General features: G+C 37.1%; 1 protein-coding gene and 1 non-coding gene across 2 annotated transcripts; both read right to left on the bottom strand.

Annotated features, from left to right (window-relative positions):
• Positions 1-44,167: 44,167 nt before the first annotated feature.
• On the bottom strand, positions 44,168-102,346 carry LOC128647748 (uncharacterized). Its single transcript, XM_053700475.1, has 4 exons — positions 102,270-102,346; positions 45,918-46,151; positions 45,769-45,825; positions 44,168-44,877 (listed from the first exon to the last, which is right to left on the bottom strand). The coding sequence occupies exons 1-4, from the start codon at positions 102,319-102,321 to the stop codon at positions 44,501-44,503; spliced, it is 720 nt and encodes a 239-aa protein (XP_053556450.1). The 5' UTR covers positions 102,322-102,346; the 3' UTR covers positions 44,168-44,500.
• On the bottom strand, positions 48,732-48,837 carry LOC128650654 (U6 spliceosomal RNA). The gene has a single exon (XR_008400925.1). It is a non-coding gene; the product is annotated as a U6 spliceosomal RNA (small nuclear RNA).
• Positions 102,347-144,179: the final 41,833 nt, after the last annotated feature.

The raw sequence follows: 144,179 nt of genomic DNA, 5'->3' as shown, positions 1-144,179 counted from the left end.
GATGGTTAAAACATTCGGTAGTTACTATGAAAACATCAATTTAAGACCAGGCTTATTCGTGTACATTAAACATCCATATATCTCATAATAAGTGAAAAAAGGTGAGGGGTTAAAACCCACAGTTATCAACCCTGAGAGGTTGTGTAAGGCTACAAAGGGTGGTACATTGACAACACATTTGGAACCTATCAGGGTCAACACACATAAATAAACATAGGGGCTCTTCAAAGACCATGGGTAGGTATCAGGGCTGGTAAAATAAAGTCTGGCCAGAAAGTGCGAGCAATCCAAATGGTGTATTATGTGTGCCAGGATGACTGTTCCATGAGAAGATATTTAAAATCACTTAGGCTCAGTAATATGTGTAAGAGGTGTACAGGGGGACATAATATAGTAAGCAGTAATTGTAAACGGAGAGAAGGACTACATGCATAGGGCTAATGTATGTAAAATGCAGGGAGGTCCAAAATAGTATTATCAATGTGGGTCCAGCCCACTCTAGTAACTTTAACAAAAATCTGGCTGCATCACTACATGCTACCCCTCATCAGTAGTAGCCATATCAGCAAATCCGCGAGTTTGCGCCCTAAAACTCTAAATAGGAATGGACAATAACCAAAGAACTATGGAAAAGGATACCCTGCAACAATGAACTCTTATAAGGTAGCATGAGCTTTAAAACAAACATATGTGACCCACATTGATAGATGAAAGTCCAACAGTACATTAAAAGATCCTGGAAATGTTCAGCACTTAATATGAAACAATAATATCAGTGTTAGCATATTTGTCCCTCCTTATTTGCAAAGCACAATTAGTATCAAAGCAGGAGAGACAAACAGTAGGATATGCAGCTTAACTTAACATCAGTGATAAACTATAAACATATAAAAGGTGTGTGTCCACAATATGGTATATGACGCTTATACCAGGGAAAGTGTGATGGGGTCCTTCAAATAATAAGTGCAATTATTATTAACAGTCCAGTCCCAACATTTATCTAACCCATACCACTCCTGGGATAGGTCTGTCTGAAAGGTGATGTGGAGAAGTAATGCATCAAACAGTGGGAAAGCAGGAGTCCACCGCCATGCCATCTCTGCACATCAAGACCTCCAACGGTAAGAGGAGCCGGCACATACCTAACCAGCATCGCGTCTACTCGCCTGAGACCTCCATAAGGAGCCAAGCACAGTCCAGATGCTTGAGCATGGGAAAAGCAAAGCAGCTCACACGCAGGAGCTCTGTTCGCTGGCCAAGGCAGGTATGTAGAGAGAGCGCTGAGTTCAACTCCGGTTTCACAGGACTTGAGCTGATCGGGTGACCAGCTCTCAAAAGCAGCAGCTTTTAAGGACTCAGGCAGCTTTGTTACAGGTTCTGGGGTATGCGGTAGATGCTGGGGCCCCAAAGCATCCCCGCTCACACTGACACTTTCACAGCCGGTCAGGCATAGGCAAACTCCCTCCTGTACTTCACCGGTATTCACAGAAACAGAGACTCCGACCGGGACTGTGGTAAAAGTAGGTCTATAGGACTCTAGAAGCTTGCTTAGCTCGGCTAGGATCCAATGAGCGTCCACCATCTCATATGCAGAAGATTGGGGTAATAGTAAGAAATGTCTCATGTCACCTAGGAAAATATAGGTTAATCTGTAAAGGATATCTTCCTCACCATGTGGATAAGAAAATGGCCGCCATCCGCTCAGCCCCAGAGTAGGCCTCCGGTCCTAACTGGGATCAGCTGTAACAATGCCATATCAGGCCTTTCACCAAATAGTAAGCAGAAGTCTTATTATCTGTTCTCCGATAATTAGAGGAAGTAGGTTACCGTGAAAAGCTTTTTAAATCAATTTGTAAGCGATAGTAGCTGGAGCTGTAGAAATGTGCGTCCACTCTAATGCGTTGCTGGCTCCGCCCCCCATTTTTGATAATTTTAAGGTTTTTATCTGCAGCTTTGTATGCCACGTTATAAAATGATGCAATGGGTAACTCTCATTTGGTATAGCAGAGCTGCCCAAATTCTCAGAATTGACCCCCAAAACTATATATATATATTTATAAAGTAGACAACCCAATGTATTGATCTAGGCCCATTTTGGTATTCTTTATGAAACCATTTGGCAGTCAGCTGTATGCAAAATATGATCATATAAAAAATCATGGGGATTCTCATGAAAATTATTTGCAAACAACTTGTGCAGTCATAAGACAAATGCTTGCAAAAGCTTCTCTAGAATGCCCTGTGTTCAGAATTAGCAGATATTTATGGGTTTACCATTGCTTTTGGTAATCAGAAGGCCACTAATTGCACCTGGGCACCACACATCTGAAAGAGGATTTTTAGATGTGTTATGGCAAAGGGTGCAGGGCCCATTTGGAATAACATAACTTCTCAAAATTGACCCAAAAACTATATATATTTATAAAGTAGACATTCCAAGGGGTTGATCTAGACCCATGATAGCATATTTCATGTAATAATTTGGCAGTCAGATAATTTCTATATGCGATCAAATAAAAAAAAATCATAAACTTTTTCACAAACTTTGAGTTTCCCACGGAAATTATTTACACATAACTTGTGCAGTCATAATACAAATACTTGGAAAAGCTTCTCTAGGATCCCCTGTGTTCAAAATTAGCAGACATTTATAGGTTTACCATTGAGTTTGGTGATTAGAAAACTGCTAATTGCACCGGCGTACAACGCTTCTAAAAGACGATTTTTAGACACGTTATTGCAAAGGTGCAGGGCCCATTTGGAATGACATAAGGGCTGGAATTTTCAAAATTGACCCCCAAAAATGTAGGTAGGATCCCCACCCAAACATTTTTTCTTTATGTAGGGTCCCTTCTCATCCCTCCCACCCAAACATCTTTCCTGTACTGAGGGTCCCTCCCACCCAAGCATTAGTGTACTGAAAGTACCTCCCTTGCATCTAAAGATCATTGTCAGGGGCAATCCCTCCCCCTCCCTCACATCCAAAGATCATATGAGGGTATAGTCCCTCCCTCTCCCCTCCCAATCATCATATGAGGGCATGGTCCCTCCCTTCCCCTCCCAAGCATTATGAGGGCATTTTCTCTACCTACCCATCCCAAGCGTCGTATGAGGGCATGATCCCTCCCTCCTCTCCCAAGCATTATAATAGGGCATGGTCCCTCCCTCCTCGCAAGCATCATATGAGGGCATTAGTCCCTCCCTCTCCTCCCTCCCAAACATCAGATGAGGACATGGTCCCTCCCTCCCCCCTGCCAAGCATCATATGAGAGCATGATCCCTCCCCTCCCACCCAAGCATAATATGAGGGCATGGTCCCTCCTTCCTCCTCCCAAGCATCATAATAGGGCATGGTCCCTCCCACACCTCCCTGCCAAGCATCATAAAAGGGATATGGTCCCCCCCTCCCCCTTCCAAGCATTATAATTGAGCATGGTCCCTCCCTCCCCTCCCACCCAAGCATCATAGGAGGGCATCTGTGCCTCCCTACCAACTTCCCAAGCATCATACAAGGGGATAGTCTCTTCCTCCCAAGCAACATATGAGGACATGGTCCCTCCCTCCCCCCTCTCAAGCATCATATGAGGGCATGGTCCCCCCTCCCAAGCATTATATGAGGGCATGTTCTCTACCTCCCCCTCCCAAGCATCATATGAGGGCATGATTCCTCTGTCCTCCTCCCAAGCATCATATGAGGGCATGATTCCTCCGTCCTCCTCCCAAGCATCATATTAGGGCATGGTCCCTCCCTCCCCCTTCCAAGCATCATAATAGGGCATGGTCCCTCCCTCCCCTCCCACCCAAACATCATTATATTAGGGCATCGGTCCCTCCCTCTCCTCCCTCCCAAACATCATATGAGGGCATGGTTCCTCCCTCTCAAACATCATATGAGAGCATGATCCCTCCCTCCTCTCCCAAGCATCATATTAGGGCATGGTCCCTCCCTCTCCCCTCCCAAGAATCATAATAGGGCTTGCTCCCTCCCTCCCCCATCGCAATCATCATATGAGGGCATCGGTCCTTCCCTCTCCTCCCTCCCAAACATCATATGAGGGCATGGTCCCTCCCTCCCCCCTCCCAAGCATCATATGAGAGCATGGTCCCTCCCCTACCCCCCTCCCAAGCATCATATTAGGGAATGGTCCCTTCCTCCCCCCTCCCAAGCATCATAATAGAGAATGGTCCCTCCCCTCCCACCCAAGCATCATTTGAGGGCATGGTCCCTCCTTTCTCCTCCCAAGCATCATAATAGGGTATGGCCTCTACCTCACCTCCCTCCCAAGAATCATAAAAGGGCATGGTCCCTCCCCCTTCCAAGCATCATAATAGAGCATAGTCCCTCCCTCCCCTCCCACCCAAGCATCATATGAGGGCATTGGTGCCTCCCTACCAACATCCCAAGCATCATATGAGGGCATGGTCCCTCCCTCCCAAGCAACATATGAGGGCATGGTCCCTGCCTCCCCCCTCATAGGTATCATATGAGGGCATGGTCTCTCCATCCCTCCCCCTTCCCAAGCATTCTATGAGGGCATGTTCTCTACCTCCCCTCTCCTAAGCTTCATATGAGGACATGATCCCTCCCTCCTCCTCCCAAGCATCATATTAGGGCATGGTCCCTCCCAATCATCATAATAGGGCATTTACCCTCCCTCCCCTCCCAACCAAGCATCATATGAGGGCATCGGTTCCTCCCTCCCAAACATCATATGAGGGAATGGTCCCTCCTTCTCCCCCCTCCCAAACATCATATGAGGGAATGGTCCCTCTCTCCCCTGCCTCCTAAACATCATATGAGGGCCTGGTCCCTCCTAATCGCCGCATCAGTACAGATCATGCTCCAGTTCCAAATGCAGGCAGATGCCTGGAGCTCAGGAACTCCAGCTCTCAGCTGTTAAGCTTCCTGCAGCATGGTCCCTCCTTTCTCCTCCCAAGCATCATAATAGGGTATGAGCTCTACCTCACCTGCCTCCCAAGCATCATAAAAGGGCATGGTCCCTCCCCCTTCCAAGCATCATAATAGAGCATGGTCCCTCCCTCCCCTCCCACCCAAGCATCATATGAGGGCATCAGTGCCTCCCTACCAACATCCCAAGCATCATATGAGGGCATGGTCTCTCCCTCCCAAGCAACATATGAGGGCATGGTCCCTGCCTCCCCAATCATAAGTATCATATGAGGGCATGGTCCCTCCATCCCTCCCCCTTCCCAAGCATCATAATAAGGCATTTTTCCTCCCTCACCTCCCACCCAAGCATCATATGAGGGCATCGGTCCCACCCTCCCAAACATCATATGAGGGAATGGTCCCTCCTTCTCCCCCCTCCCAAACAACATATGAGGGAATGGTCCCTCCCTCCCCTTCCTCCCAAACATCATATGAGGGCATGGTCCCTCCTAACCACCGTATCAGTACAGATCGTGCTCTAGTTCCAAATGCAGTCAGATGCCTGGAGCTCAGGAACTCCAGCCCTCGGCTGTTAAGCTTCCTGCAGCTTTTATGTAAATATACGTCATGAGGTACAATAGGCAAAGTACTGCATAATGTATATATATGTCCTTTTGGGTTAACGAGTTAAACATACTGTAAAATATTCTTACTAATCCATAGAATATATCTATATTTTTTACAGTATGTAATATGTATATAATTTTTAAAAATATTCTATATGTAATATTTTATTAACACAATGCGCAAGATGCATATTTTACATTCCTATGTTCATCACATTTACTTGTCATTATTAACTAAGTAGTTCTATATATATTTGATACTGTTCATGTAAAATACATATCTATACATATAAAGCTATATGAATAGAATTACATGTATAGGTATATATACTGTAGATATATATAGAATTATGTATTTACAATAAAAAGGACAATATCATGTAAGTGAAGAACTTTGGAATGTTAAATATGTACAGTAAATCTACAGTAAAACACATACATCTGTACACACATATATACACTTTTATATATATATATATATATATATATATATATATATATATATATATATATATATATATATTTAGACATATGTATGCATGTATCTCTATGTTAAATCCCTTTTCTTTTTCGAACACCTGAGACCTCATATCTTTGAGCCCTTATAACTTTTTAATGCAAATTTTTAAAAATAATTATTATCAGACAGTGTTATTATGAATGTAACTGTACTCTTTAAGATTTTTTTTTTTTTGCGTGCAATTTTTTAATCTCTCATAACAGTTAACCAGAGCTTTGACGTTGCATTAACCTGATACAGGATAAATTCGATTGCGCTCAAGCAAACGCGTTTACTTTCAACGTGTATTAAGAGTGCTGTTTCTCACGTGGGCAAAGAGCCACGAAATACCACTTATCACTCACACGTAACAGTTATTTCTAGCCCACAATTATAAAGTAAAAAATCTTGTAAAAATCTGCTTTAAAGGTGTTTTCTAATAGATTGGAATACTGATGTAGAAATGCCATCATGTAAAATGAAATCTTTTAAAAATCGGGTTATAAACCGAATGCTACAGATTTTCAAAATTGATTGGAATGGGTTTAGATTTTTAAAACTTTATGCAAAGTATTGCATGTCATGATACATGACTTGGAATACAGGCCTTTGTTGTTATCAGTAGTGACAAGCATTTTGTCTTGATTATTTTATTATAATTTGACTTTTATGAGCAGAATTTTTCTGTTTATGGTTATATTCTATTTCAGTTTCACTAACATTTAAAATCACATACTTTGCATTGATTTATATGACTAATTCTTGGAAGCCACTGGCAAGTCTGTTACATCAATTTACATATACATTTATTTAACAGCTTTGGTTCTCATTTAGATTTGTTTGCTTGGGTATGGCAACCTCTGAAATGGGAATGCAATAAAAGTATAAAAGTACAATATTCTTGTGTTATAAATTTAATGTGTTCTGTTAATCTTTACTATGGAAGAATTACTAATATATATGAATGCTAAAAAAACTGAAAGATAAATCTTTTTTAACAGTTGGCAACATTTAGCTGCTAAAACATCTACTCAACAGAGGATGTCACAGCTTGTTAAAAACAGAACTGGACAAACTTTTCTAGTCTGGAAGCTATAACAATAATTGCAGGAAAAAATGAACTGGACCATCATATTGGCAATAGTGAATTCCAACAATGTGACTTACAGCAAACAGAATGAATAATAATAATATTAATACTTGTGATACAATCACAGCATAGTGAAGTATAAATATGAGTATGCAATGCCTTATCAGGAACAACACAAGCCAATGTCCAACACAAGATAGCAATATTACTATAGCAATATCCCACTTTATTTGCTTTAAAATAAGTCAAAAATTGTTATGCTAGGTAGATCTTGTGTGTGATTTTGAAGAACAGTCTTGATTGCTAGGCAGATTGATCAGATTACAAGTGGCGCACTAATTATAGTGCAGGTCGCAATAAGCAGTATCGCTGGACCGCTCTAACATAAGCGCGCAACTTGATATTACAGGTTATGGTAAATCCCATTTACCGGAGATAGGTTAGCACGGCCAACATTGCTATAGTGCAACCTATACTTTTAATGGATATCCCGACCACGTTAAATAGCGCTGGTATTAGAAGTTGAAAGATATAGTTTGCGCTCTAGTAAAAGCTGAATATTTAGCGCAGCTTGAGATCTGAAGTAAAGTGTAAGGGTTAAAAAAAAATCACAAAACACAAAAAACATATACAAATAAAGTATTACACTCATTTATATACTTTTTTTAATAAAAAAAATATAATTTTAATATCAATAAAAAGTTTTTAAAAGGGTTAAAAGGGATATGTTATATGGCAAGGTATTTGGCTAGGAAGGGCTCCAATGTGTGTATATATGTCTAAATATGTGTATGTGTGTATGTATGCATGTCTATATATATGTGCTGTATATTTGTGTTTTTATATGTTTATATATATATATATATATATATATATATAAACACACACATAAAAAATGTATATACACATATAAATATATATATACACATTATAACCCTTTGCATTTATAATTCCTTATTATACCATAATTCCTCATATACCATATACCTTTTAACCCTTCTATAAACTTTTTATTAATATTTATATACATAATTTTTATCAGTAACACTTTATTTCAGTGTAATTATCTTGTGTTTGGTGCTCATTTATTTTTAACTCTTACACTTTACTCAAGGTCTCCACTCGTGCAAACCGACATGCGTTAAATTTGTTTGTTTGTGGCACAAAGAAAAGTGTTGTGTGACAACAATGCCAAATCTCAAATAGAAGTAAATTATAAATATGTGAATGCAGGTATCCTGAATAGTATTTCCAGTAATGCATGCATAATAAAAGTGAGTTTTTTTTTTTTTACAAACAGAAGTGTGTTGCTTGCAAAGATTTGTTGCATCTGCAAACAGTAATAGTAGATGTTAAATAAATCCCTAAAAATTAAAAACATATTTGATTTGTATATCTTTGTTCTCATTAATAGATCAAAGATTTGCATAATATGCATGTTTTTTCACATTATGTGTCATATGGAAGGCTTTAAATCAGTGATATTTATATGTTGTGGTTGGGCATAATTAGGAACATTAGGAAGATTTTTATAATTCTATGAGTACTTGCTACTGAAAAAGTTGACAACAAGTGACCTACGAGAATGCCTGGTTGTAGTATAAATATATCCCATTTTTTTTAAATTCTTTTTATTAGAGAGAAAAGGAGGTCAGATACAGTTACAATTAGCCTTTAGATATACATATAACATATCAGATGCCTCATACATAGGTTGGTATATTTGGTTTGACAATATTACATTTAGTTTTCTTGTAGCTTATTTCTGTATAGAGATTAGATGCTGATAGTTATCAGAGTTTTGTCGTTCCTCTCTCCTTCAACTCTCTTATTTTGTTTTATTTTCCTTTATACATTTATAACTTAACATATTACTTTAACACATAACCTCGCTCGCAGGTGGTTCCAAGTGTACCGTGGAGTTTGGCACGAAACCCCAGAATTGGGGGGGGGGAGAAGGAAAAAAAAAAAAAAAAAAAAAAAAAAAAAAGTATTGCTCCCCGAGGGTCTCTCTCTCTCCCCCCACCCCCCAAGCCCGTGCCTTAATTTCCGATTTATATTATTTGTGAGATTAGGATCTCACCCTGTCTGTCATCTACCGCAGCCGCGTCTTTGTCATATAATGCTGTCCATTCTCCTCTTAGGGATGCCTCTAGGAGAGTTTCCGTCTGGGAGAATGGGCCAAGTATCTGCCTTTGTATTGTGGGGGTTTGTTTTTTCAAAAATGGTCCCCATTTTATTAGAAAAGGTCGTAGTCTATGTTCTGTGTCCAACCTGACGTCAAATTGCTCTGTGAATAAATGTTTAAATAGTTTGCGTTTAAATTGTCCCATAGTTGGTGATTTTCTCACTGTCCATAAGCATAGTATGCAGTGTCTGGCGAGTAGCGTCGTCAGTGTCAGCAGTGCGTGGTATTTGTGAGGAACATTACGCGATCTAAACAAGCATATGATTGTAGATCAATTGAGATATCTAATAAGTGTCTAAGCCAGTATTGCAATCTGGCCCAGAACTGTCTCACCAGAGGGCAGAAATAAAAATAGTGTGGGACATCTGGAGCCGGGGCTCCACACTTGCCACATCTGTTTGGCAGGTGTGGGTTCCATTTGGAGATCCTGTTAGGAGTAATGTAGTCGAAATGTAACATTCTGACTTGCGACTCCCGTAGGGGCATGCTGAGTGTTGCCTTCTTAGTTAGCTCCAGACTTTTCTGGATGTCTATGTTGGCAATGTCATTCACTCCTCTTGCCTTCCATTTATCTAAGGTGATGCTCTGACAGGTAGTCATCGATTTATGCATCAGTGTCTTATATATACTGGATATCGAGAAATTCCCCAATTTAAATAAAGTTTGTGTAATAGCAAAGACTGGAGTGCTCCAGAAGTGTGGGTCTTTTTGTAAATATATCCCATTTTATCAGTTTCCTTTCGGAAACATTTAACAGTAATTTAACAAAAGAAAAATATATATATAAATAAATCAGTCTCACATTTGAAAGATATTTTTGATACTTCAAAGCATTTTATTTCTGTAAGTTAATTATTCGAAGGTGTCTCTCTGTTCCCTTTAGCCCATGCAAATGTTTGAAACGTTTATGGCAAACTACTCCTGTATCATGAATTTTTGATTGAAGATTGAAGAATTCATAAACTAATCAGTAGAACCTCTAGGCTATTTAGGATTAAATTTGTTAGCTACCGCTATGATTTTATAAATTCTACAGGCATTTAGAGCTGGGGACAATTGGCTTTCAATAGTTGTCAGTATATTCTTGATTGTTGAAAAACTGATTTTTTTTTTTTTTTTTTTTATTAATATTTTTATAGAGGAATAAAAAAAAAATAAACATAAAGATACACCAATGCATATGCTGTACGCATTTAACATTGCACAAGCATTTCTGGTTAAATGATGGTGCAATGCCGCCCCCTGCTCACTGGCGGCCAATCGGCCGCTAGCAGGGACTGTCAATCATCTCAATCGGATCAGGATGATTTCACTCTGCCACCTTTTAGGTTAACTTAACTTACGTTTCAGGTGAGCCTGAAACAATGGAGCTCTGAAGCAACAGCCACTGCTTAATAAATGGAGCCCTTATATGTCTTATCATGTTCTTTAGATTTCAATAATGAGAAAGTTCAGCTGTTCCATACAAACAAGTCTTTATTTTGAAGTTTAAAACGGCAAAACACAGCAAACAAAGTTATTGGTGTAGAAGGCGCAGTACAGTATGGCTTACACGTTTCGGATATAATCCGTAGTCATAGCCTACTGCAGTGTGCCCTACACCTGGTTTAAAACATTGTAAAACAAGTGTGTAAAACAAGTGTGATTGGTCAAATTTCTTGAACACACCCTCTATTGACAACCAATAACAAACTTATATTCAGTTAAACCCTCATTTGTCAAGAGGCTGCACTACCTTACCATACAATATAACGCTACCTGAAATCGTGATGTCATAGATCAAATGGTGTGTATGTAAATAACAGCCACCACATAGGGTGTTCCTATAACCAATGAAATTAGTGGTCATAGCGGTAGATACCAGTGCCCAATGCAATCAGTAGATAACTAGATACTGGAACCGCAACATATTTATCCCTTGTCATGTTATCATAGAAACCAATGCCGCTGGGTGCCTAATCGTGTAATGAAGCATGTAGCTAAACTGTGTATAAGCTTCCATAACATTCTGTGTGTCACTCCTTAGTAGCGTATTCTAGGAAGACAAGCACTTGGATACTATGATGTAAATGTCTCCCTCTATTAAGCACAAAGGGGTGTATGTATATATATATATATATATATATATATATATATATTTAGGACAGGACACAAGTATACATACTGTGATTAGATGCATTACGCATCACTACACAGCAAAGTTAAATACTATGGTAAAATAAAAGATTGGGGCCATTATTAAATGTCCATGAGTTGTACAATATTATAGTAAAAATATATATATATACATACTGTCATCGCTTAATGGAGTGTATGTTACATGGATGTAAATAAGCGGCGCCCCTTTATTCCCAAAGGTTCATTACATCATATCTTGAATTCAAACCATCAGGCACACAAGTGCCCATGGTAAAAATCCAAAATGCTTCTCGTCTAGCGAGTAGTTGATCCACGTCACCCCCCCTATTTGGTCTACTGACTTTCTCAATGGCACACCAAGTGAACCCCTTAAGGTTATTATCATGATAGACTCCAAAGTGTTGCACTATAGGAGTCATGGACCTCTTTGTGGTAAAAGAGGAAAGATGTTCCCTAATTCTAGAATTAAGGTCCCTTGAGGTCAATCCTATGTACTGAATCCTGCATAGTGTACGTTCAATTAAATAAACTACTGACTCTGTTTTGGAATTCATACATGTATTGATCTTGTAGCTTTTGTTACTCCTCATACTAGTGAAATCCTTGGTGACTTTAACAAGGTCACAAGGCTTACACTTCCTGTGCCCACACTTATACATTCCTGTATGTTTGAGCCAGGATCCTGTCACTTCCTTGTCTGTTTTCAGTAGTGTGGGTGAGAGTATTGAGCCCAAAGTAGGACTTTTCCTGTACGCACATCTAAGTCCTTGTTTGACTGTGTCAACCAGTTTGTCCACCGCCCTCAATACTGGAAAATGTTTCCGTATAATCTCACATACCTGGGGATACTGGGCACTATGTGTTGTTACAAAAGTAATACCCTGGTTGGCATTGGTGTTCTTATTCTTAGTGCTAAGTAAACTCTCCCTAGGTATAGCTTGTACTTGTTCTTTGGCTTTTTTGATTGCTTTTTTTGGATACTTCCTTTCTTTCAGTCTCATCTCAAGTTTCCTAGCTTCATTATGAAAATCATTACTCCGTGTACAGTTCCTCTTTAATCTAGTATATTTCCCCTTCGCTATTGCAAAGGGGACATGTTTGGGATGACAACTAGTTCCCAAGAGTAAAGAATTCCCAGAAATGGGTTTCCTATAAATCCTTGACTCAATATTGCCATTGGGCTTGCCTTCCAGGGTAATATCCAAATAATTGATGGAGCTCTGACTTGACTCAAATGTGAAACTAAGTCCAATATCATTGTTGTTCAAATGATCGATAAAGTTCAAAATGTCAGATTGTTTACCAGACCAGATAAAAAGAAGATCATCTATATATCTCCTATAAAAGGAGATACATTCCCTGTAGGGGTTTCTATCTCCAAAGATGTGGTAAAACTCCCACCAGCCGGGAAAGAGATTGGCAAAAGAGGGAGCAAATTTAGCTCCCATGGCGGTACCACATCTTTGGAGATAGAAAACATCCTCAAATTTGAAAAAATTGTGGGACAAAAGAAAAAGAGTGACCCTCAGAATATATCTGATAAAATTATCAGAGTAATCTGTATTACGCTCCAAAAAGAAGGCAATGGCCTCTACCCCTTTTGAGTGTGGAATACTTGAGTAGAGTGACACTGCATCCACAGTTAACCACATGGACTGGGGTGTCCATCTTACCTCTTCCATCACATTGAGGATATGCTTGGTGTCCCTAATGTAAGAATGGAGGGAGACGACTAGGGGTTGTAGAATTGAATCCAGCCACTCAGACAAATTACCTAGAAGAGAGTCAACACCACTCACAATCGGCCGTACCTGGACATTGTCCAGGGATTTGTGTGCCTTAGGTAAATGATGGAACAAGGGAATCTTTGGAAAATCTACCAACAGATAATTCATTGTGGCCTGATCCACAAACCCTTGTTCAAGACCATCATCCAAAAGTTGTTGTAATTTTGAACGAAAATGAGTGGTGGGATCTCTTTGGAGAACAACATAATTGTTCTCATTTTGTAATTGTCTGAGACCTTCAGCAATGTATTGTTGCCGGTCCAAGACCACAACCATTCCCCCCTTGTCAGAATTCTTGATCACTAGAGTTCTGTTTTCTTTTAAGGTGGCCAAAGCTCTCTTCTCTGCAAGGGATAAATTGAAATTACTTTGAGGTTGATGGGCCTTAAGATGTAACAAATCCCTTTCTACCCTGTTATAGAAAGTTTCTATAACCTGACCTCTATTGTGGATTGGATAAAACTTAGACTTTTTTCTGAACTTAGGACCCATATTGTGGCCACCAGAGTTACCATTTGCTTCTAACTGAAGCTGTTGTAACGTGACTACATCACAATTGTGTTTAAAATCACTATGGTCTCTGATAGTGGCATCAACCTGGGTAGAAGACATTTCAGTAAGACCTTGATAGTTTTCTTCATTGAAATGTTTTTTCAAGGTTAAATTGCGTACAAGTTTATTGACATCTAGGATAGTTCTAAACACATCAAAATCATTGATAGGTGCAAAATTGAGACCCTATTCAGAACACTATATTGTGCAACACTAAGCTGTTGTGTAGATAGATTAATTACATTGCCTACAATCCTGGAGTCAATTACTTGTATCTGGTCTGTGGACGGGGCTCCCTTAGTTGATACCTGTCCTGGTTCTGTGTGTAATGGGTGCTGGGTTGTGTAACCTGTTTCCCACCCCCTGCTGATGCATCCTGGTCCTGGGGAAAAACCTGGTTCATGGCTGAAGTATCCAGTCTATTCTGAATATACACACTTGGTACTGAATCAGTATAATTGTATATATATATATATATATATATATATATATATATATATATATACATACACCCCTTTGTGCTTAATAGAGGGAGACACTTACATCAAAGTATCCAAGTGCTTGTCTTCCTAGAATACGCTACTAAGGAGTGACACACAGAATGTTATGGAAGCTTATACACAGTTTAGCTACATGCTTCATTACACGATTAGGCACCCAGCAGCATTGGTTTCTATGATAACGTGAAAAGGGATAAATATGTTGCGGTTCCGGTATCTAGTTATCTACCGATTGCATTGGGCACTGGTATCTACCGCTATGACAACTAATTTAATTGGTTATAGGAACACCCTATGTGGTGGCTGTTATTTACATACACACCATTTGATCTATGACATCACGATTTCAGGTAGCGTTATATTGTATGGTAAGGTAGTGCAGCCTCTTGACAAATGAGGGTTTAACTGAATATAAGTTTGTTATTGGTTGTCAATAGAGGGCGTGTTCAAGAAATTTGACCAATCACACTTGTTTTACAATGTTTTAAACCAGGTGTAGGGCACACTGCAGTAGGCTATGACTACGGATTATATCCGAAACGCGTAAGACATACTGTGCTGCGACTTCTACACCAATAACTTTGTTTGCTGTGTTTTGCCGTTTTAAACTTCAAAATAAAGACTTGTTTGTATGGAACAGCTGAACTTTCTCATTATTGAAATCTATGCTGTCCGGACACAGACTTTTCCTTTCTGTGTGCGATTTCTTTAACACAAGGAGGAGTGTGCATATCGCATAAGGAGTTCAGCAGCGGTGGACGTTTTGGAGGTGGGGACCACTTGACTCCCGTAATTGGTGGGGTTGCAGCGATCTACCGGAGGAGCAAGCAGCTAGAACAAGTTGAGGCAAAGTAGGAGTTTCTCCGCCTCGTTCCGGATTGTGCTTCATTGGCCTGGACCAGGCTGCGCCGATTGAGAGGCGCCCGGATCGATCTGCAGCCACATACGGCAATCCCCACATATCCTTTTGGATTTGGTGAGTGAGACTTGTGTTTAATTCTATAAACCTGCCGCAACGGAGCACATTGTATCACACCGCTGACTTTCTTGAGCTTGCATATTGCACTTTATTTATGAACAATAGGTTGCCTAATAATATACTGGGTTTCTCATTTATTTTGACTTTATCATGTTCTTTACACATAGCCTCATGGATATACAGTAAAGTGGGTTACAAAATAAATGGATATGTGACATAAGAGTAAAACTATAAAATAGTGATTGGAGATAATAAACCTATTATAGCAAAGATAGAATAGTAAGTTTAAAGGGACATGAAACCCAATTTTTTTATTTTGTGATTTAGATAGAGCATGTCATTTTAACCTCTTAACGACCAAGGACGTACACCATACGTCCTCAAAAAAAATACAGTTAATGACCAAGGACGTATGGCGTACGTCCTTGGTCTGGAAAGCAGCTGGAAGCGATCCTGATCGCTTCCAGTCGCTTTCCGGTTATTGCAGTGATGCCTCGATATCAAGGCATCCTGCAATAACCCCCCTTGGCCATCCGATGCAGAGAGAGCCACTCTGTGGCCCTCTCTGCACCGGACATCGATGGCCGGTATCGTTGCTGGGTGGGAGCTTACGTGGGAGGCGGGTGGGCGGCCATCGATGGGCCATATGACATTGAGGGGGGCGGGATCGACGGGGGGTGCGCACGTGCATGGGGGGCGCGGGGCGGGCGCGTGCACGGGGTGGATGCGGGTGGGAACGGCTACACTACAGAAAACTATTGAAAATAAAAGTTGGGTAAAAGTAAAAAAAATTACAAATCGAAGCGATCTGGGAGGTGGAGGGGGGTTGTTCTTTGGGGGGAAGCTACACTACAGAAAAAAAAAGAAAAAATAATAAAAAGGCATTTTTTGGCAGTAACTCCCAGTAAGGTAGAGGGGGGGGGGGGTTAGAGAGCTGTTTGGTGGGGATCAGGGAGGCTGGGGGCTAAGGGGGGAATCCTACACATCAGCATATGTAAATATGCTAAAAAAATATATACATTTTTAAAAATTACCTTTTATTTTAGTACTGGCAGACTTTCTGCCAGTACTTAAGATGGCAGGGACAATTGTGGGGTGGGGGAGGGAAGAGCACTGTTTGGGAGGGGTCAGGGGGTCTGATGTGTCAGGTGGGAGGCTGATCTCTACACTAAAGCTAAAATTAACCCTGCAAGCTCCCTACAAGCTACCTAATTAACCCCTTCACTGCTGACATAATACACGTGTGATTCGCAGCGGCATTACCAAAAAGCAACGTCAAAGCCATATATGTCTGCTATTTCTGAACAAAGGGGATCCCAGAGAAGCATTTGCATCCATTTGTGCCATAATTGCACAAGCTGTTTGTAAATAATTTCAGTGAGAAAACTTATTTGATCGCATTTGGCGGGGAAATGGTGGCATGAAATATACCAAAATGGGCCTAGATCAATACTTTGGGTTGTCTACTACACTACACTAAAGTTAAACTTAACCCTACAAGCTCCCTACAAGCTCTCTAATTAACCCCTTCTCTGCTGGGCATAATACACGTGTTGTGCGCAGTGGCATTTTGTGGCCTTCTAATTACCAAAAAGCAACGCCAAAGCCATATATGTCTGCTATTTATGAACAAAGGGGATCCCAGAGAAGATTTTACAACCATTTGTGCCATAATTGCACAGGCTGTTTGTAAATAATTCCAGTGAGAAACCTAAAATCGTGAAAAAATTAACGATTTATTTTTTATTTGATCGCATTTGGCGGTGAAATGGTGGCATTAAATATACCAAGATGGGCCTAGATCAATTCTTGGGGTTGTGTACTACACTAAACTAAAGCTAAAATTAACCCTAGAAGCTCCCTACATGCTCCCTAATTAACCCCTCCACTGCTGGGCATAATACACATGTGGTGCTCAGTGGCATTCTAATTACCAAAAAAATAAATAAAAAAATGCCAAAGCCATATATGTCTGCTATTTATGAACAAAGGGGATCCCAGAGAAGCATTTACAACCATTTGTGCCACAATTGCACAAGTTGTTTGCAAATAATTTCAGTGAGAAACCTAAAGTTTGTGAAAAAAAGTGAACAATTTTTTTTATTTGATCTCATTTGGCGGTGAAATGGTGGCATTAAATATACCAAAATGGGCCTAGATCAATACTTTTGGATGTCTAAAAAAATATATACATGTCAATGGATATTCAGGGATTCCTGAAAGATATCAGTGTCCCAATGTAACTAGCGCTAATTTTGAAAAAAAGTGGTTTGGAAATAGCAAAGTGCTACTTATTGCCCTATAACTTGCAAAAAAAGCAAAAAACATGTAAACATTGGGTATTTCTAAACTCAGGACAAAATTTAGAAACTATTTAGCATGGGTGTTTTTTGGTGGTTGTAGATGTGTAACAGATTTTGGGGGTCAAAGTTAGAAAAAGTGTGTTTTTTTCCATTTTTTCCTCATATTTTATAATTTTTTTATAGTAAATTATAAGGTATGATGAAAATAAGGATATCTTGAGAAAGTCCATTTAATGGCGAGAAAAACAGTATATAATATGTGTGGGTACAGTAAATGACTAAGAGGAAAATTACAGATCAACACAAACACCGCAAAAATGTAAAAATAGCCTTGGTCCCAAACGGACAGAAAATGGTCCGTGCTGTGGTCATTAAAGGGTTAAACAACTTTCTAATTCACTTCAATTATCTAATTTGCTTAATTCTCTTGATATACTTTCCTGAAAAGCATATCTATATAGGCTCAGTAGCTGCTGATTGGCTGTTGCACATAGATGCCTTGTGTGATTGGCTAACCCATGTGCATTGCTATTTCTTCAACAAAGGATATCTAAAGAATTAAGCAAATTAGATAATAGAAGTAAATTGTAATGTTGTTTCAAATTGTATTCTCTACTTGGATCATGAAAGAAAAATATTGGGTTTAGTGTCCCTTTAACTGTATCATAATATGATTAAAGGGCCATGATACCCAAATGTTGAAAAACTTGAAAGTGATGCAGCATAGCTGTAAAAAGCTGACTAGAACATATCACCTGAACATCTCTATGTAAAAAAGAAAGATATTTTACCTCAAAAGTTCCTCAGTAGCCACATCCCATTGTAAAGGACTTCTAAGCAGCAAATCTGTATGTCTATCCCGGGACAGTGGCAGCAGCGAGTTTTCGTGCACTCTCATTTTATTTCCCTATTAAGTTTAAGGAAATTTATTATGAAATCTCATGAGAGTTAAAGGGACAGTCAACCATAGAATTGTTATTGTTTTAAAAGATAGATAATCCCTTTATTACTCATTCCCCAGTTTTGCATAACCAACACAGTTATATTAATGTACTTTTTACCTTTGTGATTACCTTGTATCTAGGAACCTTCTTCCAGCCCCCTGATCACATGACTGTGACTGTTTATTATCTATTGTCTTAAATTTAGCATTGTATTGTGCTAGATCTTAAATAACTTTCTGTGCCTGAACACAGTGTTATCTATATAGCCCACGTGTACTTTCTGTCTCTTTGTGTTGAAAAGAGATTTAAAAAGCATGTGATAAGAGGCAGCCCTCAAAGGCTTAGAAATTAGCATATGAGCCTACCTATGTTTAGTTTAAACTAAGAATACCAAGAGAAAAAAGCAAATTTGATGATAAAAGTAAATTGGAAAGTCAATTAAAATGAAAAGTCCTATCAGAATAATGAAAGTTTAATTTATACTTGACTGTCCCTTTAAGTGAAATCTCATGAGATCACAGTAAAAGAGTTCATGACCTCAGCACTGATGATGCTGATTGGCTGCTGTTCATTTCTTCATTTTTTTAAAAAACATTTTTACCTGTAGCTGGGCAGCAGCTGAATTATAACTTTTTACACAAAACTTACTCTGCTGAGCTGAGGAAATTGTGAGGTAAAATATCTTTTTTTTTTTTTACATAGAGATGCTCAGGTAGGGTTGCCACCTTTTGCCCAGAAAATTCCTGGACACTTTTTAAGTGGGCGTGGAGAGGGTGTGGCTTGGGCGTGGCTTGGGGCGTGGCTTCTCACAGCCTGAAATTCATTATGAAATATATATATATATATATATATACACACACACAGTATATATATATATATATATATATATATCTATCATATATATATATATATATATATATATATACACACACACACACACACATATATATATATATATATATATATGTATAATACTGTCCCACTGTCTTTGCTGCTTATGTAAATGTCTTGATTATTTTACTTTGCAAAATTATACGCATTGTCACAACTGCATAATATTTTGGTGCATTAGTGTAAACGAATTATAATAAATCTGCATTGATAAAACCATGTAACAGCAGCAGTTTGTTTGCAGCAAAGTGCTAAAATTTGTATTTTCCATATCCAGGCAATAAACTTCATATGAAATTTACTCAGTGTGCTTTCTCTCAATAGGATGTGTAAACACAAAGAGATCTTTTTTGTTTCTTTGCAAACGTGTTTTAAAACTCCACATGCTGCAAAATATATATATTTTTTTCAAAATGAATTCAGCCACCTGTTACAAGTAACTTACAACACGTCTCTTGGTGCCATAGAGTGATCTTGCAATATTAACATTGCAACGAGACCTCTCTGACAACTAAGATACCATGCTCATGACATCCATTCCTACTCACCGGCAGCAGCCAGTGAAGACGTGGTTTGACCTCACCATGGAATATGCAATCAACCGGTCTAGGCCCGGGTGATCACTGTCAGTCTCTGGTACACTTCATCCAAGTTTCGCAAGATAAATTCCCTGCGGTGCCTCCACAACTTGTTTGACTTGCATATTCCACGGACACTCTCTAGTCTACTCTCGACCCAGTCGGCAGTCTGGGGGTTCTCCCGGTTCTGGTTCAGATATTCCGACGCAGCGTTCTCAGATGCCATTTCCTGATTTGCTGTAGGGGCAGGGGCGGGCACAGACTTTGACACCTGTGGAAATCGCACGCCCGACTCCCACCCACACCAATCTCATTCTTCTCACTCTCTTCTGCAGACTGCAAGACTCCCTCCCCGAGTCCCTGGGCTAAGCGCTCCTCTGGCCAGCTAATGTTTTGTAAGTCTGCTCACTGCTGCGCCAGGGGTGCACTTAGCCCGGGGCATTTGAGGCTAGTTCCGGGACACGGGACACAGAGCCTCAGACCAGGACTGTCCCGGTGAAACCGGGGCAGGTGGCAACCCTATGCTCAGGTGATATTTTCCTGTCAGCTTTTTATAGTTATACTGCATCAGTTTCAAGGGATTTAGCATATGAGTATTATGTCCCTTTAACATAAGAACATAACTTTATCAAAAATAACTGTTAAGTTGTAGGGATATCATAATGAGTTATAAAAGTAATATGATCTCTTTAGCTCACATCAGCCTTTAAAACTAATATTACCCTTGCTATGATTTGGGGTTCAGGAGGATGGGAAAACTGTGCCACATTTGTAGAAGCTATAGTTCCTAGAGAGCTTCTAATTGCTGTGCTTGATTGTGCTACAGGATCTTGTAAAATCACTGCACTGCAATGATTATTGTAGTAAGTCCTCAATGATATGGTTTGAGCTAATTAAAGTGAGATGTGCGTGGTAAGGATAGCAAGTCTCTCCCAAGGTACAGATGGAAAACTATATACTAGCTGAGCTGGTCTGAGGGTCCCGGTGAGGTAGTGATCCGAATGGTCCTGATATAAGTTTATCTGACTGGTCACAACAATAGATGGGCCACAAAGTCCAATCCATTTCTCTTTAGTTAGCTTCCAATCTTCTTGTATGGCTAGTAAAGCACGTATGGGCACAGTCCTATCTCCAAATGTAAACTCGTTGCTTAGACCATACTTGCCCTTCCATCTCTGTGCTATAGCTGGGTAAACATTTATGTATAATGTTAAGCAGAAGCCTTTCCACTTTTTTGCAAAGCATTCGACTAAGATCTGTTATCTCAATTTCTCCTGCATGGTCTCCTTTTTTGTGATCTCTTGGTGAATAATGGAGCACAGTATATTTATCTGCAGGTGCACATATAACCATAGTTCTTATTATCCAGTGTTGGGTATAGGTGGAAGTTAGCAGTCCCTGATTGACTGCGCTGATAACCTGGGTTGCCCGGGAGGTTTGCCTAATGTTTAGCCTCCTCTTTAGACCTAATTTTCCAAACTGTTGCCCCAATGTCATAAAAACAGCAAACAAAAATCAGAAAAACACTACCTGGAGCAGGATTATTTTTAGTAGTTGGATTTTGATGCTGTTGTGGAAGTCTGATAATCGGTAGATATTTGGAGCTCTTAGTGAGAACATCCTAACAAGAACGCTGCACAGACACTCCGCAAAAACGGATTGTTTTTTAAGGAGTCTATGCCTATGCTAAGATTATGGGGCTTCCTTTAAATTTTATTTGATTCTTTTTATTTTAATTTTTAACTATAGTATCACCTGTTTTTCATACCAATTTCTGGCTAATAAATGTAAACTTGCTAGCATTAAAAATTGATAACATTAATAATGACATGCTCTTTATTATTAATTACTCCTAATCTCAGATCATAAACTCTCAAAAACCTGCTCTCCACTATTCCAAATATACAGTTAGGTAATTTGTACATGTAGAATGAGACAACTTTCCTTTTGTCATAATAATCACAATTTCTCCCTTTTTTTTCCAAGCACTTTGGCAGCCGAAAAGTTTCCATTTTCCCTCTCTTAGCTTCTTTTTTGGCTCAACATATTTTAAATGGCTTATCTACAGCTATATAACACATTTCCTATTAATCAACTCTCTACTTGACCTGAAAAAAATCTAGCTTTCTTTACCAAAAACCCCATCACACCAAAATTCATTAAAGTAACAAATAAGTTGATATTGGCCAAAAATGTCACTTTTTATTTTTAACTTCTTCTTGACTTTCAGCAACAATCCATAGCGGCACCAAACTTCACTACTCTGATATCTTATAGCCTAACATTCAATTAGTTGGATTTAAAAATGAATTCCTAGTGATTGCAAGCATACTTTCCTATAATGTGCTCCCATATACTGCAAGTCATGTGCATATTGTGCATGCTTATTTAAAAAATGCAACAGAAATCGTGAACTGTAATAAATGCATATTGAACACTAAAAGGATACTCACTACACATGAAAAACAAATAAAAACTTGTATATATGTGTAAAAGACAAATGCCTGTATCTTTGTGTGTATACTATGTTTAGTTTGTTTTTTTGTCATCTATTTAGATTTATTATAAAAATGTTATAAACAATGATCCCTTTTATGCTTCAGTTACACATAATTGTTGTTGCAGGGTGCTCAGATAATTAATCAATCCCATAAAACTCAAGTAGGTACTTTTACTGTGCCTATGGTGCCGATTTATCAAGTGTCGGGTAAATATGATCCGCCGTAGCGGATCATGTGCGCCCGACATCGATAAATGCCGATAGCATACACTGTCGGCATTTATCATTGCACAAGCATTCCGTGTGAAATGCTTGTGCAATGCTGCCCCCTACACATTCACAGCCAATCGGCCACTAGCAGGGGGTGTCAATGATCCCGATCATATCTGATCGGGATGATTGCTATCTGCCGCCTCAGAGGTGGCGGATGAGTTAAGGAGCAGCGGTCTTACGAAAGGCTCACGCGGCAACAGCTGCATTTGCAGCTTCTTAAATCGGCCCCATTGTCTTATCTTCTTTTTGTCCTACTGCTGGATAATGGAGTTTGCATGCAAGCAGGTGGCAAACTTTGGTATTTGGTGATTAAGCATGGTTTTGTGTGGAAAAGTTTTTTTTTTGTGTTTTTTTAAAAGTAATTTTACACAATATGGCTGTTGGAGGTGTGAAAAATACAGGCACATATTGTTTCCGGCAGCAATCTACACATTTGAAGTGTGGCATATGTGACAACATACAACTATTGTTTTGTGTGATTTTGAATAGTAGTTGCCCATATTTCAAAGAGATTCAAAAATATGCTTAATTTTGAATAGCGCTGAGTATGTGTTATGGGCGCCATGTACTAAGCATCGAAGTGACCTTTTGTGTGTATTTTAGCATCAAAATTTGCGTGCGGGTTAAAAACCATATGTACCAAGCCGTGATCAAATTTATAATCCACTTTTTTTCATCTGCAATCGTACTTTTCCGCAACTACTTGATCCAAACCCTTTTTTAACATTCTAAACCATCGACCATCATAAAATCCGCTGTTAACGGAAATTATCAATGTTACAACCAATCCATTAGCTCAAACTTTTGCATTAACTTTGTGTAATTTGCTTTGCGACCATTTAGGTAGCGAACACAATAGAAAACTATAGGCAGTATCAGACTGACGCCAGGTTGAGTAGTCAAAATAAGCGGATAGACAAATCAGAATCCATTATTTGTTTGCCAGCAGTGAATGAAGATGGAGACACTTTTACATTTATTTATCTTTCAATTTATTTAATTACGAGGAAGAAGGGGTATACAGGCACCTGTTGAAAATAATGAATTTCAAAGCAGGAGAGGTCGAAGAAGGAGAGTTCCAAGAGTTTTCCTCCATCGTATGGGTTTTGAAGCCCTTTCTGATCGTGAGGTTGTCCAGAGATTCCGTTTGGACAGAGAATCTATAATGGACCTTTACAATGAAATAGCAGAATACCTTGAGCCAATGACGGCGCATTCACAAGCCATACCCAGACTTTTAAAACTGTTGGCAGCATTACAGTTTTTTGCCACGGGTTCTTTCCAGGCTGTGTCTAGCATCATAATTGGCATAAGCCAGTCTGTATTTTCTAGGCACCTGACAAAAGTTATCAACGCATTGATGGTGGTCTGTCCACGGTATGTATGCCTTCCATCGAATTCTAAAGAGTGGCAATCTGTGAAGTCCAAATTCTATAGAATGTCTGGAATGCCCAATGTACTTGGAGCCATCAATTGCACACACGTTGCGGTAAAACCGGCACATGAAAGTGAAGAAGTTTACCGTAATAGAAAACAGTACCATTCTTTCAACGTTCAGATGGTGTGTGACCATAACTTCCCTGGGTCCTGCCATGATTCCTATATTTTGCGTCAGTCTGGAATATATAGGGAGTTTGAGGATGGAGAGATGCCTGAAGGATGGCTTCTAGGTAATTCTTAAAAATAATCAGCCAGATTATGAGTTTTGCGGTAAGAGGGGTGCGGTATTAACTTGCACATTGTTGTAACCGCTCACTTACCTACAGCGCTGGTATTGCAGCTTTTTATAAACCCGGTGTTAAAAGACAAGAAGTGAGCGTAGAGCAAAATTGAGCTCCATACCGCACTCCAATACCAGCGCTGCTTAAGTCAGCGGTGAGCTGGTTGTACATGCTCGTGCACGATTTCCCCATAGACTTCAATGGGGAGAGCTGGCTGAGAAAAAGTATAACACCTGCAAAAAAGCAGCGTAACGCAGCCCCATTGATTCCTATGGGGAAACACATTTTATGTTTACACCTAACACCCTAACATGAACCCCGAGTCTAAACACCCCTAATCTTACACTTGTTAACCTCTAATCTGCCGCCCCTGACATTGCTGACACCTACATTATACTTATTAACCCCTAATCTTCCGCTCCATACATCACGACACCTACATTATAATTATTAACCTCTAATCTGCCACTCCCGACATCTCCTCCACTATAATACATATTAACCCCTTAACCCGCCGTACTCCTGCATCGCAAACACTAGTTATATAGTATTAACCCCTAATCTGCCATCCATAACATCGCCGCCACCTACCTACATTTATTAACCCCTAATCTGCCACCCCTAACATCGCCGCCACTATACTACCCTAACCCTAACCCTAACACCCCCTAATTTAAATATAATTAAATTAAATCTAAATCAAACCTACTATTAATAACTAAATAATTCCTAATTAAAACTAAATACTTACCTATAAATTAAACCCTAAGCTAGCTACAATATAACTAATAGTTACATTGTATCTAGCTTAGGGTTTATTTTTATTTTACAGGCAAGTTTGTATTTATTTTAACTAGGTAGAATATTTACTAAATAGTTATTAACTATTTAATAACTACCTAGCTGAAATAAATACAAATTTACCTGTAAAATAAAACCTAACCTGCCTTACACTAACACCTAACCTTACCCTACAATTAAATACATTACCTAAATTAAATACAATTAGCTAAATTCAATACAATTAGCTAAATTACAAAAAAAAAACAACACTAAATTACAGAAAATAAAAAAACAAATTACAAGATCTTTAAACTAATTAACCTAATCTAATAGCCCTATCAAAATAAAAAAAGCCCACCCAAAATAAAAAAAAAACCTAGCCTAAACTAAACTACCAATAGCCCTTAAAAGGGCCTTTTGCGGGGCATCGCCCCAAAGAAATCAGCTCTTTTACCTGTAAAAAAATATACAAACAACCCCCACAACAGTAGAACCCACCACCCACACAACCAACCCCCCAAATAAAACCCTAACTAAAAAAACCTAAGCTCCCCATTGCCCTGAAAAGGACATTTGGATGAGCATTGCCCTTAAAAGGGCATTTAGCTCTTTTGCAGCCCAAACCCTAATCTAAAAATAAAACCCACCCAATACACCCTTAGAAAATCCTAACATTAACCCCCGAAGATCCACTTACAGTTTTGAAGAGCCGACATCCATCGTCAACAAAGCCGGGAGAAGTCTTCATCCAAGCGGCAAGATATCCTCAACGAAGCCGACAGAAGTGGTCCTCCAGACAGGCAGAAGTCTTCATCCAGACGGCATCTTCTATCTTCATCCATCCGGCGCGGAGCAGATCCATCTTCACCACTTCCGACGCGGAGCATCCTCTTCAATCAACGGCTTCTTCTACAATGAAGGTTCCTTTAAATGAAGTCATCCAAGATGGCGTCCCTTAGATTCCGATTGGCTGATAGAATTCTATCAGTCAATCGGAATTAAGGTTGAAAAAATCCTTCCAACCAGTCAATAGAATGCAAGCTCAATCCTATTGGCTGATTGGAACAGCCAATAGGATTGAAGTTCAATCCTATTGGCTGATTGCATCAGCCAATAGGATTTTTTCAACCTTAATTCCGATTGGCTGATAGAATTCTATCAGCCAATCGGAATCTAAGGGATGCCATCTTGGATGACGTCATTTAAAGGAACCTTCATTGTAGAAGAAGCCGTCGATTGAAGAGGATGCTCCGCGTCAGATGTCTTGAAGATGGACCCAGATGGATGAAGATAGAAGATGCTGTCTGGATTAAGACTTCTGCCCGTCTGGAGGACCACTTCTTCCGGCTTCGTTGAGGACATCTTACCGCTTGGATGAAGACTTCTCCCAGCTTCGTTGATGATGGATGCCGGCTTTTCAAAACTGTAAGTGGATCTTCTGGGGTTAGTGTTAGGATTTTTTAAGGGTGTATTGGGTGGGTTTTATTTTTAGATTAGGGTTTGAGCTGCAAAAGAGCTAAATGGCCTTTTAAGGGCAATGCCCATCCAAATGTGCTTTTCAGGGCAATGGGGAGCTTAGTTTTTTTTTAGTTAGGGTTTTATTTGGGGTTTGGTTGTGTGGGTGGTTGGTTTTACTGTTGGGGGGTTGTTTGTATTTTTTTTTACAGGTAAAAGAGCGGATTTATTTGGGGCAATACCCCGCAAAAGGCCCTTTTAAGTACTATTGGTAGTTTAGTTTAGGCTAGGGTGTTTTTTTTATTTTGGGTGGGCTTTTTTATTTTGATAGGGCTATTAGATTAGGTGTAATTAGTTTAAAGATCTTGTAATTTGTTTTTTATTTTCTGTAATTTAGTGTTTGTTTGTTTTTGTAATTTTGCTAATAGTATTGAATTTAGTTAATTGTATTTAATTTATGGAATTTATTTAATTGTAGGGTTAGGTTTTATTGTAAGGCAGGTTAGGTTTTATTTTACAGGTAAATTTGTATTTATTTTAGCTAGGTAGTTATTAAATAGTTAATAACTATTTTGTAACTATTCTACCTAGTTAAAATAAATACAAACTTGCCTGTAAAATAAAAATAAACCCTAAGCTAGCTACAATGTAACTATTAGTTATATTGTAGCTAGCTTAGGGTTTATTTTATAGGTAAGTATTTACTGTAGTTTCAAATATGAATTATTTAGTGTTTAATAGTAGTTTTTATTTAGATTTATTCTAATTATATTAAAGTTAGTGGGTGTTAGGGTTAGACTTAGGTTTAGGGGTTAATAAATTTAGTATAGTGGCGGCGACATTGGGGGGGCAGATTAGGGGTTATTAAATGAAGGTAGGTGGCGGTGTTGCTAGGGGCGGCAGATTAGGGGTTAATAATATTTAATAATATTTAACTAGTGTTTGCGAGGCGGGAGTGCAGCGGTTTAGGGGTTAATATGTTTATTATATACTGACTTTCGAATGCGTTAGGAATCTTGGAGGAAGAGGGTGTACCGCTCACTTTTTGGCCTCCCAGGACAAGCTTGTAATACCGGCGCTATGGAAGTTCCATTGAAAAAAGACTTTACACAATTTGCGTAAGTTGATTTGCGTTAAGGCCAAAAAAGTGTGCGGTGCCCCTAAACCTGCAAGACTCATAATACCAGCGGTAGTGAAAAAGCAGCGTTATAACCTGATAACGCTGCTTTTTCACCTTAACGCAAAACTCGTAATCTAACCGAATGTTATTATCGTCAATAAATATAGATGGATTCATTGCACTGTCCCTTTAAATATGTATCAAAACTAGATAGTAAGATCTTAAAGTCACATATTTTAAAATTTAGCATTTTTCAATTATATTATAACTATAAATGTTAATTTCTTTTCTTTTTTTTTTTTTAAACAGGCGATGCTGGTTATTTTAGCAGAGAATGGTTATTCACACCTTACAATAATCCTCAAAGAAGATGTGAGGTTAAATTCAATAAGGTTAAATTACAAAAATAGAGCAAGGGTATATACTATAAAGATATCTGCAGACACTACATATGTCCTTCAAAAAACATATTTGTTTTCTATTGATAGTTAGGATTCAGGTGTGTATAGGCACTTTTATCTGTTCACATATAACCAATCCGGTTATTCAGATAATACGTAGCTGTTTAGAGACAAGGTTCATTGTTGGGTATGCAGGGGCAAAATTCACTGTAGTAAGTATTGCCTCGGCGGTCCCCTTCTACATACCTTTTCCATGCGGCCGTGACCCCTTATGTGGATAGATCCCCTCCTCTGAGTAAGCCTATGCGGGTATCTTTGGAGACAAACAGGAAACCAGGTTCCGCTCCTATCCTTCCGCTCGCTTGGGCTGCCAAGCCCCCGGATCTCCTCTACGGTCCAATGGTTACAGCACGTCCGTGACATCTCAGGTGGGTGTGTGCTCACCTGCAAATCCTATTGCGGCTTCCCTTCACAGGTGTTCAGTGTGGTGCAACGACAGAGTAGACGAATCAAATAAGGACAAAAAAACACCACCACTGTAAATAAAACTTGTATCTTTATTCCAAACGATTAAAATGATACAGGACAGCAGTACCCTGTAAAAAATAGTTAGAGTGAGTGTAGCAAAAATGGGCTTACGCGTTTCAGCATATAGCCGTAGTCATAGTGACTACGGTTATATGCTGAAACGCGTAAGCCCATTTTTGCTACACTCACTCTAACTATTTTTTACAGGGTACTGCTGTCCTGTATCATTTTAATTGTTTGGAATAAAGATACAAGTTTTATTTACAGCGGTGGTGTTTTTTTGTCCTTATTTGATTCGTTTTTTTGATGCACTTTTCTTGTCTTGACCACTCAGGTGGTGTAATGCAGTATACTCCAGAAAAAGTGGCCAAAATAATCCTGGTCTGCTGTATACTGCATAGCATTGCAATTCGCAGAGGATGTGAAATTGAGGATGATTCTAATGACATATCAATTAAGGACTTTCCAGAGGTGATCTGCAATGATGCACCAACCAGACAGGCCATAACTGCAAAGATTTTTGTAGCTGAAAATTATTTTAATGAATGAATAATAATAGTCCATAAAGATCTATTCTATTTTTTTATTTCAATTGCTACTAATGGATATAATTTTTTTCAAAATACAGTTCTGTTCACATGTTGTAGATTTATATACAGTATATTGTTATCATTTAATTTCTTTTTGTTATTGTTAAAAAAAAAAAAAAAATTCTCTATCTTACAATTTTTTCCCATTATAGTTTGGAAAGAAATATAAATCTCTGGATTTGTCAAAGGTTTAAAAATTTAAAATTTTCATCTGTGAACAATGGTAATATTGAAGGGGCATGAAACAAAAAAAAATATTTCATGATTCAATGATTTTTTTTAAAAACAACATTCAAATTTAGTTTTGTTATCTAATTTGCCTCATTCTCTTGTTATCCTTTGCTGAAAAGCATATCTAGATAGGTTAATGAATTGCTGTTTGGTGGCAACACATAGATGCCTCTTGTGATATTCTCCCTTATATGCATTGGTATTTCTTATAAAAAGGATATCTAAAGAAAGAAGACAATTAGATTATAGAATTAAAGTTGAATGTTGTTTAAAATGTTATTGTTTTTTTTAATCATGATTGAAAAATATTTTGTTTAATATCCCTTTAAGCTCACTTATGTAGACTAAATAATGAGGCATCACTGTTGTCAAAAATGTTCTTGTATACAAATTAAAGAAATTTAAAATAGGAAATATAAACATCACAACATTCCTTGTTGAGTAGTCCTGGATGATAATGTATGTATATAAACAGTAGTATTTTCAATAAATATAAAACAAAATTCTCAGGTGTAACATAGTGGATATTTTTAGATTAACAATTTATTTTTAATGCAACATATATACAATTTGTATTAACTATTACAACTGATAACATATTACAATTTTCAACTAAATAAAATGTAATACTATATTACTAATTTATTAACTATTTTAATGATAACAATATTCAAATACAATTAAGAAATGTATTTTAGAGATAATATATATTTCCTATATATAATTTACATTTTCTTGGGCATATGGGAACCAAAAAAATTAAAAATACCTGCTGGCTCCAAAAAGAGATTATAACAATATTTTAAATTTGTATAAACTAATGGTATCAGATCAATCTAATTTAAAGTCGTTAAGCTTGTGTCATTATTCAATATCAATATATCAAATTGTAAAAATAAAATTAGTTTTATAAACATAAAGTTATCAATAAACGCAAGATTTACAAGATTTATAGATGCGACACACCCATTTACACATAGTTGCTATGCGACCAAGAATGATGCAGAGAGTAAAACCTTTCACATCAGGTGAAATGATAATTTTAATTTATGTGATGGACCGTTATTTTACAAAACGCTTAGGGGCTATTTTACAAAACTATATACTAAATGAAATGCAGAATATATTGTGTTTCTAACATTAAAAGAACCAGATGTCAATGTCTGAGACGTTATAGTGATGTTAGACGCAGAGAACCAGAATATTACGAATCCATTAGGAGCCTTCTAAGGACATGTAAGTGTAATAATTACAAAGTGCCTTAATTTGTATCATTCAATTGATCATCACATTAACAATTTTTAATTATCAAATTAAAAGCAACATTATACTTCATAAATTTGCCTTTAATAGCTATTCCAAAGCTTTGCACAACCAACATTTTGACATAAATATGGTTTGTAATGTTTTCAATTAACAATTTGTGACTGTTTCTAGGTCACTACAGACATCCTCTTATAACATTATTTTGTACTAGCTTATTAAAACAAGAGACAGTTATTCAATGTGGGCTATATAGATAACATTGTGCTCTCTTTGGTGTAGCTGTACTTAACAACTTTACAATGAAAGTGTTAAAGCCCATAAAATGAATTAAAAATGTGTTCAGTTTTGATCAGGAGGCTGTCAACACAGGCTCATAGAACTAATCAATTCACAGTGCTATTCAATGTATTATATATTATTATGTTGTCCATTCCAAAATAGAGTAACATGTAGATTAACCCTTTCGTATCAGGGCTAAAGTGCCTACATCGGATCAACTGTTCCGATGTAGACAAATTGAAACCCCGATCGCGAGATTTCAATTATTGGATCGCGTATGGGGGCGTCCCTACAACCCTAGGAACGCCCTCCAGACCGCAATCAAATCCTGATAGCACAGAAGGCTTCAGGACAGCCGTTAGCTATGACGTTCTATTCCCTCATAATGGCTTTAAAGCCCAGTCTAATTATGACGGAATAGAACGGCATAACGGCTTTAAAAGGTTAAAGCTCTTTATATTTGTAAAATATATGAATTTTGGATGTCTGCATGAACCTTTAGTAACAACAATCAAGAAATACATTTTAAATATTTTTAATTTTTAACTTTATAACCAAAAAAAAAATCTACTAACTATTCATTAGTAATAACATAAAAATAGCATGAAAACTAACAATAGTCTAAATTATAAATTACTAATTAATTAATTAAATGAACATGAAACTCAAAATTTTAGTTTCATGATTTAGACAGATAAACAACTTTACTATTTATTTCTATTATTTTATTTGATTCCTTTGCTTGTTATCCTTTGATGAAAGTTTTATATAGGAAAGCCCAGGAGTAGCAAAGAACCTGGGGCCCGAAATGATATACAGCGTCCCCCGCAAAAGCCAGCGACGCCAACATTTGCGCGGGTTTGGCATCCTATATACGGCATAACCTAAAGTTTACGCTTGTTTATTTCTGCCTTCGGCCGTAGTTTTTTGGCCCATAGGCAGGTATACCAAACCCGAGCAGTTTGGTATTAAATATACAGCGTAAGGACTTACATGGCGAAAATGGAGAAATCTTACTCCATTTTCACCTCGCCACAAAATGCAGCCGTAGTAAGCCTTACGCTGTGTATTGGAGCCCCGTAACTCCCTAAACTACCTGCCAAATAAAACCTAACACCTAACGCATGCGCAATGTCTATCTACCTGTCAACTGCGATCCCCTGCCGCAATCCCTAATAAAGTATTTAACCCCTAAACCGCCGCTCCCGGACACCGCCACCACTTACATTAAAAGTATAACCCCCTAATGTGATCCCCCTACACCGTCACCAGCTACATTACATACCCCCTAATGTGAGCCCCTTACACCGCCGCCATCTATATTACCTACCCCCTAATGTGAGCTCCTACCCCGCCGCCAGCTATATTAAAATTATTAACCCCTAATTTAATCCCCCTACACCGCCGCCAGCTATATTAATTACATTAACCCCTAATTTAATCCCCCTATACCGCCGCCAGCTATATTAATTACATTAACCCCTAATTTAATCCCCCTATACCGCCGCCAGCTATATTAATTACATTAACCCCTAATTTAATCCCCCTATATCACCTCCAGCTATATTAAATGTATTAACCCCTAATCTAATCCCCCTATACCGCCGCCAGCTATAGTAAATACATTAACCCCTAATCTAATCCCCCTACACCGCCGCAAGCTATATTAACCCTAATTATATTAGGGTTAATATAGTTATTATATTATATATATTAACTATATTAACCCTAATTAAATTAGGGTTAATATAGTCAATATCGTTATTATATTATATATATTAAGTATAATAATCCTACCTAACTCTAACATCCCTAACTAAATTCTTATTAAAATAAATCTAATTAATATTAATATTATTAATTAAAATATTCCTATTTAAATCTAAATACTTACCTATAAAATAAACCCTAAGATAGCTACAATGTAATTAATAATCAGCCAATCGGATTGAACTTGAATCTGATTGGCTGATTCAATCAGCCAATCAGATTTTTCTAACTTAATTCCGATTGGCTGATAGAATCCTATCAGCCAACCGGAATTCGACGGACGCAATCTTGGATGACGTCATTTAAAGGAACCTCATTCGTCGGGAAGTCGTCATGCCGGATGGATGTTCCGCGTCGGAGGAGCGAAGAAAGAAGATTGAAGATGCAGCTTGGAAGAAAACTTCGCCCCAATGGAGGACCTCTTCTCTGCCGCTTGATTGAAGACATCGCCGGATGGAAGACTTCTTCTTTGCCGCTTGGATGAAGACATCGCCGGATGGAAGACTTCTTCTCTGCCGCTTGATTGAAGACATCGCCCGGATCAGATGAAGAGTTCTGCCTGGCTGGGTGAAGACAAGGTAGGGAGATCTTCAGGGGGGTAGTGTTAGGTTTATTTAAGGGGGGTTTGGGTGGGTTTAGAGTAGGGGTATAAGAGTGGTGGGTTGTAATGTTGGGGGGTGGTATTGTGGGTTTTTTTTACAGGCAAAAGAGCTGATTTCTTTGGGGCATGCCCCGCAAAAGGCCCTTTTAAGGGCTGGTAAGGTAATAAAGCTGTTAACTTTTTAAATTTAGAATAGGTTAGGGAAATTTTTTGATTTTGGGGGGCTTTATTATTTTATTAGGGGGCTTAGAATAGGTGTAATTAGCTTAAAAATCCTGTAATCTTTATTTATTTTTTGTAATTTAGTGTTTTTTTTTTGTAATTTAGTTTAGTTTATTTAATTGTATTTTAGTTTAGATATTTGTAGTTTATTTAATTTATTGATAGTGTAGGTGTCTTTGGCCTAGATTTGGAGTTTGGCGGTAGCCGTGAAAACCAGCGTTAGAGGCTCCTAACGCTGGTTTTAGGCTACCGCCGGTATTTGGAATCAGTCAGGAAAGGGTCTAACGCTCACTTTTCAGCCGCGACTTTTCCATACCGCAGATCCCCTTACGTCAATTGCGTATCCTATCTTTTCAATGGGATCTTCCTAACTCCGGTATTTAGAGTCATGTCTGAAGTGAGCGTTAGAATTCTAACGACAAAACTCCAGCCGCAGAAAAAAGTCAGTAGTTAAGAGCTTTCTGAGCTAGCGCCGGTTCATAAAGCTCTTAACTACTGTGCTCTAAAGTACACTAACACCCATAAACTACCTATGTACCCCTAAACCGAGCCCCCCCCACATCGCCGACACTCGATTACATTTTTTTAATCCCTAATCGGCCGACCGCCACCTACGTTATCCTTATGTACCCCTAATCTGCTGCCCCTAACACCGCCGACCCCTATATTATATTTATTAACCCCTAATCTGCCCCCCACAACGTCGCCGCCAGCTACCTACACTTATTAACCCCTAATCTGCCGTCCGCACGCCGCCGCCAGCTACATTATAGCTATGTACCCCTAATCTGCTGCCCCTAACACCGCCGACCCCTATATTATATATATTAACCCCTAACCTGCCCCCCTCAATGTCGCCTCCACCTAACTACACTTATTAACCCCTAATCTGCCGAGCGGACCGCACCGCTATTATAATAAAGTTATTAAACCCTAATCCGCCTCACTAAAGCTATAATAAATAGTATTAACCCCTAATCTGCCCTCCCTAACATCGCCGACACCTAACTTCAAACACTAACCCCTAATCTGCCGACTGGAGCTCACCGCTATTCTAATAAATGTATTAACCCCTAAAGCTAAGTCTAACCCTAACACTAACACCCCCCTAAATTAAATATAATTTAAATCTAACAAAATTAATTAACTCTTATTAAATAAATTATTCCTATTTAAAGCTAAATACTTACCTGTAAAATAAACCCTAATATAGCTACAATATAAATTATAATTATATTATAGCTATTTTAGGATTTATATTTATTTTACAGGTAACTTTGTATTTATTTTAACCAGGTACAATAGCTAAAATAGTTAAAATAATTACAAAATTACCTGTAAAATAAATCCTAACCTAAGTTACAATTAAACCTAACACTACACTATCAATAAATTAATTAAATAAAATACCTACAATTACCTACAATTAAACCTAACACTACACTATCAATACATTAATTAAAGACAATATCTACAAATAAATACAATTAAATAAACTAACTAAAGTACAAAAAATAAAAAAGAACTAAGTTACAAAAAATAAAAAAATATTTACAAACATCAGAAAAATATATATATATATATATATAAAACAATTTTAAACTAATTACACCTACTCTAAGCCCCCTAATAAAATAACAAAGACCCCCAAAATAAAAAAATGCCCTACCCTATTCTAAATTACTAAAGTTCAAAGCTCTTTTACCTTACCAGCCCTGAACAGGGCCCTTTGCGGGGCATGCCCCAAAGAATTCAGCTCTTTTGCCTGTAAAAAAAAACACATACAATACCCCCCCCAACATTACAACCCACCACCCACATACCCCTAATCTAACCCAAATCCCCCTTAAATAAACCTAACACTAAGCCCCTGAAGATCTTCCTACCTTATCTTCACCATACCAGGTTCACCAATCGATCCAGAAGAGCTCCTCCGATGTCCTGATCCAAGCCCAAGCGGGGGGCTGAAGAGGTCCATGATCCGGCTGAAGTCATCATCCAAGCGAGAGCTGAAGAGGTCCATGATCCGGCTGAAGTCTTCATCCAAGCGGGAGCTGAAGAGGTCCATGATCCGGCTGAAGTCTTCTATCAACGGCATCTTCAATCTTCTTTCTTCGGGAGCCATCATCTTCCATCCGACGCGGAACATCCTTTTCTCCCGATGCCTACTCGCCGAATGACAGTTCCTTTAAATGACGTCATCCAAGATGGCGTCCCTCGAATTCCGATTGGCTGATAGGATTCTATCAACCAATCGGAATTAAGGTAGGAATATTCTGATTGGCTGATGGAATCAGCCAATCAGAATCAAGTTCAATCCAATTGGCTGATCCAATCAGCCAATAAGATTGAGCTCGCATTCTATTGGCTGTTCCGATCAGCCAATAGAATGCGAGCTCAATCTGATTGGCTGATTCAATCAGCCAATCAGATTTTTCCTACCTTAATTCGAGGGACGCCATCTTGGATGACGTCATTTAAAGGAACCGTCATTTAAAGGAACCGTCATTCGGCGAGTAGGCGTCGGGAGAAGAGGATGTTCCGCGTCGGATGGAAGATGATGGCTCCCGAAGAAAGAAGATTGCCGTTGATAGAAGACTTCAGCCTGATCATGGACCTCTTCAGCTCCCGCTTGGATGATGACTTCAGCCGGATCATGGACCTCTTCAGCCCCCCCGCTTGGGCTTGGATCAGGACATCGGAGGAGCTCTTCTGGATCGATCGGTGAACCTGGTATGGTGAAGATAAGGTAGGAAGATCTTCAGAGGCTTAGTGTTAGGTTTATTTAAGGGGGGTTTGGGTTAGATTAGGGGTATGTGGGTGGTGGGTTGTAATGTTGGGGGGGGTATTGTATGTGTTTTTTTACAGGCAAAAGAGCTGAATTCTTTGGGGCATGCCCCGCAAAGGGCCCTGTTCAGGGCTGGTAAGGTAAAAGAGCTTTGAATTTTAGTAATTTAGAATAGGGTAGGGCATTTTTTTATTTTGGGGGTCTTTGTTATTTTATTAGGGGGCTTAGAGTAGGTGTAATTAGTTTAAAATTGTAGTAATATTTTTCTGATGTTTGTAAATATTTTTTTATTTTTTGTAACTTAGTTCTTTTTTATTTTTTGTACTTTAGTTAGTTTATTTAATTGTATTTATTTGTAGATATTGTATTTAATTAATTTATTGATAGTGTAGTGTTAGGTTTAATTGTAGGTAATTGTAGGTATTTTATTTAATTAATTTATTGATAGTGTAGTGTTAGGTTTAATTGTAACTTAGGTTAGGATTTATTTTACAGGTAATTTTGTAATTATTTTAACTATTTTAGCTATTGTACCTGGTTAAAATAAATACAAAGTTACCTGTAAAATAAATATAAATTCTAAAATAGCTATAATATAAATATAATTTATATTGTAGCTATATTAGGATTTATTTTACAGGTAAGTATTTAGCTTTAAATAGGAATAATTTATTTAATAAGAGTTAATTAATTTCGTTAGATGTAAATTATATTTAATTTAGGGGGGTGTTAGTGTTAGGGTTAGACTTAGCTTTAGGGGTTAATACATTTATTAGAATAGCGGTGAGCTCCAGTCAGCAGATTAGGGGTTAATGTTTGAAGTTAGGTGTCGGCGATGTTAGGGAGGGCAGATTAGGGGTTAATACTATTTATTATAGGGTTAGTGAGGCGGATTAGGGGTTAATAACTTTATAATAATAGCGGTGCGGTCCGCTCGGCAGATTAGGGGTTAATAAGTGTAGGCAGGTGGAGGCGACGTTGTGGGGGGCAGATTAGGGGTTAATAAATATAATATAGGGTCGGCGGTGTTAGGGGCAGCAGATTAGGGGTACATAGGGATAATGTAAGTAGCGGCGGTTTACGGAGCGGCAGATTAGGGGTTAAAAATAATATACAGGCGTCAGCGATAGCGGGGGCAGCAGAATAGGGGTTAATAAGTGTAAGGTTAGGGGTGTTTAGACTCGGGGTACATGTTAGGTTGTTAGGTGCAGACGTAGGAAGTGTTTCCATATAGACAACAATGGGGCTGCGTTAGGAGCTGAACGCGGCTTTTTTGCAGGTGTTAGGTTTTTTTTCAGCTCAAACAGCCCCATTGTTTTCTATGGGGGAATCGTGCACGAGCACGTTTTTGAGGCTGGCCGCGTCCGTAAGCAACTCTGGTATCGAGAGTTGCAGTGGCGTTAAATATGCTGTACGCTCCTTTTTTGGAGCCTAACGCAGCCATTCTGTGGACTCTCAATACCAGAGTTATTTTAAAGGTGCGGCCAGAAAAAAGCCAGCTTTAGCTACGCGGGTCGTTACCGACAAAACTCTAAATCTAGCCGTTTGGAACTTAAGTTAGGATTTATTTTACAGGTAAATTGGTAATTATTTTAAGTAGGTAGCTATTAAATAGTTATTAACTATTTAATAGCTATTGTACCTAGTTAAAATAAATACCAAGTTACCTGTAAAATAAATATAAACCCTAAAATAGCTACAATGTAATTATTAATTACATTGTAGCTATCTTAGGGTTAATTTTATAGGTACGTATTTAGATTTAAATAGGAATATTTTAATTAATAATATTAATATTAATTAGATTTATTTTAATAAGAATTTAGTTAGGGATGTTAGAGTTAGATAGGATTATTATACTTAATATATATACTATAATAACGATATTAACTATATTAACCCTAATATTATTAGGGTTAATATAGTTAATATATATAATATAATAACTATATTAACTATATTAACCCTAATATAATTAGGGTTAATATAGTTCATATAGCTGGCGGCGGTGTAGGGGGATTAGATTAGGGGTTAATGTATTTAATATAGCTGGCGGCGGTATAGGGGGATTAGATTAGGGGTTAATATATTTAATATAGCTGGCGGCGGTATAGGGGGATTAGATTAGGGATTAATTAATTTAATATAGCTGGCGGCGGTGTAGGGGGATTAAATTAGGGGTTAATACATTTAATATAGCTGGCGGTGGTGTAGGGGGATTAAATTAGGGGTTAATTTAATTAATATAGCTGGCAGCGGTGTAGGGGGGTTAGATTAGGGGTTAATGTAATTAATATAGCTGGGGGCGGTGTAGGGGGATTAGATTAGGGGTTAATTCATTTAATATAGCTGGCGGCGGGGTAGGGGGATTAAATTAGGGGTTAATAATTTTAATATAGCTGGCGGCGGGGTAGGGGGATTAGATTAGGGGTTAATAATTTTAATATAGCTGGCGGAGGTGTAAGGGGCTCACATTAGGGGGTAGTTAATGTAGGTGGCGGGGTAGGAGCTCACATTAGGGGGTAGTTAATGTAGGTCACGGCGGGGTAGGAGCTCACATTAGGGGGTAATATAGTTAATGTAGGTGGCGGCGGGGTCCGGGAGTGGCGGTTTAGGGGTTAATACATTTATTGTTAGGATAGTGAGGGGGATAGCGGATAGAGGGTTAGACGTGTCGGGAGGCGTGTTAGACAGTACGGGAGATTTAATAATTTAGTCAGGTTTTGTAGGCGCCGGCAGTTTCTAAAGTGCCGTAAATCACTGGCGACTCCAGAAATTTGTACTTACGCAGATTTCTGTAGCTATCTTAGGGTTAATTTTATAGGTACGTATTTAGATTTAAATAGGAATATTTTAATTAATAATATTAATATTAATTAGATTTATTTTAATAAGAATTTAGTTAGGGATGTTAGAGTTAGATAGGATTATTATACTTAATATATATACTATAATAACGATATTAACTATATTAACCCTAATATTATTAGGGTTAATATAGTTAATATATATAATATAATAACTATATTAACTATATTAACCCTAATATAATTAGGGTTAATATAGTTCATATAGCTGGCGGCGGTGTAGGGGGATTAGATTAGGGGTTAATGTATTTAATATAGCTGGCGGCGGTATAGGGGGATTAGATTAGGGGTTAATGCATTTAATATAGCTGGCGGCGGTATAGGGGGATTAGATTAGGGATTAATTAATTTAATATAGCTGGCGGCGGTGTAGGGGGATTAAATTAGGGGTTAATACATTTAATATAGCTGGCGGCGGTGTAGGGGGATTAAATTAGGGGTTAATTTAATTAATATAGCTGGCAGCGGTGTAGGGGGATTAGATTAGGGGTTAATGTAATTAATATAGCTGGGGGCGGTGTAGGGGGATTAGATTAGGGGTTAATTAATTTAATATAGCTGGCGGCGGGGTAGGGGGATTACATTAGGGGTTAATAATTTTAATATAGCTGGCGGCGGGGTAGGGGGATTAGATTAGGGGTTAATAATTTTAATATAGCTGGCGGAGGTGTAAGGGGCTCACATTAGGGGGTAGTTAATGTAGGTGGCGGGGTAGGAGCTTACATTAGGGGGTAGTTAATGTAGGTCGCGGCGGGGTAGGAGCTCACATTAGGGGGTAATATAGTTAATGTAGGTGGCGGCGGGGTCCGGGAGTGGCGGTTTAGGGGTTAATACATTTATTGTTAGGATAGTGAGGGGGGATAGCGGATAGAGGGTTAGACGTGTCGGGAGGCGTGTTAGACAGTACGGGAGATTTAATAATTTAGTCAGGTTTTGTAGGCGCCGGCAGTTTCTAAAGTGCCGTAAGTCACTGGCGACTCCAGAAATTTGTACTTACGCAGATTTCTGGACATTGCTGGTTTATCCGACTTACGGCACTTTAGCATCTGACGGCGCCATATATAGGATAGCTCGAGTTGCGAGCTGAAACTACAGGCGGCGGGGGTTCCCTTGATTGCGACGCAAACTACGATCTTTATCGGATCGCCCCCCTAGATTCTAGGTGCTGATTGTTTGCTGCATATATTTACAGATTTTCATTGTCTCACCCATGTGTTCATTTAGAAACCAGTAGTGCATTGCTGCTCCCTCGACAAATGATAACAAGAGAATTAAAGAAATGATATTCTAGAAATCTATTAGAAATTTGTTTAAAATAGTATCCTGTATTAGAACTTTTTAATTGAATTGAATGCTTTTTATTTTACCATATTGAAATTTCCTCCAGACTTTTCTATTCTATATTTAAAATAGTATGTTGTACCTAAATTATGAAAGTAAAATTTTGTGTTTCATGTCCCTTTAACAAAAGATATAATAAAAGTAACTATATACATTAAACTTATTTTTTCTATCTATATACACTACTTTTTAGATAAGAAGAAACAAAGAATTTGTGGTGCTCCTCCTCCACGTTATGTGGGGCCTATTTTAAATTTGACCCTTTACTTTGAGGCTAGCTCTCCGCCCTTGCCTGTGTCTTTGCTTGACAGTGAATTGTCTCCACAGCCAGGAGGTGTCAGACACTTAACAATAGTCCATACACCTCAAGGTACAAAATTAAACCAGCAAGTAATTTATTAAGGTGTTGATCTTATTAACATAATCTTCATTTGCTTAATTGTATTATTGTAGAAACTGATAATTTTGTTTAAATATCCAAGAAAAGGATGTTCCAGAGAATAAGGGATGTATCTTCTCCTGAAGGTATTCTTATAATTACTACAATTGAATGTATTTTTTACATTTTAAAGTGTTTATTTTCCTCTGTTTCACTATCTATGAACAATTATAGAATTACTAAAGCTATGTCCAAAAAGAAATTGCAGTAACTTTGCCATCAATGCAACTAGGTAAATGTATGGTTTCTCTATGTTTATTTTATAATGAACAATTCTTGTCTTTCTTTCTATCTATCTCTCTCTATATTTATCTATTTATATATCTATATAACAGATTAACCCCTTAACGACCGAGGACGTGCAGGGTACGTCCTCAGAAAAAAGGCAGTTAATGCCTGAGAACGTACCCTGCACGTCCTCGGTGTGGAAAGCAGCTGGAAGCGATCCTGCTCGCTTCCAGCTGCTTTCCGGTTATTGCAGTGATGCCTCGATATGGAGGCATCCTGCAATAACCTTAAATGGCCATCCGGTGCAGAGAGAGCCACTCTGTGGCCCTCTCTGCACCGGACATCGGTGGCCGGTAACGTTGGTGGGTGGGAGCTGACTTGGGAGGCGGGTGGGTGGCCATCGATGGGCCGGGTAATGTAGAGGGGGGCGGGATCGGGGGCGGGGGCGATGGGGGCGCGCACAGGCGCGCGCGCGTGCACGCCGGGCGGCGGGCGCGTGCACGGGGCGGGAGCGGGTGGGAACCGCTACACTACAGAAAAGACTGTGCTTTAATCAGTGTAAAGCTTTTTATTTAAAAAAAATAAACAACAGTCAAAGGTATCTAGGAGGGGGTGGGGGTTTGTTCTTTGGTGGGTAGGGGAGCTACACTACAGAAAATGGGGAAAAAATTAAAAAGCAACTGTTTTTTTTATAAACTGGGTACTGGCAGACAGCTGCCAGTACCCAAGATGGCGGCCATTAAGGCAGAGGGGGAGGGTTAGACAGCTGTTTGGTGGGGGATCAGCCAGGTTGGGAGCTAAGGGGGGCTCCTACACAGCAGCATATATAAATATGCTTTTAAAAAAAAACCAAAAAGCCTAAATATATATTTTATTTTAGTACTGGCAGAGTTGCTGCCAGTACTTAAGATGGCGGGGACAATTGTGGGGTGGGGGAGGGAAGGGAGCTGTTTGGGAGGGATCAGGGGGTCTGATGTGTCAGGTGGGAGGCTGATCTCTACTCTAAAGCTAAAATTAACCCTGCAAGCTCCCTACAAACTTCCTAATTAACCCCTTCACTGCTAGCTATAATACACATGTGATGCGCAGCGGCATTTAGCGGCCTTCTAAGTACCAAAAAGCAACGCCAAAGCCATATATGTCTGCTATTTCTGAACAAAGGGGATCCCAGAGAAGCATTTAGAACAATTTGTGCCATAATTGCAAAAGCTGTTTGTAAATGATTTCAGTGAGAAACCTAAAATTGTGAAAAATTTAACTTTTTTTTTAATTTGATCGCAATTGGCGGTGAAATGGTGGCATGAAATATACCAAAATGGGCCTAGATCATTACTTGGGGTTGTCTACTATACTACACTAAAGCTAAAATTACCCCAAAAAGCTCCCTACATGCTCCCTAATTAACCCCTTTACTGCTGGGCATAATACACGTGTGGTGCACAGTGGCATTTAGCATCCTTCTAATTACCAAAAAGCAACACCAAAGCCATATATGTCTGCTATTTCTGAACAAAGGGGATCCCAAAGAAAAATTTACAATCATTTATGCCATAATTGCACAAGCTGTTTGTAAATAATTTCAGTGAGAAACCAAAAGTTTGTGAAAAAATTTGTGAAAAAGTGAACGATTTTTTGTATTTGATCGCATTTGGCGGTGAAATGGTGGCATGAAATATACCAAAATTGGCCTAGATCAATACTTTGGGATGTTTACTAAAAAAAAATATATACATGTCAATAGATATTCAGGGATTCCTGAAAGATATTAGTGTTCTAATGTAACTAGCGCTAATCTTGAAAAAAAAATGGTTTGGAAATAGCAAAGTGCTACTTGTATTTATGGCCCTATAACTTACAAAAAAAGCAAAGAACATGTAAACATTGGGTATTTCTAAACTCAGGACAAAATTTAGAAACTATTTAGCATGGGTGTTTTTTGGTGGTTGCAGATGTATAACAGATTTTGGGGGTCAAAGTTAGAAAAAGTGTGTTTTTTTCCATTTTTTCTCATATTTTATAATTTTTTTTAAAGTAAATTATAAGATATGATGAAAATAATGGTATCTTTGGAAAGTCCATTTAATGGCGAGAAAAACGGTATATAATATATGTGGGTACAGTAAATGAGTAAGAGGAAAATTACAGCTAAACACAAACACCGCAAAAATGTAAAAATAGCCTTGGTCCCAAATGGACAGAAAATGGAAAAGTGCTGTGGTCATTAAGGGGTTAAAGTACAGAAATATACCGACCAAATTAATCTGAAAATGATGCTGCAAATGTTTCAAGATATACACAGACAACTACAATTATTGCATTTCCATCACTCTTTATAAAAATATCTCAAACTTTATATATTTACTTTTTTATTTTCTTTACAGATGCTGGTGTGCAAGGTGGATCCCAAATACAGTCATCTGTTCAAGAAGAAATCATAAATATTATGGATTCTCTAAAGAATTTAATTGCACAGGTTCAAAAGCTATACAACACTTATGTTACGGAGAAGATGTAAGAGTTTTGTTATTTATAATAATAACAAAATAAAAAAAATTGACATTGACAATTTTATGTCATGACACTATCATGACTCTTGTATTTTTTTTACACAAATTAAGAAATGAGGATAATTTTGGGCATGAAGATTATCATGTCATATTCACCTTTTTGTTTTGGTATTGTGCATTTAATTTATTTATGATGATGTTATAAATAAATATTTAAGAATTATTTTAATTGATTGGTTTTTTAATAAATATATTAATGAGTCTGAAACATTTTGAAAAAATATATATAATAAACTAAATAAAGAACTTTAATAGCAATCTGAATAAGTAACAATAAATAAACAAATTGTCAAAAAAACCACAAACACTTATATATACCATTCACATAACTAAGCCTATGCAAACTACTGAAACCTTTGGCCCTTTGGATCAGAAGAATCTTTGGCCTGTTGTCTATCTCTCATAATTTCTATAATACACTGCATAGTAATTTGAGCAACATGCATATTATTTTAATGCTAATGTCAATGCCCTGTTAATTTTATGGTTTCTTCTGTCCCCATTTGCCTTTGCCACTCAAAGATTTCCCGGTCTACTTCTAATCTTTACTGATTGTAGTTGTCCTATCTTTTTAAATGCGCAGACAGAACTTCTTCAATCTGCCTACTGTCAGCTCTATATCTACGTGCAAGATTCATCATTTCATTTAGAGCTGGCTCTTCAAATGGTGCAGGCTGTTGAGGTTCAGGCTGAAGAGGTGCATGTTCTATTTGCTCAATGTCCTGCTCTTCTGCTAAATGCACAACAGGATTTTGATTTTCATCCTCATTAGAGGGGTTAGCTAGTGGCTCATGATTCTTTAAAATCTGATCTTGTGCCATTTGTGATAGATCTGGAGTTTCACTTCTCAGGTCTGTAGATCTACACTCCTGACTATGATTAGAAATTGGAACTAGATTTATAATAACCTCTCTTGATGAATCATCCTCCTCCTGTATATCTGAAAATTATAAATTAAAAAATATTAATTATTTTGTATTTTAAAACCCTTTTTTTTAAAAACACAATTATTCTACATTCGTTATTTGTCACCACGGGGATACTTGTGTTATTTTCAAGGTATAACACAATAAATTACCTTAATTTTTTGGTGGCGAAAGAGTTAGATATTGTAAAAATAACTCATAGAATAAAGATAAGTTGATCATTTATAACCATGAAAAGTACTAATAGTGCAGAGAATGTGATTAAATGGACAGTCAACACCAGAAATTGTGTTGTTTAAAAATATAGATAATACTTTGTTACCCATTCCCCAGTTTTGCATAACCAACACAGTTCTAAAAATACACCTTTTACCTCTGTGATTAACTTGTATCTAAGCATCTTATGACAGGCCTATGATCACATGACATTTTATTTATTATCTATTGACTTTCATTTTAGACAATTGGTGCAGTGTCTGCCACAAGACACGGGTGTGATCACAATGTTATCTATATGGCCGTCATGAACTAGCTCTCCCCGTGTTGTGAAAATAAAATAAAAAAGCATGTGTCAAGAGGCTGCCTTTAAGGGCTTTGAAATTATCATATGAGCCTTCCTAGGTTTAACTTTCAAATAGGAATACCAAGCGAACAAAGCACATTTGTTGGTAAAAGTAAATTTTAAATTTCTGGGAAAATTACATGCCCTATTTAAAACCTGTTATTTTTATTTTTATTTTTGAGTCTACTGTCCCTTCAAAGAACTAAAATTAAAACATCAATATTACTACTATCTTCCAGAAGAAACAAAAACACATTTTCAAGATATGGATGTATAGTCAATTTTTAAATAAGAAACAAATTATTCATTATTCTTTAGAATTATATTATAACAACATTTTTACCATTAAAAAGTGATGCTGAATCCGTGACCATAGATCTAAAAAGACATCCAACATCCGCTGTTAAAAAAATAAATAAATAAATACATTATAATTAATATTGTTCCTTTTAAAACTTTTAGAAGCAATAGAAAAAATTTAACAATAAACACCTGTGCTTCTTCCAACTTCTGTATCTGGTGTTCTGCTCCGTACATCTGGGATGGTATCAGCAGATGATAGGCAATGACTGGTATTTGATGTAGACCGTATATATTGCCCATGTTGTTGATTTTGTCTGATCTGTAAACTTTCCATTTGATGGGGTGTTGATGCCTGTGGTTCAGATTCTATGGGGGTAGATGGAGTGTTAACCGAGGGTGATGTGGAGGACTGAGCAGATAAACCTATAAAATAAATATTATAATTAACACAAGTTTTTCATTCATCACTATAAAAACAAACAGACACAAAATAAATATTTTTTTTTATATTTTTTAATTTTGAGTAAAGCCAGCATAATGGATAACAAGGACATTTTTCTTAACACATGAGCTAGCATTTCACTGGGGTCTGTATGAAGCATTAGTGAGAAAGGTGCATTAGTGTGGCATGCATCAAACAGCATTGTACAGGTGGAGGTATGCAGCATTAGTGCGAAAAAGTACATTATTGGGGAACACATTAACTAGCATTTTAATGTGGGGTGGATGCAGCATTAGTGATAAAGGTACATTAGTGTGTCACAAATAAACTAGCATTGTACAAGGGTGATGTATGGAGCATTGTTGAGATGAGGACATTAATGTGTCTCACACAAAATAGCATTTTACTGGGGGATGTATGTAGCATTTGTGTTAAAGGTACATTAGTGTGCACACATGAACTAGCATTGTACAGGTGGATGTATGCAGCATTAGTGATAAAATAGACATTATTGTGGAACACATGAACTAGCATTGTACAGGTGGATGTCTGTAGCATTACTGATACATGAACATTATTAAGGTACAAATGAACCAGCATTGTACAGGAGGATGTATGCAGCATTATTGATAAAAAGGAAATTTGTTTCGCTTACATGAACTAGCATTGCAGAGGTATATGTATGTATCAATATTTAGAAAAGGACATTATAATGACTCACATAAACTAGCATTGTACATGTGGATGGATGTAGCATTAGTGACAGAAAAGATTATTATTAAGGTGCACAGAAAATAGCACTTTACTGATGGATGTATGTAGCATTATTGAGAAATGACAATAATGTGGCTTACATGAGCTATCATTGTACAGGTTGATGTAGCAGTAAAGAGAAAAAAGACTATTATGGCACACATGATGTTGCATTGTACATGTAAATGTATGTATCATTAGTGTTGGGTGCACGTATTATCAGTGAGGAATAGAACATTGGGTTAGCAAACATGAAATAGCTGTGACGGAGAATTAATATCTCATTAATTAGAAAATTGTACATTAAAATGTGTCCAATTGAATATCATTAGTTAAATGCTTGTGTGTATCATTGGTGACAGCAAATTACATTCGTAGGCCAAACATGAAATCGAGTAAAAAAAAACATTGTATGTAGCATTAGTGACAAAAAAGGACATGAGTATGGCGCACATGAACTACCACCATCAATGCTACAACTATTGTTATGATGCACAATCATATAATTTTGCCACATAGGCAGTAGCTATGTGATTCTGTTCCATAGCATTAATGATGAAAAGTATATAACAATCGAACACTTCACACATCAGTTTTAAAATTGGTTTAGAATCCTTAATATGAACTCCAAAAAATGTTTTTTTGAAAATTTAAATATACATATAAATTTAATTTGATCTAATTATATTTACCTCTAATATTACTATCACAGTCATCAGTGATGCCCTCGATGACCTCCATACCCAGCCTCTGGAGGACTTATTTTTCGAAGTCTGTCAAATCAACGACATAAGGTGGGTCGCCGCCTCTACCACGTGCAGATTACTTTTCTTTTGCAATTTTGGCTTTCTGTTTGACGCTTGATATTATTGAAATGTTTTTTGCACGATTCAATATCTTTCTTTGTTGGTCCTTGAGCACTCACAACATCACTAATTTTTTGCCAAATACATTTTTTACGGGAACCGGGGTTTGCTTGACTTGACTTCCGTATATATTTTCATAATAATCAAGTACAAGATCAACAAGTACAACATTCTGCTGATGTGAGAAGTTTGGGTTGCGAGTCTTCTTGGAAGTACCAGAATCTCCGGCGGAAGCCATATGAACTTGCTTCTCACAGTAAAAAACAAAAGGAATTAAAAAGTTTTTAAAGATTTCTGGGAAATACACGTTCTTATACATGTGAGCAGCTTATCTTGCCGCTTGTATGACGACTATTACACCTATCTGGTCACGTTGGTTAAGAAATCAATAGACCGTAGACTGCTTTGTAACTTTGTTCTTTCACGCCAAGGCACAATATACAACTTATCTACTGAGGTGCTGTGAGATTCACTACTTATTTTTTAGAAACATCCTTAATTCTCACTAATTGAATCGACAACTGCAGTTATTATGTTATATGAGTTATGTCACTGATTATGTCATGTAGACTTTTTATCAGCAAAGACAGGCAGGGTTTTTTTGGCTTTATGAATCTGACAGAGCATTAATATCCCAAAGTTCTTTAGTTTATGTGAAAACTTATAGAAACAAAAAAGATAAAAACAGAGCGCAAAAATGAATCAAGTGTAGTTTATTGACAACAAGCCAATGCGCAAAATAAAACACACACTATAATGTGATCAAAAACAGGCCTGTAATATCGTAGCACTAGCGTGTGCACCAAGAGTGTCCACTGAGAGAGGAATCCCTGTCACGGAGTGCCGCTAACTGTCGTCTCTCGATCCCATGAGTGACTGCTGACCCGTGACCTCAGGACGCTCCACGCTGGGTCTAGACGTAACAGGTAATCTGTGTACCTCAAAAATATGGAACACTTCATGAATTTGCGTCTCATCCTTGCACAGGGGCCATGCTAATCTTCTCTGTATCATTCCAATTTTAGTATATGTGAAAGCTTAAATTGACAATAAAAAAATTGTATTGATCCTACACCTGTAAGCACCCATAGAAGATGACTTGCTTATCACAACACACAGATACATTATCTCCAGAGTTTTAGCAGAAATTAAAATATTATCAGGAGGTTATAGATTTAAAACAAATTGAAAAATCAATTTGAAACATTCATTGATTTTTTTTTTAGAAACACTCAAAAACATGGCAGCCCTATAAATAGGTTGCTAAGGAGACTAACCTGATTATGTAGCATGGATTTAGTAATCTCATTTCCCATATTGCATGTCTAAGATACAGCTGACTTTGCTAATAATTTCTCAAAAGGAGTCACCCACCAGTGACAGTACAGTAACAAATGGCCTGTGGTATTGCTAGCTCCTTTCCAGTCAAATTTAACTTAGACAATGGACAAATGTCAGGAAACCCTACATGAGGACTCTTGAAGATTAAGGAACAAATGAATGGCCTTATATGGTATAAAGCATGGTATGAATTCAGTTATAATGTTGTTATTTTACCGTGAGTTTATTACTTTTGGGATGGTCTGAGAAATCTTACAAAAACGCATATTTACACGTTTGCCTAATCTGAATTTAAGAAAACCTTACTTTACTGAAATATTGCATACATAACTTGGGAAGGATAATTAATTAAAATGTCCACACTTCTAATGAATCTGAATGATGTTGGTATCATCTCTGAAAAGCATCCATGCTGAATTTAATGTATTTTACTTACAACAGAAACTTGAAGGGGCACTCAAGTCAAAATAATTTTATTTTATGATTCAGATAGAGCATGCAGTTTTAAGACACTTTCCAATTTACTTCCATTATCAAATTTAGCCAAGTTTTTTATATACACACTTTCTTGGTATCAAGATCCTACTGAGCATGTGCACAAGCTAACAGGGTATATGTATACTTGTCTTAACGTGAGAAAATGCCACCATATGAAATGCAAAAAGAAATTAAATTTTTGTGTCATTTTCTATGGTGCATCATGGCCATGTAATCAACCATCGCACTGATTTCAACAAGACGCAGAGGTTCAGGTTTTTCCATGCTCGAGCTATACATAATTTGGTAGCCGAAAAATATATATCATCAGCCTCTTTGACGTATCAGGTACAGTGTTCTCTATAATTTGTAATAAGGTGTTAGAGGGTGACACAGTAGATGATAGTTCTAGGGAGTCACATAATCCCTTAATATCTTCCCATTATGGTGTAAGCTTTTGGCATCCCCACCAGATGTGCAGGTCTGAGCCCACAGCTCCACATTCCCGCCAGCAGAGAGGCGAGCTTATTGGATACATTTTAGCTAATCTAATGTGCAGCTTGAGATAAACCTCCAACATAGTGACACAATGTACTGTTTTTTTAGTTAAGGTAATAGCTCTATCCCAGTTTTGGTCAGAAGAGGTGGTGCCAATTTCCTTACTCCACGCTTTACTTTGCCAGTGTAACCCTGGAATAAGATCTGATAAAAAAAAAGGTTATAGTGGACCGTAAGGGGTTTTGAGAGTTTAGATCCACTTAACCATCGGCTTTCCCATGGTGTGCCCTTTCTAACGGAATTTGTGAAGAACCCCCAGGTTTTGAGGAAGCTGAAAATTCGAAAACACTCAAATGGTAGCCAAGAGGGGGCTGGGTCAAACCAAAGAGATATCGAATTAGCATTAATTATTGAGTTTCGATCATATAAATTTGCTATCACCTCAAATCCTCATAATGTACAATCTTCTACATGAATATTAGTAAGCTACCAAAATAAACCTTGTAAATGGTGGGCTGGAGATGGGTGGGGGGCAATTAACAAACAACTTCTCAGAGTGTGTCATAATGAAAGGTTATTTTTCACAATTATATTGGGGATATTGAGTGCATGTTTTCTCTTATTGGGGACCTAGATTGCATCAGCTAACCCCAGGTCCACAGGTACACTGGCAGTTTCTAAGTGGTACCAGCCTGGTTTATTTCCTTTAAGACCCCGCTCTGTGATATGAGATAATCTCGCAGCTTCGTAATAAGTAAAAATGTTTGGAACTGTGATTCCCCATTTAGAATATGGTCTCTGCAGAGCTATCCTATGCGCTTTATTTTTTCAAATAAAATTTGAAAATAGTTTGTGAATTTGATATAAAATAGAATATGGGATATTGAGCGGAATACATCTGAATAGATAGAATGCTTTTGGTAATAGTGACAATTTAAGTGAGGCCACTCTGCCTAGCCAGGAGAGTTCTATAAAATTCAATTTTTCCAACAAAAGTTTAAAATCTGCTATCAAAGTATCATAGTTACTGTGAATGATATGGTCGACCTCTGCATTCCCAGATGTTTAAGATGGTGTAATGACCAAATGAATGGGTAGAGCGATTGTAGTTCCGTTAAGGTAGGTTGGTCTATATGGATAGGGCATGCCTCAGTCTTTTTGTAGTTAATTTTATAGTAGCTTATCCTACCAAAGTAGTCTATTAAATTAAAAACTGCTGGCATGGAAGTTAACGGATTGGTTAATAGGAGAGTAATGTCATCTGTAAACAAGACTATTTTTTCATGAGGTATTATGAGCGAAAGTCCATTGATGTCATTGGATTGTCTGATTGCTTGAGCAAACGGTTTAATTACTAGTGCAAACATAAGCGGCGAAAGTGGACACCCTTGCCTCGTCCCATTGCAGATTGTAAACTCTGGAGAACAAAATCCCAGCCCTCTCACCGATGCATATAGAGCAGAATATAGGGTTCCAACTGCTAGAATGAAGGGTTCAGGGAACCCAAAAAAATTAAGGAGTTCCCACATGTACCTCCATCTGACTCTGTCAAAGGCCTTCTTAGCGTCCAATGACAGAGCCAGCATTGGGATCTCTTTCCGTTGGGCCTCTGTGAAGACTGAAATCAGCCTTCTCATATTGTCTGGGCCTTCAGGGGCCACCATGAATTCAACTTGGTCATAATGAATTATGGTGGCTAGAAGATGAAAATGATATCCTATTTGATGTAAGCTTTCAGTAAAGTTTAATGTCAAGAGATATAGGTTGGAAATTGGTACACTCTGACCCTTCCCAGGTTTTGGTATTGGAATAATAGAAGCCTCTAAGAATTCTCTTAAAACATTCCCTGTCTCCATAATTTCATTGAAAAAGTTTCTCAACACTGGGGCAATAAATGGTCTTAGTTTCTTGTAAAACGTGCCTGTAAAACCGTCGGGCCCTGGGGCCTTGTTGTTTTGTATCTGTTTGAAAACTTCTTCATTCTCTTCTGAAGAAAACGGCTGTATTAAAGAAGCTCCCTCTTCCTATGATTTTGTGGGTAAATTTAATTCTCCAAGAAAGTTTGAAATCTCCTGTGGAGATGCTGCTCTGGGGTCAATGTCATATAACTTAGTATAGTAGCATGATTTCCCTATGTCTGCAGGTGTATATGCAGTTTGCCCATCATATGTGATAGATGGTATTCTCGCCACAGCCGCTCTCTGTCTTAGTTTTTTTTGCTAGGAGTGTGTCCGCCTTATTAACTGTCTAAATCTCATTGCGGCCTCCTGAACTCTCGTTTATCTACCTTTAATAAGCTCTTTAAGGCGTAATATTCCATCCAATAGAGTTGGCGTGGTATTGGTTTTATTTAGTCTGTCAATTTGTCTAAGGTCACACACCAGTTTACCTAGAGGAGCTCCCCTTTCCTTTCTAATCTTTGCCATTTTACTAATACAGAATCCCCTGATGTATGACTTGAAAGCTGCCTACCTAATCTGATATGAGGTCCCCCCTGCTGGGTTATTTGAAAAATAGTCTATAGTCATCTCTTGTAAAGAACCTAAATAAAGTGGTTCAGACCAAAGACCGTGAGGGAACTTCCACATTGGTCTAGATGAGAGTGTTGTATTCCCAGGCAAAATAATAGAGACCGCATCATGGTCTGACCAAGAACAAGAGGACATTTTTGCACCTTGGATTCCATTTGGAGTCCAAGAATCAGTAAAGAAATAATCCAAACGTGAATACGATTTATGTGTTGGGGAAAGATATGAAAAATCCATATCTGTTGGGTGTAGAGACCTCCATACGTGAAAGAGTTGGTATTGATATATAAGGTCCCTGAGGGGCAGATGAATTAACAAACATTTCAGTAGTTTCTGGTTTAGAAATCTCTTGTCCAAGTCTGAATCCCATATTAAATTAAAATCCCCTCACAAAATTAATGTTCCTTGTTTGAGTTTATCAATCAGTCCTAGTATTTTCCGTAAAAATTTCAATTGACCTTGGTTATGTGCATAAATATTAGCTAAAGTGAATATGCAATTATTTAGTTTACCTACTAATATGAGATACCTTCCCTCCGCGTCCTGTTCCAAATGCAAAAGTTGGAACGAAAAATTCTTACTGACCAGGATAGCCACTCCTCTACTTTTTCCAATATAGAAAGATAGATATACATTATGATATTGTGTAGATTTAAGTCTCATAAGATCTCCCAACACCCAATGTGTTTCCTAAAAAAATGCAATATCCGTTTTCAACATTTTGAGATAATTCAACAGTAGGCTTCGTTTAGTCGGGGAGTTAAGGCTTCTGATGTTTGATGTGGTAAAAATGAGAGGTGGGGTATACGCCATTGCGGGAAAGAGGAAGAAGAGAAAAAAAAGAAAGGGGGGAGGGGGAGAAGGGAGAGAGAGAATGGAAGGAGGAAGAGAAAAGGAGAGAAGGGGAGGGAAATAAGAAGTCAGGGCTTTCAGCAGGTATGATCCCAAGGACTCATATAACTAGGAATTTCACTGGGTTATTGTTGATAGTATCAAAATCTATCTATAACTGTAAATATTTTTTTTTTATGCTCACCAAAATGAAAAATTATTGATGAATGAATCAGATTATTGACATATAAAAAGAAAAAAATGTTTCTACAGGATGTATTTTCCTTTGCTTACAAAGTAAGCTCAATGGTATTAGGAGGGGGGGCCAGGGTAGTGATGGGGCGGAGCTAGCAAAAACTGAAAAGACGGGATTAGGGAGTAGAAGTGAGGGAATGTAGATTTATAGAAAAGAAAAAAAGTGAGGGGGCCCATACCCCAAGGGACTAATTTTGTCACCAAATATAATTAAATAAGTGTTGCAGGATAGTATCTATGAGTACAAATAAAAAGATTATCAGCGTATGTATTATGGGTAAGGCAAGCAAGATGGTCTTATTGGAGACAAGGGACAGGCCCTGTCCCTTTACCTCCATATTTTTCCCTTCACTGGGTGCCCCGCGAAGGGTTCTTATGAGAAATTATCTAGGTCGTTAGGTGGTAATAGGCGACCTGCTAGAATTCACTAGCTTCCCTTTGTAGGCTAGGGTAATGGTAGGGTTATTAAAAGATATACAAGTTAGCTAGTCTGGGTAGGTAGGGACATAGTAGTCTCTCTCCTGACTCTATCATAACTTTTTAACTTGCATCGGCATTCCTCCTATACTTTCCACATTTATTATTTACTTAACAGTTATTTACTGTTAATGCTAACCTGCATTTGGCTGACAAATGGTGTCACCGTAGTAATAGTCTCACTTATTAATAGATGTAATTATTTGTTAAACTGATACATATGGTGACTATTTTTGGAGCTAAAATAAGATATGTACCAGCTAGTAATTTTCTTATGTAAATATCCAAATATTATTTGATTTCGGTCAAATATTTAAGTATGTTAATGGGTATCTACTAGCTCAGACTATCTGCCTTGCTGGATTTTATTCCCCAGTACTTAATTGACTAGTTACCAATATTCACCAGCTGGTTTCCCAGCTGTATTAACTACCTACCGCTATTTACCAGCATCCAAGGTATATATAGTTTACGGTGGACTTCAACACGGATTGCCTTCTATTATCATATACCAGCTTGGTAAAGCTATAGTAAGGCATTGACATCTCTATATTAAGGGTGAATAATTGTTCTGTCACATGATTCACACGACACCATTGTGTCACCTGTGGATGCCGGTAGTTACTGATTAGGCACAGCAATCAGTTCTAGTTGTAATATGCAATCAATCCCATTATTGTAACTGGCCATCTTATCCGTAGCTCCTTGGAGTAAAATTATGGCACCCCTAGACACATTGTATAAGCAGTCTCACTACATTACGCCATCATATTATTCCTAAACCGGGGGTCCTATCTTGTTCTCCCTGGCTATACTGTTAAGTGCTCTTACTCCAGTGTCACACCCTTGGGCTAGAATAATTTATGCACTGTGGGGCAATCTATTACTCTGAATCGTTCAACATACCCAGACAATTCTGATACTGGGGTTTCTGAACCAAACTGCATTGGGCACACTAACTATACCATTGGTGAGTTCCCTCACATAAATATATATATTATAGTAATTAAAATAATACAGCCTAGACAGGCACGATATCACATTTGACAGTCTATGGTATTTATTCCTTACTACGGAATATAATTAGATAGTGTTACACTCAGTAGCAGGAGTGTTTTTTTTACCTTCTTAACCCAGTGATTCGGTACCTACTGACAGTCCATCTAATGTAGTAGTGTATGTGTCAGGGTTATTTCCTATGCTCATGGTTAACCTGTGACCTATATTTATACCTTGTTTACAATAATAACATGATTCAGAAGTATAGGTGGACTTGCCCTTGTGTTTTTGTTATTATTTCTTTTTATTAGGTTAATTAATAAAAGTTACATTTTAACCCCCCCCCCCGGGTGCTCTCTACGTTAATTTCTCCACTTATGATATTGTACTCTATTTATGTTGTTGAGTGCTATATATGTACACACTTCCCAGTAGCCCACTAGTTCCTAGTGTTAACAGTCTCTCTTTGTATACAGCACCAGCCTTATATATTACCTTGATATACTCCTACCACTATAAATAGTAACATTGGACTCAAATTCACACTATTCTAGGCAACAACATATGTAGTACCATCGTTGTTTCTTTTTTCTCTCTTATGTTTATAATAATAATGTTTATTCTTGTCAGTAAAATTTAAATTAATGTGGTAAGAGCCAAGGATGTGTAATTAGTTCCTCAATTCTCTAAGTCTAACATCTTATTAGAGCAGTAGTAAATGAGAGGAACTCTAGTCCTCATATAAAATAATGACCTCCTGGGGCTATGATAACGTTATCTTATAAGTAGCCTAGTGGAAGATATATATAGATAACTAATACCCATTCTAAATATTTATAAACCAGCTCAAATTCCAGCAGGTTAGACTCATAAACATAAATTGGCCAGGAATCTCAAAATATGCATTGTTGTGTGGTAAAACCTGGTACCCAGATACAATCTATAATTCTGAAATGATGTAACAAGCTTAAGTATACCTTATCATAATCTAAAGTTGAACAATTCTGTGTTGCAACCTAACAAAATACACAATATTGTGAAATGGTTCCTACTCACAATGTACTGACAATCCCCTATATTAGAATTTATGTGACTTATGCATTTCTAATTAACCTCTAGCCACTCCTAACTTTTACTGTCTAGTCAACATTTTTTTTTTTTTTAATAATCTTTTATTGAGGTTTTGCACAAAATAAAAGGCATACAATAAAGATCAGGACATAAAGAACACATTGTTTATGGAACACAATACAGGGATAAAGGAAACATGCATAGATGATTGCTTTAAGATAAACTTCTGAAACCTCCATTTTATACTTTTGATGGTTTATATGAATGGATAGTTAGCTGTCCGCTTATGGACCCTTTGATATAGATAATACTGGTGAAGTATGATAGTCATATTAGATACCCTAATGGGTCAAATTACACTTAATAGATTTGAAAATATAGGTACAATTTAATAATCAGCGGGCAAACATCACTTGGTAGTTAGCACATTAGAATAAGACAAGTAGTTGGCATTTAGTAATGGATACCCCTGAAGTATATGGAATATTCACATATTAGCTGAGATAGGATGCAGTATAAAGTATAATGTTGAATATTCAAACTAGTATAGAAGTATTTTCTATAAGAAAAAACTAAGGGGACGCGCTGTAGTGTTGATAGAAATTGTGTTGATGTGAATGAAATTCCTCTGGTATTGTGTGAGTTGAACCGTGACAGATAAGTATGTAAGAGTAGAGGTGTATATGTGTATATGATTGGGTGAAATCTTGTTAATCAAAGGAGAATGTGTGACTTGTTACAAACCGTAAGACTTGAAACAATTGTGATACATAAGCAAAAAATCATGAAACAATTGTGATACCTAAACAAAAAATCAGTTGGAATATTGCAAAAACCTAAAGACTTGCAACAAAATATGTGAACAGTTGAATTTGATTAAACTCAAAAAACTGAAAAGTCCAATATGTGATAAGTGTTCAGAGATAAAAAGTCCAAATTCAATGTAAAGGATATATAAAGAACAAAAGTTCAAAGGATCAAAACAAAGGGCTTGCTCCGCTTGAATCCAAGGTGTGATGAATCAGGAAATCTAGGAGGATAGAAAAACAAGGGGCGCCAACATAGTGTGAATCAGTTTGGAAAACTGGAAAACAGTAGTTATAGTAAAATCTACTCACAAGTGGAGTGGCACCTAGAACCAACTGGGTGCATACAGGCAGGCTGACATTCAGGACCAGCAGTCAGTACGCTGGGGGTCTCACCCGGGAGACCTGTGGGTGGGTCAGATGAGGTAGATGGAGTCGGCTGTGTGTCGTCTGGTGAGCCGGATCGCCACTGTGGAAGTCCAAAGGGCTGTGTTGTTTATCCCAAAAGGGTAGCTGCTCACACGATCAGCCTTGTTTCCAAACGAGTTTCCAATGTCAGTGTATGGAACAAAGGGATAAAACCCAAACTGGGTATAACCACTGCAAACTGTGGTAATATTAAAAAGGCACAGAAAACCGGGTCTGTCTAAAAACAAGTATTTAATTGCTACGCGTTTCTCAGTCCGTAAAGGACCGTTTCCTCAGGCATATACAAAGGTGTTCAACAGGCTACCATTTATACCTGACAGTGACCCGGAATCAAAATGTGGAGGTCATCTCCAAAGAATTGACAATAAAATGTTAAAAAACAAAAATACAATGTATCAAAATTGTGTTTGAGCAGCAATCAGATAATATATTCATATCATGAAAAAACAAAAAACAAAAAGAACAAACATAAAAACATGTTTTTGCATTGATGAGTAACACCTGTGATAGTGTTTCTGAAAAAAAAAAAAAAAAAAAAAAAAAAGCTAAACCTGTGTATGTATCCTATCCTATAGATAAACATGTTGTCACCTCAAAAGACTATTGGGTTATATGAAAATAAGATCCCAATGGTGACTATTGTTTAGTGTGCAAAACAAATCTGTATATATTCAATAAAGAATATATATAAACTAGAAAAAATATATATATGTTTTCCTCTGGGTTGGGCTCGAACCCTAGACCTTGTGTATGCTAGGCTTTTACTGATCTAAAAGAGCTATTCAGATATGACAACAAATGAGATTGATATCACTCGTAATATACCAAACAATAGTAGATAATAAGGATGTATTGGAAATATGAGTTTGCAGAAAACATTGTTCTTGTAAAGAGCCCTCATATCTTATATTCTAGAAACAAAAATAAGATGGTTATGGTCGATAGATTCTAGATAGAACAAGAAAAATGGTCTTTTATGTATCTAGATAATGATTTAAGGAACGCTATCTCAAACTAGCGGTCCCAAATGTAAATTAAATGTCTATGTACAAGCAATCCTTGTTTGGAGAGATATAAATACGCTATATGCTAGCTGTTGTAATACTGGTAAAAAAGTGATGTAAAAATGGTAAAAAATGGTTCATGGAAAAAACCTATTGAGAAATATTAGAAAATTGTATATATTAAAAAATCTAATGATATACTGCTAAAAAGTGTATATATATAAAAAGAACCTTCGTTTGAAGCATATATTTTTACTAAATGCTAGCTGTGAAGGTTCTAGTGATACTGCTCATGATATTCTTTTTCTAAACTCATATTGATAATAAATTGTTTCAAATATTTTGGGTGGGATACGAACCCGTGTCTATATATGTAAGGACCCTATGTTTAGTCCAATGAGCAATCTGGAAATAGCAAAGTATATAGGAATCTTAGTGTGGTTGACTCTAAACTAATCGATATAACATTAAAAATGCTGTACACTAATAGGAGTGATTCAACTCATTGATTCTTAGTGTTTGTGTGTATCTCTGATGGTGATGTCTTGATTAATAAATGTATTAGAAAATGTTGTAGAGAATCTATTGATGTAAACTGGATATGTATATGAGATCTAAATATGATGTATATATCTGAGAAAATGTCGTAATAATGAATGTATGAAAAATATCGTTGGAAATCTGTTGTTGTAAACTGAATGTAGTATGTAATGTGATCTCTGCAAAGGACGGACTTATATGAAAGCAGCCAAATCAACATTGGCATTCAAACCCAGTGGATACAAAGTTTTGAGTTTATGTATCCAGTAAGTTTCTAATTGTCTAAGTTTAATTAGACGATCATAATCAGTGGATGGAGGTACATGGTCTATCGGAATTATTTTAAAAATATCTGCTCTACCATCATGTATTGTTTCACAGTGATTTGGAACACTGTGATTAATCTTACTTTTTTTACAGTTTTTACAATTCCGATAGTGTTCACCCCAACGAGTGCGTATGTTCCTAATGGTACGCCCAATGTATTGGACCCCACAAACACAATTTAAAAGATATATAATATACTTAGATTCGCAATTGAGGCGATGTGATATCTGATAAGACAAACCAGTAGTGTTAGATTTAAATGTTTTTTGAGAACATATAAATTTACACATATTACATCCTCTTTTGCCACATTTATATGAACCATATAATCTAAAAAAACTGTGTGTTTTTTTCAAATTACTTATAGATGATTGGCTGTGTTTTACCCTTTTGCTAGGTGCTAGTTTGTTCCTAAGGGTTGGTGCCCGTCTGTAAACAATTTTAGGTCTCTCCTTAACTATATTTTTTAAAAAAGGATCCTTTTGAATAATGTTCCAATGTTTGTTGAGTATATTGCAAATTTTTTTATGATTGCTGTTGTATTGTGTTATAAAGAGAGGTTCACTATTGGCATCCCTATTAATTGTTTTGTTTGGATTGGTTGTGTTATTTTCAAACTTTTCAAAAAAGAGATCTCTATCCAAGTCTCGTGCTTTTTTTAAACATCGATCAAGTAAATCAGCTGGGTAACCTTTGTCCAAAAAACGTTGATACAAAATCATGCTTTGTGAGTCAAAGGTATCTAACTCTGAACAATTCCGACGAATTCTTTGGAATTGACTAAAAGGGATATTTCTTTTCCACCCAATGTGGTGGTTACTGGAATAATCAAGGTAACTGTTGCTATCCACCTTTTTGAAAAAGGTTTTGGAGACAACATTCCCTGTACTACCCCAGCTCAACTATAAATCCAAGTATTCTATTGAGGAATTTTGGATATTAGCTGTGAAAGTAAGACCCATATGGTTGTTATTTAAATGTTCTACTATTGAATTGGCTAGAGCAATATCCCCTTTTAAAATAAAAATGAGATCGTCAATGTAACGGCCATAGAATACCAGGTTCGCCCAAAAGTTTGCAGAGTAAATGTATTGATCTTCAAAAATTCCCATAAAGAGATTGGCAAAACTTGGGGCGAACCTGGTACCCATGGCCGTACCCTTGACTTGCAGAAAAAATTTGTCCTGAAAGATAAAATAATTATGTTTGAGTATATACTCTATCCCTTCCAAAATGAATTCCTTTTGAAGATCTGGCATGTATAGATCTTTCTCTAGGAAAACTGAAATCGCATTGATTCCCATGTTGTGACAAATATTGGAATAGAGGGAACCAACATCACAAGTGATCCATATTAGGTTATTGTTATTGCAAACATTTCTGAGTTGGTATAAAAGGTGAGTACTGTCTTTGATATAAGAAGGTAAATTGACCACGTATTTTTGTAGAAATTGGTCTATATAAAAAGATAGGTTATAGGTGAGATTGCCTATACCTGCTATAATAGGGCGCCCAGGTGGATTAGCTTGGTTTTTATGTATTTTGGGCAGGTGATAATAGTGTGCTACACTAGGATTGGTTACTTTTAGAAATTCTTTTTCTTCTTTGTTCAAAATGCCTGTTGCAATTCCTTTCTGTATCAGATCATTATATCCCTTTATAAAGGTATTAGTGGGATTGAACATGATTTCTCTGTAATAGTTTGTATCTGTTAAAATGTTATTTGCTTCTTTTAAATAGTCACCAATGTCTTGTAAGACAATACCACCGCCCTTGTCGGCATCCCTGATTATCAAATTTCTGTTATTGGCCAAAGTATGTAAAGCTATTTGTTCACTTTTGTGAAAATAATATTGTTTCTTTTGATTTTTGGATAATTTCTCTAGATCTTCAATGACTGATCTTTGAAATAGTTCAATATAATGATTAGTTGATAGTGATGGTATAAATTGGGATTTAACCTTTATGTCTGTGTGGATGTAATCTTCAAACAGATGAGTAGTTAGGCCCTCTGTTTCTGAATATATCACTTGCATATTTCTGTTGGGGTTCATACTGTTCACTAAAATAGGCTGTGTATTATCCGTGTGTGTATGTTTTTGTTGTTTGAGTTTTTTCTGTGCAAAAAATTTTTGCAAAGATAATTTTCTTGTAAATTTGTTGACATCAACAAACAGATGATATAAGTTGTGGGGATTGGGTGGACAATAGGAGAGACCCTTGTGAAGGACTCTTTTTTCATTGGTGGTTAAAGTATGTGATGACAAATTAAATATACCATGTTCTAATTTGGAAAGTTTCTCTTTTTGGGCTGAAAGACCCCTTCCTCTTGCACCTCTTGGTCTAAAGGGAATGGTCTTTTTCTTTGATTTTCTAAATTGGTGTGCGGAAAAAATAATCGGTTTTGGTTGTGGCCGTTCTCTAAAAAAGATGAAGAGCATTCATGTGAAGTGCTTGGCATATTTTCTCCATCAGAAATCGATGCTAAAATGCCAAATCTATTCTGATGTTCGAAAGAAATGTTTGATTTTGGTGTCTGGTCATGTGGTCTTTCTAAAAGTGTTCTATGATTCTGTTGTAAATACTCATCTTTTGAGCCCTGATTGAAGGTATTTTTGTGTGTGTTTGGATGTGAATAGGGCATAGGGCCTTGGTATGGAGAGTTATAACGTGGTTTGTAGGTGTTATTCTTATTCCCATGGAATTGACTTTGATAGGTCCCATGGTGATGATATGATGTATGTTTGTTTGTGTTTGATTGTTTGTGTTTGATTGGTGGATTCTTGGTCCATAATTGCTCTGATTTGCTGCGTGATTTGGTCTGTAATTGTCATGTTGATCATATCTATAATTTCCATTTATATAATTTCCATTTGTATGATGTGTGTTTGGATGGAGAAACGCGTAGCAATTAAATACTTGTTTTTAGACAGACCCGGTTTTCTGTGCCTTTTTAATATTACCACAGTTTGCAGTGGTTATACCCAGTTTGGGTTTTATCCCTTTGTTCCATACACTGACATTGGAAACTCGTTTGGAAACAAGGCTGATCGTGTGAGCAGCTACCCTTTTGGGATAAACAACACAGCCCTTTGGACTTCCACAGTGGCGATCCGGCTCACCAGACGACACACAGCCGACTCCATCTACCTCATCTGACCCACCCACAGGTCTCCCGGGTGAGACCCCCAGCGTACTGACTGCTGGTCCTGAATGTCAGCCTGCCTGTATGCACCCAGTTGGTTCTAGGTGCCACTCCACTTGTGAGTAGATTTTACTATAACTACTGTTTTCCAGTTTTCCAAACTGATTCACACTATGTTGGCGCCCCTTGTTTTTCTATCCTCCTAGATTTCCTGATTCAAACTAGTAATTAAAATCCTTCCTGCCCTCGTCGGCTGAGGGAAGGGAATTTGGACCTTCTAAATGCTAATGAAACGTATAGAATATGAATACATAGATAAACAAAATCGCCATCTGCTACAATGATGGTGGTAAGTTGTAAGTAACATGGAGATAACAATATTAATGAGGTTGATAGGAGTATATTAGGAGAATTACTGATGCTAATTATACGCAAATAGTTGTAGCACAGGTAATTGAAAATAGGGAACAGTATAAATAAAAGTGTGACTTTATGGTAAGGGTGAATAAACTAGAAAGTGAGTTTAAAATAGCTATTGCCCAAGATTAAAGCTTGATATTGATATGGTCTAGTCACGACTCTTATGTTTTAGTTCCCACTAGTCAGCATGGTAAATAAAACACTTAATAGGCAATTAGTATAGTGAGAACTTCAATGTTCATATACACTTCAAAATTACATTAGTAATGTGCAGTTAGAATGTTAATTGAGTAATTGACCATTGTTAGATGTTATAAGGGGAAAGAGGAAAGAGAAAACCATAAGGCTATCTGGTGACTGAGTCCTGTGCGGCAAGGAATTTATAAGTCACTGGGATATAAACCTCTGGGTTGAAACTGGCTCAACATGCATGGGACATTTATATATACAAAGTAAAATTAGAAGAGGATGAGGAACTTAATTTCCCTGCTCAGATGCGTCCTCCTTACTAATATCAAAGCTACAAGGTGCACTAGATGTATCTAATGTCATGATGGTGGACTTTCTTTTCCTACGGCTAGATTTAGAGTTCGGCGGTAGATGGGCTGTTAACGCCACGCGTGTTTTATGTCTAACGCACGGCATTGTTTGACTCCGGTATTTAGAGTTAATATAAGACCATCTAACGATGCTCCTAACGCGTGTATGTCACACGCGTAATCCTGCCCGCGTTAGACAGTCTCCCATAGAGATCAATGGGAAAGGCAAAAAATAGCTTTTTTTACCTAACACTCGATCTCGCGAGAATACGCACAGCTCGGTCATATGACGCATACCACATCATGCACAACAATAACACGCCGCAAATGTCACAACATCAATCAATCAACAAAGCACACAAGCATTACACATTCACAAGCGGGGGAAGTTTTAATACTATTTATACGGGGAATACGCATATACTTTAAGATGCGGAAAATCGCACAATAACAACAAGGATTAAAAAATATATACATACACTAAAAACAAAATCGCATTCAATATCACTATATATTAGGACAAACATACATATACAACACTTCACTAATAACACACCATCGCAAATTCACATTTAAAAAGAATACTATTGGACAATGTTAGAGAAAACGACCACTATGACATCATCGCATTCTACACATTCCACAAATACCAACTCAAAATGAGCATGCGCAAATTAACACACCTAATACACATTGCAATAATATTAATTGCTAATAAAGCACACCTGAACACTAATTACAATGGAAATTGGGACATCATTAAACATTTACACAGGGTATATAAGCACCACACAAGCAGGGCTTCTTTGACTGTGTTGCTGGTGGGTCTTTGGAGATTTAAGAATAGAGATTTTGCGAATTTTTGAGAGTGAGTTAGTGTTAGTGTGAGAGAGTCAGTTGGTAGTGTTAGCGTGAGAGAGTCAGTTGGTAGTGTTAGCGTGAGATAGTCAGTTGGTAGTGTTAGCGTGAGATAGTCAGTTGGTAGTGTTAGCGTGAGAGAGTGAGTGAGTTAGTGGGAGTTAGCGGGAGTGGGAGAGAGTCTGTTAGTGGGAGCGTGAGTGAGTTAGTGGGAGTTATTAGTGATAGTTGTTAGTGTGAGCGTCAGTTAGTGGTAGTTAGTGAGCGTTAGTGGGAGTGTTTGTTATTGAGAATTAGAAGTAGTGTTAGTTAGCGAGCGAGTGATTTATCTGTACACTTAACACATTTACACGCAAACACATTCAATACATACATACACTTATCAATAACACTACATACACTCCATACCCCCTACCCCCTCATACTACACTCCATACCCCATTCCTTGTAGTCCCATTCCCTTTTATCCCATTTACTCTTATCCCATACCCCATACCCATCCCATACCCATCCCCTAGTTACATTTAGTTTACATATCCTCCTTTTAGTCTTATTCTTTTCGTTTATTTAAATACTCCTTACCCTCTTTTTTTTTTTTACATCCCTCACACTTTAAGCACCTTTTTTGTCTTTTTAGTTCTTTATTTTGACCCCCTTTCATTTCATCACACTCACTTTTTTTTTATTATTTGGGGTTTAGTTTAGGGAGGAGATGGAGGCCAGGCAGGGGACAGGTAGAGGGGGGAGTAGAGGGAGGGGGAGAGGAACAGGGCAGGAAGGGGGGCAGGAAGGGGGGCAGGAAGCGGGGGTGGAAGCGGTGGGTGGACCCAGCCACTTGGTTCAAGATGACCAAGTGGCTGGGCCCAGTGGCGGTCAGAGTAGGGCTTCACAGTCCGGGAAACAGAGGGCATCGTCACAGGGGAAGGCCAAGGCGACTAGGGAGGCGAGGTTTACGATGGAGGAGAAGGAGGCCCTCGTAGAGGCCTATATGGCCAGGTATAGGATGCTGCAGCACCAGAAGACTACCCCGACTGACAGGAGGAGGCTCTGGAACGAGATTCGGAATGCAGTCAATGCAGTGGGTGGCCGGAACCGGGATATGGATTCCATCAAACATCGGTACCGGGACTGTAAACTTGAACTTAAAAAAAAGTTAAGCCTGGAGGCCCGACATGCCGCAGGGACCGGTGGCGGCCCTGCCCTTGAAATGGAGTACTGCAGATGGGAGGAAATGTTGCGGCCCAGCATCTCCGAGGTGGAAGTAGTCGGTATCGGAGGAATCGATACCGGGAACCTGCCACTCTCATCTGACGGTAAGCTCATTGAACAATAATTTCACATACGAATGTATTTCAATGGACACTATACGCAAACATTTACTTTCATGATTGAGGTAGCGAATACAATTTGACAAAACATTCAAATGTACTTATATTACATAATTTGATTCATTCTTGAGATATATTTTAATGAAGAAATAGCCATGCACACGGTGAAACAATCACAGGAGGCAGCTATATTCAGCTAACAATCAGCATCTTATAAGCATATTTAGATATGATTTTCAGCAAAGAATATCCAGAGAATGAAGCTAATTAGATAACAAAAGTACATTCGAAAGTTGATACTAAATGTATGCTTATAAATCATGAAAGATAAAACATTGGGTTTCATGTGTTAAGGATCCGATTAATGCTATTACGCTGTTTACACGCATTCTATTACTTAGCGGTTACATCAGTATCTAGGCTATAGGTTAGGTGTGCATTTAAACAGACTGAAAACAAACGCAAAAACATTCACATTGACCAGATATCACAAACACTGTTTAGAAAAAGCGGAAATAGAATTGATTGTTTGTTAGATTTCAAAGTGGATTAATGATTCTGCATTTGTAATTGTATCGTAAGCTAAGTCATTTAAACCTTTATTTGCAAATATGCTAATATATACATTTCTTTTTTTCTTTTTTTTTTAATATACAGAGTCTGGGGACGAGGCAGCACAGCCTCCTGCATCTCCCCGGGATGAGAGTGGTGGTGAGGAATTCCCACTTCGGAGGGAAGAGGCCCCCCGTGACGAACAGCGCACGGGAGATGATCAAGAGGCCCCGGAAGCACAGGAGGATCCCGCTGAACCCGCGGAACCCGAGGTCCCTCAAAGACCCGCACTCCGCCGTGCACGGGCACCCCGCCGTGCACGGGTTCAACAGGCACAACAAGAAGAAATAGCGGAGGTGCGGGTTCTACTGGAGTACATAGACCAGATGCGTACCTCCCGGATAGAAAACATAGAAGGACGACGCAGAATACTTGATGGGCAGAATCAAATAATTCAAGGCCAAAACGAAATAATCAGTATACTGAATACAATACAAGAAGGACAAACAAGAATGTTCAATCTTCATCAGGAAATGTTCACATTTTTCCGGGAGGCGCATGCTGGTCTACCTCCTGTTGCTGGGCCTCTTGTTGCTGGGCCTCTTGCTGCTGGGCCATCTCCTCCTGCCGGCCCATCTCATCCTCCTCCTCAGCCATCTACTCCTCCTCCTCCTCAGCCATCTACTCCTCCTCCTCCTCAGCCATCTTCTCCTCCTCATCCATCTTCTCCTCCTCCTCCTCAGCCATCTACTCCTCACCTTGGTCGTCCCAGTACTCTTCCTTCCACTCCTCCCACAACAGCTCCAAGGAGGACTCTTCGGAGTCGGCAGTTGCCTCTCCCAGAGCCTCAGCCCCGTGGGAAGAGGGGAAGGAAGAGGAAGTAAGTATTTTTTTCCATCTTAAATTTTTTTTTTTGGGTAATGGATAGGTATGTGATGATGTGGTTTTCATACACTTGTGGACCACACTCTGTATATAATCGACTTCTATGGGACCGGGTCCATGGAGGAAGATTCTTTGCAGAGTGTGGGTTATAAGTGTGTGAAAACCACATCATCACATACCTATCCTTGTTCATGATATTGATTGGTTTCTGTGATGTGATGTCCAAACTGTTTCCCGAATCGCTAACTAAATTACCATAACAATTATCCATGATGGCATATTACTGTTTGAATGCCAATAACACAGCTTAAAGGGACAGTCAGAAAATTATTGATTACAAAGAAAACACTGTATTACGCATTATAAAGTTTGAAACAACAAAACATGGAGAAATACATGTGTGACTTATGTGCTTACCCTTGTATCTATGACTATGAAAAATGACCACTTATTTGTTGTTCTGACATAACAACATTTTAGATATCAATGATCAATACATGGTCAATAATATGCTGTATGAGCACAAGATTTTACATATACAAATGCTATCCAAATGCCCTCTAGTGCTCAAATTGTATAATGATTACAAGCACTCTTCAAGATTTAAGAAATGAGCACACCAACCTCATAGGTTTAGATAGCAAATTTAGATAGCAAATGTTAAATTGTTGAGAAACATTTGATATCCTTGTTATTACAGAATTGACTTTTCGAATAATGTTTAAAACATTTTTTTCGAAACTGTCCCTTTAACAACATTACATATGCTAACACATTTTAAGCTTGTTGCTATATCTACATATACTTTGTCAAAAAAAAAATTTGAAAATAAAATTTATATTGACGTGTTAAATAAAGTCTATTTTCTTTAAGAGACATTATTGTGTTAATATTTTATTGTAACTATTTTTATTTTAACAATGAATATGGTTTAAAGTCCTTTTAGGAGTGGGGGGGTGAAATATGCTAACAAAAATATATTTGAAGATTAAACTATGTGGATCTCATACATGATACAAAAAAACAACATTTGCATTCAAGGGACAGTATCCTATATTTTTTACATAACTGTATGTAATAGACACTACTACAAACAACAAGATTAACATATACTGATAGCAATATTAAAAAGCTTCAAACACTTGCAAATAAAATAGGGTTAGCTATATTTTAAATATAGATGAACCACCATTACAACCGTAAAACACAATACCCCATCATTAACATATGAAAAGAACCTTTACACAAACTGGACAAAGCTGGAGATGGTACTCACATGAAACTCATTGGCTTTGCGAGGAGTAAGAAAATTACTTACATTTTCTTACAACACAAGACAAAATAAACCTATTGGTTAAACAATGGACTATCTAACTAGAGACAAAATCAAATATTTTTATTTATAATGTGAGTGTCTAATGAACCTTTCATAAAATATACAACGAAATTACATTTAGAAGAAGTCGGCATCATATATTTAGCATATGATAAATGCATATTGATTACTTTATTCAAACACAATAGCGCATATTTATTAATTAGATATGTTCAACATTAAACACAACATTAATTTTTAAGAAAAAGGAACATTGTTGACAAACATATTAAACATGGACTGTAGAGATTTGCACTTGCCTAGAAATATCCTATGCATGAAAACATTTTGCTTTCGTTCGTTGATTCAACCAGACATCCAGCAAAAGAGAATGTGTTGGTCTTTATCAGCTACGGGTCAACAATGTAACATGATGCAAATAATACATATTCGCAAGCTTTTTAAAATTGCATGCAGTCACAAACGTTTTTAACGTGCACAAATATTGCGGGACTACGCAATCCAATCACACGTTTTTTTAACTTTACATGTGCCGTCTTAACATGGCGCTTCCTTGATCACGTAAGAACGCCATCCAATGAAAGGCACATTATTGATCACGTAAGAACGCCCAAAAAAAAAAGGTGCATCCTTGATCGCGTCAAAACGCAATCCAATAAAAGGCATATTCCTGATCACGTAAGAACGTCAGTCAATACAAGGAATCATTGGACAGCCTGGCAGGTGACGTCTTAAGCAACATGGCGCATCCGAGATCGCTGAAAAACCGCAGACAATACAAGGACTCAGTGACATCTTGGCATATCATTAAGAAACGTATTTATATTTTAGGAACTAGTATGTGTGTAGATTGCTATCTAGGAATGTCACCAAATCATGAATCATCTTTTCGGACTTGACTGTCCCTTGAACTATAGCTATGGTGTATATCTTTAACATTTAAAAGATACACATGAGAAATACATATGCCATTGATGTTTTAAGATATGTTTGGATTGTTGTTGAATAACAATAGTTAGACATGTATTGATTAAACGTGTCATTTATTCAAGTTTAATTATGGTCAGCCTACCTATAGCCATATATGGGAGGAGATGTATTTTGTTAACATATTAGTTAACTAATATTCATCATCTACATTATTTGTATTACACACAGAGATTGATTTGGTTACACTTTGACAATAATATAGATTTGAAAATGAAATACAGGTGCTGTCAACATTACAATAAGATTGTTTATTAATAAAACTATATGTCCTTGTTCTTGTAAAAAGGACAAAAACGCTTTACAAATGGAAATACATTCATTTACAATAGTGATCAACATCACTTAAAGGGACATTATTTTGTTTTTAAAAAGAGCATACACATAGTCAATACTATTTAAATAAAATGAACACTTTACAGGGATTATATCATTGTATCAATACTCAGATCATTTGGTAAAGGTGCATCAATTCATGCAGAGTTTATAAATACACACATGGATATGAACATTTAAATATACATATATACACAAATACAAAAATATATATACATATATAAAGAAATTACTCTGCTAATCATAATCAGGCAATGATAGAGCTAAGAGAAAATAATATAAACACAAATAATAAGATTACATTGGAGATGTTAATCTTAAAGTCATTTACTATTGTCTTACATATATGATTTCATTATAACAAATAGATTTGTTAGGTCCCTTTAAGGATAAACAACATAAACTAGAGCTTGCAAAAAATAACAGGAAGAATGAGGACAAAGATTTGTGAAATAAAATTTATTTTATTAGTATGTAAGAAAACATACACAACGTTTATAAATAATCTTGTAAAAATAAGGAATATATGAGCCATATGACAAGGTAACACAGTGCATCACAGTCCATGAAGAGAGTTGCCAAGGGCCAGCATAGCCCCATTGGAGACACATGACAAGGTAACACAGTGCATCACAGTCCATGAAGAGAGTTGCCAAGGGCCAGCATAGCCCCATTGGAGACACATGGCAAGGTAACACAGTGCATCACAGTCCATGAAGAGAGTTGCCAAGGGCCAGCATAGCCTCATTGGAGACACATGACAAGGTAACACAGTGCATCACAGTCCATGAAGAGAGTTGCCAAGGGCCAGCATAGCCTCATTGGAGACACATGACAAGGTAACACAGTGCATCACAGTCCATGAAGAGAGTTGCCAAGGGCCAGCATAGCCCCATTGGAGACACATGGCAAGGTAACACAGTGCATCACAGTCCATGAAGAGAGTTGCCAAGGGCCAGCATAGCCTCATTGGAGACACATGACAAGGTAAAAGAGTGCAACAGGCACAACAAAAAAATGATAAAAAGGCCAAATGGCAACAATATAAATACAAATTCAACATGTGGACGGAGGATTATTATCTGCCACCATGGAGCATATCCAGATCCTCCACTTACTGGTCATCCTCTTCATTGTCCTGTGCATGTCCAGCTCCAGATTCAGGCCTTGAACGTAATTGCATAATTTCACGCAGAGTCAAGTCCTGAATCCGGAGCTGGGCCTGCATGGTGTCGTTCATCCCTCTCAGGACAGCTGCGTTCCTCAACACGGCCTGCTCTACTCTTGCTATCCCTTCTAGCATGAGCCATGCTGAGTCACAGCCTAAAATAAAATAAAAATTAATATTAAGGATAATTACACAACAGAATAAAAGATTTTAATACATACATTGTCATCATAAAGACAAATAATTATTTACATCAATTATTTTTCATATATTCTTTACACATGAATTAGGTTATTCAGACAGACAGAAATCATTAAAGGCTCATGTTACTCAAACATGTTGAACCCTTTAATTGGTTTTAGATGATCCACTTATACAGCTTGAGTGTATCAAATCTTGTTAAAGGATTTACATTGTACTTACATCAGCAATTTAAAAATTCAATTTAGACTGTGGTAGGCACACCTATCCTTAAACATTTTGGCATTGAGGACAAGCTGTGTAAACATAGCAACCAGAAGAAATTACATTCCCACTGGGTTAGACAAGAGATAATGTATCCACATTTGGACATAAAATTTTGGATCCAAGTAGTGGTGTTTGGTATATGTAGTGATATCCAATTAAAGGGACACTGAACCTAAATATTTAATGGACTGATTCAGATAGAGCATGACATGACAAATCTTTAGAAATTACACATATTCATTATATGTTTTAATTGTCAAGCTATATTTTGAATGCAAGAATGTTGGTTTTTATGGAAGCCAATATTTGTTGATGAACCTTGTTTGTGCATGCTGGTTGATGGATACATTCATCCAACAATAAAGAAATGATGGCCACATTTATTTTATTGTTTAAACTAATTATAGGAATAAGTTGTTTTCAATAAATATATCAAGAGAATGACGAATAATTCATAAGAGTATTCTATTATACATTGGCTTAACATTGCATGCTGGATTTGAATCACAATTTAACCAATTTAACTTCACTGTACCTTTAAGTATCTTATAAAGTGTATTTAGAATGATACTTACAGCTGTGCCTGGGAAGGACAATCTGACACCCAGGACAATGAAGGTTTAAACAGGGGGGAGGGATGGGATTGTCTCGGGGAGGGATGGGAATGGCTTGGGGAGTGGTGAGCTGCTGCTCCAGGGTAGGCCGTACAGCTGGGGAGTGGGGAGTTTGGGTCTGGGCAGCTGTACGGGCCAGAATACGGGGAGAGCGGCGAAGGGGGGTGTATGGGCGTTTTTTGGGAGGGACAGGATATGAAATATGGGAAGGGATGGCAGTGGTCGGGGCATGGTCATGGGTTTGGTGATGGGAAGGGCTCTGGGTGTGTGCAGAGGTGTGGCCATGGTCAGGGGTGTGTGCACGGGGAGGGGTCTGTGACTGGGCAGGGGCGGAATCCAGATGACCAGAAGTGGTGGATCCATCTGAAAATGTAAAAGAAATATATTAACATCTCATACATCCTGACATCAAATCAACGCATTTAAAATTGATTATGTTTTCAATATACCTCGAAGTGTGTTTGAATCTGTAAACTATTCTGAAATGAGGATATGGTATCTATATAGGCACTCAGATGAATCTCAATGACTGTCTGTACAATGTGAAACTTATGATTGTGTTTTGGCATGGAATATGCATGTGACATAATGATGGCATGAATTATATATTCTTAAAAAAATATATACAAGCAGATTTTCATGCTGCCTGATATAGAAAGGGGGCAGTAGTGTATTTGAACAGACAAATAATATTCCTTTTTAAAGGGAAAAAGCTGTAGACTTTGAATGTCTTCAATAAAATGATTTCAAAAAAATAAACATGTTGGAAACATGATAGATATATTTCACATACCATCAGACTCCAAGGCAGCCTCTTCCTCCTCCATCCCACATGTGACATCAATCTCTGTAAAACATAACATGTTGTGTACACCTTAAGATCAGATATTATAACATATGTTACTGTTGCTCAAATACGCACATCAATGTTGCATTAAAGATATACACACACAAAGTTATGATTTACATCATTTTGATGGAGCATACAAATGACAATAGATTTGTTATTGTCAATAAATCAGAATATTAATGTATTGTTTGTCTTAATGTTAAATTCATAAAAGCATAGTACATAGAACATTTAAGATTTCTCATGTGTGTATCACTTGATGACTGTTGTTAAAAAAAAAAAAATTTTAAAAAAACATATGTTAGACATCTTATGAATAACAAATGTGTAGAATAATAAAGTAGAAATTATTAATCGCTCAATATAAAAAATAAATATATAATCAGAAGATAAATTCTATGATTTTTTATAATGTTATGCTTCATCGGAATCATGATCATAATATTGATTAGCAATACACCTTCAATTACATATAAATGAGTCAATGGACTTACCAGGAGACCGCAAAGGCGGCTCTATGTCACTGCTGGATTCCTGTGGGCTCCCCACACCAACTCTCTCTATGAATGATATAGATATATATTATTAAACACATTTTGGATATCACTAAATCACATCTGTCTAGAATTTTAACATTAATCAACTTTAAAATGTGAAGAATAGAGCAGTCATTACACCAGAAAATGCTTGATTGAATCAAGGGGATTCTGTAAACATATCTGTATTCAACATATGTTTAATGTCAGACTACATTAGACATCAAATTCATCTCAGATGCTGCTATTGCATATCTAAATATACCCAATGATCAATGTTCTTAACCCTTTAAGGACACAGCTTTCACTTAGCTCAATTGTTTTATGACGGAATAATTCCGTCATATGTCCTTAAGAAGTTACAAGAATACACACAAACCACATATTGAGGAGCATCTGTTGACAAATCTAAACAAACATGTGTCACATCGAGCCATTTTTTCAATGTACAGTAATCTTGTTTAGGACACAACACATATTTATCACAATACATAACAAACTTTATTATTACAAATATGTAATCATGGTGCTGTTAGAGTATGCAGATATATATAAAGTAACTCCAACAGATAATTAGATTTATATATCAATAGTTTTTAATAAAAAGAATGTAATGATGAATGAATCTATTTTGTCTTAAAGGGACACTGACATGATTAATTTAAATAATTGATTTCTATGTTCAAACTGTAAAAAATGATTTAACATTGACTCCTATTATAATTCGAATGTTGTTCGATATTAATCTTAAAGGCAGATAAGGAATATTGGATTCAATAAATATTGTTTGTTGAAGGTATCCACCAATCATCAATATAAACCCAGGTTGGTCAACAAATATTTAGATGCACATAAACGTACTTTCTTTATTTTAAAATACATTTAGCAATAGAATATGTCACATATGATGATAGTATTATATTTTATGTTTATTAATATTGCATACTGTATGTGAAAGACAATATTAATAATTGTAGTTCAGTATCCCTTTAATCTAAAATTAAATAGATTCCACAATGTTGTTGTTTGTTAATGAATTATCTACTCCATATGTTGATGTAATGAATGGTATTGAGCATGCAATTAAAATCAAATATGTTATTTAAGTATATCCGAATAATTATATAATTTTCATCTATTAAATAGACATTACATATAAATATAGAACAATGTGTATTTAGTATGTAATGTTCATTCCATGTTTCTAAGACAAATGTCAATTAAAATGAGACATACCATACTGTGACAAGCCCTGGCTTGAGGATCCAGCAGCCACATCCATATCTGTAATATATTAAATGAGGATTGCATATCATTAATACTAATCATGCCATGTTTAAAATATTTACATTAATAACAAATCAATAGAAAAATATTAATCCTTTGGTAGTCCCATGAGTTAATAGTTTCCGCAATTAAATGAATGATAAATATATCCTGGACTCTTATTTTCAATCAGTTGTGTTGTTTACTGTATCTTTAAGAATATATGCTTGTTATTACATAATCATCAATTGATGGCCATATGTTATAATTTATTAGTATTATTCGTTTTTTATTAGATATAATATTTAAAATAAGAATACTGTATTCTTCACTAATCTAAGATTTTCCATTTAATTTTTAACAACATGTATAAAGCAATGCCACTTTCCGCAAACCCATGTTAACGTGGATGAGAAATGCCATTTTCGCGATCATTGCGCAATGATTCCAAGCGGAATTACGCATCCGTCATTTGACCAACATGTATAAAGCAATGCCACTTTCCGCAAACCCATGTTAACGTGGATGCGAAATAACATTTCCGCTCTGTGACGCATATTCTGTAGAGCGCAAGAAACATCATTCCAATTTCATGTATCACTAATGTAAAATCAGATATCTAAACATCATATGTAGTGTATGTTGTGAGATCTGTATAGGTTTAGTATCTGACTAAATACACATTTTGGATTTTTAACATTATAAATATTATATGAAGTTGGATAATTACCTGGTTCAGATTCTCTATCGGGTCCTCCCAGGCCACCGGACGGAGAAGCATCTGCCCTGTCCCCCGCGTCAGGACTTTCAGATCCCGCAGCTGGGAGGGAAGAAGAGGAGGCCGAGGATGGCGAGGATCTAAATCTTTTGGGGACCCGGAGATTGAGGAGCTCGCATAAAGTCACCTCATAAGGGAGTAGGTACAGTTTCCGCGGGGCCTTTCTTTGGCCCCCTCTTTTACGGGCTTGTACCCAGTCCCTTATGAGGTTGACTTTTTTCGATAAACGCAACCTCATATCTCCGAATCTCCTCATGATCTGATCCTGGGTCCTCTGGACGTCACACACCAATCTAACCGCATTGGTGATAGACTCCCAGAGGGCCTTCTTAACAGGCACATCTGTCTAGCTCCTCTTGTTCCCAAACAGCTGGGGATAAAAGTCCTTGACGGCGTGGACCAGTGCAGCGCTCTCCTCCTTGGTGAACCTGGGAACTGACATGCCTGCTGGGTTGTCTTCTCAAATATATATATATATATAAAAATATATCTAGTACGCCTGCAGGCATTAGAGAACTGACAAAGATGGCAACGTGTAATGGACTTTTATATGGTGAAGTAAACATGAGATGCACCATGGGACAATTTATCTGTACATCTGATTGGATAAAAGTTTGAAATATTGTTATAATGTCTGTGAGACCATCCTGACTCAAGTTGTGTTTGTGTGATGAACTCTGATTGGCCGTTCCTTAATGTTTCATATCTTAGTAACTTCCTTACACATACCGCTTGGTGGTGCTGTAACTTCATTTTTCATGGAGACTTATTTGTAACTCATGGGCCTGTCATGCGGATATGTGTGACGCAGATTTAATATCCGTGATCCGTGAAATATTAATGATTAAATACTCTTTAAAATCTAATCCTGTCACATTATTAATGTTGTAGACATTTCTCGGTTTAATAACGGTCTGTTTCTTTAATACAAATACACATTTAATATTGTATGTCTTTATTGTTCTTTAAATAAATTTATTGTGAAGTATTGACATTGCTCTATTAAATGTATTTATAATGCACATTGATTGTGTGCTATTGCGTGACATTACACTAATGTTTAAATATGCTAATCTGGTGTTTGAAGATGCGTTTCCCACGCAATATTTATTAATGTTAAAATTCCGGGAAGAATGTCAGTAACTTTGATAATCTGTTTATAAATGTTAAACTACAGCTTTGTTATTCGCAAATAAACCTCGAGCTTGTATTTCTCTGAAGTGCTCATATATGTTATTGTGCAATGGCGTCTTTAGTTTTAAAGAGACATTACAAACAATTGTATCAAATGATCTGTAGAGATATAAGATTGTTTAGACTTTAAAATGTAAATCATTTTCTCTTAGTATTTATATATCCTCAACATAAGAAATTTAAATGCACATGGTTGAGCCAATCACATAAGGCATCTCTGTGCATCCACCAATCTTCATCTACTGAGCCTATCTCGATATGCTTTTCAAGCAAAGTATGTCAAGATAGGAAGAGAAGTAAATACACTCTTTAAATCTCTTAAAGGGACACTGTCCAAACAAATTTACCATTGGTGATTGAGCATGAAATGTTAATCAACTTTATTATTTAATACGATTATCAAATGTTAAGTTATCTTGTTATGTTTCTTTGAAAATCAATAATGATATTTTATATTACGGACAATTGTTTAATAAAAACCTGGGTTGTCCTTGACGATTGTTGCATCAATTATTCCAAACAATCAAGTTCTGTCCAGAGTACTGAAGCAAATAAATTAGCTATTTACTGCCTTATTTCTAAAGTAATGATAGCAACATCACAATGAGCATTCATAATATGAGACAAGTTTTAAAGTTGATTAAAATAGAATACTCATTCAGAATGTATAAATCATTGTTTTTTTAAATGGCTACCTAAAAGTATATTTTGAGTTCATGTCCCTTTAAATAAACATTTCACAATAATGCTTAATATATCATAAACCTAGGCACCTTCCTTTTGCTAAATGAGTCTAACATATGAGTAAAGCAAATTTAGATTAACTTCTAGATTGTTTTACACACTGACTGAAATATATTTATTAAATGAGGTATTTTTTAGCCTTCAGCGTAGAGGGACATTAAGCTATATGTTATGTATGCATTTTGTATCATAATCTTATATTTGACCAACTTAATATGTTTTGTTATTCAATCATTATATTGTAATTATATATATTCGTGGATTAAATACATCTCTACATAGGCTATTTTGATGCTGATTGTTGTTTGCATATAGATGCCTTATATCATTGACTAAGATATGTGCATTTATTTTTATTTTAACAAGTATATTTAAAGACTGAATGTAATTCTATAGTACATTCTAAATATGTTTAAATTCTTGTATGATATTTGTAACAATGTATACAAAATATACATTTTGAATGACCCCTTTAAGGACCCAAACATATTGTATTTTGATTTAACATTGACAAAATAAACTAAAGGGGAAATTACATTCTATATAGATATTTGATGTCTAACCCAAGAGGTAAGATTGTAATAAATACATAATATTACTAAGTATAGTTAAATGACTCCACTAGAAAATTACATAGATTAACCTGGCATCCAATAACTAATTATTAAAAATTATAAAGTTAAATGACCTACCATTTATAAATGTAATAATTGTAAAATATTTTCTAATAATGTTTTGAGATACCTAAGGAAGATACATGATCTTATACAATTCTTTTTACATTCAACAACACTGTCACTTTCATGTAATTGAACCACTTCACCTTATTAAATGTTAAAACAATCATAATATTAATACATATCCTAAATATTTTTAATATATCCTTTTTCAATATAAAAGCATTGAAGAATATGACTCCCCAATTAATGTTAAAATATATCTTTTAATATTCTCTGAAGAATTTTATTTTCTACTATTAATGCATTATTTTCTCTTATGCATGTGCTTGTCAAATAGCCAACTACCAGTCATGGGAGTCCAAGTTTTATTTATTTACAGATTATATTGATATATATTAGAATCTGCTAAAAAAAAATATATATTTAATAGAAAATAATTAAATATTCCATGAAGTCATCAGATGCCAATCTGAAATGACAAATAATAAAAATGGAACAAAGTTAATACACACGTTGTAAAATATTCATAAAATACATTTAAAATCATATGGTGTCTATGCTCTAACTTTGATCAACATTTTTTAAAGATAATCATTACATTCATTTTAAATTAATGAAATACATACACCATTATATTGTTGATTAAAAATAATATTTAAATTTCAAAAATTAAATTTATACATAATAATGTATATCACATGTAAACAATATATGTATGCTGAACATAAATGTAATATTTCATGTCCATTCAAATACCTCTATATCAACTATAATATGTATTCCTTTTTCTGATTGTGATCCCTAAATATCTAATTAAGAACTAAATATGACTAATGTATGTAAGCTACTAATATTCTACAGTCTTCACTAGCATGCATTGGTACACCAACCTGGACAATGCATGGTCTTTGAATGTCAATTCAGGGGTAAACAGTTGATCTTCAATAGGTGTCTTATTCATCAGTTCATTAAATAGAGGACTGGGAAATACCATCTAAAAAAGTACAATCATCTAAGTGTCTGATTGTGATCCCTAAATATCTAATTAAGAACTAAATATGACTAATGTATGTAAGCTACTAATATTCTACAGTCTTCACTAGCATGCATTGGTACACCAACCTGGACAATGCATGGTCTTTGAAAGTCAATTCAGGGGTAAACAGTTGATCTTCAATAGGTGTCTTATTCATCAGTTCATTAAATAGAGGACTGGGAAATACCATCTAAAAAAGTAAAATCATCTAAGTGTCTGATTGTGATCCCTAAATATCTAATTAAGAACTAAATATGACTAATGTATGTAAGCTAATAATATTCTACAGTCTTCACTAGCATGCATTGGTACACCAACCTGGACAATGCATGGTCTTTGAAAGTCAATTCAGGGGTAAACAGTTGATCTTCAATAGGTGTCTTATTCATCAGTTCATTAAATAGAGGACTGGGAAATACCATCTAAAAAAGTAAAATCATCTAAGTGTCTGATTGTGATCCCTAAATATCTAATTAAGAACTAAATATGACTAATGTATGTAAGCTACTAATATTCTACAGTCTTCACTAGCATGCATTGGTACACCAACCTGGACAATGCATGGTCTTTGAATGTCAATTCAGGGGTAAACAGTTGATCTTCAATAGGTGTCTTATTCATCAGTTCATTAAATAGAGGACTGGGAAATACCATCTAAAAAAGTACAATCATCTAAGTGTCTGATTGTGATCCCTAAATATCTAATTAAGAACTAAATATGACTAATGTATGTAAGCTACTAATATTCTACAGTCTTCACTAGCATGCATTGGTACACCAACCTGGACAATGCATGGTCTTTGAATGTCAATTCAGGGGTAAACAGTTGATCTTCAATAGGTGTCTTATTCATCAGTTCATTAAATAGAGGACTGGGAAATACCATCTACAAAATAGAAAATCATCTAAGTGTCTCCAATAGGATGTCTCCACAGCCTTATTCTATCAAATAGTTTGCACTTACCATGTGAACATGTCTTTGTATGGTTTTCAAGGTCAGCAGAATTTAAATATGCCAGACATGATCCCATTGGTATACTTCAATTTCAATCTTGGCTTTTTCCCCACTGTCAGTCTTGGAAATCTTCACTGTCAGGCTTCAAATTGTTCCCTTTCAGTCTTTATATTAAGTCATCTCCCTAATGTAAGAAATTATATATAAAGATTTCATACAAGTGTGTGAATCAGTTCTGTACCCCTCTCCCACCCCCCATTTCATAATAAATATCTATCACTAGCTTACTAAGCCTGTGTATGAACCTGTGTTATTTTCTATCAAGTGTGAAGATGAGTCATATTGAGCAGAACAAACCTCTGTGTGACATTGAACCATAGTCATTCTAGAGTATCCCTTTCTGATTATGTACATAAGTAATGTGTAAACAAAGTTATATTTTTAAAAATGTATGCCATATTATGTATTTGTGTACAAATCATGCCAGCAACAGTCCATACATTTCTACTTACCATCTGATGTCCTCTATAAAAACCAGGTGGCAAAGACTCGCTATAGGACCCAATGCCCAGAGAATCACCTATATTATGAGAAATAAATATTATTATAACATTTTATCAATACTAACATGTTTGCACAATTCTCTACTTGTCATTTCCCTAGAGTTCACATCTATTGAAAATACTCCAGTGTAACTTCTATTATTTACCGTCTAAAGTGGCGGTTGATGACGTCTGCTCTGACATCAAGTCCCTCGTCCTGGAATTCCCCCTCTAGAACAGGATCATCCTCCTCATCTCTGAGGAGGTCTCTGTCCACCGGGACGGCCTGCAGCATCCCAGCCCGCTGTGCAATATTATGCAGGACGCTACAGGCTACAACGATCTTAGCCACCTTCTTTGGGTTGTACTGGAGTGCTCCTCCAGAACGGTCCAGGCACCTGAATCTCATCTTCAGGAGCCCGAACATCCTTTCAACCACCGCCCTGGTTCTCTTATGAGCCCTATTGTAGCGCTCCTCAGACACATCAGTTGGGCTACGCAAGGGGGTAATGAGCCAAGGCCGGCTCATGTACCCAGAATCACCTATAAATTTAGAACAGAACATAATTCAAACAGAATACTTAAACTAGTATATTGTTGTATAAATATATTTTTTAAAAACCATAATCCATATTAAAAGTTGTCAGAAACATAAAAAAAATCTAGCCATTTCATCGAAGACATGCTACATATGCGTATTTCTCCTAAACCAAACCTTGTGTAAAATGCTAACTACATGTTTACATTGCATTCTCTATATGAACACTTAAGGTAAGACATGCTACATATCTGCATTTCAATAAAACTAGACATTAGCAGAAAAAGACAATGACAGGGTTAAATTGCATGAGATAATATCTTGCCATTTCATCTAAGACATGCTACATATGCGTATTTCTCCTAAACCAAACCTTGTGTAAAATGCTAACTACATGTTTACATTGCATTCTCTATATGAACACTTAAGGTAAGACATGCTACATATCTGCATTTCAATAAAACTAGACATTAGCTGAAAAAGACAATGACAGGGTTAAATTGCATGAGATAATATCTTGCCATTTCATCTAAGACATGCTACATATGCGTATTTCTCCTAAACCAAACCTTGTGTAAAATGCTAACTACATGTTTACATTGCATTCTCTATATGAACACTTAAGGTAAGACATGCTACATATCTGCATTTCAATAAAAATAGACATTAGCAGAAAAAGACAATGACAGGGTTAAATTGCATGAGATAATATCTTGCCATTTCATCTAAGACATGCTACATATGCGTATTTCTCCTAAAACAAACCTTGTGTAAAATGCTAACTACATGTTTACATTGCATTCTCTATATGAACACTTAAGGTAAGACATGCTACATATCTGCATTTCAATAAAAATAGACATTAGCGTCGGTAAATAACAAATGGTTAAATTTAATCCTATAGCTGAACATGACGCTAACAGTTAAAAAATACAGGGGCAATTGTCAAAATAATTAACCATGTTGTGCACAAATACTCACCAACGAGATAACCAGGGGGCATTTGTCTTTCCTCAAACTGTCTCCACAGGGACGACAGAGAGAGGATGCGGGCATCATGACAAGCACCTCCAAAATTCGCATACACATGCATAATCCTCATCCGTGCGTCACAAACATACTGCACGTTGAGGCTATGAAAATGTTTGCGATTTCTGAAGGGCAAGTCATCAATTGGAGCACGCAGCGCAATGTGGGTACAATCAATGGCTCCCAAGACATTGGGCAATTGAGCAATATCAAAGAATTCCCGCTTCAGGCGCCTCCAATCACCATCATTCTGTGGGAATCCTATGTATTGCTTACTGATACGTACCATGGCGTCCAGAAAGTTATCAAACACCCCAGAGAATGTACCTTGAGCCAGGCCATGCATGTACAGTTCTCCGGATTGAAAACTCCCTGAGGCCAGGACGTATAGACAGCTTAGCATCTTACTCATGGGGGGAACAGCAGTCCTTATTTGTATACGTGGCTCCAAATGAGGTTTAAGAAGATCGTAAAGGCCAATGAGCTGTTCGCGATCGAGCCGATACTTATCAAAAACCTCAAAGTCACTCATGTTTTCCAAGGTGGGTCTCACCCTGTAGACACGAGGACCTCGAACCAGACGACCCCTTCGTCTCGGTCTGAGCCGCCGAGGCTGCCTGATTCGACCAACAGCTAGTTCGCCAATAGCACCACCAGCAGCGTCTACCATGTCATCGTCATCCATCTTTCAAAACAGCGTAACAAGGTAAGCACTTGATCTGATGTGGATCACAAGTGATGCATTGGCCATGTTGTTTGGGGGATTTATAGTACAATTAGTCCAATGGTAGTGAGTTTGTAATGATTGCTGATTGTATTCACCTGTTTGTATGTGAGCGGCGCGAATGCTTTCACAGTGGGCGTTTATTTGTTGTTTGCTGAAATGTTAGTTTCAAACAATGATTCTCAATGTGAAAGTGTCAAATATCACACATACAGTGCATGTTTGTAATGTTTGATCATATGCGTAATCAATATTTCCTAAACGCGATGTTATAGTAACAAGCACACGTCCAGGCTAACATGAATGAAAGTGCATAGTTGTGTATAATGTGCATCGAATGTGATCGATCAATGTTGCTGCAATATTGTTTGTAAATGATAAAGGAACATCTGCCATCTGTAGGATTGTATATATAAGTGATTGCCGAGCTGTCAATATTGTACGCGTCCCTTTAAAATCGCACTAATACTGAATAACTTCCGGCTGTCATCTGTAGTATTATATATATAAGTGATTGCCGAGCTGTCAATATTGTACGCGTCCCTTTAAAATCGCAATAATAATTCAGAACTTCCCGTCTGTCATCTGTAGTATTATATATATAAGTGATTGCCGAGCTGTCAATATTGTATGCGTCCCTTTCAAATCGCACTAATACTGAATAACTTCCGGCTGTCATCTGTAGTATTGTATATATAAGTGATTGCCGAGATGTGAATATTGTACGCGTCCCTTTCAAATCGCACTAATACTGAAGAACTTCCGGCTGTCATCTGTAGTATTATATATATAAGTGATTTTCGATCTGACGATATTGTATGCGTCCCATAAAAATTGCACGAATACTGAATAACTTCCGGCTGTCATCTGTAGTATTATATATATAATTGATGTGCGATCTGACAATATTTCTGAATTGTCCCATTGAAATCTCCATAATAATGCTGTTCAAAAGTGTGTTTTACGTATATGTTGTATTGTAGTATTGAGTGTTAAAGTTCCTAAAGGGGCGGTACAGTGGTGAATCTGTGATGTGTATGGTTGAATCTTCTAATGACGTCATGATATTATTAACCTGCCTATGTAGTTGTGAAATCCTCATTGTGTTGTTGTATTGTGCTACATTGTTATTGTGTGCTGAATAAAATCTAAATGTGTGCTTTGTGGTTGCGTGATGGGTGATGCGTGTTATGTACATGTACGTATATATTGTGATTGTGTCCCACATATGCTGACTTCTATATAGCGGTCTGGCATTGTTGTTCCTTCCCATAAAGTGACATCTGTAATCTGGTGTAATGATGTTCTTGTTGTACGTAATTCCTAATGGTTTCTGGTGATGGAATCATGATGTTAAAAGTACAGTAAAATCCATATGTTGTGTTTTGTGATTCCTCGAGAGAATGTAATGTGTTTTTCCCCCATCATTTGAATGCACATGTATGATTGAATGTTAAAAGTAATGTATGTGCATCCATGAGTGATCATGTGTTAAGCCTATGTAGATATGCAGTTGCTGCAAGCATATGAGTTGAATAACAGAAATGCAATAATAAAGGTAAATGAGAGATGTTTCCCATTGTGTAGTGTTTGTGAATCCAGAAATGTGTATTGAATTTTATTTTAATTGTAAATGTAATTTTATTGAAATAATAATGTGTTACTAGTGATGGGGATTTGTAGTTGATGTAATCTAAAACTGTTAAAAATATTTATGGTGTGGTGAATATTTAATATTAAAAAACATAAATCCACCATAGGGAAATAGTCATTTCTTGATCTATTTATCATAGCTGGGTCTAACGCATAAAAGCATGTATTTTCTAGCGCTGGTATTTGGAGTTTTTCAGTCTACGCTATTTGCGTGCGTTAGGGAAATGAGGGTTTCGCGTGCACGAGCACGTCTTCCCAATAGAAGTCAATGGAGGCTCCAAAGATTTCTATATTTTTTTTTCTAAGACTGGTTTTCCTCGTAAAGTGAGTGACGTCATGAGCTTGTGTGAAAAAGTAACTAAATCGTGTTCTTTTTGTAATAAATAAATATTTTGTGTATGTAATGTGTTGTATATTGTTTGTATGCATCGATGAGTGTATGTTTGTGATAATGTTATTCGTTAGATGTAGGTATATGAGGGTCTTTTCCCGTATGTCCATGTAAGTCAATGGGAAAATGGATTTGTGTGGATTTTTTTCAAACACCCGAGATCTCGCAACTTTAATCCTTTGTATTTTAACGAAAAAAAAAAAAATACGAAAAATAAAGATAGTGTTGTGTTTGTATGAGTGTAAGTGTACTTTGTGTAATATTTGTTTTGTGATTCGTGGATGTTTTTTTGTGCGGTATATGTTTACTACTGGGTCTGAGGTGGCGGTAGAAAGTTGAGCGTTAGGTGTATTTTGAGTCGCGGTAAATAAACTCTAAATACCGGAGTGCGTAAAAAACCCGCGTTAGGAGCCTCTAACGCTGGTTTTGACGGCTACCGCCGAACTCTAAATCTAGGCCCTAGTATGTCAGAACCTACTGATATCGGTACTCTTAAGTTTAAGGGGTAATTAAACTATATGAGTGTAGAATTAAGCTGCAACAAACTTTATATAGGTCTTCATACTTCAGGACACCTGTATAAGCTTAAGGTTATAAAGGTTATAAGGCCCACTTGTGTATGTACAAAAGCATATAGCAGTGGGAGGATCTAGTTAGTTAAGGTAAATTATCAGATGGGCCTGCTGAGTCACACCTAAATCACTACACTTTGCACTAATATTAATATTCTGTAGGAGGGGGGCAGTATAGTGGAGCAGTCTCTGTAGTCCAGTTATCAACCTTCTAGGCAGGGTGCACATTGTGATAGAAATAAGCCAAGTCTAAAAGCTTTACCCCCTGCCCTGTAGAGTAACTTACTATAAATAACAACTCAAGTGTAGGGAGTGCAGTATGTAAAAAACACGGTAACCAAGATAGGGAGAGAAAAACTTGACAACCTGTCTTCAGCTAACAAATAAGTAACCACAAAACTAGAGAAGAAGCTTTCCAATATAATTTTCTGCAGTCATTCAATGTTTTTGGGACAGTAATCTTAAGAGAGGAAGTGGTATTGATCTGTCCTTCATGACACACAAAGAGAAACCACTAACCCATGCCACTTTTATTGAGGCTATGCTGTTGTAAGGGCTCCTTCAGCCGGTTGGAGAAAAGTTGTATGTCCACTGCTAGGTGAAAAGAGCTCTCAGCTAAGGTGGTATAAACAGACATGAGCAGCAGAACCTTAGACAGATTTGCAGATACTCTCTCCTTGAGGTATAATGCGGTGGATTTTACCGTCTGCGCTGCTAGCATTCCTCTGCACTTGCAAGAGCAAGGAGCCGCCGGCATATTAACAGGTCCGGGAGAGTCTTCTATCTGGGTTAGTAGACAAAGCACCCCCTGATCCATCTGACCAGCCGTATCCTCAGGAACTCGGGGTAGCAAAGGGCTTAAAGGGCTCTCAGTTTCACATGTGTCTGTCGAATCTCTTTCACCACAGCTTAGCGGGATTAGTGGAGTAGTTGCAACTAGTGGTACTTGCATCTGCAAAGCTGGTCTCCCTTTTTATTTTAAAGGCAAGAGGGAGTGGGTCTCACTTGTATCTGGAGATCGTATGCAGGTTAGCAGTTGATGGTATCTATTGGTCATTAGCTTGTCCAGATTTGTTAGGAGGCCTATTATGATAGCTAGGTCTTCCTCCATGGTCCACTATCGGCAGGTCCCAGATTTTCATCAATGATTCCTCAGCATTACAGCAGTATCTCTTTTAAAGAAAGAGAAGTTGACATCTACGTCAGATCCACAGCTGCTTTACCCGGCATACAGGGGGGGGGGGGGTTGTTGATCGCTCAACTGTAGGCCACCGCCTAAGTTTTCAACGGGCTGAATCCGGTCCCAGGTAATATAGGCAGGTGATTGTGGCAACACTCAAGAGTATAGTAGGTAAGGTAATCAAATTCTGATAGTAGAGGGTAGGATGATGAAATACACCTAAGATATTTAGTAGATTATTTGAGATGGCCTAGGAGCTTCATGACTTGCGACCGATCATGGTCGCATCGTAGCCATGTCCCCAGCATTTTTTTTTAATATAACTTTTGTTGAGATGAAAGAACATACAGTCAAATATATAACATTTCTTCCACTTATCCCATAACAAAATACACGAATATTACAGAAAATGTAAGAATAGAACATCCTATAAACACTGTCTTAGGATAATGTAAAATATTAAATAGAAGGATGCTTTCAAAATGTAGAGGTTCGTATGGAGAGATAAGCCAGTTGTGTGTCATCTAATTTTTTAGTTTTTACTAATTGATATGGTCATATATCCCCTTATATTATATTTAGGCAACTTATAACAATTTGCCCCTAAATAGTAAGCTAGGGTCTCCCTTAGACCCTTAAACCTTGACTTTGATTGGGGGGAATTGTAAAGGGGGTAGGGCGTTAGGTAAGATGATATTTTCCAAGGATGCATTTTCCTGCACCTATCATATAGGTAATGTGTGTGTGTGCGGGGGGGGGGGGGGAGAGTTGGCAAATATGTGTTAACAGAGCTCATATGACTGAATATATCATAACCTAGGATGTGACTTGTGGAATACTGGGATATATATTATTGGGCTACACCAAAATTTAAAAGAGGACTCTGTTGAGCTATGGATGATACATGAACTAATGGGTATAATCATTACCTAAGTAGACAATGGCCAACCTAGGAAGTACATTCAAGATAGAAAGAATGACAACCCATATGTTGAAGACAAGGTCAAACAGGTGACATTATCACATATTAATAATGACTGTAGTTTGTCTATAGGTATAGTCTCTTATAGCCAAAGGGTACCTTAAATACTATCCATAAATATCATTTAAATATAAATAAGGTATGTTTTTAGTACCTTAAATAGGCATATATGGCAAAAATAGGTGTATAGTGTTGCTCATACCTTACTGTTTACTCTATTCGTCTAACATGAGTAGCTGTCTAGTCTCAATTTCACTCCCAAGGAAGGCTGTTAATACATAATAATGCTAATGCGCTGAATATACAATGAAACGTGTACCTCAGAGTTAGAATATAGATATAGTCTAGACATAAACACTTACTATTTATAAACAACATAGTAACCTGTGACTACCCACCTCACCCAAACAACTTATCAGGGTTATATCATATACACCCCCCGAGAAAGGGATGTTATAATAATAAAGGGACAACTAGGGTAAATATATGCTGGAATTGAAGTCATCCTAAGCCTTTAGGCAGTGTACTCAATTTACCTAGGTAAAGAAATATTTACGCTTATACCCAAGTGTATATTCTGCAAAACACCAATCCAACCACATGAGTTTCATGAACAAGCAATATAGATTTAAGACAATCCTGTATATGAAAGTACTGTCATGAGGGTATGGGCACAATACTCCACGACGTAAGACAAATTTCTCACCCCTAGCCTAAAATAGCTGATAACTATCTGAAAGTGAAAGTTGTCTAGGGGTATCTTAGATATACTGTATATGCGGATTGTGTAGAATAATGTTCACAGTAGAATAACAGCCATAGAGATAAAGCTCTTTAAGATGAATAAGAAGGGATTCAGTTGAACTAGCTATTTAAATATGAGGTAACTGAATTAAAGTATTGTGGCTGGAATAATGCAACACACTAGTTCTGGTAAAGTAAAACAGTCGAACAGGTTAAATAGCATAAGGATATATGAACAGGTTGGTTATAAAGTTAAAGTAGGAAATCAATTATCAGCTTTATATGTATAGTAGGTCAAGCTTTCTGTGGAGCAAACTGAACCTTTATACTGCAAATCATACATTGTCCATTTTAAGGAGCTAACCATGAGCAAAACAATTATCCCATGTAGATTTAAAGAGTCTGAAACTTCCGAAATTTCTGTCTTCATTAATAATTTCTAATGTTAATGGGTAGTTACAAAGCAAACTGTGTAAATAACTGCATGGATGATGTGATGCAGGTATTTTCAGGTGGGGTAAAGCATTCTACCCCTCACCGGTGCTCCAAAACCGCTCCACACCTCTATTCACTGCTGCCGGAATAAGAGAGCTAACAGGGAAGACCAATCTCTCAAAATTGGAGGTGATCCATTTATGCACAGCAGGGCTTTCACTCAACTCTGCCATCAAACTTCTTATAGCTATAGCCACTAACGCAGAGTTAGGGCCTACAACTTTCCCCTCTCTTATCATAGCGGATGCGCAACCAACAACGAGGACCACTCCGGTTCCCGTCACAGGTATAGTTCTCTCCGGTCCGCAACTGGAAAACGAACCGGATAGGTGGAACACGAGTGCTAGAGTTGAGTGTCATCTTCTTCTTCTCTGTGCAGCTATTAGCCAGATAATCTCCAAACTGAAGATGTCTCCCACTGTGCGGGGCAATGATCAGTATTGCTGTATCTGCTGAACTGACGCCTGGGCCTCCCTTTTGGGTTTCGGCCTGGATGTGTAGATCAGGCTTGCCGTTCTTTCCATATATGAGGGTTACTGGTTCTAGGGCACCGATTACCACACCGGCTAGTTTAAGCACCTCATCTGTGTCCTCACGACTGTTCTTATGCTCTTCAGGTCTATATGGACAACGAGATGTTGCATCAGATGCGGAGCGGCCTACCTAAGCAATCCATGGCTTGTGTCGGTTTTTGTGGGAAAGCTTCCCTCACCTGCAGTCTAAAGTCACCAATTTGATCAGCAATCTGCTGCAGGAGATCACGTTCCCAGCTGTCAATCCACTGGTTGGTCTGCATGGCTTGTAAGCAGCTCGGTCTGATCAGGGACGCCATTACATGTGGTGCAAGTATTAGACATAGAAAAGTAGCACACCCGGTTCAATTACTCTATTCCCTTCGGTGTTCTTGGGGATGAGATGGGTCTCTTAATAAGGAATTAAAGCTCATGTTTGCAGGATATCATCCATTATTATATCCATTATTATATATAGGATTATTATATATAGGAGCCAAGAGCTCCTGTAAAACACGTCTGGTCACATCGGCGGTTAACTCCGCCCCCCCGGCTAGTCAACATTTTACTCCTCTTCTTCTTAGGATGGCTGTGATTTCACTGAACGATCCTCTTTTCCTAATTGTATACTGGACACTGAATTCTATCTAGAAGAATCAAAGAGGTTACTTAATGACAAAACCACATATGTTAAACTTAAAAACAACCCTATCAGTGGGCAGGAAGTAGAGTTAAATACACTATTACAAAATGCAAAAACTATAGGTATTCTGGATGATTCAGAACTCAATTTCTTACAAACAAAACATCCAAGAACCCCCACTTTCTACTTCCTGCCCAAAATTCATAAAAGTTTAACAGCCCCACTTGGACGCCCCATCATTTCGGGAATAGAATCATTAACATGTAACCTTTCCCAATATGTAGACCACTTTCTTCAGACATATGTAATAAAACTCCCAGCATACTTGAAAGACTCCATGCACTTTATTAATATATTAAAGGAAATAACATGGGAAGACAATTACACCATGGTAACCTGCAATGTTAATTCCCTGTACACTAATTTCTTTCATAACCTAGGGTTAAAAGCTATATCAAATTTGTTGGATAAAGATCAGACTCTAAAAACCCAACAAAAGCAGTTTCTACTAGGCAGTATCAAATTTATTCTAAACAATAACAGTTTCTTCTTTGATAATGAAATCTATCTCCAAATAAAGGGAACAGCAATGGGCACAAGGTTCGCTCCTAGTTACGCAAATTTATTCATGGGGTTTTTTGAAGAAAATTTTCTGAACAACCCATGGGGAGCGAACCTTGTGCTCTACGAATGTTTTATCGATGATATCTTTATGAAATGGGAGGGAGACAAAGAACTACTCAAATTCTTTCTAGAGGATCTTAATTCAAATAATCTAGGTCTAAGTTTCCCTCATGAGTCTAGCAAATACCTAATACATTTCTTAGAGGTAGAAATAGTTGAAAATCAAATCAAAACTAGAACATATTTTAAAAAGATTGATTCCAACAACTATATACATTATGAGCGCTGTCATCTAGACCGTTGGAAGTCCAATATTCCTAAAAGCCAATTTTTAAGGATAAGGAGCAATTGCACAGATGTAGAATCATATAAAGTAATAATCGAATATACTTACTGAAAGGTTTAATGATAAAGGTTATGATAAAAATACAGTCCAACAAACCAGAGAAATAGTTAAACACATAGATAGAGACATCCTCCTTAAGGGGCAAAAAAAAGAAAAGAAAAACTACCTAAACCAAAAAGAGGGACAAACAGGCTGTATTGAAGTACCATTCATCACAGGGTACACTTCTCAGCACCATGAAATCAAAAAGATTGTGAACAGACACTGGCACTTTATTAGACAAGATTGTTGTCAATAACACATCAATTAAGCATGTTAAGCTATAAAAGGGGAACAGATAATACAGGTGACATCTTGATAAAGGCTGGCACACAGCCGAAATGTGTAGATACATTCTTTCTATCACCTGTACAACTGAGAATAGTGGAGGAGTTCATTAGGCTGAATGGATATCAAAGTGTCCCCCAGTACAAAATAATGAGGGACAGATACACACGTTGCTGTTGCGGTTCCTACAGGATACGGACATTAACCACTGAAAGTTTCTTCACCCTGCTATGTTGGAAATCACAGTTTGACTGTGGCATACCCTGATAGTCCATACAGTGTCAGGAGGTTTCAAACCAAAGGCTTCCAGATACTCCATACGGAACACAGATTGTATGAAACAGCCCAGCGTTTGGAAAACCAGCAAAAAGGAGCTTTTGTCTCGCGCCCGTCTGGAGGACAACAAATAAAGAGGAATGCTGCTAAAATATCGGTCGTCTAAAGCGCAACTAAACACTACCTACGAAAAATCCAACTAAAGGTAAAGCCACTATTTGCGGCAGACTCTATAACTTCTCTAGATCAGAGGATTGATCCCTTTTGGAAACATTTCAGAACTGTTTATCTATCCGTTTACGGATTTTACCCCACAGGGACTTTTTATTATATATGACTGTCTAGGCCTAATTTTTAACCGTCAGCAGCTCATATTGTTACAAATACATTATTTTAGTATCTCATTTGTTAGCACAACCATATAGTTGTCTTTTTTTATATAATTTTAGTTATTAGTGCCGGCACACTTCTGTCTATTATTTGTACTTTTTAAATAAATTGTATATTTTATCATTTATATCCTTGGGCTCTCATTTAATATAGTTGTGATATTTAATCACTGTCAATACCTTGTCTTAGTCAGATAGCTCCTTTGGAGCGCTAATTCTTACCCCTCTTTTATACTTAACTTTTATCACACATTTTTTGAGAGATAAGTGTGACTATTTCTAGGGCTTAGCCTTTTTCTGAAACCTCAGAGTAGCTTTCACACGCCTTTGTTTTTTGTTCTCTAATTGTATACTGGGAAAGGTCTGGAAAGACTTGTATATGCTGCACTCCCTCAGGGAGAGAAGTGGTATTAAAGGCTGCTTTAAGAATTTGCTCCTAGTAGGTGAAGTAATGAAAGCGCACTATGGTGTCACGTGGTTTATCAGCTGGAACATTTCTACCTCTTGGCATTCTGTGGACCCTATCTATCAAGGACTCAGACTTGCTTGTAGGCGGTTTCAGATGTTTGCAGTATTCTAAGATGAAATCCTCAAGCTCGCTGTTTATCACTGTCTCCGGTATACCTTGGAACCTGAGGTTGTTTCTCCTAGAGCGGTCTTGTAGATCAGCCACCTTAGCCTCTATTACATCCACATGGTCAATTATGTTCTGTGAATGAGCCACAAGGTTAGCCTGTTCTATAGCTAAGTCCTCCTGTTTGCATTTTAGGGCTTCTGTGCGTTAACTAATGGCCCCAATATCTCTCCTCAGCTCAGCAACTGATTATCTTATAGTTTTGGTGAGGGTCTCCTCTAATGTTTTTATCCGTTCAGTTAGGATATTAACTATTGCTCCATCCATTATGGTAGACGAGTTTGAAGAAGAAGATAAGGTTGAAGTCAAGGTGTCTGTATAAGACCTTGTTTCCCGACTATGGCCTAGATTTGGAGTTTGGCGGTAGAAGGGCTGTTAACGCTCCGCGGGCTTTTTTCTGGCCACACCATAAATTTAACTCTGGTATCGAGAGTTCAAACAAATGCTGCGTTAGGCTCCAAAAAAGGAGCGTAGAGCATTTTTACAGCAAATGCAACTCTCGATACCAGAGTTGCTTACGGACGCGGCCAGCCTCAAAAACGTGCTCGTGCACGATTCTCCCATAGGAAACAATGGGGCTGTTTGAACTGAAAAAAAACCGAACACCTGCAAAAAAGCAGCGTTCAGCTCCTAACGCAGCCCCATTGTTTCCTATGGGGAAACACTTCCTACGTCTGCACCTAACACTCTAACATGTACCCCGAGTCTAAACACCCCTAACCTTACACTTATTAACCCCTAATCTGCCGCTCCCGCTATCGCTGACCCCTGCATATTTTGTTTAACCCCTAATCTGCCGCTCCGTAAACCGCCGCAACCTACGTTATCCCTATGTACCCCTAATCTGCTGCCCCTAAATTAATTATTCCTATTTAAAGCTAAATACTTACCTGTAAAATACATCCTAATATAGCTACAATATAAATTATAATTATATTGTAGCTATTTTAGGATTAATATTTATTTTACAGGCAACTTGGTAATTATTTTAACCAGGTACAATAGCTATTTAATAGTTACCTAGTTAAAATAATAACAAATTTACCTGTAAAATAAATCCTAACCTAAGATATAATTAAACCTAACACTACCCTATCAATAAATTAATTAAATAAACTACCTACAATTACCTACAATTAACCTAACACTACACTATCAATAAATTAATTAAACACAATTCCTACAAATAAATACAATTAAATAAACTAGCTAAAGTACAAAAAATAAAAAAGAACTAAGTTACAAAAAATAAAAAAATATTTACAAACATAAGAAAAATATTACAACAATTTTAAACTAATTACACCTACTCTAAGCCCCCTAATAAAATAACAAAGCCCCCCAAAATAAAAAATTCCCTACCCTATTCTAAATTAAAAAAGTTAAAAGCTCTTTTACCTTACCAGCCCTGAACAGGGCCCTTTGCGGGGCATGCCCCAAGAATTTCAGCTCTTTTGCCTGTAAAAAAAAACATACAATACCCCCCCCCCCAACATTACAACCCACCACCCACATACCCCTAATCTAACCCAAACCCCCCTTAAATAAACCTAACACTAAGCCCCTGAAGATCTTCCTACCTTGTCTTCACCATCCAGGTTCACCGATCCGTCCTGAAGAGCTCCTCCGATGTCCTGATCCAAGCCCAAGCGGGGGGCTGAAGAGGTCCATGATCCGGTCAAAGTCTTCATCCAAGCGGGGCAGAAGAGGATCTTCCATCCGATTGAAGTCTTCATCCAGGCGGCATCTTCTATGGTCTTCCATCCGGAGCGAAGCGGCAGGATCCTGAAGACCTCCAGCGCGGAACATCCATCCGGATTCTATCAGCCAATCGGAATTAAGGTAGGAATTTTCTGATTGGCTGATGGAATCAGCCAATCAGAATCAAGTTCAATCCGATTGGCTGATCCAATCAGCCAATCAGATTGAGCTTGCATTCTATTGGCTGTTCCGATTAGCCAATAGAATGCGAGCTCAATCTGATTGGCTGATCGGATCAGCCAATCGGATTGAACTTGATTCTGATTGGCTGATTCCATCAGCCAATCAGAATATTCCTACCTTAATTCCGATTGGCTAATAGAATCCTATCAGCCAATCGGAATTCAAGGGACGCTATCTTGGATGACGTCCCTTAAAGGAACCGTCATTCGTCGGGAGACAACGGAAGAAGAGGATGGATCCGCGTCGCCTGCTTCAAGATGGACCCGCTCCGCACCGGATGGAAGAATATCGAAGATGCCGCTTGGAGAAGATGTTTGCCGGTCCGGATGTCCTCTTCTTGCCGGATAGGAGGAAGACTTTGGAGCCTCTTCTGGACCTCTTCAGCCACCGGATGATGGATCGCCAACCCCCGCTTGGGTTGGATGAAGATGTTGGAGCCAGGACGGATCGGTGATACCTGGATGGTGAAGACAAGGTAGGAAGATCTTCAGGGGCTTAGTGTTAGGTTTATTTAAGGGGGGTTTGGGTTAGATTAGGGGTATGTGGGTGGTGGGTTGTAATGTTGGGGGGGGGGTATTGTATGTGTTTTTTTTACAGGCAAAAGAGCTGAAATTCTTGGGGCATGCCCCGCAAAGGGCCCTGTTCAGGGCTGGTAAGGTAAAAGAGCTTTTAACTTTTTTAATTTAGAATAGGGTAGGGCATTTATTATTTTGGGGGTCTTTGTTATTTTATTAGGGGGCTTAGAGTAGGTGTAATTAGTTTAAAATTGTTGTAATAATTTTCTTATGTTTGTAAATATTTTTTTATTTTTTGTAACTTAGTTCTTTTTTATTTTTTGTACTTTAGTTAGTTTATGTAATTGTAGTTATTTGTAGCAATTGTATTTAATTTATTTATTGATAGTGTAGTGTTAGGTTAATTGTAGGTAGTTTATTTAATTAATTTATTGATAGGGTAGTGTTAGGTTTAATTATATCTTAGGTTAGGATTTATTTTACAGGTAAATTTGTTATTATTTTAACTAGGTAACTATTAAATAGTTATTAACTATTTAATAGATATTGTACCTGGTTAAAATAATTACAAAGTTGCCTGTAAAATAAATATTAATCCTAAAATAGCTATAATATAATTATAATTTATATTGTAGCTATATTAGGATTTATTTTACAGGTAAGTATTTAGCTTTAAATAGGAATAATTTATTTAATAAGAGTTAATTAATTTCGTTAGATGTAAATTATATTTAAGTTAGGGGGTGTTAGTGTTAGGGTTAGACTTAGCTTTAGGGGTTAATCCATTTATTATAGTAGCGATGAGCTCCGGTCGGCAGATTAGGGGTTAATAATTGAAGTTAGGTGTCGGCGATGTTAGGGAGGGCAGATTAGGGGTTAATACTATTTATGATAGGGTTAGTGAGGCGGGTTAGGGGTTAATAACTTTATTATAGTAGCGGTGCGGTCCGCTCGGCAGATTAGGGGTTAATAAGTGTAGGCAGGTGTCGGCGACGTTGAGGGGGGCAGATTAGGGGTTAATAAATATAATATAGGGGTTGGCGGTGTTAGGGGCAGCAGATTAGGGGTACATAGGGATAACGTAGGTGGCGGCGCTTTGCGGTCGGAAGATTAGGGGTTAATTATTTTAAGTAGCTGGCGGCGACGTTGTGGGGGGCAGGTTAGGGGTTAATAAATGTAATACAGGGGTCGGCGGGGTTAGGGGCAGCAGATTAGGGGTACATAAGTATAACGTAGGTGGCGGTCGGCAGATTAGGGGTTAAAAAATTTTAATCGAGTGGCGGCGATGTGGGGGAGCTCGGTTTAGGGGTACATAAGTAGTTTCTGGGTGTTAGTGTACTTTAGGGTACAGTAGTTAAGAACTTTATGAACCGGCGTTAGCCCAGAAAGCTCTTAACTCCTGCTATTTTCAGGCGGCTGGAGTTTTGTCGTTAGAGCTCTAACGCTCACTTCAGAAACGACTCTAAATACCGGCGTTAGAAAGATCCCATTGAAAAGATAGGATACGCAATTAACGTAAGGGGATCTGCGGTATGGAAAAGTCGCGGCTGAAAAGTGAGCGTTAGACCCTTTAATCACTGACTCCAAATACCAGCGGGCGGCCAAAACCAGCGTTAGGAGCCTCTAACGCTGGTTTTCACGGCTACCGCCGAACTCTAAATCTAGGCCTATGATAATGTTTAAATTGGGTTGGTGTAAAGAATATATAATACTACAAGGAGGAGTAGGGTCTGTGTATCAGGTTGTGATCATATAGTATATTTCGATGAACGTGACTTCCTTCAGGGATATTTGTCACCACTGGACGAGGATGGTAAAGGGACTGTGGATTTCACCCGCTCTAACTCACAGAGCGGGAAAGGATGAGGGAAGACACTAGTTGCTGAGATTTAGATAAAGTCAATTAAATTCCAGATGTGTCCAGTACTTTGGGTTTTTTTTGTTTAAAAAAGTGGAGCATAGGTAATACCTATTTTCAACAGTATGGCTTTAGTGCAGAAACCTAGCATTTCTGATAACCAGTCCATGGACATTAGTATTAGGGGGGATCATCTGAAATATTGGAGTCTCCTGTAATGTGGGAAATATAACGTAGCCAGAAGTGGACCACTCACTTATTTCTTATCGTGAATTTGCTGTAAAACTGTGGAAATTGAATTTTCCCTTATATGCCAAAAATTGTCTTTATAGCCCAAGCCGTTCTAAACTGTTGCGTGTAGGGGATTAGAGGTCTTAATCAAGACTAGTTGCTTGGTTCCCATATAGGCCATATTTAGTAGAAAAGCCGTAACTCTCTTCAATAACTTTGCTTGACTATTAAAAAAAAAAAGTATTAGTTTAGCATAAACTATGCAGTAGAGTCCATCAGAATAATATAGGGTAAGGTTGTGGAGGAGTTAGGAGTAGCCCTCATACACTCACCAAAGTCTGTTTGTAGTTGGGAACTTGAGGACGCTCAGCTCTATGTATGTTTAGGTGCTAGGTATCTCTCCTACTCAAGATGTGGGCCGCCACATTATCGGCTAGGAATGTTGTCAAGGTTCGGAGCAAGATGGCGGCCGTTCGTGCCAAACCTCTTCTATGACTTCTTGGCCAGCCTGCCTCTGATTCACCAAACGGGCAATCAAAGCACCTAGGCACTCACAACACACATGGCCCTCTAATGCAAGGTTGTTGCTTCTCGTCTGGGCGGTCTCTATACCTCTAACTCCCAGCTATATGGCCGTAAGTGAAGTTTCGGCTCAGTTCCCACCTCGGTTAATGTGATTATGACTCCAGAGCGGAGCCCCGACCCTCCAGAGGAAAAGGCAGGCTGCAGGTTAAGAAATTTTTTCAGTCAGCTTAAGTAGCGTTATAGGCCACCTACGCATCAACTTCAAAAAGTGCAAGATCCGCCCTTGTATAGACTAGAATGTCCAACTTGGTAGCGGTTAGACTGCCCAGGATAACCCACTATATTTTTAGGAGAATTTTAAGCTGAAAATCCTCAGAATTAAGCTTCTAAGGTAACGTGAAACACAGAGCCCCTCATATATGTGACTGTTCTGTATGGCGGCTAGCTCCACCCCCGTATGTTGCTGTTTTAACCTTGTAAATATGACACTAAAAATTGCTTCACTAAATGTGCGAAGAACAGACTCTGTGTCCAGACGTGCTTATATTTTTGATGTTTTAATTAAGTTGAGTAACAGCATTTTTTTGTCTTGAGGAATTTTTTTTGTCTTTTGAAATTTAGAAGGCAAAGTGGACACCACCAAATTGTGGTGTTGGGGTTTTGTTTGAGGGGGTGGTTTTAAAGTACTGGAACATGTTATTAGAGGAAGGGCTTTATTAGTTGTTTTTTGAGTTTAGGGGAGTTATTAGTAGACTGTTAGTAATTAGTAAAAATTTATAGGATTAATTTATTTTCAAAGTCTGGATTGTTTTTGGGTGTTAAAGCAAGTTAAGACTTGATTGAAATGCTTGATGTATATAGTCTTAAAGATGCTTTCAGAGTCAGCAAAAGTATAAAGGTTTTACTCACGTCAGCTGGGTTGGGTCAGCAAAGTCTTGTATTGATTTTTTTTTTATTCCAGGAACATCCAAGCAAGACTGTATAAGATGACTAGGATGCCTTTAATGGATCATGTATGTATTGATTGTGAGCTGGACTTGGAAATTAAAGTGGAGTATGTTAAGTGTGTGGAAGTGAAAGTGATGGTAAATCCTAGTGTTTCAAAAATGCTAGGGTTGACAGCACTGAAAATAAATGTGACCTTCATTCACGTTTAAAAAAGACCGTGTAGAAGGTACCTTTATGCTAACCTAAGGGGTTCCAGCTGCCTACTGCAAAATAATGTTTTTTTCAATGATTTTCACCTATTTGCCAATAGTCATGCCTAGCATATATCTATTGGCTAAGCAGGTTAGCAATGAGGCAGCAGGGAAATAAAGGTACCTTCTAAACATTTTTTTTTAAACTCGTAAATGAAGGTCACCTTTATTTTTAGTGCTGGTAAATCCTAGTGTTTTTGAAACTCTAGATTTAACCATCACTTTAAATGTGAGTGTTCTTGAACAGGGGTTGACAAATCTGTTTAAAATGTAGGAGCCAGTACGAATATTTAGAAGCCATATAGTGGTATTTGTATATAGATATATAGAGAATAACCCAAAAAGTTAGGAGCTACGGGTAAAATTCTAGGAGCCAGTGGCTACCAGGCTCCTGGGTTTGTTGAGCCATGTTCTAGAAGATGAATGGGTTACTAAGCAGTTGGTTAAGAAGTATGCATGGATGAGGAAGAATAAATTGACTTTTCAGAATGGGCTTGATTGGTGGGAATGGGTTCAGGGTGACATTACTACATTTTTTTATAAGTATTGTTTGTAAGAAAGCTGGAGAGAAAGGTTGGAGTTTGATGCATCTGAATTTGAGACAATTGCAAGATTTGAGTCAGGATGTATGTGATGAATTGGGTGAAGCAAAATGAAATGTCTGAGTCAATGAGAGAGAGTGTCATTACTTTGTTTTATAAGAAAGGTTAGAAAAAGGATTTAAGTATCCGCAACAAATTGCCTTGTTAAATGTAGTCTATAAAGTGCTATGGTAGTGGCGGACAGAATTAAGAATGTGCTTGGTAATAATGTGTGTGAGGAACAAGTGTGTGATGTGCTGAGAGTCTGATTTGTTTGTTTGTGCAAGATGTCTGCTGTGGTGGCTAAGATTGACTTTGAAAAAGCACATGATAGAGTTGCTCATGAGTTTATGTTTGAAGTTCTAGAGAAAGTAGGTATTTTTTTTAAGTTTTGGGCTACATGGATGATGTTACTGTGGTAATTACTATTATAACTATATGAAGGATAGGAGTAATCCTTTTCAAATGAGGGGGTTACTTGTGCCTCTAGTACAAATGTAGGGGATATAGAGTCTTGTGCGCATCAGGTTAGAGCGAAAGCAATAGCTTTTTACTTTCAACTCATAATACGAGCGGAACTCGATGTGTGCAAAAAGCTTACTTCTAGCACAATTAGTACTCTAGCGACAAGCGCTAAATCATATTTATGCAAAAATATTAATTTTAATAAAGGTTTTAACTAGGTATTTACTGTTAATATTTCACATTCCAATGTTATGCACATAGCAGAATATGTTCTAAGTATTTTTAAATAGATATTCCTATATATATATATATACTTATAATCATGTATATATATATATATATATATATATATATATATATATATACAGTATATATATATATATATATATATATATAGGAATAGATATATATTGTACCAAAATACCATCATATATATATATAGAAATATGTATTTATGAATAAATAGAACATATTCTTCTATGTGAATGTGAATGCAGAACATTTGAATATGAAATATTCATATTTTCATGTCGGGTTAGCGCACATGAGAATATGTGATCGGGTTTGAGTGCTAGCTGTGTGTTTCTTATTTACACTTTTTTTGATCCATTGACTTCAATGGGGGGATAGGTGAACACGCACGTGACATTCTAAGTTTGGCTTTTTACACTTGTTGGGTTAGTCACAAGCAAAAACAGTTTACTTTTATCTCATAATATGAGAGCAACCCAATAAATGCAAAAAAGCTTACTTCTAGCACAGTTAGCACTCAAATGGGAGTGTTAAATAGCACTCCACGTGTAATCTGGCCCTTTGTATGCTATTAATTCAGAACACGTGTCCGTAAATGGGCAAATTCACCTGTTTACAAATAACCAGCCATTACAAGTGGCTGGTTATTGCTACTGTGAGGGGTTAAAGTGAGCTGGTCAAGGGTGTTAGAAATAAAACATCACTGAAAAGTGACTTTACATTGTGGTCTATGGAACTATGTTATCCCTGTAAATATAAATGTATATGTTTATATATGCTTATATACATATATATTTATATTCATTTACATATATATTTATATTTGCTGCCCATCGCTGCATGAATTACCCCCTTCGCTGCGCTTAGGTACTGTGCCATGTATGAACCTATGGAAGTATGCTATTGTGAGCGCCATGCTTCCGTGCAATGAGAAAGCGAGGTCGCGTCACTTTTAATACCAGCGCACCAGGTTTCTTTGTTAAACCTAAAATATTTCTTCTGCCTTTTTATGTACAGTATTTATTTGCAATAAAAAATCTACATACAGACATCTAACAGGAGCCGACCACGTTTAGCCTATTTTACAAAAAAACAACAATTACTCTTTGTATTTTATATTTATGCGTCTACATTTTTATGTGTATTTTGCACATTTAGTGTACTTAAATTATGATTTACACTGTGCATATTTAATACAATTTATTCCTGTGTAATTTACTTACAAATTTTACGTTTTGATAAATTATGATTTCTTGTGAACAATTTTGTTACGATTTTTGATGCACCTTAATAATACATTGTTTTCCTGTGTATTTTTCTGTGGATGGTTGAATTGTTCGCTTTGAATGATTTTTAAATTACGAATTTAATCGTGCACTTTTGTATTGTATGCATCTCCTTCCCATACGAAAATGCAGAATACGCCTCTTTGCGAGACATCCTGGCAAGCATTCCTAAATAATCTTGCCAGCCCAAAGACCTTTAGGTAATCCCCCCCCCCTAGTTATTAACATTAAACTTACTGTAATTATAAATAAACCAAAAATCACCATTAAAATCAAGGAAGATTTTTGTAGATAAATCATTTGATAAGCTTTTGTAAAAGATTATGATCAGCCCCCTAGATAATACTGCAGTCCTTGTCACAATGTATATATGGAAATAGCTAGGCTATCTTAAGTTATTTTAGCTGTTTGTAGATTTTAAAATGTATAATTTAAAAATAATAGTATTTGTTTGATTTCTTTCTTTTTTTTGTAAAAACTTTATTTACATAAAAAAATTAAACAAAATAGAAGATAATTAAGTAGTGTCTATGGGGGAAAAAAGTATTGCAAGCTTGCAAATAATAAAACAACATTGTAAAGAAAACATTGAAAAAGAAAATAGAGAAGAAAACGCGGAAAAGAAAAGAAACAAAAGTAAGAGAAAGAAATATATTTATTTTTTTAGAAGACAAAAGGCTAACACATATCCAAATATAAACACATGCCGTTGGAAAACATTCTAAAAAAATACTTTGTTATTATTTTAAGTCAGAAAAACATCACCTGGGATTAATGGCCCATAGGACCTGCTGAGCTTCTGAGGTGTTGAAAACATGACATGGGTATGAAGAACGTGAATGATTTCCTCTAGGTTTTCAAAAGGCATTCATAGTACAAAGCAAGTTAAGTGAAAGAAGAAGAAAAACAAGATTCATTCTAAATACCTTACTTGTGTTGTGTAATCTGTCACTGAGTGATAGCTGACACAAATGCAGTTCTCTAGTAGAACCTTGCTTAACTTGAAGGTCTACATTCCAAAAGCACAAAGAGATGAAAACACTTATGCTGGTGTTTGAAAATATTATGGTTTCTTATTCAGAGCAATCATTCATTAGGGCAGAAGACAAGTTAATTGTTTGTGTGGCTAAAATAAAATAATGTACAAAACTATATGATAAAAAAAAAACAGTATTTTTCTAATGTGTTTGCATTGTGACACCCCATGTACAACACATGGACAAAATTTAAATTTAGACATGCGCACTGTATAAAATTATTTTATATAGCCATATTTAGCATTTCAGTACCTAACTATTAGGTTTTCTAAAAAGAGAGAGGTAACATGGGCAGTTCTGCTGTTCTTTCATGCCCAGCCTAATTAAATGGACATGTCCTTGAGAAGATCAGATTATTGCTTTAATAAGCAAAACCAGATATTTTAAATACAAAAGTAAAAACAAATGATTAATTTCCTATACATTTAATACTCTGCAGTAGGTATAAGAAGTAATTTGGATACATTAAGGGGAAATAAATGTTACATTACAGTGTTCTTTTAACCATGGCATGCTTACTCAAAGTAGTATGCAATAGAATGTTGCTAGCATGTGGCATTCAGTACAGTACCTGGGCCATCATCATTCTTCCCACCACTAGGGGCATACTGCTTGTGAGATCATTTTTAGAAAATTACCACCAATAAGGACACACTATCAAAAAGATTTGCAAATCCTGGTCTAAACAAATATTTAGCAAATAATCAGCTAGATTACGAGTTTTGCGTTAAGCTGAAAAAGCAGCGTTAACAGGTCCTAACGCTGCTTTTTCACTACCGCTGCTATTACGAGTCTTGCAGGTTTAGGGGCACCGCACACTTTTTTGGCCTTACCGCAAAACGACTTACGTAAACTTCGTAAACTCTTTTTTCTATAGGACTTCCATAGTGCCGGTATTATGAGTCTGTCCTGGGAGGCCAAAAAGTGAGCGGTACACCCTCTACCTCCAAGATCCATAACGCATTCTAAAGTCAGTAGTTATGAGTTTTACACTACAACGCTGTAGCATAAAACTCATAACTAAAGTGCTAAAAAGTACACTAACACCCATAAACTACCTATTAACCCCCTCCCACATCGCAAACACTATAATAAAATTATTAACCCCTAATCTGCCGCTCCGGACATTGCCACCACTATAATAAACATATTAACCCCTAAACCGCCGCACTCCCCCCTCGCAAACACTAGTTAAATATTATTAACCCCTAATCTGCTGCCCCTAACATTGCCGCCACCTACATTATATATATTAACCCCTAATCTTCCGCCCCCAATTTCGCCGGCACTATATTAAATTTATTAACCCCTAAACCTAAGTCTAACCCTAACACCCCCTAATTGAAATATCATTTAAATAAATTTAAATAAAATTACTATCATTAACTACATTATTCCTATTTAAAACTAAATACTTACCTATAAAATAAACCCTAAGCTTGCTACAATATAACTAATAGTTACATTGTATCTATCTTAGGGTTTATTTTTTTTTACAGGCAAATTTGTATTTATTTTAACTAGGTAGAATAGTTATTAAATAGTTATTAACTATTTAATAACTACTTAGCTAAAATAAAGACAAATTTACCTGTAAAATAAAACCTAACCTAAGTTACACTAACACCTAACACTACACTACAATTAAATAAATTTCCTAAATGAAATACAATTAAATAAATCAAATACAATTAGCTAAATTACAAAAAAAAAACAAACACTAAATTACAGAAAATAAAAAACAAATTACAGATCTTTAAACTAATTACACCTAATCTTTTAGCCCTATCAAAATAAAAAAAGCCCCGTCAAAATAAAAAAAAAACCCTAGCCTAAACTAAACTATCAATAGCCCTTAAAATGTCCTTTTGCGGGGCATTGCCCCAAAGTAATCAGCTCTTTTACCTGTAAAAAAAAAATACAAACAACCCCCCCAACAGTAAAACCCACCATCCACACAACCAACCCCCCAAATAAAAAGCTAACTAAAAAAACCTAAGTTCCCCATTGCCCTGAAAAGGGCATTTGGATGGGCATTGCCCTTAAAAGGGCATTTAGCTCTTTTGCAGGCCCAAAGCCCTAACCTAAAAAATAAACCCACCCAATACACCCTTAAAAAATCCTAACACTAACCCCCGAAGATTCACTTACTGGGAGAAGTCTTCATCCAAGAGGCAAGATGTCCTCAACGAAGCCGGCAGAAGTTGTCCTCCAGACGGGCAGAAGTGGTCCTCCAGACGGGTAGAAGTCTTCATCCAGACGGCATCTTCTATCTTCATCCTTCCGGCTTGGAGCGGGTCCATCTTCAAGACATCCGACGTGGAGCATCCTCTTCAAACGACGGCTTCTTTGTAATGAATATCACTTTAAGTGAAGTCATCCAAGATGGCGTCCCTTATATTCTAATTGGCTAAGCCAATCGGAATTAAGGTAGAAAAAATCCTATTGGCTGAGTTCAATCAGCCAATCTTAATTCCGATTGGCTGATTGAACTGTCTTGAAGATGGACCCGCTCCGCGCTGGATGGATGAGGATAGAAGATGCCGTCTGGATGAAGACTTCTGCCCATCTGGAGGATCACTTCGCCCGGCTTGGATAGTGTTAGGTTGTTTTTAAGAGTGTATTGGGTGGGTTTTATTTTTAGGTTAGGGACTTTGGGCTGCAATAGCCCATCCAAATGCCCTTTTCAGGGCAATTGGGGGCTTAGGTTTTTTTAGATAGTATTTTATTTGTGTTGTTTATGTGGGTGGTGGGTTTTACTGTTGGGGGTTTGTTTTTATTTTTTTTTTACAGGTAAAAGAGCTGATTACTTTGGGGCAATGTCCCGCAAAAGGCCCTTTTAAGGGCTATTGGTAGTTTAATTTAGGCTAGGGTTTTTTTATTTTGGGGGGCTTTTTATTTTAATAGGGCTATTAGATTAGGTGTAATTAGTTTAAATATCTGTAATTTGTTTATTATTTTCTGTAATTTAGTGGGGTTTTTTTTGTACTTTAGCTAATTTAATTTAATTTAGGTAATTGTATTTAATTTAGTTAATTTAATTATAGTGTAGTGTTAGGTGTTAGTGTAACTTAGGTTAGGTTTTATTTTACAGGTAGTTTTGTATTTATTTTAGCTAGGTAGTTATTAAATAGTTAATAACTATTTAATAACTATTCTATCTAGTTAAAATAAATACAAACTTGCCTGTAAAATAAAAATAAACCCTAAGATAGCTACAATGTAACTATTAGTTATATTGTAGCTATCTTAAGGTTTATTTTATAGGTAAGTATTTAGTTTTAAATAGGAATAATTTAGTAAATTATAGTAATTTTCTTTAGATTTATTTTAATTATATTTAAGTTAGGGGGTGTTAGGGTTGGGGTTAGACTTAGGTTTAGGGGTTAATAACTTTAATATAGTGGCGGCGACATTGGGGGCGGCAGATTAGGGGTTAATAAATGTATGTAGGTTGCGGCGACATTGGGGGCAGCAGATTAGGGGTTAATAAATAGTATGTAGGTGTTTGCGATGTTGGGTGCAGCAGATTAGGGGTTAATACATATAATGTAGGTGGCGGCGGTGTCCGGAGCGGCAGATTAGGGGTTAATAATTATAATGCAGGTGTCGGTGATGTCGGGGGTGGCAGATTAGGGTTAAGGTTAATAAGTGTAAGATTAGGGGTGTTTAGACTCGGGGTTCATGTTAGGGTGTTAGGTGTAGACATAACTTTTATTTCCCCATAGGAATCAATGGGGCTGCGTTAAGGAGCTTTACGCTGCTTTTTGGAAGGTGTTAGACTTTTTCTCAGCTGGCTCACCCGATTGATGTCTATGGGGAAATCGTGCATGAGCACGTACGACCAGCTCGCCGCTGACTTAAGCAGCGCTGGTATTGAAGTGCGGTATGGAGCACAATTTTGCTCAATGCTCACTTCTTGCCTGATAACGCCGGGTTTTTGTAAACCTGTAATACCAGTGCTGTAGGTAAGTGAGCGGTGAGAGAAAACTTCTCGTTAGCACCGCACAACTCCTAACGCAAAACTCGTAACCTGGCCGAATATTTGTTTACTACATAAAAACCCTCTCATGCACCACCTTCAATGCAAATATCCTTTGCTATTACACACTAGCGTGTCTGGACACTCTGGTTGGTGATCACTGGGCACACCTGACAGAAATGATCCATAGCAACTAAAACTGAATTTTGCAGCTCAAACAAAGGAATAAGCTTGACCTGTATGAATGCTCTAGATATTTTTTTACATTTGCATTTACAAAGCCAGTAGCCATGGTTTATATTATTAAAATCTCTCTAATTGGAAAATAATATTAGGATTGCAATATTGCTATCTAGTTGAAGGACAATGTACTCAGGAATACAAAGCAGCTATAGGAACAAACTTTCTAATGAGCAGTGCATTCTTTCAAACTCCCTACTAGGTGGTTGATTTATGCTGCTGTATCCTGTTTACATAGCTTTTCTGTACTTATTACTAATTACATTTTCAGTACATTGGCAGTTTCAACAAGCAAAAACTATTTCAATTGACAAAATAAAGGTAATAGATGTATTTGTAAAAAAAACTGGATAGACTTGGAAGTGAAATAGATCACTAGGAATATACTGAAAGGGAGAAAAAATAGTACTATGAAACCTTTGTACACATGAAAAACAAACAAATATATATATATATATATATATATATATATATATATATATATATATATATATATATATATATATATAAGAAATTGGGATATTGCGGGTTTACAAACTTATTTCTTCAAGGATTTCATAGACCTTAAAGGGACAGTAAACTCATAATTATACATTCATGATTTAGACAGAGCATACAATTTTGCAATTTACTTCTATTATTTAATTTGCTTTCTTCTCTTGTTCATCCATTTCTGAAAGGTTTATTTAGGTAATCTCAGGAGCAGCAAAGAACCTAGGTTCTAGCTACTGATTGGTGGCATATACTGATTTTTTTTGGCTCACCCATGTGTTCAGTTAGAAACCAGTAGTACATTGCTGCTCCTTAAATAAATATACAGAGAAAATGAAGCAAATTTGATAATAGAAGTAAACTGCAAAGTTGTTTAAAATTGTATGTTCTACCTAAATCATGAAATAAAGTTTTTTGGTTTCATGTCCCTTTAACCCCCCCAGGCAGAACATGCTGTGATCTAAAATGCCATCACAGAATATGCAGCATATCTGCAGAAAGAACAGAGCGGTGCCAGAGAAAATGTGCTTTTTTATTTTTTAACAGAAAATGGCCACTGTTGGACTCTTTGTATCTGAAAATGGAAATATCAGGACCTAAACAAGATGTACTCTTTTAAAACCTTAACATATACTGAGTATAAATAACTTGCATTATAGAATAAAGAAAAAAAATACTAAACATACTTGAGATCATAAACATGGTGGGACCGATTTACTAAAGTGCGGACGGACATGGTATGATGTAGCGTATCATGTCCGCCGCACATCGATAAATGCTGACAACATACGCTGTCTGCATTTATCATTGCACAAGCAGATCTGGTGAACTGCTTGTGCATTGCCGCCCCCTACAGATTCACGGCCAATCGGCCGCTAGCAGGGGGTGTCAATCAGCCCGATCGGATTAGATTGGGCGGATTGATGTCCGCGGCCTCAGAGCAGGCGGACAAGTTATGGAGCGGTGGTCTTTATACCGCTGCTTCATAACTACTGTGTCCGCACAGGGGCATCAAGCTCCATTCGGAGCTTGATAATTCGGCCCCGGTGTGTTTTGGTGACCTGGGATTTGAGAAAGAAAGAAAGTAGATGCAACACGTGTGTGCAGGCTTTTAATGCAGGGATACATTTGTTATTGTGATAACACAAAAAAAGATGCTAATTCGGCCATAAAGCAAAAAGCTTTGTGATTGACCACACTGTTCGATAATTGCTTTACCAATCTTATATTACTCAAAGCCTTTTTTGCGCATTCTTATATTGATTTATATCTTTCTTGTATTGTCCTCAGTAGAAAAGAGATTAATGGAAACCAAGGTTCCAACATGGCAGCACCCATTACTTGATAGAAACTAAGGGGTAGATTTAACAAGCAGCGGATGCTGAATCCACCAACAAAGTTTCCCAGGAAACTCAAGTTAAGAAGCTGCTCCTTGTCTGCCACCTTTTAGGTAGTACAGATGAAATCAACATCTCCTGAGTACAGTGATACCACCCATGAACAGGTCTGTCCGGTTCTCAGGGGGCTAAATTTATTTTTAGGGGGCGCATTCCAGTTTTGCAACTTGGAATTTTCACATCTGTCATCATGCACCGATGTCCTATTTGGGACATTTCTGAAGCCAGCCAATGACACCCTAGAGTATTTGAAATGCTGGTATTTTAACACTTTCCATGCAGTAATTAATAACCACCAGTCTAAGTCAAACTTTGTCTTATTTTTCACACACATTGTACTTTAGGCATGGATTTTCAGCTTCTGTTATGTGTTACTGCCAAAGAACACCCCAATATGTGTTCAACAACATCTCCTGAGTAGAGTGATACCACCTATGCATAGGTTTGTTGGCTTCTTTGGAGGGTGCAATGCCAAACATCTGACATGTGTTTGTGATTTTTTTTCAAATTTAACATATCTTCTTTGCCTATCTAATTTTTGGGGGGCCTTTTTACATACCCCAATTTATTTTCTTACCATGAATGTGCATATATTTGAAAAGTTGACACCCCAATGTATTGTATATGGAGTGTTTTGATGCATTTGATGCAACTGTTTTCGCCAAAAAAAATTGGAGAAAGTATGTGGTGGTAATATTTTATTTTTACACACATTTTTTACTGTGATTTAGGAAAGCTTGTTGTAAGTTATTGCAAGAAAACACCCCAGGTTGTTTTCTGCAAGACTTCCTGAGTACACCCATGCCCCCCATGCATAGGTTTGACAGGATTTGGGGAAGGTTCAGTTACAATTGTATGACTTGTAATTTGAGTATTTCTTCTGATAGGCCTATCTTTAGTTTGGGGCATATCACATACCCCAGTTTTATTTATTGCCATGAAAGTGTATATATTTTAAACCTTGACACCCCAAGGTATTGTATATGGAGTGCTTTGATGCCTTTGATACAACCATTTTAGCCAATAAAATTGGAGAAAGTGTATGGTGGTAATTTTTCAATTTTCATTTTTAAACACACATTGCTTTTTTACTATGATTTAGGAGAGCCTGTTGTAATTTATTGCAAGAAAACACTCCAGGTTGTTTTCGACAAAACCCCTGAGTACACCCATGCCCCCCATGCATAGGTTTGACAGGATTTGGGGAAGGTTCAGTTACAATTGTATGACTTGTAATTTGAGTTGAAAGTGAGAGTTTTTCTTCTGATAGGCCTATCTTTAGTTTGGGGCCTATCGCATACCCCAGTTTTATTTATTGCCATGAAAGTGTATATAGTTGAAGCATTGACACCCCAAGGTATTGTATATGGAGTGCTTTGATGCCTTTGATGCAACCGTTTTAGCCAAAAAAATTGGAGAAAGTGTATGGTGGTAATTTTAAAATTTTCATTTTTTAACACACATTGCTTTTTGACTATGATTTAGGAGAGCCTGTTGTAAGTTATTGCAAGAAAAAACTCTAGGTTATTTTCTGCAAGACCCCCTGAGAACACCCATGCCCCCCATGCATAGGTTTGACAGGGGTTTTGGTAAAATACAGCACCAATTTTAGAACTTATAAAAAATAGAACAGTGAAATTTAAAAATCTGGCACAGTAAAAAAACAAAAAACAAACTCAGTAACAAGAAACCTAACCAACCCCCCCCCCCCCAAAAAAAATCACAACGGCAAATGTAATTTTTTTTTTAAATTTCCCAGTGCATTAAACCGCTTGAAGAAGTCCCCAATGCAGAGTCCAGGCTGTCCAGGGAAATCAGGACAGTAAAAGGTGGTGTTCTTTCTCTGCCCCCTCTTGATACAGACTCTGCATTTTTTCTGAGGATTCTGCTTGGCCCAGTAGGGGGGATTTTGAAAATAAAATGGGTAGCCCCAACTCTGCTCTCTACCATCACCACCCAGGGAGCAGATGCATCTTGGTACAAAATCCCCAAAATGATCGGGAGCTGAAACTGTAAAAAAGTCACTTTTATTTTGGGGTTTGCTTTTTTGAACAACAAAATAGCATTGTGGGTTGAATTAAGTAAATTGCAACCTTTTTGTACCAGGCCGTTGTCTTCCGCATAATTAGGTAGGGCTGCAGCAGCTGATCTGCTAGATCAACCCCACCCATATGCTGGGTGGTTATAAGGCTTGATGCACACTGACTTCATTGTGCTCTCAGCTCTGCCACGTACAGAGACCTCCACAGTCCTCTCTGTGTGGATGGTGGTAAGAAGGTATACATCGTTCTTGTCTCTGTACTTAAATGCCAACAGCTCCTCTTGGCGCAGAGCTGAGGTCTCCCCCCTTCGTAGCCGGGTGCGTGCAAGTTGTCCTGGGAAACCTGCATGGTTCTTTCGAATTGTACTGCAAGCTACTGTATCAAAACAATATAGAAGCTTGAACAAAAGGACACTTGTATAGAAATTATCTAAATACAAGTGATACCCTTTGTTCATCAGGGGTAATATCAGGTCCCAGACAATCTTGCCAGTGGTTCCTTCCCATATGTTCTAAACAGCCTGGAGGGTCAAGGTGGATATCCTTTCCCTTGTACACCCAGAAGGCCTGAGTATATCCAGTCCCGCTCTCACAGAGCTTATACACCTTTACTCCATACTTGGAGAGCTTGGAAGGAATATACTGCTTGAATCCCAGCCTTCCCTTATACTTCATCAGGGATTCATCCATGCATTCATCCAGGTGTATAAGCCTCTGCAAACCTTGCAATAAAGTGGGTAATCAGGGGGCGGATTTTATACAGCCTGTCAAACTGGGGATGCTCCCTAGGCTGTTGTCGCTTAAGTGCATGAAATGTAGAATCATTTCATACCTCTTCCTCGACATACACTAGGAGAAAATGGTGGTAGAGCAAATGGGGCTACTGCTCCAGTAGGAGTGGATGGAGGGTTTCTTTATGATGCCCATCAGCATAGTCAATGCCCATAATTTTTAAAATTCTGGCACATCGATGTGGGCCCATTGTTGCTTTGCCAAAAAAGTGTCAGGCTTTGCAGCACGGAATTGATGGGCATATAAATTAATTTGGCCGACAATGTTCCACAATACATCATCCCCCAGAAACACCTCCATAAACTGTTGGGGGCTAAATCCTGCCACATCAACAATTATGCCAGGATTTGCTGTGAAGGGTGGGATATCTGACATCTGGTGATGAGGCATTACCCACTCTTCAGCATCAATGGCAGCTGGAACAACACGTCTCCTTCTGGCAGGGGGGCTAGCAGCCACAGATACATCACTGTCAGTTGAGACTGTATCTAATAATGTATCTGAGCATATGGCAGGATCAAAATTGGGGTCTGAGTCGGACAGAGAGGTGTATAACTCTGACGCAAGGATGGCATATTCCTCCTCAGCACTATATGTTCTCTGTGACATGATTTATTTTTATCTGTCACAGAGAAAAAAATTTACTAAAAAACAAAACACTAAATTAACTGAATGGCTCTGAAAAGAGCCTTTTGGATCTCACAAAAAAATACTAAAATAAAATGAACCTCTAAAAAAATGCACAGAGCAAAGTTCTGTTGTGCAATAGCCAGAGATTTATAGTGATCACTGGCAAGCTAGGGGTTAATGGCTCTGAAAAGGGCCTTTGGGTCTAACAATATTTTACAAAAAATTATTAAAACTAGCTAAATGGCTCTGAAAAGAGCATTTGGATCTCACAAAAAAATACTAAAAAAATTAACCCCTAAAAAAAAATGCACAGAGAGCAAAAAAAGTGCTGATATGCTACTGCCACTGATTTATAGTGATCACTGGCAAGCTAGGGGTTAATGGCTCTGAAAAGAACCTTTGGGTCTCACAATATTTAACAAATATTTGATCTAAATCTCTCTCTCTCCTAAACACAGATCTCTCTCTCTCTCCCACAAAACCGCAAGTGAGGAGAGGGAGGGAGATCCACACTGGTCAGTCAATATTTACTAATATTGACATGATCAGACAAATTGAATATTTTATTATTAAACATGTAATTATAGGGACAAGCTCAGATTGAATGACATGAGCCTGCCCCTATGATGAGGCAGCTAGGGACATCCCCAGAAGCCCCATGATGCGCTGGACATCGCCATCTTTAAAGTCACATGGGGGAGGAGGGAGGGGGAGGGGAGCTATATGGGGCTATTTTATTAAGAAATATATTCTTATTTTATTTTTTTATTTGGATGATATTTTACTAAGTGCCTCAACCCACTGAGGCACTTAGCACACTTTCAGAGCATCAGAAGCCTGCCCGATGGCTTCCGATGTTCTGCCTGACTGCTGGGCTCCATAGGGAGTGAAACCGGAAGTGATCGCTCTGTGGGAGCGATCAAAACGGAGCCCGGCAGTCAGGAACAGTATTGCAGGATGCCTCATCATCAAGTCATTGCTGCAATACTGTTTGAGTGACTGGAAGCGATCTCGATCACTTCCAGCGCTCAGATTACCCGAGGACATGTCAGGCACGTCCTTGGTCCTTAACTGACACCCTTTGTAGGACGTGCCTGACATGTCCTCAGTCGCCAAGGGGTTAACATAAAGATACATACATATACATCTCTAAATATGCATATGTATGTACATATATACTGTATGTCTATATATGTGTACATATGTATGTATGTATTTATAGCTGTATGCAGTATATGTATTTACAGCCATATATACACATATAAACACATAAATACATATGTATACACACACACACACACACATATATATATATATATATATATATATATATATATATATGTGTGTGTGTGTGTGTGTGCATTGGAGCCCTCTATACATTTTTAAACAACTTTCCAATTTACTTCTGTTATCAATTTTGCTTAATTCTCTTGGTATCTTTTATTGAAGAAGCAGCAATGCACTCCTAGGAGATAACACATTTGTAAGCCAATGAAAATAAGCATACAAGTTCAGTCACCAATCAGCAGATAGCTCCAAGCTCCTGAGCTTATCTATATATGATTTTCAACAAAGGACACTAAGAGAATGAAGCACATTAGATAATGGAAGTAAATTATGTTTAGTGAAACAACTTTGCAAGATACTTTCATTATTTATTTCACTCATTTTACCTGTAATTTAAAGGACCAGTCAACACAGTAGATTTGCATAATCAACAAATGCAAGATAACAAGACAATGCAATAGTACTTAGTCTGAACTTTAAATGATTAGTAGATTTTTTTTCTGACAATTTTAAAAGTTATGTCTTTTTCCACTCCCCCTGAACCATGTGACAGTCATCAGCCAATCACAAATGGATACACGTACCATGTGACAGCCAACAGCCATTCACAAATGCATACACACTTATTCTTGCACATGCTCAGTAGGAGCTGGTGACTCAAAAAGTTTAAATATAAAAAGACTGTGCACATTTAGTTAATGGAAGTAAATTGGAATGTTGTTTAAAATGGCTGCTCTGTCTGAATAATGAAAGTTTAATTTTGATTGAGTGTTCCTTTAATTAAGTTCTGCTAAATGGAAGTGTACACTCAGACTTGACAATCATAATCCTTCAACATATGTATCTCTTTCATCAGCAGAGTTGATAAGATAAAAAAGCAAAATAATGGATTGTGATAACAACATGACAGTGGCTAGCTGTATCTTCTTTAGTAACAAATCTCGACTGGTTCCTCCAAGTAAAGGTAAATTATGGGTGAAGTTTGGATATAGAAAAAAAGCAATTGCAGCAAACAAGGTATAAATACATTTAGAAAAAAAAATAAACTCAACTATTATGTTAATTTATTGCAAGACTGCAGAAAATGTCACTCAAATATAAATAGCAGGGAACAATTTAGCAGCTTAAATAGTTATTTAGATATGCTGAATATAAAATAAATGAATGTTTAATAACATAATGTAACCAGACAGTTGCAAATAACAATTGCGTAGATTACGAGTTTTGCGCTAAACAGGGTGCGAAACTAACGTCATAGCTCTCTCCATAGCGCTGCCATTACGCGTCACTGAAAAGCCTCCTTGTGCTGTGAGTTATGGTGCGTTAAGCTCCATACCGCACAAAATCTAAGGGCTGATTTGACCTGCTTGTGCACGCTTTCCCCCATAGACATCAATGGGGAGAGAGTGTTAGAACAAAACACCTGAAGTAAGGAATGAAAAATCTCTGTAACGCAACCCCATTGATGTCTATGGGGAACAAAAAGTTATGTTTAAACCTAACACCCTAACATAAACCCCTAGTCTTAACACCCCTAATCCACCCCCCCCAACATCGCCGACACTATTAAAAGTTATCAACCCCTAAACCACCGCTCCCGACATCGCTGACACTAATAAAAGCTATTAACCCCTAATCCACTGCTCCCCAACATCGCCGCCACTAAATTAAAGGATTAACCCCTAAACCTCCGGCCTCCCATATCGACGCTACTAAATAAACCTAGTAACCCCTAAACCTCCGACCCCCCACATCGCTGCCACTAAATAAACTTATTAACCCCTAAATCGCCAGCCCCCAACATCACAAAACACTAAATTTAACTATTAACCCCTAAACCTAACACCCCGCTAACTTTAAATTACAATATAATTCTATTTAAATAAAAACTTACATGTGAAATAAAAATAAACCTAACATTAAACTATAAATTAACATTACTATTCTAATAAAATAAAAAAATACTACCCTAAAGAGGCATTTGTATGGGCATTGCCCTTAAAAGCATTCAGCTCTTTTACAAGTGCCCATCACAAATCTAAAACAAAAAAACATCCAAAAAAAAACTAACACTAACCCCAGAATATCTACTCACGGTTCCTAAAGTCCGGACATCCATCTCCATCCATGCGGCGAGAAGTCTTCATCCAGGTGGTGAGAAGTCTTCATCCAGGCAGCGACACCTTCATCCACCTTCAAGTATCGCAGGGGCGTCTTCTATCTTCATCCCGGCTGCGCGGATCAAGCTTTTTATTTTATTAGAATACAGCTATACCTCACTCTACAGCGCTTCACTTTACAGCACTTTGCTAATATAGCGCTTTGTGGAGCTGAAGATCAACCTTCAAGGATTTTGAAACAGTGCTGTAATCTTCGTGAGTTTGCGAAAAAACGTGACTGGAACCATTTTGTTATGCTTAGTTCACTCGTGTTTACAGTATTACAGTTCAATCTGTGTCTCATTGTTATAGTCTGGCAAATTTTACTACAGTAATTGTCACTATTTTACAGGTACAGTTATAATATAATACTAATTGAATACTGTACTGTGCTAGTGTTAAACTAAACTTAACACTATTGGACCCCAATATATGTTAGTTCAAACATGTTTTCAAGTTTTTAAACACACTGGCAACTGAAAAGAAAGCTAAAACTGCCTTGCTTCACTTTAAGGCGGTTTTCACTTTAGAGCGGGGCTCCGGTCCCTAACCCGCTGTATGAGCATGGTATACCTGTAGTTATGTTAGGTTAATTTATAGTTTAATGTTAGGTTTATTTTTATTTTACAGGTAAGTTTTTATTTATTAAATATAGTTATATTGTAATTTTTATTTAAAGTTAGGGGATGTTAGGTTTAGGGGTTAATAGTTTAATTTAGTATTTTGCGATGTGGGGGGCTGGTGGTCTATGGCAGTGTTTTTCAACCAATGTGCCGTGGCACACTAGTGTGCCGTGAGAGATCCTCAGGTGTGCTGCGGCAGACTGACAACAGTGCGGGGGTGTCCCTCTTTCAAATTTTTAAATATTGGTAGGTATGTGACAGGCTCATCAGGCATCATTTACAACCAAGACATTGACATTCATTCACAGACAATCATTATGATTGTTTGTGAATGAATGTCAGTATGTCATGTATAGTTTGTAGGAGGCATGGCACGACAGCACAGTACAGTGTGTGTATATATATATATATATATATATATATATATCCTGTATTAGTCTACAATGTGCGATTTTGTAAAATTTTGGGATGGTGGTGTGCCACAGGATTTTATCATGTAAAAAAGTATGCCACGGCAAAAAAAAGGTTGCAAATCACTAGTCTATGGGTTAATAGGTTTAGTGTAGTAGTTACGATATGGGGGGCTGGAGGTTTAGGGGTTAATACTTTATTATAGTGTTGGCGATGTGGGGGGCCAGCTGTTTAGGGGTTATTTAGGTGTCTGCGATGTCTGGGAGCGGTGGATTAGGGGTCAATAACTTTTATTAGTGTCGGCGATGGGAGTGGCGGTTTAGGGGTTAATATATTTAAATAGTGTTAGCGATGTGGGTGGGAGGCAGATTAGGAGTTAATAAAAATTTTAAATAGTCACAATGTGGGTGGGTGGCAGATTAGGGGTTAATAGGTTTAATATAGTGTTTGTGATGCTGGAGGGTGACGATTAAGGGGTTAATAGGTAGTTTATGGGTGTTAGTGTACTTTGTAACACTTTAGTTATGAGTTTTGTGAAACATTTTTGTTACGCAAAATCCATAACTACTGCTCTCAGATGGCGGAATGGATTGTCGTGTCGGTATAGGCTGTAACACAAGCATTTTAGCCTGAATGCACAACCTGTAATACCAGCACTATGAAAATCTCACAAAAAAAAATAATTTTTGCAGTGCGGAATGGATGTTGCGTTACAGGCTAAAATGCTTGCGTTACAGCTATACAGACATGACTCATAATATGCGTTTCTGCCATTCCAGCATAATGGCCATTTTTTCAGCGTTAAAAGCTGTACCGCACCGTAACACAAAACTTGTAATCTAGGCAGTGGAGGCTCCTCCATATGTTCACAGACGCACGTGAACCCCCAGTGAACCCCCAATGAAAAGAAACCCCCAAAAGAAATAAGAAATAAAAAATTAACAAATGAAATAAATAAATCTTTTTGGCTTAATAAAAAGATTTATTTATTTATTTAATAATAATAATAATAATAATAATTCATCCAGGTTCCACACCTCCACTGCAGTTTTGTCTTAAAAATAAATAAAATTCCATGTTAACTTCCATGTTAACTGCTATAGAAGTATAGGGAAAAGCACTTTCCCCTTTCTGTCTGCAGTGCCGGCAGCGCCGCCCACAACCCAGTCCATAGCCTTGCTAATCGCACAACATTCAGTGTGCGAGTGAGAGCCAGCTGTCACATGACACTCGCACACTGAGAGCTGTGCTGTGTGTATGGGACTGGGAGGCGCACATTGGGAACTGTAGGGTGCGCTGTCTGAAGTGAAACAGCTTGTCCAAAAAAACAATTCCACCTTAACAGACTATTATCACGCAACTCCCAGATCCACCTTAACAATGGCCTCAATGATCCACGTATAAATAGATCCGCCTACTATGCTTCAATGCTGGATTATTGAAGTATTCAGACTACTATTGACTCTAGCTCTGAAGCATTACTAACCTAAAGTATTGATCTCTAACTTTTACAGGACTCTCAGGAACCACTGAGTGAGCACACATAGGTTCCTGTGAGGCTACGTCAAGTGTTTGTAACTGATCACGCAAACACTGAGTGGGCTGAGGGCCATTATTAGACAGGTATTACAAGCAGCCTGATACAGTTGTTCACAAACTGTGATATTTTACATTGCGGCAAGGCTGTGTTCACAGCGTGGAGGAGGATCCAATAAGGACTCTAGCTTTTGAGTGTCAGTGTACAACCCCGCTGAACAACCAACAGTAGGGAAGCTGAGGATCACAGGATCATCCGATTTGCTAAACGAGGAACACACCCCACTCCAGCCGGGTCGCGGACACGCCATCTTGGAAATCGTTGTGTCCGGGTGAAAACCGCCAGAGCTGGTGATACTGCATGTTACATTTGTCATACTGCTGTGTATCATTTTACAAAGTGTGAGTGCTATTCTTTTATTAGGGACAAAATAAATTGTTAATAATATCTGCACTTAGATGCGGTTGTGCGCTCCTGTCTTTCTCTTTTTTCAGCTTTTGATGTGGAGTTCGTGATGGGACTTATTTAAGGAGCAGCCATACTAATTCATTCTATGAAGGATTTTGGCCCCAGCCTTTTTGAACAGTATTTCATTTAGTTCATTTGTGGGACTGTAAGAATTTTACTTTATTTTACAAAATCATTAATTAATTTGTACTGTGAATAATTTTTTGTTGATATACATTGTTGGAATCTCAGGGAGAGATATATATGTATTCATCTTTGCATGACTATAATCATATGGGTTAAAGATATATCATTATTATTCTAATATTGTGCAGCGCCTTGTATACCTTTTTTTCCTTTAGCTTTTTCTATACCATAAGATATACAGTATATATATATATATATATATATATATATATGAGATATATATATATATATATATATGATATATATATATATATATATATATATATATATATATATATATATATATATGATATATATATATATGATATATATATATATATATGTATATATATGTGAAATCGAAACACAAGTATTGTAGTATCACGTGGGTGAAAATGGACGTACATTTGCAGGATACAGCAGAGCTTTACTTCATCTAAGAGCTGAGTTATATTCTATGTCCTATACAGGTTTACCCTATCACACAGCTGTTTTCTTCTGGCAACAGAAATAAGAATGGGACCATACATCCATTAGGTCCAAAATATGTTTGCCTTCTGACAATGAATTCAGCTTTGAGTGTGGGAGCTCAGAAACTTCCTAAACAAATATGCTTTATATATCGTAAGTCAGCACAGTATATAAAGCATATTGGTGTTTAGGAAGTTCCTGAGCACAGCGTGGTGGCTTAGTTACTAGTTAAAAAAATCATTCCTGTGTGTGTATATATATATATATATATATATATATATATATATATATATATATATATATATGTATATGTATACTGTATATATATATATATTTTTTTTTCTTGGGCGGAGCCATCTATCTGAGGGGTGGGGCTTTATTTCATGGGGTGTGGTCTAGTGCACCACCAACTTTAAAGTTCACCAGCCGCCACTGAATCTAGGTGTATATGAGCCAAATAATAAACAGCTGGATTTTGTTTGCCACATATACATGCCCAAATTGTATATGGGAAAGAATCTTTACATTGTAGAGATAGCCAGAAAAAAAGTAAAGTGCTTATTTTTAAACAACCAAAATACTATAATAACAAAACAAGAATGATATTAAATAATTTCCATTTTTATCTGATCATTATAGTTTATGGAGAATTCCCCCATACACCTAACCAAATCACACATTGAAACATGAATTGAATGATACATACTATACTCTGGTCTCAAGGAAATCTTGTTTTCATCTTTGGATGACTAGATATGAGACTTTCTTTTGTTTTGTCTTTGCTTTTCAGTGACCAGTGAGATAAATGGTCAAATAAGTTTGCACAGGCTTCTGATGTTTTCAGTTAAAGGGACATAATACTCATTTGCTAAATCACTTGAAACTGATTCAGTATAACTGTAAAAAGCTGAAAGGGAAATATCATCTGAGCATCTCTATGCAAAAAAGGAAGATTTTTTTACCTCACAATTTCCTCAACTCAGCAGAGTAAGTTCTGTGTAAAAAGTTATACTCAGCTGCAGCCATGCTGCAGGTAAAAAAATAAAAATAATGAAGAAATGAACAGCAGCCAATCAGCATCAACAGTGCTGAGGTCATGAACTCTTTTACTGTGATCTCATGAGATTTCACTTAACTCTCATGAGATTTCATTGTAAATTTCCTTACACTGAATAGGGAAATAACATGAGAGTGCACGAGGCTCAATCCTTCAGCTGTCCCGGGACAGACATACTGATTTGCTGCTTAGAAGTCCTTTACAATGAGATGTGGCTACTGAGAAACTTTTGAGGTAAAATATCTTCCTTTTTTACATAGAGATGCTCAGGTGATATTTTCTAGTCAGCTTTTTACACCTATGCTGCATCACTTTCAAGTGTTTAAACATTTGGGTATTATGTCCCTTTAATTCTATTATTATTAATTAAAGACAGAGTTTAGCCTTGATCATATGCTTCTAGAGTTCACACTTTTCAAAGAGAGTGCAATATGGAAATCAGACTTCATTAATGACCCATGTAAATCAGATTAATTGATCTCTATTAACATTTGAAGAAAATATCTAAATAATGATATATTTTTTAATTTTTTTTATTCAGGGCTTTACTCTGAATATGTCACAGTACTAGCAACTTTGGTTGAATTTACATTGCTGGTCTTAATTTTGAGCTGCAAAGTGTTAAACACCTGTTTACCATGTTAATTTAATGTCCGTCCAGGGGCAAACATAGAATGACAAATCTGTTGATCACCTTTTACTGCAACTTTGGAGAGGTGGTGAAGCGGGGAAGGCATTGCACAACAGACCCATAGCCTTCAGTTTATTTTTTAAATTATTTTAAATATTTTAACCATTTCATAGATGAAGAATAAAGTTTGTTATTTGTAATATATTAATACTTCTCCTCCACACCTCAATCCCTCTTGCAAATACATTTAGCCTCCGCAGGGTACATGTTCCTTGTCAGGAGAGTCACCGGGGAGGCTTTCTTCATGGTCTAGTGGTGGTGGAGGTGAAGGTGGCACCAGCGTCTGATCAGTTGCCCTATCCAGAACCAATGCAATGAAAAGCTATCTGCAGCAGAAGTGGCTAAGCGGTTACTCCTTCCTGTCCTAATATGACTGATCAAAAGATAGAGCATTCTGTGCTGGGTCCTAAGTGACATCATCACCAAATATACCTTAAAAAATATAACTTTCTATAAAAGGTCTTCATCCATTGAATTACCCAGAAATTAGCTTCAAACAAAAGAAAAAATAAATCCTCACTGTTACAGATTCTTGGGAAATGTTTGCTGTGCTTGGTTAAAAGAGAAAAAAGCTAAGTACATACCCATATATGTGCAACATGTCACAGGCTTGCTCACTCTATGCATATGCACTAGGCAAGGGTTCCTAGTAATGAATACTTTGTTTTTGTCTATAACCTTCCTACATCTGTGACTAAACCACATGTACACCCCTTACTGTTCTTACACTTGAGTACAAATTTGGTGGCAGTGTTTACTATTGTAACAATCAAGCAACTTTCTCAAATAAATGTTCCCTCTGCACGGTTTATGCACATTCAAGACAGGGCTTTGTCAGCTATATCTGATTGTCAGGGGAGAGGGATTATCCAAACAATTTGTTTCCAATAAAATCCTCAGCATCCTGTCTTTCAGTTCAGGAAGTAATAGAGTGATGTATTAAATTCTCTGTGGGAGCCAACATATTAACAGCATTCCAATGTAATTGAGCACAGAGTTACAGTTCCTTCCTACCTCAAAATAGAACAATTTTGCAAGCAAATTATTTTGAAATGCAAATATGCATAAACAAAACAAATAATAACTGTGACTGATTTACATTTCAAAATATATTCAAGATAATAACAGCAACAACAAAATTAATAATATTATTATTATTATTAATAATAATAATAATAATAATAATATTAACCTATTTGTAAAGCTCCTCCCAATTCAATAGAGCTTGATGATAGGCTATGAAGAAAATAAAGTATTGTTTTCAAGCATTAAGAGATTAGGTTGTTGGGGGTTTTTTTTGCCAGATTTTGGCAAATATTATGCTACACTTAAAAAAACAGATTCACAGTACCAGCGATGTTTGACAATAAATAAAGTTCCCTATTGCATCACTGCAATTCATTGTTTTTTTGCTGTATAACCTGAGTGAGCTCTTTATTTAATGCTTGTGTTTGCCCTTATCAAGTGGCAATGCATGGTTGTTTGTAGGTCTTTTTAAATGCTAAAGTTCTTGTGATTTATTGTTTACTATTACTATCTCAAAGTGCTATTACTATCAGCAAAGTATTGAGTATGTCGTGTTCTTTAAGGGGTTAATACAACAGATTATATAAAAAAAAATATTTAAATATGAAACTTGTAAATTAAATATAGTAATTACAAGTAACATAAGATGGAAAAATGAAAATTACCTAATGCCTATAAAAGCCAGAATGCTCAAAAATCCACCATCAAAGGGGTTAAATAAACACACTGTTAAAGTTTGGTTCAGATTAGCAATGCACTACTGGAGCCTAGGTGAAAACTAGTGAGGCAATGACTAGCGGCATATGTGTATGTTTTTTTTTAACTAAACATACATTTTATATCCATTGAAGGGACATAAAATCCATTTTTTTCCTTTCATGATTCAGAGAGAGCATGGCTCATGTTATTGGCTCATCCAGTACACTCAGCTAGCTCCCAGTAGTGCGTTGCTGCTTCTTCAACAAAGGATAGTGGCAGAATGAAGCAAATAATATATTAGGAGTAAATTGGAAGGTTGTTTAAAATTTTATTCTCTAAATCAGGAAATTAAACATTTTGGTTTCAAGTCCCTTTAAGTACAGTTTAGGCTTTTTTAAAAGAACATAAAGGTTGGATTTGAAATTTAATGTTTTGTATTTCAAATTTGATAAGAACCATTTTTATAATAAATTTTAGCAATAATGCTTCAGTGGTAAAAGTTTAACATGACCACCAGCCAATGAGGCAGAAAATCTGGTGCGCCACTGGGTTTACCTTGATGCTGGTAGGGGAGCACACATGGTTAGTCTAATATATGGTACTAAAACCCCCTTACTCATATAAGTTTGTGAATAGTGCACAGGTAACTGTTCTCTCATTATTAGTCTGGTGTACACAAAACCTGCACTATCTTAGTGTCAGCAGTTGACTGATTCCTTAAAGGGACATGAAACCCCAAATTTTTCATTCATGATTCAGATAGAGAATGCGATTTTTTTTTTTTTTTTATATATATTTTTTTATTAAGGTTGAGTTCACAATACAGCATAAAATGTAATGCGTCAGAACAGAAAAAAAAAGAAAAACTACAAAGAGCAAAATACATAAATACAGCAAAGATATTCACAATATACGATCGTAATAAACCTGTTATTGTTTCTGTTGCATCTCTGAAATAAAAAGAAAAAACAAAAAGAACAAAAGTAGTCTCAACCTTATTTTTTTTTCCTGTTTTCTATTTTCCCACCAGCTTCAAGGTATTCATAACGAAAAGAAATAAACCTAGTGACATAATATTTGTTCTATTCCGCAAAATAATCATGTAATTTAGACTTTCAAATGCCACATATACCCTAAATTACCTTGTTTTGTCATACTATGTCATATCTTGGAGACAAGTCATATTTATCACTTGCTCCCTGATTTTGCTCCCCCCTGTCCCTCCCCCCCCGCCAAAAAAAAAAAAAAAAAAAAAAAAAAAAAAAAAAGAAAAAGGGGGAATATCTCCCAATGAAATCTACCATATCCCCAATAGTACCAGTTCCGAATTTCTAAATGGGAAAATCATATAATCTATTTCCACTGCCGAAAAGCTCTTAATAAACAAGGACCATTTTGCGAAAAACTTTCTAATGTCCCCTTCGTCGTTCATATTGGTGTCGAGCTGTTCTAATATACATTGTTTTTTTAGACAGTTTTTGATCTCCGTAATCGTGGGTGTTGCAGTCGATTTCCATTTCTTAAAGATCAAATATCTGGCTGCAACCACTGTCATGTTAATTAGTTTATGTTGGGGATGTGATTTTTCTCTAACATTTCTCAGGAAAACACAATAACTCAGGGTTATTTCAAATGGAGGAATCTTTACTTTATTTTTTAACCAATATTCTACTTTTTTCCAGAATTGACCCATCTTAGGGCAGCTCCATATCATGTGGACCAAATCCGCTGCGGGTTGTGAACATTTTGGGCATTTATTGAATTTATTGTTCCCACATTTTAAACCTTTCTCTGGGGTAAAATACGCCTTATATAGCAATTTAACTTGTGATTCCCTCCAGGTTGAGGATAGTGTGGATTGAGCTATTCTTGTAAAGGAGCCCTGTACCAGCTGGGCATCAACATTGCTCTCTGGTATTAAGTTGTTCCAATCAGCCGAGAGTCTCTCAAGATTTGATGTACCCCTAAGGGAGGCTAACATATAATAACATGGTGAGATGGAGCACTGACCATTTTTCACCATTTCCAACCACCCCTCCAATTTCCCCCACGTCCATCTTCCATTTGCCTCCCTCCTGAGATCTGTTACAAAGTGTCTGGCTTGCAGGTAGGCAAAGAACTCTCTATTATGAATATCAAATTCCTGCCTGAGTGATTCATAGGTTTTAATCACTTGATTCTCTCTATCTATAAACTGAATAGCCCTATCCAATCCTACCGTATGCCATCTTTGGAATATGGCTGAGTCTAGGCCAACCGGAAATTTCGGGTTACCCCGAAATGGAACAAACTTAGATGCATTACCATCTATTGATAGAAGCTTGCCCAATTTCCACCAACTTTGTATAGGGTTGTAAATAGTTTTAAATGATTTCAGTTCCTGTGGTATTGATTTAGGTTTACAATGTATTAAGGCTACTGGAAGGAATGGGTAGCATATGTTGTTCTCCAAATCATTATTTGTTATATAATCTTTAGAAAAGATCCAATCTGCCACAATGCGTGCTGAGTAAGCTATATTATACAAACGTACATCCGGCAGTGCCAACCCCCCTTGATTTCTTGGTAGTTGTAATTTACAAAAAGCAATTCTTGGTTTTTTGCCCTGCCAGATGTATCTTCTCAATGCCACGTTCAGCTGCCGAATGTCTTTCCCTTTGAGAATTATTGGAACATTTTGGAGGATATATAACAGTTTTGGCAATAGTACCATTTTGAACAAGGCTATCCTACCAGTTATAGACAAGGGGAGACTTTGCCAACTTGTTAACCTCTGTTTAATATCCTGCAATATTGGGGGAATATTTAATTCATAAAGCTTGTCTATATTAGATGGAATTAGGACGCCTAGATATTTAAAGGCCTCTGACACTATCTTAAAGGGTATGTTTGATGGTGATTTCTTATTTTTTCTCAGCCATAGCAGTTCTGATTTTGACGTATTGACTTTGTAGCCTGAAAAAGAACCAAATTGTTTAATAAGCAATATTAACTTTGGCAGGTTGTCTTTGATATTTGCTATGTAGAGAAGAATGTCGTCTGCATATAATGCAATTTTAAGCTCCTTATTTCGTATTTTTATGCCTTCTAATTGGTGTCTTACCATCATAGCTAAGGGCTCTATAGAAATATCGAAAAGCAGGGGGGAAAGAGGACATCCCTGTCGGGTCCCCCTCTCCAGTATGATCTCTGGGGTAAGGGAGCCGTTAACCAGCAGTCTTGTAGATGGTTTGTTGTATAGATTTTTAATCAGTTGACAGAATTTACCTTCAAACCCAAATTTAAGTAAAGACTCTGTTATATGATCATAATGAACAGAGTCAAATGCTTTTTCCGCATCTATAGAAATGACTGCCTTGTCAGAGATGTCCTCCCCCCCCTCCCCATCCACCTCTGTCTTATAGTAGTCTACCGTCAATAGAGCTTCTCTTATCTTTGCTGATGAATTGCGTTTGTAAAGAAAACCTGCTTGATCTTTGTGTATAATTATAGGTAGGATAGATTGTAGTCTATTTGCTAAGATAGATGTTAAAATCTTATAGTCTATATTCAGTAGAGCTATAGGTCTGTATGACTCTTTCAAGGTGGGGTCTTTACCCTGTTTAGGTATTAATATTGTGTTTGATGCCGAGAAAGAGGGGGGGATTGGAAGCTGGTCTATGTATATTGCATTATATAAATTACAAAGATTTGGAACTATCAATGGCGAAAGAATTTTATAAAATTAATTTGGTAATGAGTCTGGGCCGGGTGCCTTGTCCAATGCAAGTTTATTAATGGCTTTCTCTATTTCCAGCTCCATAATAGGAGCGTTTAGGATCTCTAACTCATCCCTCCCTAAAGAAGGGGGTGTCAGCTGTCTCCAGAATTGAGCAGATTGGGTCTCGTCCGATTTTTTGGCTGAGTATAATTCCTGAAAATATATGAACAAGAGGTCTGCTATCTCCTCTGACCTAGTTATTGTTTTGCCTTCCTGTTGGAGTGACTCAATCAAGGTTGCTCCTTTTGATCCTTTCACTAAATTAGCCAGGAGCTTACCTGTTTTGTTTCCAAATCTGTAAAATCTGGCTTGAAGTTTTAATTCTTTTTGCGAAGCCTGGTAAGATAAATACGTATCTCTCTCATTTTTGGCTTTTATATATTTAAGCCAGTTAATCCTTGTTTTATCTAAGAGATAATGGTTATAAGAGTTAATTAATGAGCTAGTCACTTCTTTCTCTCTACTTTTGATTTTTTTCTGGAGATTGGCTGTGTAGGATATTATTTCACCCCTTAGAACAGCCTTTGCTGCCTCCCAAAATATCATAGGATGCCTACTATACTCAACATTATGCTCCGCATATTCTTTAAATTTGAGATTGAGCCAATTTTTAAATTTTAAATCTTTTGATAGATACCTAGGAAAAAAAAAACGTACTTGCTTACATCTCTTATCAAGTTCCTGAAACTGAAGAACAATGGGGGCATGGTCCGATAGGGAGATAGGTAAGATCTCTGTCCTTATTTTCCGCTCAAGGAGCTTAGTATCTACTAAAAATAGGTCAATTCTGGAAAATGATTTATGGGCCCTAGATAGGCATGTAAAGTTTCTTATCTCTGGATTCTGCACTCTCCATATGTCTTTTGTTGCCAAGTTCTGTGTAATTTTTTTAAAAATCTTGGTTTCTAAATTATCTCTTTTATTTTTAAGTTGATTGGCGGCTGATCTTAGTCTGTCTAGCGGATATTGTGGGGCCATGTTGAAATCACCCCCGCATATCAAAAAGCCTTCCTGGAATAACATAATTTTGTTTAATAAGGAATCCCAAAAAGATGCGTCTATCACATTAGGTGCGTATAGGTTACATAATGTGTATATGGTTTTCGCCACCTTGATTTTTAACAGTATAAATCTCCCCTCTGGGTCTACCTGTGTATTGAGAATCTCTAAGCCACTGGTCATTATCTTTTTCCCGAGGAGTATGGCTACGCCTCTCTTCCTATTTAAACTTGGAGTGGCCAGTACCTCCTTTACCCAGGATTTCTTTAGTTTCCTAGTTTCTTCTATTTTTAAATGCGTTTCCTGGAGGAATACTATGTCGGACTTTATTTTCCTCAGCTGGTTTAAAATTGCTGTCCTTTTTATGGGGGATGTGAGACCTCCAATGTTCCACGAAACAAATGTAATACTATCTAACTTTGTCATATTCTTAATTTAATATAAGGGGATAAACCAGAAACCCAAAAAAAAAAGAAAAAAAAAAAAAAAAAAAAAAAGAAAAAAAAATTAAATTGGCGGAGGGGGGGGGGGGGGGGGGGGGGGGTGGGGGATTGGGGGGAAGCCTAGGCACCCGGGGGAGAGAACCAAGATTTTGAACCATTTCTTAACAATTATCAACTGTCTCACTTTTTATTTGAGTGTTTTAATTATTCAGGTATTTTTAATTTGGCTAAGAGTTCACTTGCCTCTTTAGCCGTCTCAACGTAATATATTTCGTCCTTGTCCCATACTTTGAGCCTTGCTGGATAGATCAGGGTAGCCCGTATGCCCATGTTAATAAGTTTAGTACATGTTGGGGATAACACCCTTCTCTTAGTTGCCGTTTCAACCGAGAAGTCTTGGAACATAAAAATACTAGAGTTCCCTAGTACAATGGGCTGATTTTTACGGTAATATTGAAAAAGGGTAATTTTATCCTGGAAATTCAGTAGTTTGACTATAATTGGTCTTGGCCTAGCTTTCTCTGTGTTGTCTGAGGCAGGTCTCCCTAATCTGTGGGCTCTTTCAATAATAATTTTGGGATATGCACTTGGAATTTTGAGGAGTTGTACTAGTGTTTCAGAAATAAAGTTATTTAGGTTATCATATTGCTTCTCTTCTGGTACTCCTACAATTCTGAAATTATTCCGTCTAGAGCGGTTTTCTAAGTCCTCAATTTTAAACTGAAGTTTTTCAATTGTTGCTTCATTAATTTTAGATTTTGTAGTATATGTGACCGTTAGATCTTCAAGATCTGAGACTCGTTGCTCAAGTTCTTGTACTCTGTTAGAGAATTGCCTAAGCTCTTGTGAAAGTGATCTCATATCTTGCTTAATCTCTGACCTCAGAGTGTCAAATTTGGGGGCAAGTGCTTCTAAGATACTATCCACCAAGGCTTGAGTATTGGAAGATTCATAGGGGTATGGAAAATTGCTGGAGGCTAGGTTAGTATCCACTGAGGTGCTTATTGAGCTTTTTATTTTCTTATCTTTGTTTCTATTCGCCATGATTGGAGAAGGGGTTTTGCCGTGAGTGTTTAAAAATTTATCCATGTGTGGTGTACCCACTTGTGATTTAGAAGTGTGCTCTTAATTTTAGGTTTACCAGGGTGCTAATATTTGGAGTGAGGGAGAGAAAGAGAGAAAAAAGAAGAAAAAAAAAAAAAAAAACCCTGCAGGGAGGTGATAAAACCGAAGGGATGTGAGGGGTTCTGTGTGATAGTGATAGTGATGGACAGTTGAGGGAGATATATAGTGTGAAAAAAGGTCACGTGTTGTTAATAGTATCCAAAATCTAATAGGTGATTAGTTGTGGAGCCACTACAGAAGCGACTCTGAGTTTAACCCCTTCTCTTCTCCGGCTCTTTGTGTTCACATTTGCTCTAAAAGCTTCTTCCACTTATGATATCCCTAGCCCCTACTTTACTTCTAAAGTCTATTGCTTCCTTCGGCCAAATTGACCCTTTGAGAAGGTGTTTAAATACTACATTGTAATTTACAGCAATTTCTCCTTTTTCTTCTCCTCCTTCTTCCCCTCCAGGGCTACTTTACTGTTACTCCCTTTTACATGTATTTTACAGAATTATATTAGTAACTTAATTGATCTATTGTAAACCTAGGCAGCTCAATTTGCTGCAGTTCCTAATCTATTCTCTATGCCCTTGTCACAGAGCCAATGTTACACCCTCATTGTTGTACACACCACGGTTATGCCACAGTCGCCACAGTATGTGCCACAGTTACCGTGTTTGAAGAGTAAATAACCAAGTTGGTTCACATTTTTCCCAATAATTATTCATACCTACTGAATAGCCAATATATCAGTATAGCCTTTGCACAATGTGACTTCTTTTATGTCTAGGGCGTTTTAGGTATTTTACTGTTGACAATTAAGTTTAGATAAAAAGGGGTTTTAACCTTGGATTTGTATCCTTATTTCCTTTCTATTGCCCTGAAAGCCAGTAGGGGCAGAGGCGTTACTTATAGCAAAAAGATGGATATAATTTTGTGCTTAGCCAGATATTTAACCAGGAAAGGCCTGGGATAGATTGATATTAAAATATACTTAGTTACGGGGCTTAGGTTACCTCTCAAAATCTTTTAGAGTTTTTATAAGGAAGGTACATACTATAAGCTTTTAGTTTAACTAGTCTTCTCTACTGAGTAAACCCCCAGAGATTTATCTTTCTTTAATCTTTAACAAGGATAGGTCCGAGAATTTGATGTCAATCAGTTACATAAGAGACATGGTAGATATACAATGCTTCCTTAAAATATAACCTCTAGAAAATACAGATTACTTTACAACACTAAATACATGCTATGTGTGTCTTAGATCAGCCTATCCTCAGTATAGAATGATTACCCTGATGGACAGTAAAGCTATTATTAAGAAATCTCTCAGCAACAATAAACTAGCTGTGATAGAAGAAATAGGCCTGGCAAGCCTAGAATTAAGTAGCCGTCAATAAGCTGATGAATCTAATCTAAAATATCCATTAATAAGTAAAGTAAACTTAATTCTGCAAAAAGATACAAACAGATAGAAAAACAGAAGAAAAACAGCCTCTTCAATATATTTTAAAGTGACTCAGAGTCTTGTTTTTGTAGAGTCAAGTTTTTAAATGAAATGTTACTCGGTCTGAGGTACTTCACAGGGGTTTTGCTGCAGAGCCATAGAAGGAGAACTTGTGCAGTGTCCTCAGTAATTAAAGGACAGATATGGAGCAAAAGTTTGCGAGCATAAGAGTTTAAACAGTATAAAGAATGTCTCTTTCTTCTCTTCACACTCAAACCCTTGTTGGTCCCAATCTTAGCTGAGTTCAGAGAGAATAACATATTTCCTAAGGCTGTTCTTCCATCCCCTTGCTACAGGCGAAAACAGTTCCCACAGTTAGGTTATCTCCAGCGTGGCTGGCAAACTCACCCCCTCCAGAGAATCCTACCGTCAGTTATCCTCTGTGATAGCCCGCAGATCGTTGTCGGGCTAATTTCGGCCCAGACGCCGTATCAGGGCCTCCTATGTCGGCTCTCCCGCTGAGGACCGCGCTCAGCTCCCCCCACGCAGCACCGGTGGGGGGGGAGTGGGCGGCGCCGCGCCGGGCGGCCAAGCAACGCAGGGGCAAGCTGCACTCCAGGTCCACTCTCCAGACCGGGCCCAACTCCCTCCCGCGCAGCACCGGTGGGGGAGGGAGAAGGACAGGCCCCAGCCGACAGGACCGGAGAGACAACAGGTACAGCAGAGAGATGGTTTGTGTTGATGGTTTTCACGCTGGGCTGTCAGGTGAGGCAAGCACACGGAGGGGGGAGGGCCAGGAACCGCAGCAAACGTCTTGTCTCCAAGGAAGGATACAGCCTACGATGTGAGGCAGTTTGATTGAAAATGGCAGAGCAGTGTAGTAAAGTTAGGTGTAATAAGAGGCAGCCATAATTTTGTTTGAGATCAGTAGGTTGTAAAGCTGTTCTCCGAAAGGCCAAAACAACTGGTGATTAGGGTATAACAGTGGGATGTTGTGCCACTGTCAGGGGTTCCGGAGTGGTTCTTGGTACTATCCAAGGGAAGCCCCAGAGCAGGGGCTGGCGCGAAAAGAGCTCCGCCAAAATCCAGGGGACTGGAGAAACGAGCTGAGCTGCAGCTGTGCAGCTCCTCCTCCACCGGAACTCTCAGAGAATGCGATTTTAAACAACTTTCCAATTTACTTCTATCATTTAATTTGCTTCTTCTTTTGTTATCCTTTGCTGAAAGGTTTATCTAGGCAAGCTCAGTAGCAGCAGAGAACCTAGGTTCTAGCTGTTGATTGGTGGGTGGTATATATATATATATATATATGTAATAATAATAATAATTAAAAAATGCAGCAAATTCAAACAAAAATATCTATTAAAGGGACACTAAAGTAAAAAATAAACTATCTGATGATACAGATAGAGAATGTACTTTTAAACAACTTTTTTGTTGACTTCATTGCCTTGGTATCTTTTGTTGAAGAGTAAACCTTATGCACTACTGGGAGCTAGTTGAACACATTTAGTGAGCCAATGACAAGAAGCATATATGTGCAGCCGGAAATCAACAGCTAACTTACAGTGCATTGCAGCTTCTAAGCCTACCTATGTTTACTCTTCAACAAAGGATACTAAGAGAACAAAATACATTTGATAATAAAATTTAATTGGAAAGTTGTTTAATACTATATTAAAAAAATGATATGCTTTAATATGAACATGTTATTGTATTACTTTCGACCCTGCAACTCCATATATATATACAACCCCCATGAAGCGTTTAAACACATAGTGAAAATATAATTCGGGAGCTGCAAAAACTGTTCCCAAGTGAAAACTGCCTCTGAGCCAGTTTAACAACTGGCAATAATGGTGTTAATAAACTTTTAATTAAAATACTTTAATTACTTACTACTGTAGTCTTAAAAATAAATAAGCATACCATGGGCAAGGAAAAACTTTCTAAATAGACACTGTCATTTTGTTAGAAATTCTTGCATTATTTTATCTTACATATCACTTCTGCTGAAGTCAGTTAGTGAAAGATATGTAGTGGGGTTAGGCTTGTAGAACCTGCAGCATGCATTTTTCACAGAGTAATTTTCAGAGCTAAACTGCTAGGAAAAAAAGGGCAAAGTTTTTGATAAATATTTTATATTACAAGCTCAAACAACATGTCTCATTAATTTTGAAATAGGTATTTTTTGTGCTGCTTTTGTTTAATAAGTAATTTATGGTAAAAAAAAAAAAATTTGTTTAAATTATGGTGTAGATACAACTGTGAGATTAAAATCCTCCATTTCATAAAAATAAGAACCACAAAGATTAGTATAGTCAGTTTGCACATTTAGGTAAGCATCCTCACTTTCCTTCCTACAGAACTAGTCCGTATACATTGTTAACAATGCACCAGAGAACTCTGGGTATGATATGCAAATTGGATGTGGTTACTTATGAATATTTGTGGTGAAATATCTTCCTTTTTGACATTGAAATGTTTGTGTGATATTTTCTAGTCAGCTTTTTACAGATATGCTGCAGCACTTTCAAGTAATTCAACATTTGGGTAGCTTTAGTTTTAGAGTTATGTTGTAGCAATGTGATTGCATAAAGGGAAAAATACCAGGGGCGCGATCCGATAAACGGAGTAGTTTGCGGCGCAAGCGAGGGAACCCGCGTCGCCCGCAGTTTCAGCTCGCATCTCGATCTATCCCATATACGGCGCCGTCAGATGCTAACGTGCCGTAAGTCGGATAAACCAGCGATGTCCAGAAATCTGCGCAAGTACAAATTTCTGGCGTCACCAGTGACTTGCGCCACGTTAGAAACTGCCGGCGCCTACAAAACCTGACTAAAGTCTAAATCACCAGCACTGTCTAACACGGCTCCCTAACATAGCCCGACACGTCTAACACGCCTCCCTAACATAGCCCGACACGTCTAACCCTCTATCCGCTATCCCCCCTCTCTATCCTAACAATAAAATATGTATTAACCCCTAAACCGCCGCTCCCAAACCCCGCCGCAACCTAATAAAGTTATTAACCCCTAAACCGCCGCCAGCTATATTAAATCTCTAACCCCCTAAAGTGAGCCCCTAACACCGCCGCTATCTACCTTACCTACCCCCTAAAGTGAGCCCCTACCCCGCCGCTATCTATTTTAAAATTATTAACCCCTAATCTAATCCCCCTACCCCGCCGCCATCTATATTAAATTATTTAACCCCTAAAATACTAAACTATCCCTACCACTAAACCTAAGTCTAACCCTACAAATAGCCCTGAAAAGGGCTTTTTGCGTGGCATTGCCCCAAAGAATTCAGCTCTTTTGCCAGCCCTTAAAAGGGCTTTTGGCGGGGCTTTGTCACAAAGTAAACTGCTCTTTTGCCTACAATCTACATCCCCCTACACCGCGGCCACCTATAATAAATGTATTAACCCCTAATCTAATCCCCCTACACCGCCGCCAGCTATATTAACTATATTAACCCTAATTATATTAGGGTTAATATAGTTAATATAGTTATTATATTATATATATTAACTATATTAACCCTAATTATATTAGGGTTAATATAGTTAATATCGTTATTATATTATATATATATTTATTAAGTATAATAACCCTATCTAACTCTAACATCCTAACTAAACTCTTATTAAAATAAATCTAATATTAATATTATTAATTAAAATATTCCTATTTAAATCTACACTGGTTGTGATTTTATGCGCTCATGTACTGAAACAAATATTTTTATATAAAAAAATTTAAATGGTTGTTGCCAACTTAATATTATTTGTTATATATTGTCGCCACTGTGATGGTATATGAGTTGCTTATCCAAAAGTTTGAAAAACTTTGAAAATATTTGAAAACTGTCTAAATACAAGTTAAAATACAATGAATAAAACTGAATGAAACATGAATAACAGATAATATGTTAAAAATACGTTAAAAATACAAATATTCCTTAATTCTGAAATAAATAATCAAATCCCCTTGTTCCTAAAATAGATATGGGTTAAAACATCTATGATTTAAAAAAAGTCCATATATATAAAAAATAATAATAATAGCAGCCAATAGATCTGGAATTTGATACTTTAGGATTGTACTGGGATTTGAGAAAATTGGTCTTTTACAGTTCTATGTAACAGTACCTTAGGTGTTAATCACAGAAGATATTTGTAAGTTCCGTAAATAGTCCTGAGTTTGTAGGAGATAATGTTCAATTGAACCGTAGAAAAGCAAAAATTATTTTGATTGTAGTGCCACTGTAGTGCCGCCTGGTCGCAGCCAGCAATCCCACTGGTCCCGGCTCAGAAATGGTTACATGAAATGAAAGAAAAGACAGGCGCACAAGGCACGATTCAAGTGTAGGATTTTATTATACTAGTAAAACACACGGTTAAAAACACTTACTGGATAAAAGTTAAAAGTCAGCATTGAGAGCATATGCTCATTAGGATTATCGCAGCTCCTGCAGCACCAGGGAGATAGTTGGTCCTTCTCCTCTCCGTTTACGAAAAGACTAAGTGGGCGGCGGTGTTCCGGATCCTGTCACCCCAGTCTTAGTAACGCTAGTGCTGAACAGTATTCTTTAACTGCTTTCCTGCTAAGCCTTTTGTTCGGATGCCTGACGCGTTTCCCCCCGACTCCGGTCGGGCTTTATCAAAGGCTGAATGAATTGAACTTGGCGCCTATTTGTTTTAAAGGTATGTCCGCCAATCAGATGGGAGGTGTGCGCTTTCTAGCCAATCATTACTAGAGGGTGTGAGCGCATATGTAAACCCAGATTTAAGTTGAAAGCTTGTATATTCCTAAAATAGCATGCAGTAACAATATTTTTTACACATAATTTCATGCAGCGAGCACGTAAGGGAAGACAAAATATGAGTACAAAGATACTTCTAAAAACAAATAAAAGCAGTGCAATACATGACGTTCTCTCTTATTACAAACAAAATATATGTAATTAATAGACAACAGATATACATTGTATGTTTCTAGTAAGACCCATATTAAAGCGTTTTGCCCTTATTTATATGTGAATAGTTATAAAGTAATAATTGTAAGGATTTTGAGCATTTTATATTATTGATAGACCTAAAATATAGCCCTAATATAATTTTCTACGTTAAAACAGAACACTTATGAAAAACTTGTAAAATATTCTTTTTAGCGATAAATGTTGCTATATAATAGCCATACAGGATTCTGTCCATATTCACTTTTAAGTTTATAAATTTAATTTATTTGATTAGCTTTTATCAGAAGATGCGAATTCACTAATTTGAATAGGTGAAATAAATAATTATTAACAAAAGATGGTAAAAAACGTTATTATTAAAAAAATCCTAATTAGTTTTTGTTTAAAAACATAGTATAGATGTGTTAAAATTAATGCTATAATATCAAACTGTGCTATATATTTATATTCTAAAAAATAACGATTTTGTTGGGGAGAGTATCCTTGTGATCTTGATAATTATCAAAGGATGCCCTGAAAACAAGGTTCTTTGGGGGACATCATTTTGCCTTAAAAATACAATATTTTAAAATTCAATATTTTAAAAAACTAATTTTAGTTGAGTTGATTGGTATATCTAAAACATTGAGATATATTTTCGAAGGGATGTCATGTATTAGGAAGGGAATATTGTACACAGTAAAATTTATAGCTATTTAAAATTGAAATGTTAAGACTATAGTTGAAGATGAGGATTGGAAATGACCTAGCTAAAATTTATGCAAGTACTGTGGAAGTTCTGACCACACAAGGGGAAATTGGTGTATGATTTTATAAAAAGGCCGCCACATCTATATCAATGTTTAATCCTAAGGGCTGCAATGTTTTTAGCTTGTAGATCCACTTTGTTTCTAGTTTTCTTAGTTCAAGTAATCTATTTGGTTTTGTGTGTGGTACTTGATCAATTACTTGGATCTTTAAAGAACTTGGATTGCTCCCATGGCAGTCTAAAAAATGTTTTGGGACACTATGGTTCTCCATTTTTTCTTTAATGTTGTACAGATGCTCATTTGTCCTACGCCTTATCTTTCTTTTCGTGCGACCCACATATAATAGGCCGCATCCACATTCTAATAGATATACAACATATATTGAGTCACAGTTGCTTCTAAAGTCTATGCTGTAGGTTTCTGTGGATAGGCTGTTATGGAATGTGGGCGATTTGTTTATGTGTTTACACATGTTGCATCTGGTTTTACCACATTTTATGGTACCTTTCCAATTCGTTAGCCAATTGTCTGTATTTGGGTTAGTCTTATTTTTGTGAATGGGTTTGATTCTACTAGGGGCTAATATGTTTTTTAAACTCCTTCCTTTTTTGTATGTAAAAATGGGTTTTTCTTCAAGCTGTGGACCCAAAAGGGGATCTGATTTTAAAATTGGCCAATGTCTAGTGATTATGTCTTCTAGTTTTTTAGAACCTTGATTATATGTAGTTATAAATCTTATAGGGTTTTGATTTTTGGATTGAGATTTAATTAAGTTGTTATGCAAATTGGTCCCTATTGCCATTGAAACATCAGTAAGATTCTTCTCTCGAAAAAAAGACCCTCTATCTATGGCAGCTGTATTTGCCTTTGCTTTATTTAATACCTCTGGATTGTATCCTTTATCCAAAAATTTCTTCTCTAAAATATCCGCTTCCATATTATAATCTGAATTATGTGTGCAATTTCTCCTAATTCTTGAGAATTGACTTTTGGGAACATTATTTATCCAACTCTTTTTGTGTGCACTTTTAGCTTGTATGAAGCTATTGCAATCGGTAGTCTTCCTATAGTTTTTTACAGCAATTTTCCCTTGTGAATCTTTAAAAAGAATCAAATCCAGAAATTCTATTTTTTCTTTTGATATATTTTTAGTAAATTTTAAATTAAAATCATTGCTATTCAGATGGTCCATAAAATCATTTACTCGTTCTTCATTGCCCTTCCATAGAATAATAATGTCATCTATATATCTTGCATAAATTAAAATATTACTTAAAAAAGGGTTATTTTCCCATACATAGTTATTTTCAAAAGCATTTACATACAAATTCGCGTATGAGGGGGCAAAGGTGGTACCCATTGCCGTTCCTCTTTTCTGTACATAAAATTTGTTTTCAAAAATAAAATAATTTTTATTTAGGATAAATTTTATACTTTCTATTAAAAATTCAATTTGGTTAGAAGGAAAGGACCAATTTAATAATTCTAACTCCACTTTTTGGATGCCATTAGAGTGTGGTATACACGTGTATAGCGATGAAACATCGCATGTTAACCAGATCATATCTTCCTCCCAGTTAATCCCTTCGAATTTAGTAATCACTTCGGTAGTGTCTTTTAAATAAGCTCTGGTGGATTTTACCAGAGGTTGCAAGAAAAAATCTACGTATTTTGAGAGCTTGTCTGTGATGGACCCAATCCCGGAGATGATTGGTCTACCGGGCGGGTTTTTTTGGTCCTTATGTACTTTCGGAAGATGGTATATGATTGGTGTGTTTGGTTGTGGAGTATATATATATTTATATTCATCATCATTTAATATCCCTTCCAATTTTGCTTTGTTTAATAATTTATTTAGCTCTTTATTAAAATTTTCAGTTGGATCTGTTGATAAAATTTGATAAGTATCTTCGTCCTCTAATAATTTCATAGCCTCTTTTAGGTAATCTTCTCTCTTTTGGATTACTATCCCCCCGCCCTTATCGGCCGGGCGGATAATAATTTCTCTGTTGTCACCTAATTTTTTCAGGGATTTCCTTTCCAAAATACTTAGGTTATCATTGTGTTTATTAATAAATTTATTTTCATCTTTAAATTGTTCCTCTATTTCTTTGAATATTAATTTATTAAAAGCCGATATATATTCTCCTTGTGCTCCTACCGGGTTAAAAGTGGATTTTGCTTTAAAATTTGAATGCTGAATCGTCGGTTCATTCTCATGGGTGGATAAATTTAATATGTTTAAAAAATCATCATTAAAATCTTCATTAGGTAAAATTTGATCAATGTTTTCTAGATTTTTTAAAATGTTTAGAGTCCCTAGATCCCCTGCCTCCAAATATTCCTTGTTGGGTCTATCTCTATATTCTGGATTTTTTAAAAAATATCTTTTTAAAGTTAATTTTCTAACGTACTTATGAATATCAACAAACATTTCAAATTTATTTGGTTTTGATTTTGGGGCAAAATTTAGTCCTTTTTGTAGTAGAGATATATCATTATGATCTAAATCAATTTGGGCTAAATTAAAAATATCTTTTTTGGCTTCCCCTATTCTTTCCTTATTTTTCCTGCTAGCCTGTATGAGTTTTCCTGCTCTATTTCCCCATCTTCTTTTTCTAAAGACCTTTTTCTTTGTTTGGTTCTGTCTTGTTGTAGTGGATTGTGATTTTTTGCCTGATCTGGGCCTAAAAAATGTTTTTCCTCATATATATTTTTAGGTTTGGCCCCATTTCTTTCCCAATTAAACATAGTTGTACTTTTCTCATAATAAAAGGGTGAATCAGTTTTGCTGTGATTCATCCCTTGTCTTGCATCATTCCTTTCCCAGTTTGATGTTGTCCTATAGCCATCTCTATGTGCAAGGGGGGCAAATCTATTAAAATTTGAACCTTGTCTATTGTAGTTATTTGCTGTATTGGCATTGTCTCTATGACTATTTCTACGTCTCCATTGTAAGGGCTGATTATTGTAGTTATTGTTATGATTATGATGGTAGCTATAGGATTCATTTGGGCTATCATAATTCTTATTCTGGTAATGGAAACTTTCCTCAGTATTCAATTGTCTATAATGGCGTGACTCAAATGGTACTTTCCTTTGTGTGTATTCCCTATTGTAATTATTATTGTTATATTGGTTTCTATTTATATGTTCCCTAGGATGAAATGTTGTATTTTTATATTCATCTCTTGGTGGGGCCAATGATATAGAGGACCTTGGTTTAGAATTGTTTACAGTATTTTCAATAAGGGTGGATGCTATGTTTTGAACCTTGTTTTCTTTCTTGTATGTGTATATTTGATTGTTTTTGAAATCTTCTAAATCTCTTCTAAGCTTTTTCTGTTTGTTATTTTGTAGCTCCCTATCTAATTGGCTCACTCTATACTGGATGCTTTTATTTCGAGTTATCCACTTTTCTATATTTTTAAATGGTTGAATTTGATTAACTACCTCCTCAATTTCTACTTTTAGTTTATTTAATCTTGATTCTCTATATTTAATTAAAATGTTAATATACTTGTTAGAACATTCAAAACTTGCTGTCTCCCACTCAGTGGTGAATTCAACTTCATCCAAGTCAAATGCTGGCTGTTTAAAAACTCTTAGACCCCTCGGTACTACTTTATGTTTTATATAATTTTCTAAAAGTATTAGGTCTTGCCAGTCTTTTGCATCTTGACATAATAATTTTTCTAATGTTTGAAATAATTCCTCTGGGTCTTTTTCTATGTGTATAACATCCTCCTCAGTCTCTAAAAGATCAATAGCTCTATTTCTATTTGCCCTATGAGGATTATTTCCAAAGTCTTTCAGTGTGACATTAGACAATTTTTCTGGTCTCATTTCTATTGATGTAGTGGCTAATGGTTCAGACATTTTAGCAGCAAAAAAAGGGGAAATACTTGATTTGAACAAAACACTGGTTGTGATTTTATGCGCTCATGTACTGAAACAAATATTTTTATATAAAAAAATTTAAATGGTTGTTGCCAACTTAATATTATTTGTTATATATTGTCGCCACTGTGATGGTATATGAGTTGCTTATCCAAAAGTTTGAAAAACTTTGAAAATATTTGAAAACTGTCTAAATACAAATTAAAATACAATGAATAAAACTGAATGAAACATGAATAACAGATAATATGTTAAAAATACGTTAAAAATACAAATATTCCTTAATTCTGAAATAAATAATCAAATCCCCTTGTTCCTAAAATAGATATGGGTTAAAACATCTATGATTTAAAAAAAGTCCATATATATAAAAAATAATAATAATAGCAGCCAATAGATCTGGAATTTGATACTTTAGGATTGTACTGGGATTTGAGAAAATTGGTCTTTTACAGTTCTATGTAACAGTACCTTAGGTGTTAATCACAGAAGATATTTGTAAGTTCCGTAAATAGTCCTGAGTTTGTAGGAGATAATGTTCAATTGAACCGTAGAAAAGCAAAAATTATTTTGATTGTAGTGCCACTGTAGTGCCGCCTGGTCGCAGCCAGCAATCCCACTGGTCCCGGCTCAGAAATGGTTACATGAAATGAAAGAAAAGACAGGCGCACAAGGCACGATTCAAGTGTAGGATTTTATTATACTAGTAAAACACACGGTTAAAAACACTTACTGGATAAAAGTTAAAAGTCAGCATTGAGAGCATATGCTCATTAGGATTATCGCAGCTCCTGCAGCACCAGGGAGATAGTTGGTCCTTCTCCTCTCCGTTTACGAAAAGACTAAGTGGGCGGCGGTGTTCCGGATCCTGTCACCCCAGTCTTAGTAACGCTAGTGCTGAACAGTATTCTTTAACTGCTTTCCTGCTAAGCCTTTTGTTCGGATGCCTGACGCGTTTCCCCCGACTCCGGTCGGGCTTTATCAAAGGCTGAATGAATTGAACTTGGCGCCTATTTGTTTTAAAGGTATGTCCGCCAATCAGATGGGAGGTGTGCGCTTTCTAGCCAATCATTACTAGAGGGTGTGAGCGCATATGTAAACCCAGATTTAAGTTGAAAGCTTGTATATTCCTAAAATAGCATGCAGTAACAATATTTTTTACACATAATTTCATGCAGCGAGCACGTAAGGGAAGACAAAATATGAGTACAAAGATACTTCTAAAAACAAATAAAAGCAGTGCAATACATGACGTTCTCTCTTATTACAAACAAAATATATGTAATTAATAGACAACAGATATACATTGTATGTTTCTAGTAAGACCCATATTAAAGCGTTTTGCCCTTATTTATATGTGAATAGTTATAAAGTAATAATTGTAAGGATTTTGAGCATTTTATATTATTGATAGACCTAAAATATAGCCCTAATATAATTTTCTACGTTAAAACAGAACACTTATGAAAAACTTGTAAAATATTCTTTTTAGCGATAAATGTTGCTATATAATAGCCTATTTAAATCTAAATACTTACCTATAAAATAAACCCTAAGATAGCTACAATATAATTAATAATTACATTGTAGCTATGTTAGGGTTTATATTTATTTTACAGGTAAATTGTTAATTATTTTAACTAGGTATAATAGCTATTAAATAGTTATTACCTATTTAATAGCTACCTAGTTAAAATAATTACCCAATTACCTGTAAAATAAATCCTAACCTAAGTTACAAATACACCTACACTATCAATAAATTAAATAAACTACAAATATCTATCTAAAAATACAATTAAATAAACTAAACTAAATTACAAAAAATAAAAAAAAGATTACAAGATTTTTAAGCTAATTACACCTATTCTAAGCCCCCTAATAAAATAATAAAGCCCCACAAAATAAAAAAAAATTCCCTACCCTATTCTAAATTAAAAAAAGTTCAAAGCTCTTTTACCTTACCAGCCCTTAAAAGGGCCTTTGGTGGGGGCATGCCCCAAAGAAAACTGCTCTTTTGCCTGAAAAAAAAAAACACAATACCACCCCCCCAACATTATAACCCACCACCCACATACCCCTAATCTAACCCAAACACCCCTTAAATAAACCTAACACTACCCCCCTGAAGATCTCCCTACCTTATCTTCACCACGCTGGGCCGAACTCCTCATCCGATCCGGGCGATGTCTATCCAAGCGGCAAAGAAGAGGTCTTCATCCCGGCGATGTCTTTATCCAAGCAGCAGCAAAGTCTTCTTCCATCGGGCAGCATCTTCCATCAAGCGGCATCTTCAATCTTCATTCTTCGCTCCACAGACGCGGAGCATCCATCCCGGCCGACGACTGAACGACGAATGAGGTACCTTTAAATGACGTCATCCAAGATGGCGTCCGTCGAATTCCGATTGGCTGATAGGATTCTATCAGCCAATCGGAATTAAGGTAGAAAAATCTGATTGGCTGATTGAATCTGCCAATCAGATTCAAGTTCAATCCGATTGGCTGAACCAATCAGTTAATCAGATTGAGCTCGCATTTTATTGGCTGATCGGAACAGCCAATAGAACGTGAGCTCAATCTGATTGGCTGATTTATTTAATAAGAATTTAGTTAGGGGCGACGATTTTTATCGGATCGACCCCCAGGAGCTTTAGCCTCTGAGGCCGATTTATCATCCCCCAAATGCATTTAAATTCATCTGTTACAGCGCGAGCCTTCAGGCTCGCCAGAAACAGGAGTTAAGAAGCAGTGGTCTTAAGACCGCGGCTGCTTAACTCGTCCGCTACCTCTGAGGTGGCGGACAGCAATCAGTTCCGATTGGATACGATCGGGTTGATTGACACCCCCTGCTAGCGGCAGATTGGCTGCAAATCTGCAGGGGGCGGTATTGCACACGCATTTCACAAGAAATGCATTTGCAGTGATAAATTCCGACAGAGTATGCTACAGCGGATCATGTCCATCTGCACAATGATAATTCGGCCCCCATGAGTGCATTAAGTGACTCTTCTTTAAATTTCCACCTTCAACCCCACCCTATACCCCACCAAAACCTAGCCATACATACTGTATAGTTCACAACTAAAAAGTGTTTTCCCTAACTGCTATTAATGCCCATGTAAAAGTAAATTTACCCTTATTATCTGACAGTAACATTTGCACAAGACAAAAAAAAACTTGTTTGAAAGTATGTATTGTCTGTGTGCAGGTTAGGGTCCCAGGAGGGGAGAGACATTGACGTGGTCCAGGGCTTAAACTGTTTGGCACCAAATGCAACTGACTCTCCAATTTTTGCTTTTAAAAACCGCTGTGTGCCTGCTGGTGAGTGACAGGTTTTCTTTGTGTTGATCATTTTTGTAAGCTTCCCTATGTGTCTGTCACCCAGGCAGCTCAGGGGTTAACAGCCCTGATTTCTGGGAACTCTACAGATGTCTGTCAGTATTCAGGGCTGTGGAGTTTACATTGACTTAGGATGTGTTCCCTGTGCAGTTTGAGAGTGTGGTCCATTATTATTATTATCGGTTATTTGTAGAGCGCCAAAAGATTCTGCAGTGCTAGGTCCATTCCTATGTATAGTAACATATGCACACAAAACAATGATTTTTACTTCTTTATATACCCATACATACACATACCATACCTGACGTGAACTCACTCATAAAATGTAGACATACATATATACTTACATACACACGCACACACACAAACAGATACACCCTAGACACATACACAAATACACAGTGATACACAAACAAACTGTATAGTTAGACATACACAGGGACAGACAGACATATATACTTACACACGCACACACACAAACAGATACACCCTAGACACATACACAAATACACAGTGATACACAAACAAACTGTATAGTTAGACACACAGAGGGACAGACAGACATATACATTTAATCCCCCTAAAGGCGTTCATTACAAGTGGAGCTTTATTTATAACACAGGGTGCACTCTCAAAATCACTGGACTACACTAGGAATAACAAGAAAATTGATAAATCTATGTTAAAAAAGAATTACCTCAGAATGTTTAGCGCAGCAAAAATCCCTTTAGAGCACCTTAT

This window comes from Bombina bombina, chromosome 2 (assembly GCF_027579735.1).
Source record: "Bombina bombina isolate aBomBom1 chromosome 2, aBomBom1.pri, whole genome shotgun sequence".
Lineage (NCBI taxonomy): Eukaryota > Metazoa > Chordata > Amphibia > Anura > Bombinatoridae > Bombina > Bombina bombina.
Note: the sequence above shows the minus strand (reverse complement) of the source record. Positions and strands in the feature narration are given on the sequence as shown.

Excerpts from the sequence above, each read along its gene's own strand:
- LOC128647748 (XM_053700475.1), bottom strand. The coding sequence starts at position 102,321 with ATGTTTTCAACACCTCAGAAGCTCAGCAGGTCCTATGGGCCATTAATC. Across the intron at positions 46,152-102,269 it reads CTATGGGCCATTAATCCCAG|GTTTATCTGCTCAGTCCTCC; the intron begins GTGATGTTTTTC and ends TTTATTTTATAG. Across the intron at positions 44,878-45,768 it reads TTCAGCATCACTTTTTAATG|ATATACAGGAGGAGGATGAT; the intron begins GTAAAAATGTTG and ends TATAATTTTCAG.